Genomic DNA, 131,888 nt, shown 5'->3' with positions numbered 1-131,888 from the left:
TTATTTAAATGTCTTACTTTAAGTTGATTTGATTCTATTCAAGTCGTACATAAACTACTAGTTTTGAAAAAACTGAAGTTACTACTTTGCTCTTGTTTATTACCAATTAATTTAAGACGAGTCAGATTCGGATGAGTCAGTTATTGAAAGGCAACTTTGCCGAGGTTATCAATAGTCTATTTGGTTTCCTCTTTTTCCCTGTTGCCTATATTGAATTCGGCTATCATTTTATTTTTAGGGCAATTAATTACTATTGTTGATTGTTCCTCTTTGAATCATAGCCAATAAGTATTCTTTGAATTAAGTTTAGAGATTATTATTATTTATCCTTGTTGGTGGGTCATGATGATCTTTCTAGATGATGAAGATTAAACAAATGCTAAGGAGAAATCTCCAATTAAGCTTTAATTTTGTCATAGTTACACTGATAGAAGATCATCATTTTAATCTACCAATTTAAAAATATCAATGGTTTATTTCGTTTTTAATTATTTAGAGCCCTAATGATGAAAACTAATGAGGAAGCTATGGATTTACTTCCAAATGAGGCTTTTTGTTTTTGTCATAGTTACTCTGATTGGGCTACTTTATGTTTCTTCATGTGTTTTTCATAGGACAAATGTGAAGTTATTGATGCTAAGTTTTGAATCAGTTTAGATTGTTTCTTGCTAACATCACTGTGACGTGTTTGGTTAGGCAAGTGTTGTATTCAATTTCAAAGTTTTAAAAACATTTTTTTACATCTCAATGCGGTTTCCCCCCCTCGGAATTGCTCTCAGGGTGGACGAACTACAAAATCGAGGATGTAGAAGGCAGGAAGAGAACCCTCAGGGAAGAAGATAAAAATGAATCAACCAAAAATTAGTCAAAATAAAGATAAACACATAATAGAATCATTAATGATGATAGAAAGTAAAACAAAAAAAGAAATGAAAAGAAAAGTAACTTGTTGTTAGAGTGACCTTTTTCAGTTCCTGCTGATATAAGAGAAGAAGAAAACAATAGATCAATAGAGTACATGTTAAAATAAAAATGGGCGCATAATAAGATAGTTAATGATTTAGAAGAACAGGAGCGGAAAAGAGAGAGAGAGAGAGAGAGGGAGTCACTGTTAGGCACTTAGGGTTGTTTATAGTCAGAGAAAACCAAATAATAGAAAGAGAAATGAGGGTGAGAAAGTTTTGAGCTTTCGAGAGTTTCAAATTGAGCAAGTCTAATTTTTTGGGTTTGGGCTCCCAAATTCAGGCCTCAGTCCATGGCTCTCCAACTGGGAACTCAGTGGCTGGGGTCCTTGTGGGGCTGAGCCCCACCCTCCCAGACTCTCATTTCGGAGCCAAAGCTGAGGGACTACCTGTCCAAAATGTGTCTGTTGGGGGTCTCCAGCTATCACTATTGGAGTTGATTCTCTAAAACTCTAAACCCTATTTGTTTGTTTCTTTATTTTTTTTAAGGATTCGTGTCTCACTTTCGACAATCAAAGAGGGTTATGTATCATAACTAATCTAACGACTACTATGTTATCTTAAATATCTAACGGTTGATATTCATTCAAACTTAAAGATGGGTAAACGGACACCCTATACAAACAGATTAGGCAGTATATTGTGGAAGGCCCTCTTGCTCTAGTCTATTTAATAATGATTTATTAGTTGGGCTGGTTTCACTGGCTTTAGTTATGGGACGGCCATAGATCATTCGGGTCGGTCCAGTTCCACTGGTAGGCTTAAGTAGTTTGTTCTAAGGAAAATGATATTTGGTCCGACAAAAAGGCCCAAATGGCCCGACCAAGGTAAACTATTGACGCCACGTGAAAAACTTGTCATCAGGCCATTCAGGTCATTTTTTGTCTTTTTTTTTTTTTTTTTTGATGAAAGGTGGCAAATGCCACGATTTATTAGCTACTTGAGCTCAAAGAAATGTTGGTTATATCTGTCGCCAACTGACTTACAATGCAACTAGGAGTCTGGAAGATCTCCGTAGTTTGATATAAATTCAAATTTAAAGCATATTGCGCTAGTAAGTGAGCAGCATAGTTTGCCTTGCGAGGGCTATAAGAAAATGAACAATTTTGAAGCTTAGAGTATTCACTTTTGATCTCCATAATTATAGGTCTGATTCTCCATGGCACCTCTTCTATATCGTCCGAGCACGCATTTATGACTGTCAATGCATCACCCTCAATAATACTTCCATATTCAGGAATATTCAATGCCAATGTTATTGCCAACTTAGCCGCCTTAGCCTCTGCTTCCATTGCCGACGATGCTGACGTAAGTGCGGTAGTTGCCATTACAAAAATTCCTTCTCCATTCCTGCAGACTGCAGCCAACGCTGCTCTTCCATCCATAAAGGCTGCGTCGAAATTAATTTTGATCCTTTCTTGATCTGGTGGTACCCAACATGGTGCATGTTCGTTGGAACTCGTTTCACCATGTGCTTCTAGAGGTGGTATTGAACATCTAAAGTCAGTAGACATTGTTTGAGCCTCTTGAATAATTCTATAAGGGTTTGGGTTTATGCTTTCGAACACACACTTGTTGCGAGCTTTCCATAAGAACCAAGCTACATATATTCTAAGCGCTACGACCTCCTCATCTTCATCACTTGTTATCCATCGACATACTAAGTTCGGGAAACTTTCATCACCTTCTACTCTCAAATTCAACGGAGAGCATAACCAAGTCTCTCTAGCCACTCTACATTTTCTAAATAAGTGATCCAAGTCCTCATCTTCTTCTTTACACATCTCACAAGTTTTCAATGCTTGTTGATTAAACTTCAGAGCCCTCGTCTTGGTTGGTAATGCATCATGCAAAACCCTCCATACAAACATTTTAACCCTTGAAGCCAAATGGATTTTATTCCACATTACATCTATCTTGGAAGGTAACTCCCTTGTATAAGAAGATGTCGGTTTTTCCTGAATGATAGATTTATAAAGAGACTTTGAAGTAAACTTTCCTTTTGTTGTGTGTACCCAAATCAGTTTATCAACCATCCCTTGTTTATTTAATGGTATTTGTAGGATTGCTCTAGCCGATAGTTCATCGAAAATATCTTCAATGAGTCTTTTATTCCACTCTCCTTCAAGATCAATAAGGTCGTGTACAAGAAATAGGTTCGGTATCTCTTGATCTACCACTCTTTTACTCGGCTTGAACCCTCTTAGATTCGGCACCCACGGGTCATCCCAAATACGAATTGCAGAACCATCCCCAACCGAGTAGCAAACTCCACCTTCTAAGAATTTCCTCATATCTAATATGCTTCTCCAAGTGCAGGTGCTAGTTGGTTTAGCTTTATGGGTCCAAAAGTTTCCACTTTTGAGATATTTTGCCTTCAACAACTGAACCCACAGTGAATTTGGTTCTTGTAGAAACCGCCACGCCAATTTTCCTATCATTGATTGATTGACCACGCCCATATCTCTTATACCCAAACCACCTTCTTTCTTACTTGCTTGCATCCTCTTCCAACTCAAATAATGCATCTTTGATTTTTCCATACTATGTCCCCACCAAAAGTTTCTCTGACATTGCTCAATTTTTTCAATAACGCCCTTAGGCACAATATTTGTTGATAGAAAATATATAGGTATCGATGCTAGTTCACTTTTGAGTAACACTGTTCGACCGGCATGAGATAATGAACTACGCTTCCATCCCATTAATTTCTTCTCTATTTTGTTCACAATAAAATCATAAGAGGCTATTTTATGCTTCGGCTTTAATAAGTAATTTCCCAAGTAGACATCATCTTTTTTCATCTCCTTGACTCCTAAGATGCTTAGAATTTTGTTTCTTCTAGTCGAGTCACAATTTGTGCTAAATTGGATAGATGATTTTTGAAAGTTAATTAGTTGTCCTGAACACTTCTCATATGTATCCAATATAACTTTCAGTTGAGCCACATTGAAATCCGAGGCTTTCCCGAAGAAAAATAGATCATCTGCAAACATAAGATGACTCACACTTGGTGCATACCGATTTATTTTAAGACCATTGTAAAGCCCACTACGCTCTGCCTGGACCACAAGTTTTGTAAGAGTTTCGGAACACAAAATGAACAAGTACGGACTAAGTGGGCAACCTTGTCTGAGTCCCCTTTTACTGAAAAAGTAGCCTTTCGGACGCCCGTTTAATAATAGCGAGAAAGATGCCGTAGACACACAGTTCATAATAAGCAAGTGTGTATTCGCAATAATCCCATACCTCTTAAGTACCTCACTAAGAAAATGCCAGTCTACCCTGTCATAGGCTTTTGCCATGTCAACTTTAAGTGCAAATGACCCATCTTTGGCTGAACTATGAGCAATAGAATGAAATATTTCCTGCGCCACTATAATATTATCACAAATCTGGCGACCTGGTACAAAGGCGTTTTGTACTTGAGATATAAGATTCCCAAGTAACGGCCGAAGTCGGTTGGTGATGATTTTGGTGATGATACGATACAGGACATTGCACAGAGAAATAGGTCTGAAATCAACTGGAGTTTCTGGTGCCTGTATTTTCGGGATCAATGTAATAAAGGTGTGGTTCAAATTACCTGGAAGTTGCCCAGTCTCAAAAATAGTTTTGATCTCAGATGTCACCTCATCTCCAATAGTGTCCCAACATCGTTTGTAGAAAATAGCAGAATATCCATCCGGTCCTGGAGCTTTATATGATTTCATCTTCCTGATTACTTGCCAAATTTCTTCTTTCAAGGGTGGGGTACTAAGCATCATATTTTCTGTTGCCAACAATGGTCTATCAGTCAATTCAAGCGCCGAAGGGAATTCCGTAACCTGCTCCGCTCTCGAAGCCCTGTAAAAGTGATTCAGAAAAACATTAGTAATTTTTTCCGGGTCTGAGGACCAACTTTGATCATCCAGTTTAACCGCATGAATATTATTTTTTCTTCTTCTATTCAAGACAGATAAATGAAAAAATCTAGTGTTTCTATCATTCTCTTCCACCCAATGTCTTTTGGCTCTTTGTCGCCAAAAGACATCTTCCAATTTTCTCAAACTCTCTAACTTGACAATCAATCGTTTTTCTTCCTCTAAGCTTTCCCCTGTTGGTGACTGATTTTGACTCTCTAGGAGCAAGGATTCAGTTTCTTTGATTTGTTTGAACAGTTGACCAACCCGGTTCTTACTCCAAATTGTAAATTTGTTAGCCATTAGTTTTAATTTATGAGTAAAACTTCCACCTGTTTGAGTCCAATTCTCCTTCATAACATCTTCAAACTCTTGGTGCAGAGTCCAATGTGCCTCAAATCTGAAAGGGATAGTTCCTTTAATTTTCGCTTTTGACGTGTTTAAAATAATTGAAGCATGATCAATATTCATCCTTGGTAGGTGTTTAACAAGTGCATCTGGAAATTTAATTCGCCATTCCGGGCTAACAAGAACTCTATCTAATCTTTCCCGAATATGATGATCAATTTTTCGACCATTTACCCAAGTATAAGCCGGTCCAACATACCCAATATCAATCAGATTGCAATCGGATATCATATTTCTGAATTGTTCTGCAGCCTTTCTGTTAATACCTTTTCCTCCCCATTTTTCGGTTGCTCCAATGATAGCATTAAAGTCTCCCATAACACACCAAGGTTCGCTTATTTGAGTCCCGAACTTTCTTATAAAATTCCAGAATCCCTCTCTATCAACAGTACATGGAGGTCCGTAAACTAATAATAAACTCCACTTTTGCCTCTTTCCAGTTTCCTTTATTCTAGAGTGGATGTGGTTGATCGAAGAAGATACGATTTCAATATCAATCTCATCATCCCACACTAACCATAGTCCACCACTTAATCCCACTGAAGGCAAAATAAAGTAATTTTTATATATTAATTTCCGGATCCAAATTTCTGAAGAACTTTTTGATAGTTTAGTTTCAGACAAAAAAACAATGGAGGGTTTAATTGCCCGGAGGAATGTATTCACGGACAGAATAGTCGGGTCATTCCCCACACCCCGACAATTCCAGCTTTGTACAATCATTGGGTTAGCGGCCTTTTGGGACTGGCCGCCTTCACCCTTTCATCCACGATTTCTTCAGAAACTATTTTCCTTTTTTTACCTTCTTCTACCTCTACCTCATTGTTAGAGTTGCTTAATTCTCGGCTCCGCTTGGTACTCTTTGTATTTGATTTTGTCGTCCCCATTCGAGGTTTATGGACATTTCTCGCTAATTTCCTCCACGAACCTCTATACAAAGTATGTTCAATTCTATCAACTTGATTTGTACCATTACTCAACACCTCCTCTGCACTTAACAATTTACTCTTTTCTGTTAAAATTTCATTAGTACTTTGTGTCTTCATCTCATGTTGGGTATGTGTTAATACTACCTCAGCTTGGATCATCCTCACTTTCTTATCATTCAAATTTGCCTCATTAGAAGGGCCTTCACTCTCTTCTAAATTTGTCCCTAGCAACACCAAAGACGATTTTTTGAACTTCACTAACATAGTTTCACTTTGTATAGGAGGGTCTTCATTCATAGCCAGTATACTTTCACTTTGTATAGGATCCTGCAGATTTAGTTCCTCTCCCGCACCAGTTTCTTCACTAACATAGTTATTGGGTTTGTCCAACAAACTAATTCGGCCTACTTCAACCTCCATGGGTGTTGGTTCCTGTATTAGGTCCACCTCTTTATTGATATCTTTCTCATTTGGGTTTGTAGACAACATGGTATTTTTCGATACGCCAGCCGCATTTGGATAGTCCTCAGTAGTTAGATCTTTGGGATTTCCAGTATCCCTCGTACCATTTTGAGAAATCCTAGTTTTTGGTAGGAACTGAATTGAGGAAACTCTTGACTCTTTATTAGGTAGTTGGCAAGATTTGCTAGAATCTCTGGATTCACTTGTGGATATTCCTTGATCTTCAACATTTTTCCTCGCCGGATTCCAGTCAGGTCTATCTTCTCCGGTATGCCTTGGTCGAAAATCACTTTTGGGTTTAGTGCGAAAATCCGCTTTCATATCATCACTGAACCTCGGGAGTAGCAATTTTTGTGCTTTTTTTCTTGTTTCAACATCCCATTTTTCGGATATAGCTTCCCGCATTTGTGCTCTCGTTGGGCAATCGGCCATTAAGTGCCCAAGTTTTCCACAATAATAACAACACTTCATTAGTTTCTCATATTTAATTTTCAACGTACTTTGCCGATCGTTCGGTAGTTTGATCATTACATCAGTTTTCAAGGTTTTTGTAACATCTAATCGAACCCTAATTCGAGCATATTTACCCCATTTTGTTTGTTCCCCGTCTGGAATAGCTTGGGGGTTCTCCTACCATATTTCCAATCATTTTTTGTCTGAGTAAAGTATCATTGTTATTATTCTAGATGTCAAACTAGTGACGCTGTTCACTATCATAATCGTAAAATGTCGAACTACTCTCAAGAGCTAGGAAACCAATAGAATCCATTTTAGGATATATCGGGATTGAATCTCTCATTGCAGGAAAAGGAGAATTTATTACATGAACACTGTCACTCACAACCGAATGATATATTATTGCTTGTAGAGTGGAATAATGGTTTTTGTGGATATGTTCCTGTCTAACTGAAACGGTGCATAAACTTCATATTATAAATACGAAGAAAAGGGGAGCAAATGAAATGTAACGAGACGACAAGTACTTTATGAATCAGAGGACCTTTCTGTGATGAAGTCCAGGCTCTATAATCAAACCGTGCCTGTGGGTGCTTGTAGTCAAATTTGGGATGCTAAAAAAGTTAACTAACAAGTATGAACAATCAAGGCCCGGACCCAGTAAATTAGTTTTTTTTTTTTATACCACCCAGTAAAAGCAAGAATTTTTAGGTTTATAATCCAAAAAACGGGTCCTAATAGTAGATATAATCCTCTCTAATCCTATAAAGGGTTTTAAAACCAAAAAAATAATATAAATGGATATCTAGTCCATTTGGTCTCATCTAGAGAGAAAACACAAATCTCTAGAATAAATATTATTTCATAATCCCTAATCTAACCTTTCCATATTTTATAACTAATTTATATTCGAAATCTATGCATATCTTTTTCCATATTTATGTCTCATATTTCTCTCCAATCATGTTTCTATTCAAAGTAAGGATATCTTCATTATTATCTCCCATATTTCTCTCCAATCATGTTTCTATTCAAAGTAAGGATATCTTCATTATTTTCAGTAACGGAAACTCTTTATTTGATCTCTCTAAAACCGATTTAGATGACAAACCTCCATTAAACTCAGAAAATCTTCTTCCTCTACATTATATTGCTGTCCAAATTCATCATTATCAGGTTTAATACTTTCGAAATCTTTATAAACACCATTGTTAATATCTAATATTTCTTCTTATAACTAAAACCCTAATTATTTCGCTCTATTATAAAACGTATCAGATTTATGCTACAAATCTATAGATCTGTTTACTAATTCATTAATTTCGAATGTATGATGTTTATTTTCTCTCTCTAAAATTTTCATAACTGTTTAAGATCTTTATGTTTATTCCTTATTCAATGATTTATAACTAAAACCCTAAAATTTTCATAACTGTTTAAGATCTTTATGTTTATTCCTTATTCAATGATTCCTTCAAAGTTAGTATGCTATGTTTGCATCCAGTGATAATATCATATTTTTTTAGATCTATGTTTAATCTTCTGTTGTTTCTGATATTTCGTGAGATCAGATTATCAATTATCAATCGAATGTTTGATGTTTATTTTCTTTCTCTCTCTTAAAATTTCATTTATGTTTTTTATCTTGATGTTTAATCCTTCAACTAGAGTTTGACATTATTGCAATCAATCATCATAGCAGATATCTTTAGATTTGTAGTTTAAGCTTAATGATATTCTCATTTTTTTTGTTCAGATCTGGTTTTCAATCCATACGGATTTATGAAACATTTGTTCTTTCGTACGGTTACTCATAACAGAATTTACAGTACATGTACTGTATCGTAAATTACCACAATCTATAGTAAATTATGGGTAATTTACAGAACATTACCCGTGCTTTAACACCAAAACAGTACTCATTTCATTAGTAAAAATACTTCGCTTTACTATCAAATCTCGTGTACTTTGCAATAAAGTATATATAATTTGCGTATATCTTCATGTTCTTACCATTATGTATATAATTTACGTATAAGTGCTCATAAATTATGTATTATTTATTTACCATTACGTGTACTTTTCACAAAAAACAGTAGCCTTGATAAGTTTACCAAACTACTCAAAACCTTCAAATGTTGCCAAAATTTGACAAACATTATATATAATTTACGAAATTGTACATGTAGTTTATAATACAATATATGATTTTTTTTTTCTTTAATGTATGTGTATTTATGTGTGTAGATTTGATATACCAGATGAAATTTCAAAGAGAATCATCAAATCAAAGTGAGTCAACGAAACTAATGGAGAGTACATGGACGGACACCATTTTTGAACCAAAGAAGATTTTGTACTTTTTTTTTTGTAATAGAATGTAAAGGAATTATATGTAATGTAAAAGAAATTATGTGTAATTTATTGAACAAGACCCACATACATTTGATAAATTATGTTGTATATTTGACAAATGATGGTTTACTCGTCATAAATAATACATAATTTACGTATTTGTTTCATAATTTGTATTCTATGTGTATTTATGTATGAGTAAAAACGAAAACATATGTTGCTTTAATGTTCTCAGAAAAATATACTATTTCCAAAACTGAAAGTTAAGTGAGAGAAAATGATATTTATATGTTTTGTATATTAACCCCCAAATCACGCTAAATTGATCCTAGAAAATATACTATTTCCAAATCTGAAAGTTAAGTGAGAGAAAATTGATTTGAATCGAAAAAAATTTACGTAGTAAGAGAGAGAAAATTGATTTGGTTTCCAAATCTGTAAAGAGATAGAAAATTGATTTGGTTACGATTTTTGTTTTGAATTGATTTTGGAAATAAATTTGCTTTCCAAAACGGTTAGAAGATAGATAAAAATCAATTTCGGATTTATAGTTAGTTGCTTTAAATCCCCTGAATCACGCCCACATTAGAAACATTCCAAATTCACCCTGGAAAATTAAAAATCCCGTGATTTTTGTAGGAGGGACATGGACGGTAGTTTTCTCATAAAGAATGGGTTATTATGTCCATAATGTAAAAGGACTAAATATCCATGTGTTGGGAAGATTGGATCATAAACCTTTTTTGAATATTATTTTGGTCTATATACCCACGGACCCTAAAAGCAAAAGATATGAGGGTGAACTTGGAGAAAAGGAAGCTTTTATTTCTCTTCCCTTTATTTGTGTTCCCTCTATTATTTGAGATGGTTGCATTTGGGAAGTCTTTTTCATGACACCTCAAATAAGTAATAATGGGGCACGTGTGAGGACTCTATATTGGAATATATGTTAAGGGAAGAGCACCAGCCATGTAGTTGGAACATTTTCATTAATGAATATGTAGACAATTGAGAGAGAGAGAGAGAGACTAAAGAGATAAGGAGGGTTGAAAAAACATGTCACAAAATCTCCCAGGGCCCATATTCTTTCTATTCAAAATTCAATACTAAACAACAAACAAACAATAGCTATCCTTCATGTATTATTATTGGAGTATTGATTTTATATTTCGTACAAGTCTTTTTATTGATACGATATAAGATGTACTTGCAAATATTACAGTAGTAAAACGTAATAAATGAAATCACTTTATGAAGGCCGTGTTAACAAAAGAAATGTACTTGTGTGATTATTATAATTTTATTTTACCGTTAGTTTCTAGATTTCATAAAGATTAATTAGTGCAAGGCTAACTATATTTTAAAGAGATTAGGCTACAGAAATTTCAAAATTTTCTTTTCTTAATAAATATCTAGTAAATTCAGTTATGATTGTCTCTCGAACGTGTTAATCATACATTTTCTAAAGATTTACATCGGTTTCACTATGTATCAGTAGTTGAGACAACACAATCAACCTTTCTAGATATTGAATGGGGATGGGTTCACGTACAACCAATATCAGAGTACGTGGTCAAAGTGAAGTTGCTTTCGACATATTAAATGCCCCTCATTCTATAATTTGATAAACGAAAACGATAGATGGTGAAAGAAAAGCTATAATAATAAGATCAAACTTATTTTTATATGTGTATGTTGTCGTTGTCATGAGTAGGGTAACTTTGATTAAATATCGTAGATTATTTCACTACAATCAACCCTTTTTAGTCCTATCGATTAGTAGGCCATCTTCCCACTTTGGATAAGCTTTGGAAGGCTCTAACTCTTTAGATGGGCTTAGCTACAACCTCAAATTCTTGTTGTACCGAGTTGAGTTCGACAAACTAAATGTGGTAAACTGTCTCGTTTCAGCTCTGATAATAAATCGTTCGGTGTTTATGTTCCTTAACTATACATCTTTTGAAATAATATAAAAATGAAAAGGAACATAAACAACAAACGATTATACCTTACTTTCTACTTTTTTGGTTCTCATTATTAGCATTCATAGTTTATGATTTTGTATCGAACACTTCACATGATAGAAATAACGGGTTATAGATCTTAACTCGGAAATAGTTTAAAACATGTGTTCTTCTTCTTCGCTTCTGACCTGACCACCTCTTTCAGAACAATTGTCGAAATATCTACGAAATGTGTGTATATACATTATACTCCATGAACGCATAAATGGAAAATTTTCTTTTTAGATTAGGTAAAGCAACATCTCACCTGCACGAATGGATGATAAAGAGAGGTACACAAGTACCGACTAGTTGAAGGGACCCAAACCCATAATAGAGATGTGATTGGGGTAGGGACACTCCTAACCCTAGGAAGTTCTAGTACTCGATTCTTCTTCTACCAGTCAAACATTCAAACACACATGATTTCGTTTTTGGTAGGCAATATTCAATTATAGGTCATTCATTGGGTATACCAGAACAAATCTGTAACTAATCAAAAAATTAATATAAAAAAGAAGAAGAATAATGGTGCTTAAACTTACCATTAAAGTATTATTTAGTCTTTTTAGGTTAGTAAATTAATTAATTAGTCTTTGATTCTTGAGACAACCCAAAAGGAAAAGGATTAATCAAATAATAATAAGGTTAAGATCTTTGAGCTGGAGTCTGTTCCATGTTCAATTGAACTAAAACATGTGGTCCACTTGTTTAATAATATGTATGGGCTCGATTCAGGTGTAAAATTATTGTTGTGAACCCATTTATGGAAGAAAAAGGCCACCCCTTTCTCCCAAGGAAAAAATAATTTGGACTAACAAAATTTTGAGTAAGTATTTTTTGGTTTTTGTATGGTGTTTCCCATTTATGGAGAAAGGCCACCCCTTTCTCCCAAGGAAAAAACATAAATTATCATGGTCGACGATCTTTAATTATTCTTTTTCAAATAAATTCTGCAGACCACTACCTGCGAGCACCACTTCTCTCTAACTAATTTATGTTTCTCCCTTCTCTCTCCATTTGTTCTCGCAAAGGGGGAAAGTCCCCTTCACCGAAACCCCAATTTGGTTTGAGCGATTTCCTCCAAATCAGATCGGATACTAGTTTGGATCCACCAAACCTGAGCAGATACCGGTTTAGGAATCCCCCAAACCCCCAATTGTGTTATGGTTTGGGGATTCGTTGTATCAGATCTGGGTTCCAGCAAAAGGGGACTTTCCCCTCGCTCGAGTAAATAGAGAAACGGTGAAGAGAGAGTAGAGAAAGATAAGTGGTGATGGGAGGAGGTGGTGGCAAAAAATGAATAGTGGTAGATAGAAAAAAGAAGTTTGGTTGTTAAAAAAATAGAACAATCTACAATTTCCTATTAAAATTTTGTACTCTGTAAAATTTTCTTATTCTCAAAATGCCGTACAAAGAAAAACCACACAAAATAAAGAGTAAACAAGTAAATCAAAAGAAATCTTTCAACAAAAAAAAAAAAAAGTAAATCAAAAGAAATAGTTTAATCCAAAATAGAGACTATTGATTTGCTATATGTTATGACATTATATAACTCCTTTGAAGAGGGAGAGAGAGAATGCTTTTTACTTCTTTGCACTCACACACACACACACACACACACACACACACTTTACTTGCTTACTACTTACATCCCACTTCCAATATTCCTAACTGGGACAGTCTTTAAATTGGACCATAAATAAGTCATCATCTACTTAAAGAAAGCCTTCTCTTTTCTATTCCACTTTTACATTTCATTCAGCCATGAATACCAGACCATCTCCAGAATCAGTGGAACAAGGATCTCTTCAACAGGTATACATATTTGGGTTTTTATTTGTTCATCTAATTGTTATAAGTTTAGGTAGAATGTTTGTTTGAAAAATCAGTTTTTTTTTTCATATCTATTTCCTTATCTTCATTAGGTTTCTAGATGTTGTGGTTGAAATGTTTCTCTTTTAGAATAGTTAGATTTCTGATGATTTATTGGTCATATATGAACAATGTCTAAATAGAAGAAGGGGAAAAAAGGAATTTTGATTTAATGAATCAAATGCTCTGAAGTTTTGATTACTTGAACTTAGTTAAATAATACAACTTAGGGTTAGGTTTACTTCTAAACTCATTATAAGGATCTCATTTACTTGTATTTCATCTAAGCTAAAGATTTAGTATCTTGAACCAGAACTTGAAGAGGGTTCCCTTTACAACTGTTCTCACACTGGCATACCAGAGTCTTGGAGTAGTTTATGGTGATCTCAGCACTTCTCCTCTCTATGTTTACAAAACCACTTTCTCTGGGAAACTAAGCCTCCATGAAAATGATGAGGAGGTTTATGGAGTACTTTCATTCATTTTCTGGACATTGACTCTAATCCCTCTCTTCAAGTACATATTCATTGTCTTGTCAGCCGACGACAATGGTGAAGGTAAGCTTCTTCCTTCTCTCACTGTTATTTTAGGCTACCTAAGCGAGTTACTTGGTCGGTCTATGGCTCAACTATATTGAGTCACAAGTCGAATTACACCATATACACCCAATATCGACTTTGCCCTCGAAAATACGAGAACATTGATTGACATAGATGTTAAGTTTGTGAACACTCAACTCAAAACCAAATTGCAGTGAGTCGAGAGGACCTAGATATTACAATCTTCGTTTCCATAGTACGCTTTGTCAATGTAGGATTATTACCTTGTGGCCCTCACACATGGAGCATATGCCACCGTTGGGCCTATTACGTGTGCGCCTAACTTTGGTACTGTGTTAAGTTTGTAGACATTTAACTCTAAACCAATTGACAACGAATGGATCTAGGTTGTGAAAGTATCCTTTCTATGGGACTTATTCTCAAAATAAAACTTAATTTCCTCATAAGGTATTGCCCCAAATGCTGAAAACAATAAGTTCTCTTAGGAGGTATCGGATTCGAGGCTTACTTAATGCATAGAACCTAAAAAAGGAAGAACTCCTTCTCAACCAATCACTCTTAGTGTGCAGGTGGAACCTTTGCTTTGTACTCACTTCTCTGCAGACACGGGAGACTTGGAATTCTACCCAACCAACAAGAAGCAGATGAGAAGTTGGCAGCTTACGGGATCGAGGAATCTGCTGATACATGGCAGAGTTCTATGCTGAAATCATTCTTTGCAAAGCATCCAAAATTTCGTAGCGCTCTCTTGATCTTCGTTCTTCTAGGAACCTGCATGGCAATTGGTGATGGTGTACTCACCCCGGCAATATCAGGTGAGCATATATATATATATATGTGATGTGTGAGCATATTATATACTATCTTTTATAACTTTGTCTATGTCTCTGCTCTGCATTGGGGGCCAATTTTATTGTTTCGCAATTGTTTGGAGAAAATGGATTCTTTTGAAAGACTGTAGGAAGTTAAAGGCTCTAAGGATAATCACCTAACTTTATGAAATGAAATCACTTGCCTTATTTAGTAATGATTTTAACCTCCAAGGCATCTAAATTGAGAAATTAGTCATAAATTTTACGTGTTTCCCAAGATTGAAGTTGAGCTTAGTTTCCTTTGGTGCCTTGGTGGTGCTATTTCTTGTAATCAGTAAAAGAACAGACTAACTCAAAACATGCTCGTGTGATTTCTTTCAGTTCTTTCGGCAGTTTCAGGAATTACAGTTAAAGTAACGAAACTTCATGAGAGTAAGTCCATTAGCATGTAAAACTACTTTCATAGAAGTTATTGAGTCTTACTAATTTCATAACTTAGCTCCTCTTTTATCTTCTTTTTTTTCAGATTATATTGTGGTGATCTCATGTGTGATTCTAGTAGCGCTCTTCTCTCTTCAGCATCATGGAACACATAGAGTTGCTTTCATATTTGCACCAATTGTCACAGCATGGCTTATATGTATCAGTGGCATTGGTATATATAACATATTCAAGTGGAACCCTAGAATATATCGTGCACTTTCTCCAGTTTACATGTTCAGGTTCCTTAGAAGCACTGGAGTTGAAGGGTGGGTATCGCTAGGGGGAGTCGTTCTTTCAGTTACGGGTAAGTGTTTCATGCTTAAATGCTATTCATTTGTCATATTAAAACTCATTGAATTTTTAATGACCTCTCTCTCCTCCCTCAGGTGCAGAGACCATGTTTGCCGACCTAGGCCATTTTTCTCCTCTATCAATTAAGGTAAGTCAGTATTACATTGAGAGCAGAAAGCTTTATCCTCTCTAATTAAAAGTTAACGGTTTCTCTGCAAAATGCTAGGTTGCTTTCTCTGTTCTCGTGTATCCCTGCTTAGTTCTTGCTTATATGGGTGAAGCTGCATTTCTTTCAAAACACCATTACGATATCCAGAGAAGCTTTTACAAAGCCATACCAGGTAGCAATAGTTAAAAGTTCATATAATAAAGCTAACCCATTGTGTCAAAACTTTGTCCTGATTTCATAGTTCCAAATGTGCAGAACCTGTGTTTTGGCCCGTCTTTGTGGTGGCCACTCTTGCCGCTATAGTGGGAAGTCAAGCTGTTATATCTGCAACATTCTCCATGATCAGCCAGTGCTGTGCTCTGAATTGCTTCCCTCGGGTGAAGATCGTTCACACTTCAAAAACAATTTGTGGGCAGATATATATTCCAGAGATTAATTGGATCCTAATGTGCCTGTGTTTAGCTGTCACCATTGGATTGAGAGATACAAATATGATGGGTCATGCTTATGGTATGAACTTGGGATGTTTGTAGTTAAGATATATCCATTTACTCGTTGATTCCTTTCATCGGTCTTGTTTGGTTCATGAACTAAGTATTATTGTTATACTCGGATTTTGTAGGTCTTGCCGTCATGACTGTGATGTTTGTGACAACTTGCTTGATGTTTATGGTGATTATAATTGTTTGGAAGCGAAGTATAACCATAGCTATCTCATTCCTATTATTCTTCGGCTCGATTGAGTTCTTATACATCTCGGCTTGCTTCATTAAGGTTCCAGAAGGTGGTTGGATTCCACTTACTCTATCTTCGATCTTTATGGGCATAATGTATATATGGAACTACGGTACACTAAAGAAACATCAATTCGACATGGAGAACAAGGTTTCGATGAAAAGAATCTTTGCTTCAGGGCCTAGTCTCGGCATGGTCCGTGTCCCAGGCATCGGGCTTGTCTACAGCAATCTCGTAATAGGAGTGCCTGCTGTTTTCGGACACTTCGTTACGAACTTGCCCGCTTTTCATCAAGTGCTAGTTTTCGTCTGTGTTAAATCTGTTCAGGTTCCTCATGTTAGCGAAACAGACCGGTTCTTAGTAGCCCGGATAGGGCCGAAAGAGTACACCATGTTTCGATGCATTGTCAGATATGGTTACAAGGATGTACAACAAGACTTCCATTTCGAGGATAGATTGGTTTCAGCGATAATACAATTTATAGAGATGGAAGGCGAAGAGTGTTCATCGACCCCAGTGGAGAAACCATGGACCTGCATTGAGATGTCAAATATCGATGTGTTCTCCAAACTTATCTTTACACATAACGAAGATGATATGGTTCAGTCATTATCCGATATCCAAGTGGTTAGACCTGAGGTTAGATTTGCAGATAATTCTTACCTCAAAGACGAAAGCTTGCAGATAATGAAAGCTAGGGAATCCGGTGTAGCTTATATTCTCGGGCATTCTTACGCAAAGGCAAAGAAATCGTCGTTTTTTCTTAAGAGATTCGCAATTAATGTTGTTTATGCCTTTCTTAGCAAGAACAGCAGAGGACATGATGTGGCCCTAAATGTACCCTATACATCTCTGCTGGAAGTTGGTATGGTCTATCATGTATAAACTTTGGTAGAAGCTCCATTATCCTACTCCATCACAAAGTGTACATATTTCCTCAGACAACAGAAAAGGATAAATTTTGAAGCAGATGAATCACTGTAAGGAAAGGGTTTGATGTAATATAGCACAAGAAAACAATATTATGTCTGTAGACAAACCAAGTGTATGCTTTTGGACAGGTAGGTGGTGTACTTGGGGGGGTCTAGCCTGGTCGAGCTGGCCAAGCCACCTAGGGTTAATTTTTGGTCCTGGGCTGGACTTGATTTTGAGACCGGTGGGCCAGATCGGAAGGAAGCCCGGGTTGGGGTAAAGCAAGGAAGTGAGGGAAATGTGACATTTATGAAGTTTGTTGAATGAAAACTTGAAATAGTAGGCAAAGCAAGGAAGTGAGAGAAATGTAACATACATGAGGTTTGTTGAATAAAAACTTGAAATAGTGAGAAAAATGTGAGAATAGTCCCACCATTGGGAATGGACACTTTACCGATCACGAATATATGGTCTAGGCACTCTCTTATTATTACCAATTGGTTTTGAGTTAGATAATTGCAAATTTAACATGCTATTAGAACTAGACTCATACATGATAAGTTCAAAAACCACATGTGCTCTATATCACCTGGGAAAAAAATACGTGCTAGGTTCAAAGACTGCCACACATGAGAGGACGCGTGAGAATAGTCATACATTAGTATTGGACACTCTAGCAACCAAGAATATAATATTACTATATATAGATCTTCTTTACTTATTGCCATTATATTTTGAGTTCGAATGACCACAAAGTTAACTTGAAATATTGTTCAATAATATGCAAATATGGTTCATGAGGAAGTGTCCTGAGCCTAAAGAAAGAAACCCATAAGTCACGACAGTTGTTGAAAGATATAAACACATAAGTATTGAAACCGAGTGCGACTGAAACAAAAAAGTAGTTTATAAAAATCGTGAACGGCAGGATTCGAACCTGCGCGGGCAGAGCCCACATGATTTCTAGTCATGCCCGATAACCACTCCGGCACGTCCACAACTCATGTTGGAAAGCCAACTTACGATTTAATTATAATGACTGGAAACTCTAGTAGGCTCTTATCCTTTCAGTATATAGACCTAAGATGGGCTGTGCCTAGACTCCCGTCCTTGAAGGAAATCTGTATGAATATTAGTAGGAGTTAACATTGTTATTGCATCCTCTACACCTCTCGGAAAGAAAAAAAAAAAATCAAATATGGGCATCATTATTTGGGTTGTTGTAACGGCTGTTATTTTACAAAGTCGTTATAAAACCCAAATATAGGCGTCAAATATTGTTGCACCAACTTAATCGGGTTAACTGTACCCACGGAAACGCCATTACAAATAAAGAACGATTTACAATGGCTTCCTCTTAAGCCGTTACAAATAACCCGTTACAAAGTTTGGTGTTTTTGTAGTGAGAAGTAGAAATTGCCATTGGCTAGGGTATCTTTCACTATATTTGTTTCTGAACCCCTCTAACCAATCAAAATCTTCTTCATTGTCATCTTATCACTTGGTAATAATGAACAAAAATTTAGCACATATGCTTTGAATCTTGAACATAAAAAAGGTTTAAGTGTAAAAGAGTGGCTAAGCTCCTTCCTTGTTTGCTTGGATAGAATATTTACCTAACTCTTGCTTGTTTATCTAAATATGGCTCTAGTGGCCTTAAATTTTTCTAGGGCAAAATTTTGTAAAGGGGCATGGACAAAGAGATTTATACAGATTTTGGAAGGGAATATTGTTTTAGTTTGGCAAATGAAGGTGACATCTCTCCCTACTGATCAAGACTCAAAACATTACTCATCCAAGAGCTTATTAGCTGGTTGATGAACACATTGTCACAAAATTTTCCTTATCCTTTAAAAGCATTTTATTATAATAAAGACCTAATGACTCGTCGATTGTCTCTGTCAGCTTACGTGTTCGTTATTATCTTTTCCTTCTTTCTTGTACAAGTAAATGGATTTTTGAAACGTCTGATTTGAGTTTTTTCTAAAACATGAAAACCAACAAAAAGAAAACATTAAAAAAAAAGATGGACCGCGCAACATATACCTAAAGATTGAACTGCAAAATCAAACATGAGCGTAATACTATCACTATATGAGGGTTGTTCACACCTCTCTTGGATCGACGAAAAGCGTTGTTGGAGGATGGGGGCTTTTCGATACTAAGAAGGTTTCTTTTTCTTCATCTTTCAAGGGTTTTATGCACCACAAATCTGCAGGTCTTGATAGTAGTTTTGAGTGGGGAATATGAAGTCTTAGTCTATCCAACTTCCCAACCTCTGTGACTATAACTTTACAATCTTTATTTCTTGTAATAGCCATGTTATGCACAAATTGGCATAGAGAATGCATAAGTGCGCCTGATTTAGGGCCCTCACCGTGCAGACCGTACATGAAATAGAACCCGAATGGATTGAAGACATCGGGTATCACCGGCATGCTCAAACATGGCAAGATTTTATCAATAATCCTTGAGCTCTTTGCATATAAGAGGCAAGATCTTGGTGCTCTTCCAACCTTTAGCTTGAACAGCTCTCCACAGTTCCATACACTGAGCATGGCCCAACTGGTATTTGACCCTGGCCCGTAAAGCCCATTAGACTCCAATTCATGATCACTCCACGACTCACCTCTTGGATAAGCAACCCATGTACCCAAATTTAGCTTATTCCTAAGGATTGTGTTTAAATCGTCGGGAAAGAAGTCGGTCGATACCATACACCTTCTATACAGAAACTCTGCCTTTTCAATATTAAGCTCCAAAATCTCAATGTTCCTTGGTATAGTTATCGTGTGCTTGCGAACAGGATTGACTAGTATTGATAAGTTCCTAAACTGAACAAACCCAAGCTTGTCCATGAAGAGCTTCACTGAGGCTTCATTATCCTTTTCAGTAGCCATATAAGCAAAATCGACGTTATTATTAACGAACCATTCTTCTAAACTTCGAACCAAGCCCGAACCGATGCCCATTCGTCTATGAACAGGAGATACTCTTAGGCCCAATATGTACCCAACTGTACTGGTTTGATCATTATCCTTGTCAGTAGTACTAGGATTATTTACTCTTACAATCTTTATTGATCCTTGAATGACTCCGACTAGTTCACTATCCAACTCTGCTACCTAAATGAACCAAAATTAGGAATCAATCGACGTCATTATATACTAAAAGTACATGATCAAGAAGCTAATCAAAATGCTAACTTGAAAACAAATGAAAGCAAATGTGAACTAACCAGCATATTATATAATGGGCTATTACTTATTCTGCAAATGGGATCACCCATGGTGTCTGTGAAGAGAAGAAACATGCTCTCTGGTGCTCCTACTTCGCACTTGCGTTCAAGTTCTTGCACACGAGATTGGTCGATTCTCTTATCGTAGCTTCTTATGATTATATCCTTCATTTCTCCTACTATTTTTAATCTATTTGAAGTCTTGGAAAAGAAATAGGAAAAGAGGACCTACTAACTCTTAAACAAATTATGAAACAAGATATTCTTGAGTGGTTTCTCTTCTTTAATGAGAGAAGAGTTCATTTGATTGAGTTTAAGACTAAATCAAGGTTAAATGAGTGTTCAAGATGAGAATGTTATTTATACATGTTTATGAGGGAATGTAACTTTCAAAATATAACACCAAAAGTAAAATGATTTTTTATTTTATTTTATTTTATTTTTGTTAAAAAGAGGAAACAATATACAAAGATTTAAAAATTATGGACTTGATTAATAGAAGACTTGTCTCTCTATTTATCTAAATGGCCCTTTCATTTCTTTTCTTTAGTGCAGGGTCTAGATTTATTCTACTGCAATCACAAAATGTACATTATTTTTAATAAATTGTGAAAATGTCATCAAGCACAAATATAATTTTCCATATTGACCAAGTGAAAGACTTGACAAAATTTTTCAATTGTGAAGATTTCTAGTCAATAACTTTTATACCCATCAACAAGGGTCATGTTACATAAATACATTATACATTGACAGAAATCCTATCTTGCACCGTTGTATGTACGCTAGAACGACAATGACATAACTTTAGTTTTAATGTGTAATAAGAGATATTCAAATCTCTGTGGGCTGTGACTTGTGTTGAACTTTGTGGGTTGTAGCCTTTTTGTTTCTCATGGATTCAGGTCTCTTACAGCCCGGTGATTTTTGCAAAAAAAAAGAAAAAGATATTCAGATCAATTCTATATTTTTTTTTATATAAATGTATAAAGTGAAAATTATTTTAATACATTCATTTATTTTTACCATGGATGCTATTTTTCAAATTCTTGTCCATTCATTAATAACTTGGTCATTCTTAGATAATAGTAGAGAGAAACAACGCTCATAAGGAGTCCTATTGAAACCAAGAAATATACATGTCCGCCGTCCACACCAGATTAGATGGGGTTTTTTCGAAAAAACTTGCTAGTGGAGGAAGACCTCCTAGAGATAAGAGACATAAGGCTAAACAGAGAGCTAAAAAAGATCGTTCGTGTATAACCTTGTATAATCTTCAATGTTATTGTGAGAATAGTCTCATATGGGTGAATGGGTATCTAGCAACCAAGAATATAAGGTCTAGGTCTTCTCCACTCATTGCCAATTGGTTTTGAGTTGGATGACCACAAACTTCACATGGTATCAGAGTTAGGTCCACATGTGATAGGTTTGCAAAAGAGCCACACGTGCTTTACGTCACCCGAAAAAAAACACACGTGATAGACACAAAGAACCCCACACGTGAGGGGGAGGGAGAATGAGTATCTAGCAGCCAAAAATATAAAGTCTAAGTCCTCTCCACTCAATATCAATTGATTTTGAGTTGGATGACCACAAACTTAACTGTTCTCAGTTTTTGTACGTAGACCAAATGATGGGTATGCAAGCATGATGACTTATATGTTTTTTTTTTTGTTCTCTCTCTCTCTATATATATATATAATAAAACAGAAGGGAAAACGATGACTTGGACAAATGGTTATTTGAAGGAATAAAGTGGATGTATTATGTGAATGGATTGAAAGAAGCAGAGAAGAAGATGCAAGTACGGAGAAACTTTATATTGTGTGGTTTATATGGAAGACGAGAAATAAATGGTTATTTGAAGGAATAAAGTCGTCTATATGAGGTATCATTCATGCAGCAAAACTAATGCATCGTGATTTTAAAAGATAGACAATGATCCCAATAGACAGACTAGAAGGGAGAAGAATGATGAAACACCATTGGTGTGGCAAGCACCGAAAGCAGGAGGAGTGAAATTCAATTTTGATGCTGCCTTCATTCTTGAAAAGACACCATCAGCAGTGGTGTGTAGAGGTTCTGATGGAAATTTTGTAGCAGCTGAAACTAGTAAGATTGAGGCATCTTGTACGTTAGAGGCTGAAGCGAAAGCTGCACAATTGTCCTTGAATTTAGTGAAACGAGTGAACTAATTTCCCGCTATTGTTGGAGGTGATGCGATGGTGGTGATTAATAAATGTCTATAAAGGAGAAGAGTATGACATGTATAATTCGGCCAATAATGACTGATATACTATCTGAACTTAATAAACTACATGATATAGAATTCACTTACTGCTCAAGAAATCTTAATTGTGCGACTCATACTCTAGCAAAAGAAGCTCTCATATCAAATAAATGTAATGTATGAAACTCTAATCAGACTCCAGTTTGCATTGTAAGCCAGTTGGGGGTAGATAAACTCAACCTTAACTCTTTTCCAATACATAAATAAAATTAAGACTAATGTCTATTTTCATCAAAAAGATCTAATAATTAAATAATTTGTGATTTAGCAAGTAATTTTTATTTGTAATCACAACTTACTGATTGTGATGTTTCGTTGATACAATCTGAAGTAATGTTAGCCAAGAAATTTATTTGAAAAGTGTCTCACTTATTTAAAACGAAAATTTATAATGAAGTCTTAGAATAAAAAACATGATAGAGCACAAGAAAAATACGGCAGAATATAAGCAGAAATTTTGTGTGAGTTCTCATGATTTGCATTTCAATAGATCAAAAATCACCGGAAGTGCGAACCACTGCAATCCAACGAAAATTTGTACTCAAATTATGTTGGATTTTTCTTTGTTCTCTGTCATTTTTGCAAAAATAATCTACTTCCCATCAACTATGGTTAGTCAAAATTAATCAAAGGTGGATTGGGATGTATGAGATGTAGAATCGCCCACGTGATTAGAATTTAGAGCCTTTAAGAGGAGGAGAATGGCTGACCAACAGAGGTTGATGAGGCCCACTTATATAAGCAAAGTAGGCCCAATTACTGGCCCATAAAAGACACCCACCATCAAGGCATCAAGTAGGTATTGATCTTAATCCGATGTCTGGAGTCTATCAAATCAAAAGTGTTGCTTCCAAAAGGTCACTCCCAATGATTTGATTAGGTTGTCTCCTTCCATCACATAAGTCCAATCATCAATAAGAAGGCGCCTTATTGGCTTAATCTTGAACACTAACTAATTTTTTATTATTAAGATGAAAACTAACAAATTAGGTATAATCAATTCTCTGAGGAACAAACAATCCTATCAGTTCTATCCAACACATTATATGAAAAATTAGTTATTTTAGGATGGTATGACTCGGATTACTTTAATATTTTATCACTAATTAATATTAGTACAAGTGTAAATTTCTTTAACCGTCTGTCTCTCTTACCGTCTCTCTCTCTCTTACCGTTTTCAGATCTGGGTTTTTCCACCGGCAAAGGGTCCTCTCTTCGCCGGGACACTGTTTCCTTTCCATTGTAGTTGTTTTCCCACCATTAATAATCTCTCGGATCCTCTAAATTGTAGTTTTTTGCAGAGTTTCTTCTCTGCAGAGAAAGGGAAGAAATCTTCTTACTCTTTTCTCTCTCTCTATCTATCTTTCTATCTATACAGTTTTACTGCATTGGGGCTAGATCATTGGTGGTAAAATATTTGGAGGAAGTGAAAGAAGATTATTATTCAGACCATCATTTCAAATTGTGAGAGGGTATAGGCAGTTTCTTGGAGGCGGTTTGTGAAAGATGGCTTGAGGCGGTTTTGGATTCCTAATTGTGTTGGGTTTCTAATTCCTAATTGGGTCGGTGGATGCATTGAGTTTCTAAATCCTTAGTTGGAGTCGGCTTATAATAATATATAAATAGGTGGGTTAAGTGCCATATTAATCATCAACCAAACCAACACCAACACAAGCAACAACAACTCTTCTTTAGAGAGAGCTAAAGAGAGAGAGCAAGAGTGAGAGAAATTTTTCATAGTTTTTGAGCGGTGTTAAATTTCTTGGTCGTCGAAGATTTAGTATAGAAGGTTATTACTATACGGTACCATCTTGGGACGAACTTGCGGGTTGTGTTAGTCGTCTTCATCTATCCTTCAATAAAGATTTCTTGTTCGCCCGAGGACGTAGGCTTTAAAGCCGAACCTCGTTAAATTCTGTTCGCATATTTGATTTTGACTTAGCTTTTCGATTAATCTTCATAATCGGATCAATTTCTAGGTAGGTTCGATAGCTTCCGCGACTTTTAGTTATAACAATTGGTACCAGAGCCTTGTTGAGATTGAACGAAGAGAAGATGGGATCGAGAAGTGGTACGGTCAAAGCAGGGAAATATGAGATAGAGAAGTTCAATGGGAAAAACGATTTTTCTTATTGGCGGATGCAGATGAAGAATCTGTTAATCTCGCAGAAATTACACAAGACGTTGACGGGAAAGAAACCAGGAGATATGTCAGATGAGGATTGGGAGGAGTTAGATCTCGAAGCACGGGCTACCATTATGTTGTGTCTTGAGAGGGACGTGGCGTTCCTAGTAGACGGAGAAACAACGGCGGCGGGTGTGTGGTTAAAGCTAGAAAGCAGTTTCATGACGAAAACTTTAACGAATCGGGTCTACTTAAAATCCAAATTATTCACATGTAGAATGGAAGAGGGTTCTTCTATTCAGGAATATGTGAATAGGTTTGACAGGATTATCTCAGATTTGAAGGATATTGATGTTAAGGTTGAGGATGAGGACCAAGCCCTCATATTGTTACTTTCATTGCCTAAATCCTATGAGAACCTTGTTCAAACTTTGATGCTTGTTGGTGATAGTCTAAGCATGGAAGAGACGAGAAATTCGCTATTAGCGGATGACCTTCGTAAGGTTGCTACTAGCAGTATGGCGTCGGGTGGAGTAGACAAGGATCAAGCACAAGGGTTGTTTGTAACGAGGGGGAGGAGTAATGAAAGGGGAAAGGGAAAGGGCGGGAAATCTAGATCCAAATCTAGAGGCTCTTTCAAGAAAACGTGCTTTAGTTGTGGTGAGCTTGGCCACTTTAAAGCGGCTTGTCCAAAGAGAAAGTTGAAGCAAAAGAACGAAGGCTACAAGGAGAAACAAGAGATGCAAGAGGCGGGATATGTGTCAGAAGAGGCGGACGAATGTTTCTCGGTGACAGAGGTGTCTGAGAAGATCTTCGATAAGTGGATGCTTGATTCAGGGGCGTCACACCATATGTGCCCAAATAGGGAGATGTTTACTACCTATAGGAGTATAGATGGTGGTACAGTTATACTGGGTGATGATAGTATATGTAAAACTGTGGGACTCGGAACAATACGGATCAAGATGCACGATGGAGTGGTGAGAACATTGACGGACGTAAGACACATACCCGATTTGCGGAAAAATCTAATTTCCCTTGGTGTGTTGGAGCGGAACGGCTGTAAGATAATTATAGAGAATGGCTCCATAAGAGTCGTTAAGGGTTCTTTGGTGGTAATGAGAGGTACTCGTTACGGTAATTTATACAAACTTTTGGGGACAACAATTACGGGAGATGTAGCAGTAGGAATCAGTGGAAGGGATCCAACGGCTAGTACGAGGCTTTGGCATATGCCCCTTGGGCATATGTCAGAAAAGGGTCTATCTTTGATGTGCGGGAAAGGCTTGTTGAAGGACATGAAGAAGCCTTGCATGGAGTTTTGTGAGCATTGTGTGTTCGGGAAGGCACACAGGGTGACGTTCTCTACAAGCAAGCACAGGAGCAAAGAGGTATTAGACTACGTACACACCGATGTCTGGGGACCGGCAAAGTTACCTTCCAAGGGTGGTTCCAGGTATTTTGTTACATTCGTTGATGATCATTCGAGATTTGTCTGGCTTTATTTTCTGAAGCATAAGAATGAGGTATTCAACACATTCCTGGTGTGGAAAGCAATGGTTGAGAACAAAACTGGTCGAAAGCTGAAGACGTTAAGGTCGGATAATGGGACCGAGTACACGGATGGGGCATTCAAGGAGTTTTGTAATCAGGAAGGCATTGTGAGGCACTGGACAGTAGTAAACACACCTCAGCAGAATGGAGTCGCAGAGAGATTGAACCGTACACTACTTGAGAAGGCTAGATGTATGCGCTCCAATTCGGGACTAGGCGTAGAATGGTGGGCAGAATCTGTTGCTACAGCTTGTTATATTGTGAACAGGTCTCCACATTTTTCTTTAGATGGCGGCATACCTTACGAGGTGTGGTCAGGTGAACATGCAGATTACGGGAGACTTAAGATTTTCGGTTGTACGGCCTATTACCATGTTAAAGGTAACAAACTTGATAATAGAGCAAAGAAGGCAATTTTCTTAGGATATGCTACAGGAGTCAAGGGTTATCGGCTATGGTGTACGGAAGACAAGAAGTTTGTAATCAGCAGAGATGTGGTGTTTGATGAGTCATCTATTGTAGCTATGGCGAAAGCTACGGTGCCTAGTTGTGGTGATGTTGGGTCTACTAAAGCTCAAGTAGTGGAAGTAGAAATCGAAGACCAACGAGTTTCTAGGAATCATGATCAGGTGGAGCATCAGGATAATACTCAGGATGAGGAAATTGATGAACCCGATCATGAGGAGGTTCAAGGGGAAGGTACACAAGTTTTACAACAACAACAGCAGGATGTTTCGGTACACACTAGGCCGAAACGGTTATATAAGCCGGTACAGAGGTTAGGGTCAGACAAACCTCTTAGGCATTACGGGCAGGCAAATGTGGTTGAATATTCACTCTCGGTGGAAGACGACGAGCCGGTCACCTTCAAACAAGCTATCACCGCGGCGGAAAGAGAGAGTTGGTTGGTTGCTATGCAAGAAGAGATGGAGTCTCTTCACAAGAACCAGACATGGGAGGTTGTCCCATTGCCCGAAGGTAAGTCTGTTATTGGTTGTAAATGGGTGTACAAGAAGAAAGAGGATTCTTCCGAAATCAAGGGTACAAGGTATAAGGCAAGACTAGTGGCCAAGGGTTATGCACAGAAAGAAGGGGTCGACTACAATGAGATTTTCTCACCGGTCGTGAAACATACTTCTATTCGGGTGTTATTGAGTATTGTTGCTCACAGGGATCTTGAGCTGGAACAACTCGATGTTAAAACCGCCTTCTTGCACGGAGATTTGGAAGAAGAAATTTATATGGCTCAACCTGAGGGATACAAGGTTGAGGGTAAAGAAAATCAAGTATGTCGTTTGAGGAAGTCTCTTTACGGATTGAAACAATCCCCTCGCCAATGGTACAAACGATTTGATTTTTTCATGCTAAAGCATGGTTTTCGCAGAAGTGACTATGATTGTTGTGTATACATCAAGAAGCTTCGCGAAAGTGACTTTATTTATCTCCTTTTGTATGTGGATGACATGCTTATTGCTTCTCGAAGCATGATGGAGATAGATAAGTTGAAATCTCAACTCAGTCAAGAGTTTGAGATGAAAGACATGGGCGCTGCAAAGAAAATACTGGGAATGGAGATTAAGAGAGAGCGGTCAAGTAAGAAACTGTACTTGAATCAGAAAGGTTACATCGAACGAGTAGTTTCTTGGTTCGGGATGCAGAATGCGAAGGCGGTGTCAACACCTTTGGCACCACACTTCAGGCTCTCGGGAAAACAATCTCCCACTACTACGATGGAGAAGGATCATATGGATCGTGTACCGTATGCTAGTGCAGTTGGCAGTTTGATGTACGCTATGGTGTGTACTCGTCCGGATATTTCACAGGCGGTCAGTGTGGTTAGTAGGTTTATGGCAAACCCGGGGAAGACACATTGGGAAGCTGTGAAGTGGGTCTTGAGGTACTTGAAGGGTACTGTTGATACGGGTTTGTGCTTTGGTGGAGACACATGTCAGGTAAGCGGTTATGTTGACTCGGATTATGCTGGCGATCTAGATAGAAGACGATCTACTACTGGTTATGTGTTTAAGGTACATGGTGCTCCAGTTAGTTGGCGATCGATGTTACAATCTACAGTTGCATTATCTACTACGGAGGCCGAGTATATGGCTATGGCCGAGGGTGTGAAGGAAGCATTGTGGTTGTGGGGTCTTCTGGATGATCTAGGGATTAAGCAGGAGTGCGTGGATGTATGGTGTGATAGTCAAAGTGCGATCCACTTGGCGAAGAATCAGGTCCATCATGCTCGTACTAAGCATATCGATGTCAGGTATCACTTTGTACGAGATGTCATAGAGGAAGGTGATGTTGCTCTCATGAGGATACACACAGATGAGAATCCCGCGGACATGTTGACTAAAGTGGTGACGTGTAGCAAGTTTCAACATTGTCTGGAATTGCTGCAAATCGGCTCGTGTTAAGTTGCCCGAAAGGGCGTAATGGCGACAAGGTAATCTTTATGTGAAGGGTTGGTAGAACTACGGTAGGCTTGATCCTGTAAAAGGGTACGTAGGCAGCCATGGTCATATGGTGCAGTCAGATGAAGCTACAAGAAGCAGATATATCTTACAAGGAGTATCCTGGTGTTCGTCCAAAATTTGAAGTGTATCAAATTGTGTACGAGGTGGAGAATTGTGAGAGGGTATAGGCAGTTTCTTGGAGGCGGTTTGTGAAAGATGGCTTGAGGCGGTTTTGGATTCCTAATTGTGTTGGGTTTCTAATTCCTAATTGGGTCGGTGGATGCATTGAGTTTCTAAATCCTTAGTTGGAGTCGGCTTATAATAATATATAAATAGGTGGGTTAAGTGCCATATTAATCATCAACCAAACCAACACCAACACAAGCAACAACAACTCTTCTTTAGAGAGAGCTAAAGAGAGAGAGCAAGAGTGAGAGAAATTTTTCATAGTTTTTTGAGCGGTGTTAAATTTCTTGGTCGTCGAAGATTTAGTATAGAAGGTTATTACTATACGGTACCATCTTGGGACGAACTTGCGGGTTGTGTTAGTCGTCTTCATCTATCCTTCAATAAAGATTTCTTGTTCGCCCGAGGACGTAGGCTTTAAAGCCGAACCTCGTTAAATTCTGTTCGCATATTTGATTTTGACTTAGCTTTTCGATTAATCTTCATAATCGGATCAATTTCTAGGTAGGTTCGATAGCTTCCGCGACTTTTAGTTATAACACAAATCAATCACTAAACTACGTTACTTTACAAAAGGTGGAGTTATTCGTCATGTTCCGATAGGTGGTGGTTGTTGAAAATCAAAGAAATCGAAACAAAAAGTGAATCATGATCTTGTTGATGAAAGGGTAATTTTGAAGATGAGTTATTTCTAGAATCTGAAAGTTTTAGTAGTTTGATGATGATGAATGGTTAAGAAATTACAAACAGAATTAATTCAGATTATCAAGGATTATGTGATTACCAAGGATCAGTAATTGATTCTGATGTTGCCGATTTTGTTATTATTGATTAATTGATCTTCTCAGAAGAATTCTGATGTTTGTGGTATTATGATATGCGACTTTACTAAGGATGATTAATCTACTACAACAATGACAGTTGAGAGGAATGTAAATTAGTATTTTCTTTATTATTTGTATTTTGTTGACCTTTAGGGTCCTTTCATCCGTGATCTTTAGGATCCTTTTATCTTCGACCTTTAGGGTCATTTTATCGAGTCGGTGTCTAGTCTCATTTCTTTCTCTTCATGAGGCACTTTGCATTTAAAGGTATGTAACTCTCATGAAGTTTTCAGAGGAGAGAAATAATTATGATCATCTATGTAACATTGCGATTTAATCGCTTATGAATGAAATATGTTTCGCTTGGTTTCAAAAAAAGAAAGAAAAAGTGTAAATTTCTTTAACAAAATTGAAAGACATTTGCTTTCCATTATCACACGCAGGGCCGGCCCTAGGCCCAAAGCAAGCAAAGCCTTGCTTTGGGCCCCCAATTTCTAAGGGCCCCCAAATTTCTACTTTTTACAGAAAAATTATTGGGCCCAAATTTTTTACTATGAATTTTAAAGGCCACACTAATACGAAAGGCCACAAAGTTCTTTGTTTTCCAACATATTAGTTTTGTGGGACACAGGGTAAATAAACAAATACTCTCTCAGTCTAAAAAAGAATGACCTATTTTGAAAACCCAACTTTTTAAGGGAACATCATTAATTGGAGTTTGACCTTAAAAAATAACATGATTTTTCCAGTTGTAACCTCATTAGCTTTTGTAATTTACAATGGAAAAGTTGAATTTACTTTTAAATAAAGTTGTCATTAAATTTATAGTAATGGGTATTGTTGGAAAGAGCGAAAAATTCTTTTTTTATTTTATTTTTAAAAACAGTACACTAAAATGTGACAACCCAAAATAGAAATTAGGTCATTCAATATGGGACGGAGGGAGTAACATCTTAATTTTTTTTTTTCTCACTTTCACACATTCCACGTCCTCACCCCAAATCCCCACAGAACAGGACAACCACTGCATTTTTTTTTGTTAAGGATAACCACTGCATAATTAGAAGAAACAAAATATAATACATAATCTATTTTTTCTCTCCCCCAAACCCTAAACCTAAAATACACAATTCATAAAATCATATAATTTTAATTATGTAAAAGCTCTATTCATGGATGATTTGATCAATAATTGTTTTACAATTACTAGTATATAATAATGAAGCCCAAAAGACTTGAAATTGTCAGTGTCATTATCATGTAAATCCCTAAACAAATAATGTATTAATTTTTTTATTTATAGAGTAGTTATTAATCATGTAATACGACGTTTTTAAGTTGGGGATAGATAAGTTTCTAAAAAAAAAAAATCAAACAAGAGTCATTTAAATATCGAACTAGGAACATCATTGATCAGATTGTGAGATTGTTTTGTACAAAAAGTCTCACAAGAGTTATTAGTTTTGGATTTTTTTGGATAAGTATGGTAGATGGTTATCTTGCATTTTATACTCGTTTTGTAATTAATATTGATAAGTATGATGGAATGTTACTCGTATATTTAGTTTCGAAAATTTGAAATTTGGTAGTGATTTAAGATATGGGTTAATTCCGTTTTGGCCCCCGATTTGTGACCAACTGGCCGTTTTGGCCCCCGATTGTGTCCGGCAGTTCGTTTTGGCCCCAAAAAATTCCTAAATGGCCCCAAATTTTTTCAACCTCCCAATTCTACCCCCATGGCATTTCTGTAATTATTTTTTTTTTCCTTTTCTTTGTCCACCTCATCTAACAATTGACACATCACTCTGTCCACCTCACCCTTCTTCTCCGGCGAAAGGTTGCCGGCCGGAATAAAAAATTCCGGCCAGCCACCTTTACCAAAATAATTTTTTTTTTTTTATTTCTCTCTCTTCTTCATCTCCTTCTTTCTCTCTCTTCTTCATCTCTTTCTTTCTCTCTTCTTCTTTCTTTACCTCTCTCTCTCTCTAACCCCTCTCTTTCTCTTTCTCCAACCCCTCTCTCTCTCTATCTTTAAAACTCCGGCGAAGGGGCGGAGCCCCTTCGCCGGAGAACCAGACCTTGAAGGTCTGGTGAGAAACCAGATTCGGTCTGGTTTCAAACCAGACCGAGATCTGGTTTCTACAACCAGATCCCGGTCTGGTTTGAAACCAGATCGGAATCTGGTTTCAACTAACCAGAACGAAATCTGGTTAGTTGAAACCAGATTCCGATCTGGTTAGTTGAAACCAGATTCCGATCTGGTTAGTTGAAACCAGATTCCGATCTGGTTTCAAACCAGACCGGGATCTGGTTGTAGAAACCAGATCTCGGTCTGGTTTGAAACCAGACCGAATCTGGTTTCTCACCAGACCTTCAAGGTCTGGTTCTCCGGCGAAGGGGCTCTGCCCCTTCGCCGGAGTTTTAAAGATAGAGAGAGAGAGGGGTTGGAGAAAGAGAAAGAGAGGGGTTAGAGAGAGAGAGAGGTAAAGAAAGAAGAAGAGAGAAAGAAAGAGATGAAGAAGAGAGAGAAAGAAGGAGATGAAGAAGAGAGAGAAATAAAAAAAAAAAAAAATTATTTTGGTAAAGGTGGCCGGCCGGAATTTTTTATTCCGGCCGGCAACCTTTCGCCGGAGAAGAAGGGTGAGGTGGACAGAGTGATGTGTCAATTGTTAGATGAGGTGGACAAAGAAAGGGAAAAAAAAAATAATTACAGAAATGCCATGGGGGTAGAATTGGGAGGTTGAAAAATTTTGGGGCCATTTAGGAATTTTTTGGGGCCAAAACGAACTGCCGGACACAATTGGGGGCCAAAACGGCCAGTTGGTCACAAATCGGGGGCCAAAACGGAATTAACCCTTAAGATATTCATGTGCGGTTTTGAATTTTTTGAAATCATAACAGGTATATGATATAGATGGACTTGATATGTGTTTATGAACTGAAAGTAATGAAACGTCCGAAAGAGATAAAATCCCGATTGAAATGTCAAATTTTTTGAAAGGTATGGAAGACTTCTACCCAAATGCATGGATGAGAAATTCAATTCCTCCCTCGATTTTCTCCCTCCCCTAGTCCTCCGACTGATGGGGCAACGTCTCACTTGAGCGGGAAGCAAATGAAGAGAGAATACGATTTTCGATTTGCATATAGTGTGTAGGCCACATTTTCTGAAGTCGCTTCGGGCCACCAAAAAGTCAGGGCCGACCCTGATCACACGTAACCCAATCTTTATTCACTTTGGAGCACGCCCCATTAGCATAAGGTGATTGCAGATTATGACAAACGTCTCATCCACCGCATCTCATTTTATTATACAGATGCCCCGCACGTATTACTTTTTTTTTTTAAGATCCCACACGTATTACTTGGGTCATCCAACCGAGGACCACAAGGGTTTCGTGCTTTAACAAAACAACCCACATATACAACTCAAGTATAAGGGCAAGTCCAATGTGGGGCTCAGGCTCCTAATTTTAGGAGCCCTTGATTTTTAGGAGTCCCGGGGCTTTTTTCAATTCCTAACGTCGGGCTCCTAACAGGGGCTCCCAAATCTAAATTATGTACGTGTGTAATGTAGGTGTGCGGACTTTTAATTTCAATTTTCAACTATAAATTATTAATTTCAAATATAAAATTGAAATTTAATATTATGTTAGAGAGAGGGAAGGAATTTTGAAAAGATGAAAAAAAAATAAAAAAAGAAAAAATTAGAGAAATGATTGGAAAAACAAATATAAAACAATTTATATTTTTTGAAAAAAAAATTAGTTTAAAAGAAAAATTAAAAATAAATAAAAAGAAGTGGGGTGGATTCCCTTTTTAGGGGATCCACCCCAACCACATTGGAGTTACTCTAAAAGAGAACGGAAAATGAGCAGTGTACTTCGAAACTTTCGATAGATTTCGTTCGATCTATAACAATGAAGAAAGAAAGAGGCCAATGGGTATATAAAGAGACAAAAATGCTCTTTGATTTGAATGTTGGAGCTGACGACATGCTGCATCATGATGTGGCTTGTTCCAGTCTCCATACGGGTGATTTTAGTTATAACCGAAAATTATTTTGTATTATATGTGGGTGATTCCTTTTTCTAGATTCTGTTTTGAGTCATCTTCATCTCCAAACTCCACTACCAAATACCAATAACAAGCACCACTACGATCACCAACAACCACTCATCCCAAACAGCAAACACAATCAAAATTTGAACCACCACTTGAGAGTTCATTTTCTTTTCATCCGTAATGGTCAGAAGTTTGATATTCGAGAATTTCTTAATAAGAAAGGTTGACATTCACGAATCTAACTACCAAAAATCTTAAACTTATACAACAATTCTAGAATTAAATATCATCTCCATGTGGTGGTATTCGAAATGTTCCCGAGAAAAAAGATACTGTATGATTTTCTGCAAGGAGCATCTTTGGAAATTATGCACTTTCTACAGCGCCCTTAAACAATTAGGCGATTTTAGAAGAAGGGTACTACAGAACTTCTTCTGTAACAAAGATGGACTGTTTGGGCCTTGTAAAGTTATTGAAAATGGGCCTTCAACTTTAAACCAAATAGCTTTGGAGCACTCATAATTAAAAATGTGAAATGAACAGAAACTTGGTGTGACACAAAAATTAGTAGGGATACTTAATTGAAGCATCTTTGATTTTATGATCATCGAAACAAGTAATAACTCTGTAATTGAAGCATATTTATAACCTTCGTCGACCCCTAGTTTCTAGGGTTTTGAATATCGTTTCCTCATTTTTCCTTGTTCAGTTGTTCTTATTTCTATCCTTCACCAGTAAGAATCCATTTCAAACTGTGGTTGATATACTTAATTGATATATCGGGTTTTCCTTTTTAAGTTTTTCAAATAAAACTTAAACAATTTCTCACACTATGTTAACCTTTCTTTTCCACAAATCTCATGTTCATGTGTTGGTTGTTTAACATGAGAGTTCCTTAATGGAAAGGTTTAGTGAGAGAATATGGGGGTATTTTTGGAATAGAGGAACAAGTGGACAGTGGTAAATGTAATTACATTTCCAAGATGGCTACATAGGTTCACCCTTAAATTTTGGTCTTTAGTTATGTTTTTGTATTGCTAAAGGGACACCCTAAGACAATCTTAGATCGTGCCCTTATGCAAATTAAACTTATTACTACCATCAAATGGTTTGTCTGTTGAATCTAGGTTGGATGATGTGGCAAGTCAAGATCAAGATGGGTGGGGCATAGTATCATGGCTCAACAAACATACTAGTATATTAGACACATACAACAAGACATAAACTTGGTTTTTCTTGTTTCAAAATATGGATTTGATGAATCCTCCATTTTTACTCCCTTCTCTTCCGGAATCTAAATGGATTTACTCAACTAACAAACCCTAATTCCTTTTTTTTTCTGAAATATTAAAATTTTGATTATTGATTTAATATTGAAGTTTGATTCTAGAGAGGTAAGGTTTAGTAGAGATTAAAAGATCATAGGGGTACTAGGGCGAAAGAAAGAAAGCTTGCATGCAAGCCATTTTCTTTACCCTAATTATTCTAGGGCTTTCAAATTCATGCACAACTCTAGTTCTAAAAGCTAGTACTATTAGATATCAAAGAAGAAAGGATCAGTGTCGTCATCCCAGAATGATGAAGTTGTTACGGGGCAACCATCATCCACGTTGGTGGTATAAGGCCACAACGTCCGTAAATCCGGTTCATTAGAAAGAGGTGGCGCCACCACTGGAGGCGGATGCACCGGTGGATTACATGATATAGATGAGCTAACATCAATAGAATCAATCATTTGTTGATGTTGATGATGGTGATGACTTCCTTCTTCTTCATTGATAAAAATAGGGTTTTCATAAGAATTGTTAGTGGGACCAGTTTGATCCATACCCCTTGGCGCTCTACCCATTTGATCAAGATTTTGTACACAAGACATAAAATGTGCAGAGTTGAGTGTTGGGTAAACACTGAAAGGGGGGACATGAGACGAAGAAGAAGATATCAACCTCGATCCGTATCCGTACCCGGATGGGCGAGGAAGGATGGGCCTGAGAGTGGAACAAGAAGAAGAGGACATGGATGATGATCCATGAGAGGATGAATGTCCATTGGAAGAGGGTGAAGGTTGCAAATTGAGTTGAGCCCGGTTGCCGTACAAGACAAGGGCGGCACGATCATAAGCTCGGGCGGCATCCTCGGCTGTTGAGAAAGTGCCTAGCCATTTACAGGTACGTTTACGAGGCTCTCGGATCTCAGCCACCCATTTCCCCCAGCTCCGCTGCCGGACTCCTTTATATTTGAATTTACTATTATCAGGTCCTCCTTTACGTTTACCTTTTTTACTGCCTGTGGTGGTGGAGGTGGTGGCGGCCAAGGTGGCGGTGGTGGTGGTGTTTGTATCAGTACTTGTAATTGTAGTAGTAGTAGTAGTATTTATGAGAGTTGTAGTAGTGGAGTTAGGGTTGGGATTAGGGATGTTGAGATGTACTCCTATGTGATCATCATGTGCATTATCCATGAGAAGAGATGGTGTGGGAAGTTGGTGTTTAGAGGAAAGAGACTGATTTCTCTATGGTTGGTTGTTTGGGGCGGTGGTCGGTCAATTGGTCATACTTCCTCCTCCTTTAGTATTTATAATCTGACCAAGCTGGTAAACAAACTACTTTTACTTGTAGAGAGAGGGAAGAGGGGGGAGCTGCTTCTTTGCTTGTGTGGTTCTGGTTTTTCACGTTTAATAAGTTTTTTGTCTTTTGACTGTATGAAATTTGTTTCCTTCTTTTTTTAACTTCTTCTAACAGAGAGAGAGAGGTAAAATTGCTTCCTTGGGAAGTAAAAGGGGTTTGAGGGTGCGAGTCGGGCCGGGTCGCATAACAATTTCATCGAGTTGGGTCGGCACCAACACTCCTAGAAGATGACACTTGAGTTAGTCGGGCAGACCGAGCGAAACATATATTTTTTTTCTATTCCTGCTACTTAGAGCCTGTCTTAACCTAACAATCACATCAGACCCGTCAATTACCTGAAAATCTGGAGATCACACACGTACCAATCACGGTCCAGGTGAACTTCATCACTTATTGACATGTGGTAAGGGCGGGCTACAAATATAGTAACAGAAAGATTGAGCTTTATACCCTTAGGATTATTTTTTAAGGGTATTTATATGACATGTAGGACCCAAGATGTCTTTGATAATAGTGATTAACATTCCTAAAATTGAATTAGAACATATTATATCATCATTCACTTATTAGTTAATTCGAAAAAAGATTAGTTCGAACTTGGTCTAGAGAATATCAAATTTAAGGTTAAACCTAACAAAGTCTGTAACAATTTTTATACAAGGATTATCATCTTTTGGCAAGATTACCTGAAACCAAGTTTTGTGAAGCAACTAGCATGTAAGCAATACTCATCCCTTCTCCTATAGCCCAAAATATAGTTGATCCATCTTGATCTTCAGCCCACTTCTTTTTAAGAAAGATTATCACGATCGGCCTAAGAGGGTGTCTCTAAAATTTCTCATACTAGTAGTCCCAGTCTAGGATGGCTAATAACATAAGCTCAGAGCCTCGGACAAATGAAAATGAATCGAATCAAGCATTTCATTTTCATAATAGAAAAAACCCTAACGCCATAAAAAAAAAAAAAAAAAAATGATCTTCCTCCCTAAAACCCCTCTAAAACCCAATCAAATTTCAACCCTCTTCTCTTCCATCACCACTCGTTTCCTCTCTTCCACATCCAACCACCACCGCCGCCAACACCGGTACCGCCCTAACCCTGACCCAGATTCACCAACATCCGCTTCCTACGACGAACTCATCACCACCGCCGGCCGCTCCAAAGATTTCAAAACCCTTCACTTACTTCTCAACAAACGCTACAAAGACGGATGCTTTAACACATCCAACACCTTCAAATTCGTCACCGAAGAAGTTCAAGAAAATACCAATTCAACACTCCTCGATCAACTCACTGAAACCCTAGCTCATCTCGACAAAGGATTCGCCCGTAAAAACGCATTCGACTCTCTAATCTCACGTCTCTGTAAAACCAATCGAATCAATGAATCTCAACGAATAATCACTAAAATGATCGATAATGGATACGGTGTTAATTCCTCCACATTTCACCCACTTCTCAATTCACTTACCCGGAATCGGAAATTCAACGAAGCTTGGGGAATCATAAAATTGATGAGAGAAAAAGAAATCCCAATCGACATTGCTTGTTATAATTACATCTTGTCTGGGTACTGTGTAAAAGGTGATTTATCGGCAGCTGCTGAAGTATTGAGTAAAATTGTTGAAGAAGAGGGGATGAAGGAAGATCCAAGAACATATGACGCCATTGTTATGGGTGCTTGTAAAGTTGGGAAGGTAGAAGGAGCTCTTAGGGTTTTGAGAAGAATGGAAGAAGATGGAGTTCCAGCTCTTTATAGCACACATGTGCATGTTATCAGTGGGTTAATGGGGTTAGGGTTTATTAAAGAGGCAGTTGAGTTTGTAATGGCAATTGGGGGAAAAGATGATAAGGGTTTGAATACAGAGAATTTTGGGTTCTTGGGGAGTTGTTTGATTAAGAAGAGAAGGGTGGAAGAAGCTAAGTTTGTGTTTGGAGAGATGGATAAAAGAGGTTTGAAGGTTGGAGAGAAACTAAGATCAGAGTTTGAGAGTTTATTATCTTTTAGTTCCATGTAATTTGTAGTAATTTTTACTGGAGTTATTCGTTTGGAACTTTTATCAGATCTTCTCAAACGAAATTGAAACTTTTATTGGAGTTATTCGTTTAGAACTTTTATCGGATCTTCAAACAAAACTTGGAACATGTTATATTAAGTCATGGCAGATTAATACTATAACCCTCGTAAATGAAGCTGAGGGGGAAAAGGAACCCATGAAACTTAAGCCTATGTTCAACTTAAGCCTATATTAAGACAAGAGAGTTAGAGCAGCTCCAACGTGATGGGGGCTGGGGCTCCCAATTTGAATTTGGGAGCCCCAGCCCCCAGCCTCATCCCTCCAACCCGGGAGCCCCAAGCTCCCGGGCTCCCAGCCCAATATTCTTCCCGTTGGGAACTCCCAACGGCTAGTTGGGAGCTCCCAACGGGAATATTGGGGTGGATCCCCTTTAAAAGGGGATCCACCCTAATTTTTTTTTTAAATTCAATTCTCTCTCTCTATCTATTTCATATTTTCATCTCCTCTCTCTCTATCAATTTCTCCTCCATTAATTTTTTTTTTTCAATGGATCCAAATGCCAATTTACATAATTTAGGCTATGTGGAAATGTTGAACTCCGATTTCAATTATGTCGATGAAGTTAATTTAGGCTATTTGGAAAATTCGAAATTCAAATTCCCCCCAAAATTTTAAAATTTGAAATTCAAATTCCCCCCCATTTTTTTAAAAATTTGAAATTTAATATATTAGAGCCAAAATTTAAAACACAACCCTCACACACATACACCACACATGTGCATATTCTGGATTTGGGAGCCCAACGTTGGAGTTGCTCTAAGCCCCGGGACTCCCAAAATTCAGGGGCTCCCAAAATTGGGAGCCCGAGCCCCACGTTGGAGTTGCTCTTAAAAGTTCATTAACTTACAATTGATATAATCAAGTATTTCAACAAAAAGAAAAGATATAATCAAGTGAAGAAATCAAATTTGATTTTATAGTAGAACGAATCAATAATTTGATTTTATTGTTAATTAACTAAAAGTATTTTTAATAGATTATAGAATTAGATAAATGTGTAAAATTAGAAATTAAACGAAAACAATTTAAGTGGTAAAAGACACCAGTAGTATATATCGTTAAAAAAAACTCCACCATGTTATAAACGATTTTCTTCCCCTAGTTCAATGATGTACAAGTAATTTATCCTATAAACTATAATCGTTAAACAAAAGTTTCTACATTTAATACTAGATTCATAATCTAACACAAGTGATGGCCCATAAAAATTAACCATTAAATATACGTTTACATTTGACATAGTAAAAATCAGTAAAATCAACACAGTATGGAAGCTATCAAAAATCAGTATAATCAACACAGTACAGAAGTTACCAATAGAAAATGTTCAGAAATACTACTACGTACGATGGGGATGGCACATAATGGAAAATATACCTACCTTAACAATTTTCATTTGATCTTAATGATGAGCATTTAATGCCAATTTAGTACCCATCCATGTTTGCATTTGGGAATCATTAATTAGAAAATTACCATATTTTGAACAAATTTTGAATTTTTCAATTCCCTCCCAAACACAAATGGTTCATTTCAAATTTGGTAGAAAAATGAAATAGGTAGAATTGTCCAAATGGAATATTTGCAAATAAAAATAGGTAGAATTGTCCAAATGGAAGATTTACCTTGGCCAAGTATCTGACATATTCGGACAGTGACCTGTTATTTTTCAGTAGCCGTTTTACTTTCTCTTTTAACTTAAATGGTTACTTAACCCAATTTCATTTTCTCTCTCTCATTTGTTTCTCATTGATTCTTCTTTGTTCATGGTGATTGGTAAGTAAGAGTTTGTGTATCTTATTTTGTTTGTTGAATGTCCTCACTCTATCCCTTTTTTCTTCTTCTTTTTTGTTAACTTACCCATCTCTATCTCTGTTAAAATATACAACATTTTAGGTTTTTTTTCCTTGACAGGTAAGTCAACATCAACAAAGGAGAACAAGATGATCCCAATAGGATTACCACCAAAGTCTCCTGCTCTGCCACAGCAGGAAACTCTTACCTTCATCCCCACACCAGGCTTGGAAAAACTATGCCCGGGTCCATCATCTTGGCTTAATCTTGAAGGTCCCGCCGCAAATAACATCCAATCTGGCAGCCCTACCCACCGTCGATTTTCCAGTGATTCTGTAGCTTTGTTCGGTCGATCTGATTTCTTATCTATCAACGGTGATTATGGTGGTCACATCAACTTAGTTGATGCCACTGAGACTCCCTTTGGTAATGGATCCACTAATATTGTGGAGGAGAATTCAGCCCTACCCATGGCCATGGACAGAACTGAAGCAGATGAACGAGAACAAAAGAGAATGAAACGGTGAAGAAATTTAACCTATACAAACATAATTTTTTATAATCGTCATAATTCAGATTAGCTTTGTGCATATTGATTGATTTACTATACGAGCTATAATTTAAATTTCGTTGAAGGAACGTGAACTAAGAAATAAATGCCAGAAGTTAAAAAAGGATATCTTGAGCACTTGTAATAATAGGGTGTATCGATACTTGTGGTATAGTAGATATTGATGTTTTCACATAAGCGATCGTACTCAATTTGATGGAATTGTTTGATTTGAAAGAGATTTTTTATAATTCTTTTGAGTGAGGGGTTATTTCATGTTTTCGTCCATTCGAAGAAACAAAAACACGTATTTGATAGAATTGTAACCATAGACTACGACTCTCTAATCGAAATGCATACTTTTGTCTCATACATTGTGGGGATTGTTCTCTTGGAATCTTAACATGCACAAAACAAAAAGAACTTCCTATTTTCCCGTACATTCGTTTCTATTTCTAATGATTTGTGTTTTATTACTTACTGAAAATGTTCTCAAAACTAATTATTAATTTTTTGAAAATATTTTTTTTTCCTGTTGTAGAAAAATTTCAAATCGAATATCAGCACAAAAGTCTCGTATGAAGAAGTTAGAATACAAGGCGGAACTTGAAAGAACTCTAAGTTCTTTGGAGGTATAAAATAAACTCATGATTAGTGAATTATAATCTTAAGTTTTCCCTATATTGACTTTGATTTGGTTATATTTTTGCTAATCTTTTAAAATGTCATCGCAGACACAAGTTAAGTTGCTTGGTCCTCAAGTTTATCATTTCGATCACAAGCGTACGCTCCTAAGGACGGAAAATAACTTCTTGAAAGAAAGATTGGCTCACATGACTAGTCAAAAACTAATCCTCGAAGGTAATTTTTCACTCTTTACACATATATTTATATATCACATATATCAGTAGGATGTCTGGTTACAACATAATTTTTGTCGTCCTATAATCATGATTTCGCTCTGCATATACATATTTTACGTATCTGTTAAATATACGATTATAATTGTGTCATGATACTCACAAACAATTTTTACGTGGTCTTTATAATATTAAAGTTTGCCTTAAAAGCATTTTTACCAATATTATTATTTAACGGATGTTTCGTGATGGTAATATCTAGTTAAATTGAAGCCAATAAATAACCTAACGACAACGTTGGCTTCTCGTACTAAACCGATCTCAACAAATAAAGCAGGTATTGTGTTGGGAAAACTAATTAACCATCAGTATATTTGTATATCGATGGAACATAAAGTAGTCCACGCGCCCTAACAAAAATCTAGGGCTGGAGTAAGGGATGTTCACAATAGTTGTATGGGTTAATTTCGTTCTGGCTTCCAATCTGTGTTCAATAGGACATTTGACCCCATACACGTCTTATATTTAGTTTTGGCCTCCTGAACCCAATTTTCCTTTTTGGTATTTTTCTGAAAGTACCCTTGTTGTGTTCTTTTAATTTTGGTTAATTTTTAATTCGTCCACTTCAACTCTTTTAGAGCATCTCCAATGCAAAACTCAAAAAAATCTCCATTAATCATATGTGTCAAGTTCCAATTGAGATTCTCACTCTTACGTGGCGTTAATAGAGATCTTCAATTTTTTGTTGTCTCCAATGCGAAACTCTAAACTTATCTTATTTACTTATGTGGCATAGTTATTTTTGTAAATAAATAATTAGTTATTTTAGAAAATATAGAAGACTTGATTTCTATTGGCTGAAAATCAAATATTGATGAGTTGGACAATTAGAGATATCTCAAGATGACACTCTAGAAATAGAGTGTCCTATTGAGATATCTCTATTCCACTCTCGACACGTCATCTTAGAGATCCAAATAGAGTGTTGCATTGGAGATGATTTTTAAGAAAAAGCTCTAAAAATCCTACATGGCACTCGAGTTTTCTAAGATTGAGTGTTGCATTGGAGATGCTCTTATCTCTTTTGTTATCACTTCTCTCACTTCACATCATCAAACTCTTTTCTGGAAGGAAGAGGAGGAGAAGATGAAGAACAAGTGAGGTGGACGGAAGTGAGGGTTTAATGATGTGAACGAGAGAAAAAGAGTCCTCCATATCGAATCTTATTGTATAATTGTTGTGTTATCTTTATATTAATAGCTTAATTTTCTATCCATTAACGCGATTTACTTCTTTTGCATGAATGTATGTAGCTGAGATCCATTCAAGGAAAGTAGAAGCAGATAGGCTGAATCTTATCTATCAACAACAACAACAACAAAAACTGCTTCAGTATCAGCTAGCATACCCAGGTGCTATCGAACCCGAGCAGTGGCAGCAGCCACATCAGGAACCCGGGCAGTGGCAGCAGCCACATCAGGAACCCGGGCAGTGGCAGCAGCCACATCAGGAACCCGGGCAGTGGCAGCAGCCACATCAAGAACCCGGGCAGTGGCAGCAGCCACATCAGGAACCTGGGCAGTGGCAGCAGCCACATCAGGAGCAGTAGAACACCAACATGAACAAGATCAAAGAGTAAAACGGTTTAAATGCATTCTTGTTTTTGAATTTAGATACTCCATTGAATTTTGTTTGGATTTGATGACTATTAGGTTTTGATTTCCATTTAGGTCTATCTTTGACTTGTGAAAAACTCATTTAGGTGTTTGTTTTTGCTTGTTGTGTTGTTTACTTGTGGAATTCTTTTCAGATAAAAAGAGACCAATTTGGGTTATTATTGGTATTATTATAGTCTTTCATGCATAAACAGTGAACCATGGGTAGAAATATATAGCTAAAAGGGGTGCAATTGAACATTTTCTAAGGTTTTTATCTAGTCTTATTTCATAATAGCACCCGATTTAAATATAGTTTGTATATCATCAATTATCGAATTAGTTAAGTTAGAAATCTTTAGAGCATTTTCAATGAGACTATTAGACAATAAGGATCCAGATGGATCGAGATCCGAATATAACAAATATTAACCGTCCATGAAGATTTAGAAGGTATTATTTAATTATCTTGTATTTATCCTAGATAGAGTCTTAGGAAGCTAAGATACCCAAGTCACTCTATAAATACAAGTGACCTCTATGTATTTTAGATTATTGAGTTACATTGAGTCATGGAGTCATCGAGTTTATCGAGTTGTAACCAATCAATCCCATGATTGTGGAGATAATATAATACAACTATTAATGGCTTTCTCCGTAGATGTAGGTCGTGATCCTCCGACCGAACCACGTAAACTATTGTGTTCTTTATTTTAATTTATATCTCATCGTGAACTTTCATAGAGACATTTAAGAAAAAATCTTACGGGCGTAGTTTTCAAGTTTCAGTTAAGATTTTTTTTTATTGGGAAGATAGAGACACTATAAATTATTTGTTTATCTAACGAAAATCTCTAAAATAACTTTATGTGATACTCATGTCCTGTGTCCCTTTTAAATTTAATAGGAAAAATGTAGTTAAACAAAAATATTTTCTATTGATTTAAATTTTAAAATTTTATGAGGTGACACTTCGAGAAATTTAAAACTCTCGACCTAACAATTTCTTGGACTCAAAATAAAGTGATGGCCGATAAATTATCTTGTGGGGGTAGAAGGAGGGTTCCCTTTTCACCTGTGAAGAGGGATTTTACCCCACCGGGCAGTAAAGGAGAAACCCCTTTCTTTGTGGGATGGGGATAACCTCTTAGTTTGTGAAAAGGTAAATCACCATTCCTATCGGCCGACAAAGGAGAAGAGTCTCCTTTGTTGGATTTTAGATAAAGAAGAGGGTTATTTCCTACATGGCCCCCAACTTTATGACCTGCTTCCTGTCTGACCCCGTACTTTAGTAATAATTTTCGTATGACCTCTTTTTTTCGTTATCTTTAACTTTCCGTTACTCTCTCTCCTCCATCTCATGTTCTCTTTCTGCCACATCATTTCAACACGTCACATCATCGTCTTCACCGGCAGTGGTCACCGGCCAAATTTCCGGTCGGCGACCTTCAAACTTTTTTTCTCTCTCTCTAAAATTTTCTTTTCATTCCTCTCTCTCTCTAGATCTGTTCTAGAGAGAGAGAGGAATGAAATACTTTTTTAGAGAGAGAAAAAAAAATTTGAAGGTCGCCGGTCGGCGACCTCTGCCGGCAAAGACGATGATGTGGCGTGTTGAAATGATGTGGTAGAGAGAGAAAATGAGATGGAAGAGAGAGAGAGTAACGTAAAGTTAAAGATAACGAAAAAATGGGGTCATATGAGAATTATTGCTAAAGTAGGGGGCCAGGCAGGAAGCTGGTCACAAAGTTGGGGGTCATTTAGGAAATAACCCTAAAGAAGAAAAAGGGGGAAGAAAAGGATGGAGAGATAAAAATAAGAGTCCATGGGTATATAGACCAAAATCATTTTCATAATAGGTATATAGACCAATCTTCCCAAAATATGGACATTTAGTCCTTTTACAATAAGGGCATAAATAACTCATACTTTATTGATAAATACCCTCCATGTCCCTCGTCTAAAAAATCCGGGGTTGTTAAATTTCGGAATGAATCCGGAAAGTTTCCCAAACCTAGGGGCGTGATTTGGGGGAGATATTTAGGTTACAAACTGAAAAGATTTAATAGGAAGTAACGGATCAAGGATATTTTCCAAAACAGATTTTTCAAAACAGATTTGGAAAACGAATATTTTCCAAAACAGATTTTCTCTCTCATCCTTTCAGATTTGGAAACCAAATCTATATATCACTTTCTCTCACTTAATTTTCAGATTTGGAAAAAGTATATTTTCTGAGATCAATTAGCGTGATTTGGGGGTTAATATTCAAAACATATATATCAACTTTCTCTCACTTAACTTTCATTTTTTACTCATACATAAACACACATCGAATACAAATTATGAAACAAGTTCGTAAATTATGTGTTATTTATGACGAGGAAACCATCATTTGTCATGTATACAACGTAATTTATCATATGCGTGTGTGTCATCCATTATGTACCATTGAATACTTAGATTATTTTCTATCATAAATTACTTGTTTTTTATGTCATGTTAGGAAATGTACCATTCAATCCATTATGTACCATTGAATACTTAGATTATCCATTATGTACCATAAATTATAATATCTTGTTAGGGAATGTAAATCTGAAATCATGTTTTTTGTTATAAAGTATGTGATTTATCATAAATTATGTATATTGTATAGTAAATAACACAACCTTTGTACGACTGAACGGAAATTTTATTGAACAATAATCTGTGTTTTATTGTAAATGAAAAGAACATAGTAGACTATGTAACTTAAAAACAAACTCCGTCAGAATGTTGCCCGAGCTCTCGATCCTTACTGTTTTTGGTCTTCCAAGTTTACTGCGAATCAAACATGGTAGTGTTTTTGACTCTTCATTAAATGTACATGGTTCATCGAAGTTAGGGGCAGGGTTTATATGTTCCTTGTAAGTCTTCACGTAAGACTCTGTTGTCCAAACAGGATCATAGAAACAATCTTCTTCATCGTAATTTATACTTATATGGTTTATGTGATGATTCTATAAGAAATTCCATCAGTGCTGGTTTACTACAAGAAAAAAAAAACATATGTATTAGTTAAAAAAAATTATAATCAAATTTACATACATTAATAATGAAACATTTAATAAAAAACAAATGAGATGGATCATAAATAACAGGTACAGATCAATAAATTATGTATAACGTATGGAAAAATACAATTGTTTATTAGGTTAAGAGAAGTTTTATATGCTTGTCATGGCCACTGTTCTGGTAAAAAAAGGACGTGTAATGTTGGATAAATTTTTCATACTTTACGAACCTTTGATCATTAATACGATCACGTGAAATGTATGCAAATTGTATCAGAAAGTATGGTAATTTATCGTAACGTAACTGTAATTTTTATTCTGTTACAAGAATCAGAAAGGATAAACATCAAGACATTATTATCAAATTTTATCAGAAAACATGAAAAGTTATCGTAAAATACCTGTACTTTATATTCTGTTATAGGAATAATTGTGGATAATCACAAAGATCAAGGACTGTACGGACAGATGATTCTGATCTGCAAAAAAAACAAAAAAAGAAGAGGATTTAACGTAGATCTGAAGAAATATACAATGAACATTGGAAGGAGAAATAACATACTAACATTGAACAAATCATTAAATAAGAAATAAACATCAAAGATCTTAAAGAGTTATGAAAGTTTTAGAGAGAGAAAATATAAATCTTCCATTCGAAGGTAGTTATGATTACAGCAAAACAGATTCAAAGTTATTGAAATGGAAAACAAGAAAAGAAAGACCTAAATCAAGATTTGATCTTTTAAACGATTCTATATGAATCTTTAACCTATAAAGCAATAAAGATAAGATTTTAAACCCGAATAACAATGGCTAGAATAAAGAAATAAACAGTATAAAACCTAAATAACAATGGAGGTTTTGATGAAAACTCTTGATTGAATATTAAACAATGGAATTTTTAACAGCTGGTGGTGAGTTTAATTTATGTTTAATGAAGATTTCGTTTTTAGAGAGAGAGATGGAAAGTTACCGGATTTCAGTTACGGAATATTATCAACATAGTAGTTAGTTACAATTCAAACGTGATTGGAGAGAGAAAGTTGAGATAAAAATGGAAAAAATATCTTTAACAGTTTAGAATGTAAATCACGTTTTGATATTAAAGAAGGTTAATATAGGTATTAAATCTTTAATATGTATTATATGGATTTGTGTTTTCTCTCTAGATGAGACCAAAAGGATTAGATATCCATTTAAATTATTATTTAGGTTTTGAAATCTTTTTTAGGATTATAGAGGGCTATATCTCCTATTAGGACCCTATTTTTGGTCTATAAACTCAAAAATTATAAAAATAATAGTGGTTGTGGCCAAAAGTTGCGTATATATATGTACGTGTTTTACTTGACAATAAAGTTCTACCTTGAGAAAAGCGGCGAAATTAGGGCAGAAATCTTAAGTGGATGGCCTTGTTTCGCTCCCTTTCTCTCCCACTAAACTTCTTGGGTGGAATATCGCTCACTTGTGGATTTCAGACTTGGAGTAAAGTATCACGATTATTTGCTTAATCCATGTTTGATAGGTTTATTATCTACAGAGTTGAAAATTTCGTTGTATTGGCCTATAGGAAAATTTGTTGGATGAAAATATGTAGGTATTCGTGTTGCATCACCGACATCGCATTTTGGAAAAAGAAAAAAAAACAAAAAGCAACATCGCCCACCGTGGGGCTCGAACCCACGACCACAAGGTTAAGAGCCTTGCGCTCTACCAACTGAGCTAGACGGGCTTGTTGTTAAAGTTATCGTATTATAAATATATAGAAATAACTATTTTTACATGAAAAACATTGAAGACCAAGATCACCAGATCAATTATTTAACTACACACAAAAGCAACAACATAAAACATACATCCCAAATATCCTTGAAAACCTACAACTATTTTGAGAAATAAAATTGATGACATTGATAGCCTATATAACATCCATCTTCATCTGGTCACCCGACGAAGTTATTGAAGACCTAATTATAGTTTCCGTGGTTGTTATTGATGTTTTCTCCGTATGAGAGATCTCTGGTATTTTCTTTGGTACTGTTTCTTTCGTGATTTCAAGGGTTGCACATCGATGACAAGCTTTAGGTAGAGGGCCTTTGTAAGCCCTACAAACAAATGAGACAAAGTCTTCGTAGTCCTATACACAAAACATAATTAGCTTAGATAAGGAGTGTAAACAATCTTTCAAAAAAAAAAAAGGAATGTAAAGAAAGCCCATGGGCTATATAAAAAACACATTTAGTTACTAGATAGACCACTCTATCATATATCAAGTAACATGGGCTTAGGTTTCCATGAAAAATGAATTCTTGCAGAGACATAAAAACTTCAAGAAAGTCGGCGAGGGAATAGAGAACTAACATCGTGAAGTGGTTGTCCGTCCACAGTCACCCAAGGAACATATCTATGAGGGGGCTCAAGAGCATTTGTTTCATTTGCATATTGCAATTCAAGCTGCAAACACATATGCAAGTTCAAGGTCAAATTAGCGTGAACGAAAAAGATCAACAAAAGAAGAACATGGACTTGAGAAATAAACAATGTCGAAGTGTAGAATACTATTTAATCTTCATCATCCATAACAACTTCAAATATGAAAGTAACGGGAAAGGATAATAGTCAAACCTTTTTGCCCAACTCGCCTTTGTAGCAATCAGAAATAGGTTTTGGGTCCAATTCCAATTGTTCGAAACAAGACTCCCACTCTTTGTACTTTCGTTCCACAACAAACCGCTCAACGCACAAAATGAAAGCGAAATGCTTGTTCTGCATCAAATGCTCATTGAGTAAGAGAAAAGTGAGATCATAATACCATCAAAAGCTTATTATACGAATAATACGATCCTACAAATCAAAATATTTGCAAGTAGATAAGTCTTGCAAACTCTCCCTTTGTAATTCGATTTTACAAGAGAGTTAAGCCCAAGGCGTAAAGGGGGAGGTCGTAAGTGTCTAATATCAGGTAAAACCGTCACCATAGAATACAACCCTAACCGTAATGCATACAATTGCAGCTAATTTTTCAAGGACAGGTCGGACGCTCGGAATGTAGTCACTCGAACCTATGCGTTGTATTAGCATTATCCCACATAGCTAAGAATTTGAACTCGACAAGCCCGTTTTCGAGAGTTGGGCTCATGGATATATGAGTAATTCTACATATTGTACATACTCTAAGCTTTGAAAAATAGTAAAAATGATTTAGAAGTGTTACCAGATCAGGCCAGACACTGATGGCACATGCTTCCACTTCATTCAGCAAGCACTCATATGGTCCATGCTGCACAATATTCACATGAAACACAAATCAAAATCCAGAGAGAGAGAGAGAGAGAGAGAGAGAGAGAAAGAGAGAGAGAGAGATAGAAAGAGAGAGAAATCTAGAGAGAGAGAGAGACCTGGCAAGTTATGTTGTTGTTAGGTCCAACTCTGGCATTACCATAAGGAACTAGGTTGAGATCAATGATGTTGATAAGACCACCATCAAAGATCTGATTGAGGTAATTAACTATGAATCTAGAACAGTATGGACACAAGGATTCATAATAAAGAGCTAATTTTACTTTCGGAGCTGAAGAAGAAACCCTAATAGATGAAGAGAAAGACAATAAATTAGCAATTATAAGGAATTGAATGAAAACAGAGAGTGATAGGGTTCGTGGATAAGCCATGGAAACAGCAAAGAATTAGCTCAGTAAGCAGAATTCTGTACAATCTACGGGGAAATGAAATTAGGGTTTTAAAGATTTGGATCGGGTGCTTCGTTTTAGAAGAAGAATTTGGCGTTTTGATTGTAATTGAGATTGAGATAGGTAGAGAGAGAGAGGGGCTTCTTTTTCCTCTTCTCTGATTGACTTTTCTAACTGGAAAGGAACTCTGTTATTTTACTCACCACTAGATTTAAATCGAATTATTACATTTATATCCTTCACTTTCTCCAAATTACGTCTAGATACATTTTTCATCATATACCCACATTTAAACATCATCTTAAATAGACATGTTATCTCCATATTGGTTAGGGTACTCGTGTTAAGAGTGGCACCACAAGTTTGGTGAATTTGTTAGTAGTTACATGTCTTACTCTTTCTAAGAGAATTTTTTGATGAAAGGCCCAAATTTTGGGCCCAAATACGAAAAAAAAACCCAACAAGGTATATTATCTCATCCAAAACCCAATAATCAAATAATAATTCATATCAAACCCAAATACACATCCCTATGCTTCATCTCTTCCCAACTTGTATCTCTAAGACCTAATGGTTTCTTCTATTCCCTCCTATATATATCCAACTACTCCCTCCTTTTTCCAAACCAAAATTTTCTCTCTCTAAAATATCTCCCTTTCTCCATAACCGGGTTTCTTTCTCTCTCTACCTCACCGCCCAACACCAAACCCTCTTTTCTCTTTTCTCTCTCCAACCTCACCGGCCATCTCTTCAATCTATTCCACCTTCATTCATCATCTTCTTCTCTGTAGACCCTCCTTTGCTGCTCATTCATCATCTTCTTCACTATAGACCCTACTTTGCTCGTTCACTCATCATCTTCTTCTCTGTTTTCGTTGAAGCCCAGACCTGAAAAGTTCTCTCATCATCTTCTTCTCTGTTTTCGTGGTTCAGTCATCAGCTTCAGTCATCATCTTCTTCTCTGTAGAAACTTCAGTCATCATCTTCTTCTTCCATAAAACCAGGTACCTTTTTATTATTTGTTCATCCTTCTTTTGTGATGATTATTTTCTGTTTTTGTTCCCAATGTTTATGATTTGTCCGTACAGTTTAGGGTTTTATCTCTACACTTCTGTTTCTGTACTTTCATAATTCAGAATTTGAAAACATTTTGTTAAATGTTAACCTAAGTTTTATAATGTGTTAACATATTTGTCGCAATGCTATCTAATGATTATTGTGATTATCATTTTATGAAATGATCAGACATTGCAGTGTGGACCATATGATTTTATCACATATATCTTGTTTGGTCGTTCAGTTTATTAGTTTTTTTCTCAAAACCTTTCCTGTTTTTGTAACTAAACAGGACAGTTTGTGTTAACATTGTGTACCTTTGTACAACATTGTGTGAAATGTTAACAGTTCTGTAATTTTTGTTAATACATTTTGTTAAATGTCTCCATTTTCCTTCCAGTTTTTATGACAGTGCAAGGAATGTTGGAACATGCAAATAAATGCTACAACATTCCAGATTTTGTTATCACATTTGACAACCTGTTGAGCCATTTTATGATACTTCCATAACATTTTATTCAAATTTGCAGTATGGAACCTGAAAGGTCACTTTCTACATCTCAAAATAATGACAAGAAGTTAGTATGTGACTCATGGGGCGACGTATTTACGGAGATTGGGCAAATATTTTTCGGTGGTGTCAAAGCTTTTCGACACGTTCTCGGTCGATATACCATTGCAACCAAGAACAACTACAAATATATCAAGAATGAACCAGGTCGTGTGACTGCCGTTTGTTCCAAACCCGGATGTAATTGGAGAGTCCACGGGGTTGCACCATTGGGATGTAAATCCGTGTTTCTGTTGAAAGAGTACGAACCGAAACACGATTGTCTCGATGTTGTTCTCAAACCTGCGGATCCCAAACTCTCTAGTAAACTTGTTGGCAGCCTAATGGATGAAGACATCAGAAAACACCCAAATTGGAGTACGGCTGAAGTTAAAGAAAAGTTTCAAGACGATTACGGTGTTGAGTTGAGCTATTACTTTTCTTACGGTGGTAAGAAGGTAGCCATGGACAAAGTATTTGGGCAGGAGGGTGATTCCTATGCAAAGTTGAAGTGGTACGTAGATTCTTTGGCGACTACTAATCCCAATAGCATAATTGATTTGCAAATCGAACCCACTACCAATAGATTTGTCCGAGTTTTTAAAGCCCTTCACGCATCTATCCTTGGGTTTCAACACTGTCGTCCTGTGATCTATATTGATGGAACATTCGCCAAAACTCGTTTTAATGGCTGCATTTTAGCTGCGGTTACCAAGGACGGAAACGACGGTATGTTTTCATTTTCACATATTACGTTAACATTCTAATGTTCCCGCTAACACTTGACAAAATTTAAGAACATGATCTATAATGACGCTGCATACTGTGAGATGCTGCGTCATTTATTGATGTCATTCATCATTACCACGTATGTTTGGACATTTCATCAACTGCTAATGCAATATTTGCTTTATGAATCAACAGAACTAATTTTGTATTATTATTTTTTTGTTAGGTCTTTTCCCCATTGCTTACGCTGTTGTGGACATTGAGAATGATCATAATTGGGATTGGTTTCTGCAAAATTTGAAATTAGTGGTGGATCCGATCAAACGTTACACCTTTATTTCGGATAGACATGCTGGAATTCTAAAAGGCGTGAAGAATGTTTTTCCCACCGCTCACCACTCATTCTGTGCTTGGCACTTACGATGTAATCTAAACTTGAGAATACGTAACGGGGCGCGGCAGTCACGTTGTTTTCAGAGTCTTATGTTTACGGCGGCACGGGCATTACCCGAGAGCGAGTATCACGCAACCATTGAACAAATGGTTGAGATGGGTGGAACCAATATGGAGAGGTTTTTCCAATCCCTTAATCCGGAATCATGGGCAGATTCCTTTTTCCCCGGGGATAGGTATTTTGTTTACTCTTTTTCAGTTGAAATATTGTAACACCATGAACCGTCTTACCGGCACACTTTAAGTTTACTGAGCTATTTTTTCACATTTAATCATAGCTTCTGTTATGGAAGGGCATTCTTGCTAGTGTTCCGTCATTCCGATACATGTTGATACATGTAGCCCAACGTTCGAACACAAAGTGATATATTATAAGCATTCCTGAACATGTTGTGACAGTCGTTATAATGTTTTCTTATAGGTATGGCGCCATCAGTTCCCAACTGTCTGAGAGCTTCAACAACATGGTAAAGAAAGCCCGCGTTCTCCCTATTACAACATTGTTGGATGCAATAAGACAGAAGATTATGAACAAGATGAGAAAGCATAGAGACGCCGCTATTGGATGGAATACATTTCTTTGCCCATCCATTAACTTGGAGCAACAAGCGAAATACAAAGTTGCGGAGACTTGGAGATACGTCGAGGCAGCCCCACTTATTTATGAAGTATATTCGACTCCACGCCATTCCGTAAATCTTGGTACTCTCACATGCTCTTGTCGGCGTTGGCAAGTAGATTCGCTTCCGTGTCAACATGCAATGTTATGCATCAACAAGACCCGGGGTGATAGTACATGTTTTTACGATCCGGTCTGGACGGTGAAGGCTTACAGAAACACATACCAACATTGTGTTTACCCCGTTCCAAATTTTGACGAACCCTATACTTTTAGTCCATTAACCAAGACTCTTCCCCCACTAGTTAAAAGGGCACCAGGGAGACCACGTACAACACGGTTGTAGAGTTCCGGAGATGTTATCAGGAGGAAAAGAATATGCCGCAGGTGCAACCAACCCGCTTATCACAACAGTGCAACATGTCGGGCCCAACTGTAGTTCTCATTTTTCTAAATGCTTCAACATTCAACGATATGTGGCAACATGTAACAAACTGTCTGTACATTGTGTTGAATGTTTTAGTAAAATCTTTTGGTATTTAGTACATATTTTGTTCATAGGATCAATGTTATAACATTCTACAAAATGTTCAGTGAATGAATCCTTACATGTCTTACTATTATTTACAATGTGTCAACATTATAAATTTTTTTGAATACATTCGTATTAATGAAAGAACATTATTACATATTTCTCAAACATTTGTCAATTTGTCCCAGCATCGAAAGAAATGTTCTAACATATCTGTGTATGTTGTTCCCTGAAACAAACTCTAAGGGGACAATGCATGTCACACATGTTGTTGAAGAAAAATAATAATATATTCAAATTTACTTCATATTGTTTTAACATAAACATCCCATCCAAAATCATTGTATATTGTTAACATCCTAAAATAATTTACAAACCCTATTTGTTTGCAATCTAATCAAGAATGAAGTCGTTTCGGGTTTAGTGATATGAACATAACCCGTTGAACAACTACTTCATTTTTGATTAAAAAAGATCCTTTACAAAAAAAACATACACAGGGGCAACTACTTCAAGCTCGGGCCATCCTCCAAGATATCGTATTCTCTTTCAAAATGTTGTGGGTTAGCTTAGCCCTCTTTCTTTGTGCCAGGGAAACCCAATCTGGGTTTTGTGTACGTTGTTTGGGTCCTGTTGTCGTGCAGTCTTCCACGAGCTCTTCAATTTTCAAAATGACAAACAGACCGCAATCCGGGTTGTTCAAGACACAAACGAAATGTTAAAGCATAACCAATAATGTTTCCACAGTCACAGACAATTCTGAAACATAATGTTAAATGAGACTACATTATTAATAATTACGTGTGTTTTTATCAATTGTCCAAAAGCATATAAGTTTTTGTTCCAACATTTCCCAGAATGTTGGAACAATTTCAAACTAACTAAAACATGCATCATAATGTTGGAACAAATAAAGAGTGAGAACACTTACTTTTCTCCCTGAGTAGGGAATTCTGGCTCCACAACGACATCTGCATATTTTTGTTGGGTTCCAAACATTGTGAATCCCACCTCTTCCATTACATCCTCAACATATGCCGCGTACTCCCTGGCATTTTCGTAACACTCCTTGGCCATCTTCTTATCAAATGACATCGAATCATAATGGGTCCACCGATGGAGAAATACATTATATATCAATAGTGTCCAGTGCCCCCCCTTGCTGCGTCCCCCGTTGTTGGTTGGCAGATTGGTGCACACACAAATAATATCTCCGGTTTCCCAGCATTATTACTCAACGTACGATTGAGCATTTGTTCGATTGAAGCTTGGTTGACCTCGGACTTTATCATTGTCTGTCGAACAAACACAAAGTTATCAAAATGTTCACTCATATAAAAGATGACGATAGGAAAACATTCTAATCACTTAACTTACATAGATCTCGGATGGGAAGCATAACACACACTTTTCTTTCAATTCCTTGTGATTAGTGACGAAGGAACTGGCCCAGTTGATTATTTGTGAATCGCATTCGAGATTCATCATCAACATATCGAGCTGCTTTCCACATATGTCGTTTATCCCGTCACTAAACCAGACTTTAGTACTGGAAAATTTGGAAAAAACAGTGTCACCTTTTGTAATGATAGGACATTTCAGACAATGCTAGGACATTACAGTAATCGAAAATAAATGGTGAAGCAAGCAACATCTTCCTTTGCTCTTCAGTAATGTATAACTGCAATTCCCGCGCCACCTTGAAAACTGCTTTTAAATTACATTTGTAATTAAAAACAGTTTTCTTCTTCTGCTCCATAGGCTCTTTTGGTTGAGGCTCCACTGTGGGCTCTCTCTTCTTGGAAGTATACCCTCGATGCTTCACAAAAAAAGTAACAGATATGTCAGGACATTCTACAAAATATTCAACACTACACTGAATGCTACATCACTATAAATAATGGCAGATCATTTTCGAATGTGTCCACACAATAAGCCTAGGCCAATGCTGGTCTACACAATAATGAAAGATCACTAATTGAAGCAACATTTTAAAGAATGACAGCACACCAACAAATATGCCAAAACAGTATATGAAATGTCAACACAATAAGCCTAGGCCAATGCTGAAAGATCATTTTGGAATGTGTCCACACAAACATTATATGAAATGTCAAAACACAAACATTAAATAGAGGACATGGTCAAAGATGTGTATACAATAAGATACCTTTGCTTGTTTTGGACTTGCAACTTTTTTGCCTTTTTTGCTAGGCCCAGCAGAGGATGGCTCTTCAGCAGCCCTCTTCCTAGGGCTAGCCCTCAGTGGTGTCTGTTGTTTTTGAACGGGAGCATCTCATTTCTTTGTGTTTGTTTTCACCATCTTTTGTAATCTGCAAAAGTTGTTATGTTTTGTATTAGACACCCACACGTTTCAACAAACACAGAATGTATATACACAATCAAAATGTCTAAACATATACTAATTTTCTTTTACACAACCATGAATGTTAAAACAAACACCCATAAATGTCACCACAGATACCTAAATGTTAAAACAACCCAGACCTAGAAACTTGATGAAGATTCATAAACACCCAAAAATGACCTTTCTGTGAAGATGCATGCTTCAGAAATCACAAACAACTGTCTAAATGTCTAAACATAACTAAAATTTCTTCAACACAACCCAGAATGATAAAACAAATCATCCCCTTCATCAACAAAGACATTTAGGTAAAAATCAAAGACAAAGTACTAAATGTCTCCACAGAAACCTAACTTTCGGATCACAACCCTAAATGTTAAAACAAACCTAACCTACAAGCTTGATGAAGAACCATAAACTCTCAAATGCTTCCGAAATCACAAAACAAAAACCAAAATGTTTCATCACAAACTGTAGAGCAACTTAACCCTAAATCTTTTTTGAAAAACAACCCAAAATGTTTTCTCAAAAACACAAGATCAGACTACTGAACTTGAAATAATAAACCCTAATTGTTTGAAAACACCCCCAAATTTTCCCAAAGCCCTAAAACTGTACCAACAAACAAAGATCTGAAACAAAATACCCCAAAAATGTTCTAACAATCCTAATAATTTACCAACAACATAGAGAGGATCAAGAGTTAAAAGAAGAACAGAGACGTACCTGTGTTTGAAAGAAAGCGAAATAGAGAGAGAAGCACAAGATTCGTTGAAAGAGAGCGAAATAGAGAGATAAATTAGTAGATCAAGTTGCTTAAATAGCTTTTCTAGTGAGAGAATCGCCGGTAACGTTTCGATTTTAGGGGTTAATGGCCGAAATCGTTTCGCTTGAAAAAGAGATAGAGAGAGAGACGGAGAGGCAGCTTTGAATGTTAAGAAGATAGGAATCGTTTGATCGAGATAGAGAGGAGAGATAGAGAGAAATCGTTTGAATGAAGAGAGAGAGATGGAGTGGGTTTGTGTCTAATCAAGAAGGTTGTGAATGAAGAGAGAGAGTGCTGTGACCGAGAGAGAAAGAGAGAGGCTGGTGAGTCTCGGGTCAAATCAAGTCAGGGAGGGGAAGAGGGCAGGCTGTTTGGGCGGGAAATGAGTGAGGGATAAGAGAGGGAACAATTTCTTTTGGAGGGATAGAGAGGTAATCTAACATTTTGGGTTTTTTTTTGAAATATAATTCCCTATTGGGTTGGATTTCCTATTTGGGCTCCTTTTTTGGGCCTTAGATTTATCCTCTCTTTCTAAGACAACCTAAGTTGTTGAGATATTAGAAGTCTGGACGTTTAATGCAAAACTTTCTTTGATACTCTTGGACAAAATACAAAGCGTAAAATTATTTTTTTAAATATAATATAGTAAGCAAAAATATTGATACTAATTTGAACCGGATAAGGTCTTAGACAAATCTAGATGGGGCAAGAATCAAAATAGAAGTTCTTCTGATCCCATACTTATAAACCAAGATGCTTAGTGCTTACCAATTAAGCTAGTAATTGTTTCTGCTATCAAAAATTTATATAGGAGTAAGTTGTTTGAGAGGACTAGACACATTAAGACGAGGTTGTTGTTAAAAGTGTCATGATGCAGTTGCACCTATAACGCCCCCTCTTGCAAGCCTTTGATATGTTGTAAGGTCGTGTTTAGCGTGTGGAAAAGAAATATGATTACATGAATTTTTAATTCAGGATGTGACTGTTAGTAATTGAAATACTTTCCTATTTATTTTTGCTATATAGTTTAATTTAATCTGTAGATTATCTGATTGAAGATTATAGAGAAAAGAAAATCCCAAAACACACTGACCACTCTAGGTTTGGGATTCCCATTTATAAGAGGAACCAAAATCACATTACTCCTCAATATGCGATTTCTAGTCCCTTTTGGTGTACCAAACACAAATTTAAGATGCAATTCTATAGTTATTGTTGATATTCAGGTCTATATGTAATATAAGATACACAGAATATTGAGTCTGAGCTACCTCTTACTTGTCGAACAAAAGAAACATATTGAAATACAAAAGGCCGCGACTTTGGGGCATAAAGAATAATCTCCGGGGAATAAATTCTTTAGGAAATCCATGGTTTTCTGTACATTCTCGGGGGAATATTATTTTTTAACTCAAAAATTTACTTGATCAAACATTACCCCCAAATCTTCATCTTCTTTATCACCATCACAACCACAACTTTCCACTACCACCATTTTGACTACCATTTCCTCCTCTTCTCTCTCCTTTCTTCTCCTTTCTCACTTACTCTTACCCTCTCTCTCATTATCTCTCTCTATTGCTCTCCCTATCTATGTCTCTCGATCTCTCGATCTCTCAATATTTCATTGTTTCTTGCTTGATCTCTCATTGTTTTTCTCTCCCTCTCACACACAGACACTGTTCCGACGAAGGAAGTGTTCCCTTCGTCAGAACTAGACATCGAGGAGGATTTTTGGCGAAACTCTTCGAGTATTTCGTGGCCACGAAACATTTCGAGGACACAAAACATTTTGTGACCCTGACCATTTCGTGGCTGCAAAACGTTTCGTGGCTGCAAAATGTTTCGTGGCTACAAAACATTTCGTGGCCACAAAACGTTTCGTGGCCACGAACTCTGTGATCTCCACAGAGAGATCTATACATACTGCAAGAGAGATAGGACGAGATAGAGACTGCGAGAAAGAGAGATAAAGACTGCGAGAAAAAAAAAACTAATCTACAGAGAGATATGTCTACAACAAGAGAGATGAGAGTGATCCACAATGAAAGAGAGAGATGAGAGTGATCGACAATGAAAGAGAGAGATCTAGAGTGAGAACGACAAAGAGATAGTCAATGAGAGTGAAAAAGATGGTGAGAGAGAGTGAAAAAGATGGTGAGAGGGGGAGAGAGAGAGAAGATGAAGATTAGGGGGCGATGTTTGATCAAGTCAATTTTTGGATTAAAAGAAGAATATGCCCTCAAAAATAATTTTTATTGACTAATTCTTTATTCCCCGAAGAATTTTCTTTATTCCCCAAAGCCGCGGCCATACAAAAAAGGAAAAACTGAGGCGAGATACTCTTAACTTAAGACGAATTACGCCCTGTGTGTGCCCACAGACCAAAGGCGTCTCGCCTCCAGAATACAACGGCTTCGTTCTCCTTCTCTGGTATGTTGAAGAAGAACACTACGAACGTTGAATAATATTATGAACTTCGGAGTTTCGAAATGACCATAAATCAAATGGAATTGATGGGTAAATTTTTGATAGAGTAATTTGGAAATGTTGGGGCAATATTAGTACTCTAAAGTGATAATATATCTATGCTCTAAACACTGGAAAAAACAAATCCAAATCGGAGTTGATCAGAGGTATTTATAAGAATCGAATATGTTGGACATATTGTGACGTGTCTGTTCATTTTGGGACAGATCTGTGACCGATGGAGCCAAGAGACGCGACGATTGGGTGTTGCAAATGTCGGCTGCCTTTTTGACCTTTAGATTAAAAGGAACTCGCGAGAAGAACGCCATCCTTTGGATATTTTCTCGTGCTCGAAAGGGATCCCAAATTGAGATCAATCTTGTCTGTTAGATTGGGGCGCTAAGGACCTTTCAGAAGGTCGCCCGAAGCGCGCCCAACATACAGAACGTGAGCCGTCAGATTAGTTGATCTGGGTGCAGCAAGATCCTTCCGATCTGGGCGTTAAATTATTGCACAAAAGCCCCTGAACTAACTTCTCTTCCGTGCGATTTAGTCCCTTAGTAAATAGAATTTCGTCCAAATTTCAAATGAGAATATCTCATTCATTCAGAATCGGATTTAAGTGATTCTTGACTCTAAACTTAAGAGCTCGATGAGACGAACGCAATGACAAATTTAAACCTTACGTTTGAATAGTAGAACCAATCCAAAATTGGCTCCGATTGCAACGGTAATCACATTCCATTTTCATTAAAGAAATATTACCTCACAGTTTTGTTACTTGGGCTAAAATATAGTTGGTCAAACTTACGAGGTGAGTCGAGTAAGAGACCAAATATGAATAATTCAAGAAAAAAAGGAAGGAAGTTTTCGATTCCCAAAGAGGGTGAAATCCACGATTTAGATCCCGCCCGACCCGATGAAATTTGGTGGGCGGGCGTGGGTAAAACCCCTTGCCCGACCTCTCGCCCACACCCGAGTCCGATAGGTCAAGCCCGATTGGTTCCTATATATACCCACCCATTTGTGGTCCATTAGGAAGCCTAAAAGAAGAAATTCACTTCAAATCTTCAATAAGGTGGAGATAACGTATGCCGTTAGATGAAAGATCTCTAAGACATCGCTCATCCGTTGAATCTAGGGTTAATAACTCCACCACTATCCTATTATATATACCCCACGTTCTCCCTAAACTTCTGCCTTTTCCACTTCTCTTTCTGTCGTTCTGGTACTCTGCTAGTGTTTCTCTTTCTTCCATTTCTTTCTCTCTAGTTAATCTTTCTCTCTATCTATCCTCTATGAGTTTCTAATTGTCTATACAAGATCTATAACTAAGACTAATACAAATCTGTAAACAAGATCTATTACTAAGACCAAATACAAGCATATATATATATATATATATATATATATATATATATATTAACAATCTGCTGAAATATGAAAGAAGAAAAGAATTGATTCCCTAAACAAACAAATAAAAAAATAATTTAGACTTGGATGAAGAACTATGTCCGATGCGCGAGCCGCCCGTTGTCCGACAACCCGACTCCTTTAGCGGGTGTGGGCGGGCTTTGGGCGGAGGAAAATTAAGTATTTACCCGCCTGATCTACCCGACTACCCTAATAGCCAAAAAGAAGATCTACCCGACCCGCCCGAGCCCGAGCCCGAAGTGTTTTTACCCGTGGACGCCCATACCCGCCCGATTCCCACCCCTAGATGTTACTCATCATCGGGGTTGGGCGTCCACGGCATCGATTGATATGGGACTTCCCGGTCTTTCCTTTCACCCTTCTCGAGGACAACCCGACCCGATTCCCCACCTCTGAACAGGCCCATGGGTTAGTTTCGTCAGTTCAATTGGAAAAGGGTAAAATCGGCTAATTTTACTTGTGGGATAGCTTAATAAAAGGTGACTAGGGTTTTTTGCTTCTCCCAGAGAGAGAGAGAGAGAGGGAGAGAGAAGAAGAGGCAGAGGCGGAAGAGGAGGGCGTCTGATTTTCAGGCGAAGAAGAATACATACAATATGGTTCTTATTTCTTCCCTTAATCACTCTTTTTTATTTTTCTTCATTTTGATTTAGAATCATTCATGTCTCCCCATTTTAATGTTCATATTATATTAATCAAATGTTTAACTATATCTCCATATAATTATATTGTTTCAAACCCTAACGATTCAAAAATGTTGAAAGGTTTGAATTTGGGATATAATGATTTATGGTTTGTGAAGATTTATTTGGGTTTCTAAAGGTAATAGTGAAGATCTGATTAATAGTTTGTGGGAATGTGTTTAGTTTCTTAGAAGCTTGAAGTTTATGTATGATTATTTGAACTATTTGCAACTCTTTTCACTTTAGGGATGATATTAATAATACTACATATTTTTCATTAGTAGTTTGATTAAGTTTATATTAAGTATATATTTCAACTCTTTTCATTTTAGGCAAACCGGTGACATTTCTGGTTGTAATTTTCTTGGAATACTGGTACCGTTTGAGAAGTTGTGGCGTGCATTGAGCTTCTGTTAACATTTTAGTATCCTAATTGCTTCATTAATTTTCAGGCGAGGGGACTCAAGAAGCATTTGAAAAGGCTCAATGCCCCAAGTCATTGGATGCTCGATAAGCTTGGTGGTGCATTTGTATGTATAATAGCTTCCTGTGTTGATACCTTCGTTTATTATTTGTGTACTGTGGCTTCGTAATCTGAGATATTTTCTTATATAGGCTCCCAAACCATCGTCTGGACCCCACAAATCTAGAGAATGCCTTCCATTGATTCTTATCCTGCGAAATAGGCTGAAATATGCTCTTACATATCGTGAGGTTGTTGCTATATTGATGCAACGACATATTCTGGTCGATGGGAAGGTTCGGACAGATCAGAGATACCCATCAGGTTTCATGGGTATGTATATCGATCCATGTATCTCATACACATTTCTTCCTTTTCCGCCTTCTACACAATTTCCTGGAAAGCTAAAACTAGACCTAAATTCGATGGATGGGAATGAGCTTCCCTAGTGATTAACGTGTATCTTTCCCGGGAGAGATTACATTTATAATCTCCCAAAAGGATGATACGATGCACCATTGATAAGGTCGAAAATGTCTTTCCCCTTTAAAGTAGTTGAATGCAGTAGTTGTTGACACCCAACAACCCACCTGAATTAATCCACATAGTCCCTCCTGGAATCAAGAACTTCCATCAATATATTTTACTGAAATGTTAATATTGATACATTGCTTTTTCTCATTTTACTAGATGTTGTGTCGATCCCGAAAACCAATGAGAACTTCCGCCTTCTCTATGACACCAAGGGTCGTTTCCGTCTTCATTCAATCAAGGATGAAGAGGCTAAGGTTAGTCTTTGAAAACCATGTTATCTTATTTTATGCATGCGCATCTTATTGTTCCTCAAAATCCTTTGTAGATTCTCTAAATGCAGATTTTGGTTATGATAGATGTGTTGATTTCCTTGTTATAAATAATAATGTTATTAGTTAATCAAGATCTTATCAGAGTGACCAATAAAAAACACGGTTTTACAGTTCAAGCTCTGCAAGGTCCGAAATGTGCAGTTCGGACAAAAGGGTATCCCTTACATCAACACATATGATGGTCGAACAATCCGCTACCCTGACCCACTTATCAAGGCTAACGACACCATCAAGCTTGACCTTGAAACCAACAAAATCACCGACTTCATCAAGTTTGATGTCGGAAATGTCGTGATGGTCACTGGTGGAAGAAACAGGGGACGTGTTGGAGTTATCAAGAACAGAGAGAAGCATAAAGGAAGTTTCGAGACTATCCATGTCCAAGATGCGACTGGTCATGAATTTGCCACTCGTTTAGGAAATGTTTTCACAATCGGAAAGGGAACTAAGCCGTGGCTTTCACTTCCCAAGGGCAAGGGTATCAAGTTGTCGATCATTGAAGAGGCCAGGAAGAGACTTGCTGCTACAGAATCTGCTAAATGAGGTCTTAAGTTACTGTTAGCTTAAACAAACATTTGCCTTTTACTTCGAAGTTGATTCTGGTTTTTGTTGCTTAAACATTTGTTAGATAATTTGAGACGTGTTAAAAAAGTTATCGTTTCTTTACGAAGATGTTATAAGTTATTTCCTAGCATGTGCGTTATCATAAAACCAGTAAATTGTAAATGTGATTTTCCTTTGGGGCGATAGTTTTATCGCTTCATTCTCAGCAAAAATCACTGACTATTTGAAGTTGAATCTGCTGGACTGGAAGCACAATGACCTAAATTGCATCTCACCAAGGAAAAGATGCAAATTGTTTCAGGATAGAGTTCGATCCATTTATGCAATTGCTGGGGATTGTTTATGAAAGTGTTCAGGAAATTTTATACAGAAACGTTTCACAAGCAGCACTTTCTGTATGAATTGGGGGTTTGTAGTCCGATCCAGTCTGGGCCCCACAGGCTTGTTAGAAAAAGACCGAACCAGATCTACAGACCAATTCATCGGGGGCTTGTAGTCCGATTCTTTTAGGTCGGTCTGGTTCGGTTTTCACTGGTCTTTCTTTGTCGTTCTCACTCTAGATCTCTCTCTCTTTCATTGTAGATCACTCTCATATCTATCGTTGTAGACATATCTCTCTCTAGATTAGTTTATCTTCTCTCTCTCTCTCTCTCTCTCTCTCTCTCTCTCTCTCTCTCTCTCTCTCTCTCTCGCAGTCTTCATCTTTGTTTATCGCAGTCTCTATCTTCTCCTGCTCTCTCTTGCGGTCTGTATAGATCTCTCTGTGGAGATCACAAAGTTCGTGGCCACAAAAAAAATTTGTGGCCACGAAACATTTTGCAGCCATAGAACGTTTTGCAACCACGAAACATTTTGTGACCACGAAATTCTCGCAACCACGAAACATCTTGTGACCACGAAATGGTCGGAATCACAAAACGTTTTGTGACCACGAAATTCTCGCAAGGTTTCGCCATAACCTTTCCTCGAGGTCTGGTTCCGGCGAAGGGAACACTTCCCTTCGCCGAAACAGTGTCTAAGGGATAGAAAAAGAGAAAAAAAAATAAGATACCGATCGAGCAACAATGAAAGATTGAGAGAAAAATGGTGAGAGATCGAGAGATGTAGATAGCGAGAGCAATAGAGAGAGGTAGTGAGAGAGAGGGTAACAGTGAGTGAGAGAGGACAAGAGAGGTGAGAGAATAGGTGGCAATGGTGGTTGTGGGAAGTTGTGGTGGTGAAGGTAGTGGTGGGAAAAAAACCCGGAAGACCGCTACCCGATATGTTCGACCGAGACAAAGTGTCCAGGGGGACCCGATGGTCATAATGGTCAGTGTCCGACCGGCCCGAAAGAATTGACGGGCGGTCACGATCAAAACTTTGTGTCGAATAACTGCCGGCTAACCGACCGGTACCAGTGACCAAATAACCCGTCATCTTTTTTAGAGGTTATAAACCGTTGAATATTGTAGACATGATGGTCGTGGAGCTAACTTTGAATCAGCAACGTAGTGTTAGATACCGTATGTTATAAACATGAGGGTAGATCCAATGATTAATGCATGTTTTAATTATATCATGCCAAATGATGATCAATTTTTTTTTTATTATAATAACTTGTGTTTTCTTGCTTAAACATTTTCATTTGTAATTTGTAAATTGCAATTTTGTTTGTGGTAATAAAAAAAAGTTATAAGTTTATGTAATTTTTTGAAAAGTCCGGATCGAGATCGTTTGGTGTCCGACTAGCCCGATAAAATAAACGGTCTTGTACGGTAAATGGACAAACAATTCTTGAAAGTGACCACCCGGTTATATAGGTGGTCACCAACATTTTATGTCCAAGTCGACCGACCCGTTGAAGTTAGAGACCGGTATCGACCGATCCGGCCCGGTTCCCACCCCTAGGTGAAGGTAATAGAGAAGATGAAGATTAGGGGACAATGTTTGATCAAGTTAGTTTTTGGGTTAAATATAATATTCCTCCGAGAATGTACAAAAAAAACATAGATTCCATAAAGAGTTTATCCCCGGAGATTATTCTTTATGCCCCAAAGGCGCGACCAATATTAAATGAGTGGCAGTGGGGGCCATTCAAATTGAAGTTTTGTTATTTTTGAATAATCAATCAAGTCAGACGACTGTTGTTCTCATTCTTGTTTCAATACACTATTCGGTACAGGCTTTTGGTCGTGCTTTTTTATATACAAAAACCGGACCATTAGAATAGTTATTTATTCAAATATGTCAAAAAACCAATCCATCCCGGTTTCACCCGTCATTCTCTTCCTCCCGGGTACCCACCCCACTAGTACAATCTCCTAAGTGCACTCGTAGTTAGACAATTTCCTGCCAAATTTGGAGAATAACTGTTTACTTCATCCTAGTCAATTGAGCTAGTCAAATTCCCAATGCGAGAATTTTTATGAAATGGTATGTACTGCCATCATGTTAAGAGCATCTCCAATGCAAATCTCAATCTTAGAAACTTGGAGTGCCACGTAGGACTTTTAGAGTTTTTATCATAAAATTCATCTCCAATGCAAAACTCAATACAAATCTCCAAGATGACGTGTCGAGGGTGGAATGGAGATATCTCAAGAGGACACTCCAATTCTAGAGTGTCCTCTCGAGATATCTCTAAATGCCAACTCAACGTTTTCATATATTTTAATGAAAAAAAACTGTCATATAAGCAATTTTTGGAGTTTTAGAGTGTTGCATTGGAGAAGTCCTTCGAACAGAGGATCTCAATCTTGACAAATAGGAAAGAGAAAAAGTAGAGATTGACATTTGAATCTCGACACATAAGATTTTTAGAGTTTCTTTTGAGTTTTGCGTTGGAGATGCTCTAAGACTTGGTCAAAAATTTGTCAATTTTCTTTGACAATTTTATTCTGTAAGTTGTTATAGAGAAATAAAAACAAAAACTCTCCACCTCACCTCACTCTCTCTCCACCCCACCTCTCTCTCCCCACCCCACCTCTCTCTCCCCACCCCACCTCTCTCTCCCCACCCCACCTCTCTGTCTTGTCCGGCCGGCAACCTGGAAAGATAATAAAAAAAAATTCACTCAATCTCTCTCTCTAGAAACTCCGGCGAAGGGAGACCCCTTCGCTGGAGATTGAATTTTTTTTTTATATTTCGAGGTCGCCGGCAGGAAAATTTCCGGTCGGCGACCTGGTCAGAGAAGACAAAGAGAGTGGTGGGGAGAGTGGTGGGGAGAGAGTGAGGTGAGGCGGAGGGTTTTTTATTTTGAAAATTTTGCATATTCCCTTTAAAATTTCCCAAAGCGCTGGCCAATTTTGAACCCCCCTCAGCTTCTTTATGTTTCTTTTCCCTCGTCCACAAATTTGAGTGTGTTCCAACTGTGTTTTCTTAAACAATTTCAGGTAAGGAATGGGCGGGGTGGACTATAGGAGCTGATGTAGAGATTTCCATTCTTCAAAACATTAGACTCCAAGAGAGACCAAAGTTCAAATCTTACCGTTTCTAGAGAAACAGCTGACATTAGTCTTTCTCTGTACACATAATGTGTCACAGTGACAGCCTTAACCTTAATGCCTCTAATCTTATTTGTTGGCTTGTTGCCTACCATATAATTGGTGTCTTCTGGCTCTCAAACACAGATTAGAGCATTCACCATATCAGAGATTAAACTACAATTCAGATATTAGTCAGGCAAACTAAACATTCATAAAACCCCTCATCGAACCACAAAAAACATATCAGGGATTTTGACGCTCTTTGTCCTCATAATGAGCTATGTTTTCTTTAAAGCCATACTATCCCATCTAAACTCTAGTTCCTACCACAGTATATCTCAAAGTTCTAAAATAACCACCAGAAAAAACACAATTGCTTATATAGAACCACCAAAATGGTCTAAAAAAGTTCATTTCCTAACTCATCCATCAAGCAGCTCCAGCATCGTTCAGGAGCATCTGATCAAAATGCCAGACACCTGCAAAACCCACAATCGAAAGTTGCTGTTATCTAGAGAAAGAGAGAGAGAGAACTAGGGAATTCTTCAAACCACAATGAACATAATAGAAGATTAGTAGAACGTTAACTATACCATGTCCCTTGCCAACTCTTCTTAATTGAGCAACAAATTCAGAGATCTTTTTAATGGCTTCCACCTATAGACAGGAGCATACAATAGTTCGATCATTCAAGTCTTTATTATATAGGTCGAAGGGTAAACAAACTCTAAATCGAAGAGTAAAAACGTGAGAAAGCATCATCGTTACCTGCTCAGTCAAGAAGGTACTCTCAACGAAGTCTGCTAACTGGACATCATTGTTCTTATTTGCTACCTGTTTTTCGATTCATTGGAAAACAAATAGCGTGAGCTCATGACATGCCATTTATATCAGTTACTAACATACAGGTATAATTCTGATTCTTCCAATAAAGATAACCAATTCAACAACCATAGCAAGTAAAATATCAAAACTTGAAGGAAAAGGGGGTTAATAAATGTGCTTACACTGTGTAAATTGAGAAGCTTCTCATTATTTAACTTCTCTAGAGATAGTGCAAGCTCCATAGCTGAACCAAAAGGCAGAGAGAGACCCGTAGTTAGTTAAAGGGTGATAACGGATTCGAGTTTATTACACAAAATGTGGATATATGAAAGAACAGAGAATAAATGGCCACTTTGTATAGAGTTGGCGAACACACGATGAATTTAAAAGCCGCACATGGTTACAAAAAGAAGTGTTAGGTTAAAAAAACGAGAGACATGAACGAGCGTGTGAGAATAGTCCCACATTGAAATGGGTGACCTACTAACCACGATTATAATTAGGTCATCTCCACTCATTACAAATTGGTTTTAAGTCGCGATGACCACAAATTTAACAAAAATACATCCGAAATTGAAAAGGCGAGCAAACTCACCGTGCAAGGCGTCTCCCTTCTCAGGATGATCGAACTCAGACATTGGCATCAATATTGACTGTAATTTGACTCTACCACCTCTCATGTTCTAAGTACAGTAAAATAATGAGAAATTAGAAATCTAAAGTTCCTAAAGCAATAAAGTTATCATAAAAAGGGTTTCTAAATGACTAAGAATTTCCACAGAGATAATTCAACAAACACACCTGATACTCCATTAGAAGCTCAGCGTGCTGTCTTTCTTCTTCACTAGCCTCCTTGAAGAACCTATATACAACAAACATTTCAGATCAAATCTGAAATCTGGCAAAGAAAGATGAAGAAGGAAAAAAGGCAAAGTCATATTAATTTTTAGGGTTATTACTTGGCAAAGCCTTTGAGGGCAACGTTGTCCCTGTCGAAGTATGCGTACATAGCGTGATAAACATAAGAGACGTTGTACTCCACACTAAATCAAGCCAAAAACAAAACTCACAGGTTAGAGAGAGAAGAGAGAAGTTCTATTGCCGAAACAAAATCAAGAAGACCAGATAAGAACATAAACAGAGAGCAAATCAAGAGATAATGAAATTGAGATAATACGTAATGATAGAAATCGAGTATATGAATCAGGAACGAAACAGAGAATTCTAGGTATTACAATCTTGAAGAAATTATTGAGATAAGATCAAAATAAGATAGAACAGAACAGGCGGAAACAGATCAAACAGCTACGATTATCTCAATTTCGTAATGAAACCTAATAGGACAGAAACAGGTAAAATAGAAAAACTCACTTGATCTGTTCGTTAATGGCGGCTTCACAATCATCCAAGAACTTGTGACGAGCAAGAGATTGCTGAGGAAGATCTGGAACAAGTTGAAGTTCTTTCTTCACTTCTTCAAATGGTTCAAAAACAACACCAGTAATCGGACGAGCATTAGATTCATTTGAAGCAAAAACAGCGAATCTATCATCTCCTCCTGTTATTCTCTTCTGTGAAAAACGCAGCGAAGTTAAGTTCATAGATGAGGAAGATCCAGCTGAAGAAGAAAAAAACTGATTAACATTCTTCTCTCCGTTCAATTTTAAGAGAGAGAAAGTGGATGAAGCTCTGAGAAGCATGATTTTTCTAGAGAGAGAGAGAGACGGAGAGATTAGGGAAGACGAAGGAAATTGTGGTGAGGAAATGAAGATGAGGATGAGAATATAAAATGTGAAGATATGAATTATTGACCATTGGATTATATGACATGTGGACGATGAGGATTGTTGGTGGGGAAGGGGCGCGTGGCTGGCTCGTGGTTTATCTGGCTGCTTTCTGTTGGATTTAATTTGATTTCCAAGAAAATATCAGGACCCTACTTCCAAAAGTTTGGCCTTTATTCCTGTAACGTTAAAAATGAGAGAGATGATTAGATAGATGCTCGTGGTTATGTAGTTTCTGTACGCCCAGTGAATATTAGACGGTTGGATCTGTAATCATGATCATAGGGTTAGAAAGCTTGAGGGAGCATAAAAATGGTTTAACATCATGCTCTCTTCCATCTAAACTTTTTTTTTTTTTTGTTGAAGATCTTCCATCTAAAGTTAGGGTTCTTTTTGTGAAACGGCACATTCTAGCAAAGGAAAAATGTTGGACAAAGATAAGTTGGAAACTTGAACAATAGTTGGTGATGGAGGCGATATTTTCGCAACCCCATAAGATTCTGAATATTGAGAACCATTAGTGGCGAAGTGAACAATGATAAATGGTTCGAGTGACAAACAATTATATAATCAACAATGCTCGAGTTAGTGTAACTCACCATTGTTGATAATTATACAAACTATTCAAAGACATGCAAACTATATACAAATACCTAGATCTTTTCTTTAGAGGTCATTTTTGAAGAAGCATCCTCTAGCATCAGGCTTCAATAGCCGCTTTCCCTAACCTAATTTTGTGCAAATTATTGCAAAACCTAGCCTAAGGAGCTAAGTCCCTTTTATTGAGAGAACTACTCACATTATCTTCTTAGGGAAAATGTGTTTTCATCTTTTTGTTATAGATTTTTATAAAATAAATCGGCATCTCTATGTAAATTATGAAAATGACACATGGTGTTATCAGACAGATAAATATATGTAAACATTCATGTCAAACAAGAATATTCACATAACTTCATTTGAAATTTAAAGAATAGAAATAAGCACAACTTACTTCAACACTAGAAACCTTTTTTTTTTTGCTCATTTTTACCCTATTGAGTTTCATATCCACACTAATGGCAGCTAAAACCTTAGGACAACAAAAGGTAATCATTTTCGTGTATTTGTAGAAACCCTAACTTCTGCCTGTAAAACTTCAGAGAGTCTCTGGAAGTCTGGAGCAATCCACAGAACTGAAGAGCAACCCAAATTCATCTATGCAATTGAGTCTGTTGGATGTCATATGGACCATTTGAAACTGTTCCAGAGCCATATTGCAAACCAGGAACTGTCCCATCTTGAACCTGAAACAAAATACACTTGAAATCAAGCAAGGATTCTCAAGCCTAATGTATAGAATGATATTTGAAAATGCATGAAACAATATACTACAATTCGTAGATCAGAAGTTCATTCCTTTCTTTTCTCTTCTTATATAGTTCGCTACAACCAAACGTTTCAAAGTTAATTTCTATGGAGAATTTCAAAATCTAATGGTATTCCAAATATTTATCGAATTTGTCTTCGAAAGTCCAAACCTAAGCAGGTTGGGAGCGGGATCGGCTATGGATCGGATCAGGGCCGGTCCCCACTCCCCACTAATCTGAGTGAAGTAACTTGGTCATCTTCAAGCCAAGTTTCCGCTAACTCGTATATATGCATCTATGCATCCGTACATGTACCCATTTGAATATATAGGGCATAAACTCTACTTCAATAGTTAAATAATACTCAACAATTCAAAGTTTGTTACATGACAACTAACTTGTGCGGGTTGGCATGTGATAGGCTCGGCCTACCCCTAATCTCAATGTGATGTTATTAGGTTGGAATGACCAATTCCGTCTACTTAGGTCCAAACGTCACAAACAAAGTACTTTTTAATGCATACTACAATGGCCGTTCATAAATCTTGAGCTTTCACAAACCTGGTGCATGATATAAGGATCAATGTATGGATTTCCCCCATATCCCATTTCAGTATTTCCATAGCTTCCAGCATAAACAGAACCTGACATGATCAAAGCTTCAAGTTACACATTTACATGTTCAATTAAAAATGAAAAAATATTAGTCGTGACTCGTATTTATATATCAATTTCAGTTTGACTAGGGACTTATAGTGACATACCTGGGTTCGAAGCAGCCGCTGCTTGTGCTTTTACGTTTGCCTCAGCTAGCTCTAGGCGTAGTTTTTCGATATCTTGCGCCAAGGCAATCATATATTTCTCCATAGCTCGTCTGTGTTCAAGGTTTTCAGCATGTGTCTTTTTCTCAAACTCAATAGCAGCTCTACCCACATCAACATTACGAAATAAAGTATTGGTCAGTCATTCTTGAAAAGTCATTAGCACTTCAAAGTTCAAAGGAAACTCAAATAAAGTACAAAACTACCAACAGTATCGACAAAGAAAGAGGAAATGTCCAGAACACATTCAAACATAAACTTACATATCAAAGATGCTAAATTCTACATCGAAATATTACTTAAGCTAGGGATTAGGAGAAACACAATGACAGCAGTCTCTTTTACGGAGCAAGTATTTCGGACAAGAAAATATTTCGATAACCACTATAGCATAGGCCCTCAACCCTCAGGCGGAGCAAGTAGTAGGTTGACCCGAGCTGCAGCCTGAGTCGGCCTACTTATAATCAATGAATGCTCCTGGCTGAGATTGTATGGCGCGTGTTTTCCTGAACCCCTTGTCTTAGGATCAATCCCCACCTTCTGCTTTCCACTTTCATTTTTCCTTCAAAACCATCTCTCTCTCTAATTCTTTTCAGTAGTGGTAAGGAACAAGAAATTCCGCCCGGACTCTAGGCAGAAAAGGGGTTTCTTCCCATGATTGGAGCTTCAAATGATTCGTACCAACTTCCGCTCCAATCATGGGACGCCACATTGGGGTTCTGCCTGGAGTCTACCTAAAATTTTCTTATTTCCTAGCATTTTTTTCAGTTCTTTTTGTCACTATTAGAAATGTAAACACAAATTAAAAACAGGAATTGAAACATGAAAAATCTAGTGAGAGAAAGATAGAAGAGAAGAAATGCATGATAGGAAGTGCCTTTACCTTCCCCTTTGAAGCTCATGATGCATTTTCTCAATCTCAGCCTTGAGAGAGGGCAATGGATGCAATTCCTCCCGAACTTGCTTAAGCTCATCATTGATTCCCTGTAGTTCCGAAGTGAGCTCCGATTTTGAAGCACTCAACTTCTGTACATCTGATCTGACTAGGGCCAAATCGGCATTAAGGGTATCAATTAATCGAACTTCTGCTTCTAATTTGATTGATTGATCGTATACCTCACGGATTTGAGCGTCTCTATCAGCTTTAACATGAGAGGCAGCAGCGGAGATATGGCGGAGTTCCTCTTGAGCGGCTGTTAGTTCTTGTCTGAGTGCGACGTGAGTAGCGCCGAGACGCTGGTTATCGATTAAGAGAGATTGAATCTCATGGTGTTGAGAAGTAAGGCGTTCTTCAATAACGGCAGGATGGAGGTAAGGAGGAGGAGGGGTTCGGTGGTTGTAGGGGACTTCTGAAGTTAGGAGGCGGTGGTGCGCCGGAGCGGCATTGGAAGGGTGGTGGTGGTGCAATGGGTCTTCGATTAATGGCACCTCTCTCCGTAGTAGACGGTTTCTTCCGTCCATTTTGTTTCTCTCTCTAGACTTCAGTCTCTCGTTTTACACATCAGGCCTCCAAATCTCTCTCTACATTTAACTTCTATCATTTTGCACATTTAGTCCTCTCTCTAACCTTCTTCCACCCTTTCTCTCCTTTTATGTTCTCCTACAATCAGAATCTTGGAACCCTAGGATGGATGGGGTTTCCTCTATATCAGCTAGGGAAATTCATTCTCGGACTGTTCCCCTTCAGCTAGAGAAGGCTCATTGGTGGTGCCATGGTGGTACGTTGCCCCATACTTGTTGGACTAAAGTCTTCTATCCATATATATGTTATTCTAGTTTGGCGACAACGAACACTATCCACGACTTGGAAGTACATAGTGTGTATGTATATAATCTATATAACAAAACACAAAAGTTGTGACTAGGACAAGCTGACTAGGATCAAAAAAAGAGAAAAATCTATATAACAAAACACAAAAGTTGTGACTAGGACAAGCTGACTAGGATCAAAAAAAGAGAAAAATTGCCAACTAGATTGAAAGATGACACCTTGTAATTTCCCTTCAAACTTTACATTGTATTTAACCATCCATAGGTGCTTAGACATAATGGTGCTCAGTAACCATCCCAACTAATGGCATTCCATAGCCCATTTAAGATAATGGAATTCCAACCACTTCTCCGTAAACCCCCATAAGTGAATTCTAATGGTTTTTAAACCTCCTCTACTCCTCCAATAGTTCAATTCATCTAATTCAATGAATCAAAAAGTTCATGCAACAACTATCCCCGATAACCTCCCTCTCCTACCTTTTTTTTTTCTCCATCCTCCTTAATGTTCATATATCAATGGATTGTTTTAGACTTTTGGTTGCTATACTTCTCTATAAAATCTTTATTCGATCTCAACTACAACACATGCAGTGTTTGATACATTGTATGAAAGAGTTGTTGAACAATAGCTAGGTGAGATTTTTTTTGCTTCAACCTCATTCAAAATAGGTGATCCGTGTTATTTAAATTTCCATATCTATAGTAGCTGTGTTTTTTTGCGAATAATAGAAAGTACTGGTATAGTTTCTATAATAGTTGTCAATATCAGGTTGATACACAACATGATCCTGGTACGAAGCAGAAGCTCAATTTGTCAGGAAGAAAAGTGAAGAAGGTATAAAATTGTTTCTAATTTGTTTTTCAGTTTCGAATTCATTTTCTTATGGGTTATGGAGATTGAGTTCTTGGTATAGTCTCATTTTTCTATTTGGGTTTAGCATTTTATGAAAAAAGTTTTTGCAGATTGATGATGAATTAAGAAATACTGAACTTCTTAAAAAGTTGGAGCGAAACACAACTAATAGTTTAATTGTAACAAAGAGGAGCAAGGACTTCGATGAAAATTTTTTCTTTCATGCCTAGGATGCTTGCAGGATCGTGATGGTAATTTAAAAGTACTAACTTAATCTTCATGGTTATGATGCATAGAATTTTGAAATCAACTCTATTAATATGTCATTACATATGTAATTTAGAAGCTTATAATTGTGAATTATGTCGTTCTTTGCGTGGAAATGGTTTTCGTGTAAAATACTTTTTAAAAAATTGAGTGGCATTCCGATGTGTTTCTTGTAAAAGTTCCTTTAAAAATCGACTGGTGCATGAATTAGCAATCTCAACAACCACCGGATCAAAATAAAGACAACATCACTCTTTGAATCTTCATTATGATTTGCCAACATATGTAATTGATATTTCATTTCCTATGTTGTAAAATTATTTCAAATGTGCGGCCCCAAATGCTAAAGTTTCTCCAATGTTTATCATTTTGTCTTGCAGGTTAAAACATAATATGGCACCAGTATAAAACAACAAGTAGACATGATAGCACTCCGCCAAAAGAAATAAAACCAGTCAAACATTTTATTAAACACTACAAATTTAGAAATTCAGTTTTCAAGCACTATAATCGTTGTATCTCCCAGAAATCAAACTACGACGGAAAATCAAATTGGTTCGTGCATAAAATGTTGATTTGCATGAATGTTTATATATCAATGAAAAAATGTAAAGTTTATACGCTATTTTTTCCTAATAATTTGGTTAGTGGTGATACAAAAATCTGGAAGAATTGTAAAATTTTAGTTAGATAATAGTTGACATATATAATATTGAAAAAATAATGATAATACTTTGAAATAATCGAAAGTAGTTTAGAAAGAATTCAAATTCCTTTGTTACAAAAATATAATCGGATGCATTTTTTGATTAATTCTTTCTATTTTCTAAAAAATAAGAACCTGAATACTTTTGGCATAAACTATTAAGGTGGTTCAACATTCACCATGCAAACAAAGAATTACCAAGGTTAGGAATCTCCTTAGAATTAAAAATAGACTAACAAATACCAAATCACTTTAAGAAATCTTAAATTATTATCTTCTTTTGCAATCCTATGCATAAAGTGTTTTACAAAATAGTTCGTGCCGGAGGCACGGGTCATGCCTAGTACATATACATTTTACAATTACTGATGATAAAGACTCTTTAGGTTCACCGTGTTCGCAATATTGGTTATGTTGCTTCAAGATAATACCACGACCGTCGTTTGTTCACCCAACGATGCTAGTAGTTGGGCAGAGAGATGGAAACCAAATTCATGACATTTTGGTAATTAGCATTTCTGTAACTCCCTAGTTGCAGAAACAGAGGCCAAAATTCCATTGAAAATCAACAAAATCATATATGTCAGTTGAATGAAAGATTCAAATCTTTAACGCTATTTCATTTGCACAAGAGTAAGAAGCATTTTGCTCCATCCTATGCAGTATCCTGTGAGTGAGGAGCAACGTTAGCCGACCCACAAGCATCTTTGAACCAGCATAGATTCTAAGTACTTTATCAGCCATTTTAGGCGGAAACATTTCTCGGATAAATGTTTTTAATTCTGTTAACGAGTATTGATCGCTGTCGAGTCTCAGTATATTTGTGATGAACCTCTGCACCACCTCAATCCCTTTCATAATACTTCCCCATATCCGCCCCTTCGTTCCCCATTTCTGCATCGGAAATACTTCTTTGTTAGCATAAGGTTTCTTGATCATGCCACTTCCTGTTTTGGATAGAATAGCAATGTTAGTCTAATAGGTCTAAGTTGATCTCAGAATCCCCTTGTTTCACAATCACAAGTAGAAATTTTTATTAGTTGTAAATTTTGTGACAGCTAAGTTTTGTATACGGCATAAACTATACGACCCCCATTAAAAGAAAAAAATTTATTGACCTTCGACATCTAACAGAAACGATGGGGAGGAATCGAGTTCCTGCCAGGCTCCATCACTACGACATACTTGAACGATGAACTTGATACTCGAAATACCACTGGGAACCTCGAGATCCGATACATAAAAGGCTTGAACTCGTGCCACACCTAGATACTCCTTGGGTCCTTCGGTCTTTTGGTCTGAAGCTTCTTTCGTTATTCTGCAGACATAGATATTGTACTTATGGAAGGACGAGCCTTGGTCCTTTTTTAACCTCCAAAAGATCTTTAAGCTCAAAGTCTTGCTCAAGTTAGAATCTGATTTAACCCAAGATATGTATTGGCCCTCGACTACCCATGAAGTAGATGGTAGAAAGCTCAAGTTCTCGTCTGAAGTTCTAATGGCGAGATGACCCAACGATGCACAATATTCATTCTGGGAAGCTTTAGTTCCTTCTGACCTGGGATCTTGCTCTGAAGTCGAGTCACTAATCTCTGGTTTTGACTTGTAACAAACCATGTGAATATCTGTTAAAGTATAACCATTCATTGCAATGCTACTCTCCTGTATGGCCCATGGCGGACCCGGGGATTCTGTTTCCAACTTCGCAACTCGAAGTGGCATAATAACTTTATCGAATTTGCTTGCAAACTGGTTCAAGGTGATCAAGGTGTCTCCTGAGGCAGCAAGAAGTACGGACATTCTCGTACTTGTGTTATTGGCAAATACAAGAGAGAGGCCCACGAGAGATCTTCCATCTGATCTCACCTGTATGAATATCCCGAGTTGAGTTCTAATGGTCGAACTTTAATGACGAAAAATGGGGGAATGAAATACAAAGAGCCACTTTAATCTTCGAACTTACAGAGTATGTAATATGAATGGGCAGATTTTCCAAAGGTAACTCCCCTCGGAAAAGCCTTGTTGTGACATATGCATTGCCCTGAAGAGTTCCTTTAGCTGTGATGCTCCCTCCTCCATTATAAGATGGATTCTTGAAACTACGAAAAGCAAGAAACATTAAATTTTAAGAAAAGAAAGAGAATTGAGACATAAGAGATCTGAAGTTCCGAAGTCAATTTTACAAGACCGAAGAAGGTAAAAGGTGAGTAATAAAACCAATTTGAATTGGAATTATCTCAGTGCCGGGTGGTCGGCTTAGTAACCAAATGCATATAATGTACATAGAAACTTTTGCAATACTGAATGCTCCATACGCCCTTCGGTTGAATTAGCAAATTCTGAGATCTTGATTTTTTGTCCCAAAAATAAAACATCAGTCAGCCTAATCTGTCTGATTCGCTGATTATTTCAGTTCAACACATATGATAGTTTGAATCATAGCAAGTTGAGAGGGCCATTTTTGTCTTGCTAAACTTCTCTAAGTACATCCAGGATGAAAGATACAGGTTATCTGTTTAAAATGTACACAATAATACGAATAAGAAAAGACACTTACTCAACCAGCACTTGAATAGTGGAAAGATCCATAGACTTGTCAAGGACAGGCTGTAACAAATAAAAACAGTGTCTAATTAGTGCTATTATATGATTATTTTTCCAGTGAACTCAGCAAAATCAATTATCTTCATTTAATACTAACAATGATAGCGCGCTCATGTTCAATTAATCAAACAATAGGAGAATTCCGACATGAAGACTTTTGCCATCACCGTATTTAAGAATTCAGTTGTTCATAAAATGGTCAATAAAAATATCATCAAATTGAACAAAGACTAAAAAAGGCAAACTGCATACTTGAAAGGTTTGGCAAGAAAGGTTGCACCATGGATTATTTGATACTTGCTGTCCATCAACTGAAAAGTGATAACCATGGCCCTGGAAACATAAAGAAACGTAATTAGAATTTAGAACTTCACTGAAGCAATTACAATACCTAATACTTCTTAGGTAATTACAGCTTTCTCTGTTATAAGAAGACATAAGTTCAGAATGAAAGATGCAAAATTGTCAGAGCAAAATCAGAGGGCTTTCAAAAGGTGAATGCACATTACAAAAAACCGTACCATATGCTCAAAGATTTATACACAAAAGATTTTACAGTTTGTATGGTGTGTACAGGATAGATCCATCAATGACATACACGTTTTGTCTCATAGACCATTCAAGAAATTTTATAAGATTCATGCCCTTAGGTTTCTATAATATTTTTCAAGTACATATAAGAGGATGTACTGATCTCTTGGCGAATTCCTACAATTTCTATTGCGAATTGGTAAAAACAACAATTATTACAAATAGTTCTGCTCCTCTAAAGAGCTGTGACACTTCATGTGAAAATCTCCCAAATTATTTTAGTTATGGCTTATGCTGAAAGAGAATTATATATCTGAGAGCCAGGGTAGTGGGTAAACACAAGGAACTGTATGGACATTGGCACATTAGATTTGGTGTCCAAAAAGAATTTCAGTTAAGAATGTCACAGACAAAAGTTCATATGTTCTTGTTTCTTACATGAAGCATTCATTCTCTTAGTCACTTCAGCATTTTGGTGAAATAAACATCGTAATTAATCGGTAAAACTTAAATCCCCAGAGCTTTTTTCATGTTACTATTATATAAAAAAAAACATATATAACCAATACAAGTCGATATAAAGTTGCAACCTGATCAAAGTTCGAATAGAAGGGCAGCACTTTCGGGTAGTGCTGAAGCATTCCCCATGATTTCTCAACAAGGCCCCACCAACTGCAAGCAAACCACATATGTGACCGTCATGGCTATCAAATAATTGAGCATGATCTATATGATGATTAGCGAAACTTTTGTGTTCATGAATGCTATGATATTCCTCTTCCATGCTGTACTAATTTGTTTTTGGGTGTTAGTGACTACGAATATAAGCGGAGAAAACCACAAAGAGTGATAATCTGCTCTGGATCTTAGCCATCTAAAACTACGCCTTTGCCCCTGTGATGGTCCTGCTGGAAATGTTGAACTCATGATATGACATTGATGTGATGTCACATCTAGGGTTCACTTTGCACTTAAAGAGCTTCTCTTAAGACTAGGGGGAACCAAGTTCTGAAAAACAATAGAAGAACCTCTATTTGGTTTAAGAGTTATGAATTACACTACCGTATTTCAGGAATATTGTGAAAAGATCAGCATAACTGGCAAGAACTATTAGTAACAAATTAGTGACATCTAGTGTGAGGTACGTTAACAATTTTCAGATGATTTGCAAATATAGGTAAAAAAAAAACAGTTGCATTACCGATTTTGAGCAGTTTGAAAATCAGGTGGTTCCTTATTTTCGTACACCCATCCAGGGGCAAAAATGGCAGCTGAGACATCATCCTTCTTTATTACATCAAGTGCAACATTTGTCTGGTGACCGTACAATAGAATACAATCAGTTTCCATCCTAGTGATATAAAAAAACATGCTGAATAATTAAACAGTACTACAGAATTTATAAATAAGCTTCCGCATTTGCTTCATCTATAAAATCACATCGAAAGCTTGATTACAAAAAGTTAGACAAGGATATGTTACAGTTGTACTGGTACCAATAGACAGATCACCACGGTTTCATTAGCTAAATATCAAGTATAGTGTGTATTTTACAAAGCTAAAGGAATATTCTGATATAGAATAGAAAAATAAGAATGAAAGGTAGTAGCATATATGTCTGATTAAGGGAAACTACTCTCCTGTCAGATATCAGATCTTTGTTTGTCTTAGGGACTCGAAGATTATTTACTCTTACTTTCGACGTGACTACGACTTCCAACTCCAGTCAGCCCTATAACTGGTCATGATGATGTCAATATTAATAATATTAAGTTTTTAACCAGTTAGCATAACTGTGATTTATAAACTCCTATAATTCTTAAAACAACAAATTGACAAGAACAAGAAAGTACAAGGGATTAAGGGGTAAGTGAAAGCAGATACATGAGCGAACAATTTGAATTATAACGTACTGTCCATTGTCCACCTCCATATGTATTCCGTCCGAAAACATCGATCCCCATGTAAACATCAAATTTGCGGTCACCAGCAACAGTAGCTGAAAGCTTTGGGTAATCTTGCTACACAAAATGGCAACATTTATTTGATTTTCAGATCAGTCAGTATAATGGAGTAGGAATATTGGAAATACATAGTAATGACCAGACATCAGAACCTTCATTCTGGAAAAAAAAATTACCTTCCACGTATAGTTTACAAATATGCCATCACATATATCAAAGAAAGGTTTATTTTTGTCATTTAGTTGATCTTGCCAGCTGAGATCACCGTCTACAGTCACACTGTCATACCTGCAATATCCAATGTGTTTGATTTCATTTAGAACCCAAGGATTTTATCATCACGGATAATTTAATTATTGAGGGAGGATAAACAGAACCGCCTAACAATCACCATATGACCAAAGACCCAGGCATGGAAGAGTGCATCGTCTGAGTCAAATGACCAACAAATTCCTCCAAATTCGGGATTTGTTTCACATCCAGTTTAACCTCGATGTTGATCTGCAAGTTATACTTTCATGTCAAAGATAGACCATCGCAAGAAAGTATTTTCAACAATTTTTTATAACAAATCACTTCATAAATTTCACAACTTTTTTCTCTGTACTAATTTCGCTTTCAGTTTCCATATTTCCTGGAACAAAAATATCATAAAATATTCTAAAAATAATGAACAGGTGAATCAATTTCTAGGTCTACTAACTATGTGATAAAGAAAGAATAAAAGAGTGTAATGGGTTAGACATATATGAATCTCTGACTAAGTTCCTGAATGTAGCTCAACTGTTAGATTCTCCATGAAATGGAACAGATCAACAGAAACTAAAGTCCAATTAAAATGACTATTGTTAATAGTCATAAAGTAGGAAAATGCCAGAACTCGTCAAAACATTGAATCCACTGAACCACATAGCACATTGACCACACCCAAGCTCCAGATTTCCGAAGAGCTTTGTATATGCAAAATGCGATCCCCATTCCTAAGATCAGAATATTTTGTGAAATGTGTAGATCAATGTCCAGGTTCAAAACTAACTAATCTTAGACATTCCGAAGCTTCTTAAGATTTTCAGGTGGATTACGCCTTAAAACTGTCGATAGAGATATGTGAAAATTTATCAAAGAAGAAGATGCAAATTACCAGCCAACCATCAAAGCCCAAGGCAACAGCAAGTTCCGTCAACCGATCAGCATACCTTTGAGCGGATTCTTTTGTTGATAACAGTTCATTACAAATAACTCTTCCTTCATCCCACTCCGCGATAAATGTTCCCAGTACCTTTCAAGAGCACGCAAATCAAATATCAGAAGCAAAATGTAAAGAAAATTGCAGACGATTTCTCGCTTTCATCTCTACACAAACAAACTATGCAGTTGGAATCCCCTGATCCACCCGAGTCACTCATGGATCAGAACAGGATCAGGGGTAGACCCAGCCGACCCATGCCGATTTCAGAGTCAATTTTATATATAATGTGTGCAATCTATGCATAAGAATGTAAATAACTATAACTATATGCCTAGTTTGAAGGGTGACTGATCCCAAGACAGGGAATCAGAACCTTTGGCTAGCCGGTCCCGTTTGCTTAGCAAACAATTCCGAGACGGGGGATCGGAATCTTGGCTAGCCGGTCCCGTCCGAACTGCTTGGCAAACCAGAAGCTACAAACTGCCAAAAGTTAAATCAGCCCAAAGGCCAGAAAAGACATCTGTAAGTAATCTGTACCCTCTTAAAATAGTTCTGAATTTAAACAAGTGCTAGGCAAAACTAAACAGCTCTTAATCTAACTTATTAAGACACAATAAAGAACTCACAACACTAAGTCAAGAACAAAAAAATAAGTAAAGAACATCAATCTCAAAAATTGAAACCCAAAATCAGGATATACCTTAACACCATGAGTGTGGGCAGAATTAATCCAACCAGGAGGAGGAATTGTGACAAGATTATGAGAGAAATAAACAAAAACATCCATCAAATGCCAATGCCATATAGCATATGCTCCTTCATGACTCCCTCCTTGAACCCATTTATCATCTTCAGTATACCCACCCATCATATCATGACAAACCAAAACCCTAGGACGATTAGGCAAAACATGATAAGACCCAAATGATGAAGAAGGAAGAGAAACAGAAGATTTGTTAAATGGGTAGTGAAAAGAATTGAAGTAAGATCTTGAATCAAGATCTTTAAGATTCTTAATTGGGTATGAAATGGGTAGAGAGGGTTGTAATGGATTAAAAGGAAGAGATGGGTCGATCAGTATTGAGGAATGATCTGATTCTAGTTGTTGATTTTGATTGTCTAGTAGTAAATCCATAGTGGATGAGAAAATATTTTCTATGTGTCTGAGAAAGTTTCTTGCTGAAATTAGGGTTTCTCGTTTTATATAGAGACGAAGATAAGATGTCATTGATGGTGGTAAGATCCAGAAAAGTCAGTTTTGTATTCATTTCTGGATTAATTTAAGTGATGATGACTTTATTTTTTGAAGTTTTCTGTTTTAGGTTAAGAACAGAACCAAGTTCGATGATTGATTAATGGTGGGAAAAATATTTTCCCGCTTTTAATCTCGTGACGGATTTCGGCTTGTTTTCTATCAAATATCCGCTTGTTTTTTTACTCTTTACAAACAAAAAGAATAGTATGTATTGGCCAACCGATTTTAAGACAATTGGTCTATATACATACAACTGACTATACAATATCTTACTTGGCTTGGTTCATTGGCTTTAGTGGGTCGAATTGTCCGTGGTCGGCCCATTTTGACTGGACTGTGCGGGGCGACCATGTTTGTGACACGCTAGGCCGTCCCGTGCATTGATTTGGGAACTCGGGTTGGGGTAGGTGTGCTAGTCTCTCCTATCTAGATATGGGCCAACTCGTGTTGGCTTGAACTCAAACCAAGCTGGTCTTTTCTTCAATATCACCATCTCAGTTCTCACATTACATAACCAACATATCTTTCTCACAAACACTCACATCTAGAATTTGCATATTTCGGAGTCTAGAGTTATAGAGACAATGGAGAGAGGAACGAGAAATGTGGTGACAGTAGTGGTTAGTGACGATGTTGGGGTGGTAACGGTGATGCGAGATGGTGGTGTGGTGGTGAAGATAAGAGAGAAGAAGAAAAGGGTGATTGAATTGTTTTCTTAAGTTGAAAATCGTTATCAAATGGGTGGTCGTCTCTCGATGAATCATTCCGACGAGAAAAAGAAAGAGAAAGACATAGAGGAAGCCTTTTTAAATGAAGGATAAAAAAAATTGAAGGAAAATATTTTGTTAAATCTAACCAACAAAATCACATTCTTAGAAGCCAAACTGGAATGTTGGATAAATATGAGCCCCAAATTTTCCACTTGTCCCTATGGGAGACCAATTTGGAATTAACCCCATAAAAAAGTAATAGTCTAACAGAAGTCCCTAAGAGTTTTATTAAATTTTCTTGAGCAGTAAGTAAGATGAGAGTTTATTACAACAACAACATAAGATAGATTAACCTACTCTTTTAACAACAAAGGGAAAACAGATAACTATTTAACTTGGTACATTCAATACTAATTCTGGTGAGGAGTCAAGCTTCTGGGAAGTCCCATCAGTAGCACAAACTTGAATGATAAATTTGACACTTGATATACCGGCCGGAACTACCATATCCGATACATAAAATGAACTCACTTGAGCTACTCCTATGTATTCCTTAGCTTCTACGATCTTCTGTTTCCCCATTTTGCTTGCATATATATTGTACTTCGGAAATGTTAATGAATCATGTTCATTTTTCAGCTTCCACATGATCTTAAGGCTCAAACTCTTGCTTCCTTCAGAGTTTGATTGAGTCCATGACATGTTTTCACTCTTAACTTCCCATGAACTAGTTGGTGGAAATATGAAGTTCTGGTCTGAAGTTTTAATGGTGAGATGACCAAGTGATGCACTGAATTCTGGTTTAGGATCTTGCTGTAGTTTGTAACAGACCATTTGAATCTCTGTTAAAGTATGTTCTTTCATTGAAATGCTTCCCTTCTGAACGACCCATCCACCTAACTTAGTGCTACCCCCCTCAGCTTCTCTTTCCAACTTGGTATCGGAATTTGCCATTATAACTTGATCGAATTTGCTTGCTAATTGATTCATGGTGAGTAAGGCATCTCCGGCGGAACCAATAAGGACCGATTTTTTCTCCCCGGACTTAGAAACGAATAAAAACGAGAGGCCTAGTTTAGAGCTCCCATCTAATTTCACCTGCATTGGTAAGATGAATCCGTTACTATTCCTAGTAACTTAAATTAAGAAATTAATAATCTTTGTCAAAGAAACATTCGAACCGACTAAAAATGGTTGGTTCCATTAGCATTATCCCACGTCGCTTGGGCATTAGAATTCGCAAAGTAGATGAGTCTTGCACAATCCAATCCTTGTAAGCCGGATTTCAAAGAGAGTTAGGCCCAATGGGCTCTAACATGGTACTAAAGCTAGTGTTTTAGCGATGGGTGAGGACTTAGTAACCTTAGCTCTACGTGGAGGAGAGTGTTGCGTGACTTCAGCCCTACTATTGAGGGGAGATATAGCAGTGTCCCACATCGTCTGGGCATTATAATTTGCAAAGCAGATAAGCCTTGGGCAATCCTTTCTTTATAAGCCGATTTTCAAGGAGAGATAGGCCCAATGGGCTCTAACAAATTCAAGGTGGTCTTTTGTTTTTATAAGATTTTTACGAAGGATGTATTAACTTACAGAAAATGTAACATGAATTAGTTTTTCTTGTAAAGGTAGCTTCCCTTGGAAAATGCTTCTTGTGAAGTTTGCTGTGCCTTCAAGAGTTCCTTTCGCTGTGATATTCCCTCCTCCATTATAAGAAACACCTTTGAAACTACGAACATAAGCAAGGGGTTCATTGAATTCACATACTTAAAAGAAGTCTATTGTTCGAAGTTAATTTGGTTGACGTTAAACCCGTTAAGATTTGGATAAGCGAAGATAAAGTATTACTAACTTACTCAACAATCACTTGAATATTATCGGTCGAAGGGTTAGAATCGCCGAGGACAGGCTGTGAATAATAAGAAAGTACACAAACAATAAAATGGTCGTTCGTCTTTTAGAAAACAAGAGTTTAAGTGAAACAATAGCTCTGTTTGACACATACTTGGAAGGTTTGGCAAGACATGTTACACCAAGAATTATTTGATACTTGTCGTCCATCAACAGAAAAACGGTAACCATGACCCTGGAAAATTTAGAGGTATCGGTTAAACTTCGCCTTTTAAGTTATTAAAATCTAACAGAAGTACTGGAAGTTCGGAAAAGAAGATGTTGTATGAACTTGGAACCTGATCAAAGTTTGAGTAGAAGGGTAGCATGTTCGGGTAGCTTTGAAGAATCCCCCATGATTCCTCAACAAGCTTCCACCAACTGCGAAATCGAAACCAGGTTTTTAGCTTCAAAGATAACAAACATCAACAACATTACTTGGCTTGACAAAAAGTAGCCTGAATGGCCTGACAAGGCATATTTTACACATGATGTCAACAAATTGCCTTGTTCGGGCCATCGGACTCTTTTTGTCAGGCCAAATAGCATTTACTTTCCGAAACAGTTATGATACTCAAAAGTGATAGTGTCGGTTGTGTTATAGAATCCGTATTTGACAAAACAGAAACATTACCGGTTTTGAGCAGTCTGAAAATCAGGTGGCTCATTATTTTCGTACACCCATCCAGGGGCAAAAATGGCAGCCGATACATCATCCTTCTTTAGTACATCAAGAGCAACATTTGTCTGATAACAAGAGAGTTTATAGGAAGAATTAAGTAAAAATCCGTATATATTTTCTAAAGAACTCCATGTTAGGACATTAGGACTTACGCTCCATTTTCCACCACCAAACGTTCCCCTCCCGAAAATATCAATGCCAAAGTAAACATCAAACTTCCGCTGGCCAGCGACAGTAGCTGACATTTTTGGATAGTTTTCCTGCACCAAGTGCCATTTTTTTGTATCTTTTAGATAAGTCGGTAAGAATAGACTATAGAGTTCAGATGAAAGGATAAACCGAAAAAAGATGATCGTAACATATCAAATATGAGAAAGAGAATCATGTTACCTCCCACCAATAATTCAAAAATATACCGTCACATAAATCGAAGAAAGGTTTATTCTTGTCGTTTAGTTGATTTTGATAACCGATATAGCCATTTATAGTCACACTATCGTACCTACATTATACAATAGTGTTCAATTAAAACGATAAATCTCAAAGGAAGCATATATGTGGACGAATTAATCAATCTGCCATAGCTCTTACCATATAACCAAAGATCCAGGCTTGGAAGAATGCATCTTTTGAGTCAAACGACTAACAAATTCTTTCATGTTTGGGATTCGTCTGGCACCCACACTAACCTCAATATTGAGCTGAAAGTAATACTCTTATGTCAATCCATATCGACCGAAAATATATTTCTATATTAAGATCATCAGAAAATAAGTATATAAAAGTACAAACCTTGATTAATATACGCCTTTCTACTATACTTTAACGTACTTCTATATTGAGATCAATAGGGATCAGCAGTATCTCTAAACTAAATCCCATTACACGTATTCAAGACATATAATAGAAGCTCAGAACCGCTATGTAAATTGAAGACATAAAGCAACGGTTTCCAAGCAGAACCATTTCTGTAGATACCACTGATGGTTAAAACCGTTGCCAAAGGTCTAAATTAGCTAATGGTGGCCAACAGCGTGTCAACCCGTTTTTGGCCCGACACAAGACATTTTGATGGCGGGTCAACACGGCACAGCTCGTGCCTTGTTGAACCATGACGGGCCTGGGATTTGGGGTTCCCAAACGTATTGGGCCTAGTGAATGACCTGCAATGGCCGGGCTGTCGCAACGGGGTGTAAGTTTGCACACAGCACGACTAAATGTCGTGCTGACGGTTCTTTAGCACAAGAACGCCCTGGCATACTGACGTTTTCGTGGCACGGTTCTTTAGCGCGCCAACAACTCAACAAGACACGACACATTGGAATACTACCTACAAATATTTAACAGATTTTAGACATTTACCAGCCAACCATCAAAACCCAAGGAAACAGCAAGCTCAGCTAAAAGATCAGCATACATATGAGCAGATTCTTTTGTTGATAGTACTTGTTTGAGAATAGCCTTTCCTTCACTTGATTCAGTGATGAATGTTCCCAATACCTTATAAACCAGAAAAAAACACATAATCAAAATTTGATCTTTGAGTAAACTAGAAATCTTAATTGAAACCATAAATCAGAAATTACCTGAACACCATGAATGTGGGCAGAATTAATCCAACCAGGAGGAGGAATGGTGACAAGATTATGAGAGAAATAAACAAAAACATCCATCAAATGCCAATGCCATATAGCATATGCTCCTCCATTACTCCCTCCTTGAACCCATTTATCATCTTCAGTATACCCACCTTTCATGTCATGGCAAACTAAAATCCTAGGACGATTAGCCAAACCAGAGGAAGAAGGAAGTGGAATTGAAGCAACATTGAATGGGTAGTGGAAAGATTTGAAGTATGATTTTGATTCTAAGTCTTTGAGATTTTTAATGGGGTAAGAAAGTGGTAAAGATGGTTTTGAAGGATCAAATGGAAGAGGAGATGGAACAGAATCCATGATGAAAAACAGAGAGTTTAGAAGAAAATGAAGTACTAGTAAGTGTTGTTTAGATGAAGAAAATGGGTAAGGTTATTTTTTCATTTTATAGTGAGTAGTTTGGGAACACCAATCATATGACTTAATGTTTACCAAGAAGAAACCACATGACTTGTAATCTCAATTTACACATTGTAATCGTCTAAGTCATCTCTCACCTACTCCATTGACTTCCTTCAAGTAATAATTGTAAGATTGGTGGATGGCTAGTGCCCTGTGCACAAACCTCACAAAGTTTGTACAAACACAAAGTTGGTTCTATTACTTCCGAGAGTCCGAATCAGGGCTAGTGTCAGATCTGCTCATATAGACCAAAACGCCTATAACGTCCGAATTGGCCCAAATATATGTAACTAGGCCTAGTCAAGCCAAAAAAATTGGAGTTCTTTTCTGAGAAATGCTAGGAAAGAAAGAAACTTCATACAGAATCTAGGCATAAATCGGATGTAGCTTTCTTCCTCTGATTGGGGAGCAGAAGTGGATACAAATCACTCGAAGTTCCAATGATGGGAAGCCACATTGGATTTCTGCAATGTCTGCTCGAGATACTTATTCCCTAGCACTACAATATTTTTCTTCTTTTTTCTCCAAACTTCTCATCTTATTGTTCAAATTATCAATAATTCAAAACTTACAATAAACTTGTCATAATATATTACTCCAATGCCCAGCATATGATGAAAACACAAATCCAAACATGAAGTATTCACATATTTATATCTTTTATCGAAATTGTAAAATTCGAAACCTGATCTCTCTGGTGGGGAGACATATATGTTACCAGTCAACCAAAGTGAACTTCGCAGAATTCACATATATATTTCGAACAGTCTTGACGAAACTTCAAAGGAAATGAAAAAGAAGTAAAAGATTTACAGAAGGGGGAAAAAAGAACAAGGATTTGCTCTGACCACTGAGTACTTCAGGGAGTTCTTCTGTATAATCTGTTAGTTAAGTTCTACAGTCAGTAGTAAAGCTGTAGAGGAAGAGTTCATATCAGTTTCATTACCCCGAACCGGCCCATTAGAAAGCCTCTCATCTTTCATGATCATACGGAACGATCTTCCTTCGTCTTCTTCAACTATATTCCTCAAAACATCGTCATCGATATTCTCTACCTTCATTTGAGATGAATCTTCTACTCCTTTACCCACAAAAATCATCCTCGAAACCCAATCTTTCCACTCTGTTTTGTTGTGTTTTGTTTCCTCTACCGTCCCCGACGATAAAAGCTGGTATACATACACCATTCTCTCCTGGCCTGGTCGAAATGCCCGACCAACTGCTTGCTTTATCTTGGAAGGATTCCACTCTGAATCTAACAAAACTACTCGAGAAGCAGCGGTTAAACTAATTCCTTCACCACAAGCACCAATTGAAGCTAGCAATACTTGAGAAACTGCAGATTCTTCGAACTTATCTATCACCCTTTTACGTTCGTATAACAATTGATCTCCATGAAGAATCAACACTTCATTCCCCTCTTCCCAACTAAATATTCTTGAAAATATCTCGACGAAAAACTTAATGGGTGCAATGTTCCTGCAGAACATCAACACTTTTTCTCTCTTCATAATACATCTATGCACAAGGTTAATGACAAACCTCACCTTTGGGCCTCTTGTAACATCGAACTTATCTTTCTCGAGTTCTTCTATTTGATCAGGACTGAAGTATCTATCGACACAGTCTAAGCTTTTTATCAACCAAGGATGTATTGACACTAGAGTGGTCAATAGCTCTAACTCGAGAGGATATCTCGAACCCATCCCAAACATTTGGAGCTTTGACAGAGCATTTTCTTGTATTGCAGTTGGTTTTATCAATAATGTATAAGCTTCCAAGCCTGGAAGTCTATCAGAAACTCCACCTTCATAGACATCTATAAACCTATTTGTTAACTTCTTTAGTCTGAATAGACCTCTCCTTCTATCTTTTGCTACTTTTGAGTTAATCCTCTTGCCAATCTTATCGACAAAGATTTTTCTTGCTACTTTTACCTTAGATGTGATTCTCTTCTTCCCATTTCGATATATTTGACGATCTCGGTCTAGTTCCCTAAGCACTTCAGAGATAAAGCGTGGTCTCGCCAAGCAAAGGGTGTTGAAATATTCTTCGAAATTGTTCTGAAATAACGTTCCTGAGAGCAAAATCCGTATATCTGTTTTCACTTCCATCAAGCTTTTCCTCAACCTTGAATTAGTACTTCTGGGGTTGTGCCCTTCATCAAGTATCAAAATCCCGGGACTCTCCCGTAAAACTCCTGCCATATATCTCCAGTACTCGAGCTTTGATTTTTCTCGCATCATAGAAAAAAATGAAGGGTAACTCATAAGAAGAACGCTTGGATGGTCATGCCATTTCCGCAATTTTTCCAAGCAATCTATAGCATGCATCACATCTTGGTTCAGTCTTCGGTCCCCAGTAGATTCACCAATGGTTTGATTCTGAAGTTCGATATTATAGTTTCTTCGTGAATGGATTTGGTAAATTGGAATTGAGACATCCCATTTCTTGATTTCTTTTTCCCAAGCATAGAGAGTCGTATTTGGAGCAAGAATGAGTGGACGTTTTCTAGGAAACAATCTCAAATAGCTTACAAGGAATGAGATCACGAGCAAAGTTTTTCCGGCTCCTGGAGAATGAGATATTACACAACCACCTGCTCTCTTATGTGGGACTTCCATATCTGCTGGAAGTAAAGAACCAGCAATATTTCTCCAAATGAATTCAAAAGCTTTCTTTTGGTGAACGTGTAACTTGTTTTTCAGGTCCGGTATCAATGCCCAAACACTCTCACTCTCATCTTCTAATAAGTGGCTCTCTTGGGTGGTTGGAGTTTTAAAAATATCCAACTCCGTATTGCCAGAATTTGCACAAGCCAATTCAGTTGTTGGGCTCAACTGATGCATTTCTTTGACCCAACCAATATTTTGCAGCTACAAGGAAAAAAATGCAGATAAAGTCAAATTTATCTGTAAGGGTGTTCATCTCGATATACCCAAGGGCCAAGAAAGTCAATTTTTAGACATTGATGGGTACCTTAATGAAAAATTGTACGAAATACAAAAAACAAAATCTGAGTCAAAAAGTTCACTTACAAATTGTGGTAACACGTATTTTATTTCGGTGATCACACATTTGCATAATTGACATACAACCCCGATTTCTTCTTCCATTTTTAACTCATGTTGGCATGATGAATCATCGCCTTTTCTTGATTTTTCGGTAACGTCTTTGGAGAACTCAACAATAGCTGTCTGAAAATTGAAGAAGTTGTAAAGCCACAAGCATATATATACTATGGACCGATATTACGTACCTACAACCAAAAAAGGTATGCAAATGCTGAAGGCATATACCTGACTTTCTTCGAGGAAATTAAGTGCATTCATTGAGAGTTCCATCTCTTTCCACAAAGAATCAAGCTCTTGATCTTCTTCTGATATCTTATCATTATTAACAACAGATTCGAAGCACAAATCCCTCCATCTTTTAGGAGGTTCAGTTTCGTGAATATTTTGCCATTGAGAAAATGAATCTGATTGATGTTTTGCAATCTCCGCGTTTATGTTATTCATGCACCTCTTTATCACTCTCCTATACTCTCTCGAATTATAAAATTTCCTTTTGTAGTAGTTAGCATCAAAAGATCTTCTTCTCTTTCGAGGACCAAAAGCCTCCGACCTTTTGCTTCTAAGTTCATTATGAAATGTGTTCTCCTCAAATTTTCTTTCCAAGTTTTTGCTCCCATACATATTCCTCATTTCTACATGTTCGGCACCACTAATACCACATTTCGAAGACAACTTACCTATTAAATTTTTCAAAATTATCTGGTCAGATGGGTGAAACTTTAGGCGTGAGACGGGAGATTTTGTTGTCCGTTGAGAAATAACCGAGACAGAGGATGATGTAGCACGGCCAGCACGTGAAATTTGCTCTAACTTTGGCTCTCTATCTGCCATTTTACGAACATTATCATGGTTTACCCTCTCACTAGTTACACCTGATTGTTCCTTGCTCGAGTCTATCTTCATTTGGCTTAATGTCATCTCCAATTCAAAGTCACTATCACAATCTGTCTTTTCACCATCACTAAGCTGTTCCTTCCAAAAGTCATCCTGCTGCCACCATGGTAATGGTAATGGTATTTCGGCTTCTTTTCTCGCTCTCTTTATAACCCAATCTTCAGATCCAACAAACCGTTCGGGTTGTACCTTTGGACGTTTTGACCGCCTTAATTCTAGAAATTCATCTGTATTGCGGTCGTCACGGTTATCTTCATCGAGGGTGATTTGTGGGATAGGTGTTACTTCTGGGATCTCCATCTCAAATGTTTGGACAATGGGTCTCAAAACTCCTTCTACTATCTGGAAATTGATTGCCTTGCCAATCCTATTAGAGCCTAAAGAACATAAATCTTGACCATCTTCAAAATATTGATAGACCATCTTCTTTTGCACTGATATGAAATCAAACCTGGAGAATTTTAACATGGATGTGACAAGAAACCACGAAACATCAGACAAGAATTGACAGCGAAATAATTTAGCTTCATTCCTAGAAGGAGAATCCTTAGAAGAAGACCACCGAAAGTACTCATTCTCACAAGGTATTCGGGCAAGTTGTTGAAGGATTGTAATATCGTCGATTGATACTTCCTGTATCTCCTTGTTAAGTGTGCTTCGTTCTATAACGAGAGAGTGATGATTTACGTATAAGTTTACATAAAACCGGCATGTACATCCATTTTCATGAGGCGTTCTCTCGATTGATTTAATTTTAGCATCGGACCAAACCTAGAAAAGGAAATCATAGGTTAACGAGCGTCAAGTATGAGTCAAATTCAGCTTTAAAAAAAGAACCCAAGAGCTCCGAAACACAAAGAGTAATTTGCTATACTTTGCCTGAATGAGCTTCACTTGAACTGGTAGAAGCTACACATACATCTAAACCAGGCCTTAAGAAACAGATACAATCAGCTAAACTTGCTTTCCTCGACCTCAATCTTATGTTGCTGTTAGGAAAATTATCAATGGGGTCGAACTCAGGCGGCTCAAAATGCACGGTTATCCCCCCATCCTTAATTCCTAACTTCTTTACAGTCCACCATGACCCATCATAAAATGCTTCAAAAGCTGCAGTTTACATCCGAATTTCATAGTGAATGACCAAATGGAAGCTTCAAATTAGATTCTACGAATGTCGTAAGAGGTTGAAAGTGTTTGTACTTACGATTTGCATCGAGGGGATGTTTGATTTTATTTGAAGAGTATCGTCTCTTCATGATTAGTCCCCCCTCCCCAATTAGGATCTACCCCAACTTAAATCTGCATTAAAAAAACCAATGGAGTAAATGAAGCTAAACCCACTTTGATTTTCTTTCTAACAATAATAAATGATACTACTTGAAACAAAAATAAAATGATGACTTCTACTTCACCCAAAGAACAAAACATCAAGAAACATAAGCTGAAGTTAATCAGTTCTACCAATTCATAACAAAAACCCATAGATTCAACAATATCAAACAACATTTTTCCTAAAACCCATTTCAGAATCCACATTAAAACCTCAAAATTTGCCTTGATTTAATAGTTTAAACTACTACCTGATACATATTGACTGTTATTCCAGCTCCAGATGATCAGAATCCTAATACCACCTGAGAAAATGATCCCCCCCCCCCCCCAAGAATGAGCTGAAGCTAGACAAAACCCATGAAAAATGGAAGCTACCCGTGTATAAGATCAACTAAACTTAGAAAGAGAAAGCCATGAAAAATGCAGTGAGAGTGAAACAGTAATCATATCATCATACCTTAAAAGGAGGGTCAGATTCCGGCAGACTGCCGCCGGAAAGTAAATATAATAAAGGGTGATTTTAGATCTCTTATTAAACAGAGAAATTTGTACGGGAAGAAGGAAAAAAGGGGAAGTGAAGGCATCAAAAAAAGCACAGACAATCAGTCACAGGAGGTTAGAGAGAGAAAGTGAGTGGGGGATTTTAGTTCAGTTTTCTACTCCTGGAATTGGGTAATAGGAAGTTCTTTCTAAAAGTCCCCTTCAGTAATCTTACTGGCGCCCTTAAAGGAGAAAAATTTGGGGGGATTTATAAGTGGATATGAGTGTGTATAGTAGTAATGTGAAGCGCCAATAGAAAACCCCAAGGTCTCAATAGTTGTGCCAAATTAGCCACGCAAAAAAATGTTGTCACAAATCACACGTGGTGTAATGTCCTCGTTAAGACCTATTAATTTGTCAACTTGTCAACAAAATCTGATTGGTTCAAATTCATAAAAGTTTATTCTGACATCTTAATTACACCCCCTTCCTTTCCTGATGTAATAAGCATCTTCTTCTTTTTCTTGTTCTACTAGTATTTTAGCTTTGCATTTATGGGTGCCAGTAGATTTCATTAGCTTCAAATAGAATAGAGAATCAACCATTTCCTAATTTAGATGCCAATAAAGTTCGATCCTTTTTAGGATTTAGTTGGAAACTTAAATAGTAATGTATTCATTTATTACAAAACTAGTACTAAGATATTATGTGCTGGGTGAGAAGATGGCACAAAAGGAACCATATTTAACTAGTAGAGTTCGGAAATCTTCTTCACTTGGCCACTCACAAAAATGACCTATAACTTCTATCCTTTTGTCGAAAAAGAGACTTGTAACCTACAAGAGATGAGGTAATAAATCTAAGGGAAATGTTATACACACTTACCATTCTTACCTTTTCTTTTGCCAGTCCAATAAGGAACTAGTAGAAGGGAAATTTTATCTATAAACACGTTTTTTACATTACGCGTACACATGACTCTCCACATGCACCATTTAACACATTTAACTATACACACATACAGGGACGGAACTACAGCTAGGTCAAAGGGGGCCATGGCCCCCCTCGACCTAGCCGTAGTGGTTCACGTTGTAACCCCAAGTCACTGTGGTTACGGTATTAGTTCAAGTAATACGCAAGTTACAACAACACAGTGTAAATGGCTCGCTGGTAGAACTACTTGTTTATCACCTACCTGGCCTAGGTTCAATCCCTAAGAATGGCAATTTCTTTTTCTTTTTGCAATATGTGTTCGTTTTCACTTTTCTAAGAGTGTTTGAAATATATACCATCCAAGTTCTCTTACAAATTTCTCAAAAAAAAAAATCTCTTACAAATTTTAATAAATGATATTACTTAGTCTTGTTAAATATTTTTAGTAGGGAACTTGAATTTATTACACATTACCATTTTTTTTTTGAAAACCTAGAGACCAACCATTCACATGGACGGGACAATAAAAGCAAATTGTTACTCATTTACGAACAATTTTGTCGATTTTGTCTCAAAAATCTTTATTTAGAAGACGTTCTCAGTAATGAAAGCAAAATGATGTTAAACAAAATCATAGTTAAAAGGTACTAATTTATTTTAGATTATATATATAAAGACCATTTTCATAGGCGAAATACAAATATAAAATGTAAATAGATTGTCAAATAAAACAACCGAGTTCGTATTACATTGGCCCCCCTATATCTTTAATCCTGGTTTCGTCCCTGCACACATACCACTTTTTTATCTAGTTTTAGCGAGAATTTTTACACTTCTTCTAAAAATCTGCTAAAAGCGTCTTGATTGTGGCTCGATATCCAGCCTGACTTCTGACTCACAAAAATTGCTTTTGGGACGAAAATTTTGGACCGTTTAGACAAAAGCAAGTTTGATCTTCAAGGTTGCCGAAACAGTGCCGATCTTCGTTGTTTGCAAGGTAGCACTTCTATTATAATAGGTATAAATGTATTCGTAAGAGAAGTGGTGGGATTGGGATCTCCAGTAAGCTATACAAATTAAAACCATAGAGGTATCTTTGTAACTTGTTCTCCGTTCATAGTGAAAATCATCGTGTCATTGTTCGCCTTAGAGTAAGCCTACTAGATAGAACCGGGTAAATTTCTTATATTCTGTGTAATTAATTGTTTTTATTACTTTTCTTAGTTGCTTGTTATTCCTCAACACAAAATTGCACATCTCTTTTTGTATCGCAACTATGGCGATACTGGTGGTAAGGACAAATGATGGTTAGGATAGACGGCGACGGGCTAACGACGTGGTGGTTAGGGCAAGTGATTGTGTTTTTGCTGTAAACCCTAGGGCCACACTTGACTTGGTCATACCCATGAAAGTGTTTGTGGATAATAAAAACCTTTTAAAAAATTGGGAAATTTTAGATACAATCACCATTTTGTTATATATATTTATATATACTCATTCTAAGGTATTTTTTGTTCAAAGCAATGGGGTTTTGAGTGTGACAAGTAACAAGTAGTAAGGAGGGGTAGTGAATGGTGACTTTGAATGACATTTCAAAGTCTGCAAATGTCTGTAATATTCAATCACAGACATTTGAAAGTCAGAAATTGTACGAGGCATTTAATTTCGTACATTTTAAGGTCTACAACTGTCCGAGACATTCAATTACGAACATCTCAAAGTCTGCAAATGTCAATGGCATTTGCAAATCCACAGACTTTGGTGGATTTAGACTTTCATTGACATTTTGGTAAAGAGAGTCAAATTTGTCAACAAAAAAATGAGTGTCTTTCATTGACATTTTGGTGACTTATATTTTGATTAATAATTAATACCAATAATGATAATTAATATTAATATTATTATTATCACTTGAAATGACATACTAATGATATTTCAAAATCTATTTTGGTATTTCAAATGTATATGATGCACGTTCAAACCCGTCTTATTTATGGTGACGAAATTTATTTGACCCAAATTACACCGTCATGGTAACAATAATATGTATTATTGTATTGTTATATAATAATACATTGTTGATATTATTGTAATATGTCAATAATTTTTTGGCTTGTTGGTTACGCATCTACCCAAAAACCCGACGATCACAAGTTTGATTCACGGTGGAGGTGGAATCCACCATTTATTAACTTGTGTTAACGTGTATAAATAGTAGAAATTAATTTTCATGCTCTTAAGATGGTCTTAAGGGTTTTTATTTGGCCTTTAACGTCCGAGATGTCTTTAGTGATAGTAAATGTGTGTTATTCATGATGTATTCACCTTACGTTGAATGAAATGATTCTTGAAGTTTATGTCAAAAATAAAATACTAACATTATAGTTATATATTTTATACGATATAACATATAATAATATTATAATAATAATATTATATTGGTTATTAATTTATTTATCACAACATATTGTAGTTTCATTGTCAATTTGACATAAAATCCATGAAAGCCAGTACAATATCAATAAAAATTGTCAATGAGAATTATTGAGAATTAATACAATGTCAATAGAGATAGGCCTGTAAACGGTAGCTTCTCAGATCGGATATAGGCATATCCGTATCTGATAATTATCCGACGGATATTACAAATCAATATCTGAATCCGAATTCGATTATATTAACGGAAATCGGATAATATTCAATATCCGAAACTTTAACAAAATTGTACATTTTTTCTTTAAATTTTTACCATTAGATCTAAATAATAAATCTCAACCATACATTATATATTATTATGAATAAATTTAAATTTAATTTTTTTTTTTTTTTATATTACTTATCGGATACGGATATTTATCGGATCGAATATTAGTGTATCCATATCTCAATCCGATAAGCAGATATCCGATAAGAAATATCTGAATCCGTATCCGATATTCAAAAATTCAGATAATTTTTTAAAATTTGAATATAGATGCGAATCGGATGTCTAATATTCGGATATCCATTGACAGACTTAAATAGAGATGTCATTGAAATGATAATAAAAATCCAAAAAATGCATAGACTATATTCTATTGTCAATAAAAATGTACATGAATCGTCTCATTTTGGAGGGAGACTCTACAAATGTTTCCAATTTTTTGAATGGACGAAGAAATACTGTTCATTGGACTGCTAGGAGGGTCTTGAAACAAGTGAAGAGCATTGCTACTTCCCTTGATCAAGTAGATTTTGTGTATGTTAATAGGCAGTTCAACTCTTTAGCCCATGATCTAGCAACTAACTCTAGGAAGACAAACTCTTGTTTTTTTGATTGTCTTCATACTTGCTCTATATCTCATTGTAATATCCTAACTTCTTATTAATAGATATTACTTTGTCTCAAAAAAAAAAAAAAAAAAAAATGTACATGGCAAACATTGACTACAACCCCCAAAAGTGTGAATAACATTTCCCTAAAAAATTTCCAACCACTATAATCACAAAGTCCAACAAAGTGTATCGGGCTTAGACCAAGCTCGGTTAAAGAGATGGATTGGGCTCCGTATAAGCAGCTAGTACTGCCTTTAACTGGGGAGACATGGATATCCAAACATGACCTAGAGACTTGCACCAGATTACATCTCTTTCCTCCCTACTTTTGAGTCAGACCCTAATTTCAATGACTTCCTTCTTTGCACTTATTTTTCTTCTCTCTCTCTCTATCCACTTCTAGTCAGACACCCCTAATCTCTCTCTACAGTCACTGCAACAAAATTCAATTTCTCTGAGACAAATCATTCAATTATGGGACTTACTCCTTTAAAAGGGATTCTGCCCTTTCCTGCTCCTTTAAGGGTAGGCATCTACCTAATTTCACTCTATCCGTAGATACAACCGTCAATTCATTCAGTTACAAGTTAACAAGACAGAAAGTAATGCACCTACAGGCTACAATTAGAAGTAAAGACACCTAAAAAAAAATAAAAAAAAATAATAGAAGTAAAGAGATGAGACCTAACTTAACAGTGAAGGAAACCAAAGAGGTTGCCGCCTTGGTATTTATAGAGCTCTTATCGGTTACTGTATTTGATGTTAAGTTTTGGTAGCCTAAGTGGTTGATTGTGCTGACATAAACTCCAACATTCTATAGGTTCTAGATCCATTTTCATAAGAGGTGGAATTAATGGTTATTGAATTTGAGTTATTAAAGATATAAATGATAAGTTTAACTGGTTTTAGGCTTCTTTAATATGTTGTTGGGTTTTAAACCTCTTCCATTTTTAGTTTAATTTCGACGGTTATCGTGTTTATCACATCTTAATGATGTAACAATTACATGTAATGACTAACGTAAATCGTAGTCCATTTTCAAAAAATCAATAATTTGCAGAGTATTTCATTGAACCCGATGTATTGATATTTACCATACATCTAAATGGACTTCAAGAATTTGTTAAAATAATTAACAACTTCTTTTTCAAAGCATAAAAGATGTAGACCCCTAAAAGAATTCATGTGTGATCATTTAGACGACCGACAAATTTAGACAATGCAATTCTTTTTCATCTTTTCCATCGTTTGGATCCTTATGACGACCGAGAAATTTAGACAATGTAAATTTATCTACCCTTTACCCCTCTCTCTACCATTATCTCTTCCCTTTCGTAGGATCCCGAAAAAAATTATCCAGGCAAAAGAGTTTTTTTTCGTCTTGGAGGAACTAATGGAACCATATAACTTCTGCCTAGCTCTCCAGAAAGAAATCTTAAAACTTTCATTTAGTTTCCTATTAAGGATCTTTAAGCGCCGACTACGTAATTTATTCAGTTTTATAGTGTAAATTTATACTATAGAGTTTGAATTTTGGATAGGAGAAACTTTTCTAGTAGAGTATCTCTTCATTGGCAAGCAAGAAAAAGACAATCTTTAGAAATTTTCTTGAGTGTTAGCACTGGAGGTGCTCTTAGTTTTGTTTTAAAACTAAAAAAACCATGAAAATGTTATAAGATGGTGCGGACCAATTTTCTAGGCTGCTAGTGATATTGTCCGCTTTGACACACCTGAGCCTCACGATTTTAAAAGGCCTCACTAGAGAAGGGTGTTTAACCTCTTCTGAGGAGCACCATACTCCATCTCACCACCAATGTGGGATTGCTTTACAACACACCCTCCCAAGACCACATCACAGTAGAGCAAATCGTGTTGATAACGTGTTATAGGATGGTGTGGACCAGCCTTCTGTTATAGGAGGGTGCGGACCAGCTTTTTGGGCTGCTAATGATACTGTCCGTTTTGGCTTACCTTAGCCTCGCGGTTTTAAAAGGCCTCGCTAGGGAAGGGTGCTTAACCTCTCAAAAGGAGCACCACACTCCATCTCACCACCAATGTGGGATTGCTTTACAACAGAAAGACTAATTTTTTTGTTTTAGAACTATCACTTAGCCAGTAACTCCTATTTTGATCTCAAAATCAATTAAAACCAGCATTTTAGGGAAAAGTTTGAGTAGAACTTTTGTTTAGGTCTTCTCATCCCAGCACCATTCCTCCTTCCTAAGCAAACTATGAAGAGAATATTTTTCCAATCTTGCACCCTCTGTAACTACCACAACCTCCAATAATCACTAGTGGCGTGGTTGAGTATTGGAGAGCCTGGAGTGATTTGGGCCATTTCCCGATAACATTAAAGCGTAACGTTCTATTTCAAATGTAATGCGTTTAACAAAAATCAAATTGGACTAAATTGGAAATTGTTTCGTTTCTCTGATCAATCTAAGTTGTGTAATTTTTGCTCCAAATTTTTTATTTAAGCAACAATCACAAGCATGGAAGAAAAGTTACTCCATGAAAAAAATGGAACAATAAATAATCACTTCACAATTGGTCTTTCACAATACAAACTAATCTAAAGAACCAAACAAAACTAATCTGAATCTAATTGATTGTTTATAATAATTGTTGTTGTTGTTACTACTAATAGTTCGAGATAACATTAAATTGAGAAAATAAACAAAAAAGAGACGAAGGAGAGTATTGAATTTGTGACCTCGCGTTTATCTTGTAAGTTGTTTAAAATGTCCTAATTGATTTATCTTGTAGGTCGTTTAAAATGTCCTAATTGATAGTTGAGGAGGGCATTGATAGTACATTTAGGAGGGCGGTGTGCCCGCACCTATCGTACCCCATCCGACATACCCCTGATGATTTGCACTACCTGGTACCCCATCCCTCACACCCCTGATTTACAGCACCTCACCTCTCGACCATTTATCCCTCCCCGACCCCCAATCTCCATCTGTAGTTTGGAGTACCTTGATCAATAAATACCAATTTGTATTATCTAGAGAAAAAGATGGATTCTTTTTTAGCTCTATTACTCTGTAACCATCCTCATCAGCTTTGTGAATACCAGATGCCACCAGCCAATAAATAGAAAAACAGAAATGACTATTGACAAAACATTCTTTATGTACAAAAATGAATACTAAGTACTCGAACTAGAAAATAAAAAGAGAAAACAACTCCTAGAAAAGAAAAGAAAACATTAAAAAACTAGAAGTGTCTTCTTCTTTCTTAAAACGTAAAGAAGACTTGTTTTACATTTCTAAATCAGGAAACCCTAGATCAAGCAATCCTTTCTCATCATCATTCATCAAGTAACTGTAATTCTCTTCTTGACTAACTTGCTTCAACAAATCATCATAACTATAATCAACTCCAGATTGTTCTTGTTCCATATGATTCAAACTCCCATCTGGGTTCTGCATTTCACCTGATAAATCAAACGATGTACTTCCACCACCACCACCACCACCACCACCATATTGGTACTGTTCATCTAAAGCTCTAGAACTCTCCTCCTTAGTATCATTGTTATTGTTGTTATTCATCTCTATCCAATCATGGTCGATTTCTCGAAGAAGCTCTTCGACATTAAAAGATTCATCAATCTGCAAATCATGAAAACCTTCATTCTTATCGAATTTTGATTCTAACCCAGATGGATCCATCTGGTTGTTTTCTTCCTCCTCCAGGACTTCCTCCTTAACTGTACCCAATTGAACTTCTTCTTCTTCAGGTATTTCATCATCAATTCTCAAATCTTTACCTTTCTTCTCAATTTCAATCAACTGTTCAGGATCAATCTTGACTTTACAATCTCCTTCATCAGAATGGGTATTAGTAGTAGAAGTAGTCATGGTGGATTCAGAAGAATCAAGTGTAGTCGAAAAGGAATCATCTTTTGAAGATGAATCACTACAATGATTGTCATTATTATTGAAATTGAGACGAGCACCAGGACCATATAAAGCTTTAGCAGCTTCATCATAAGCTAAAGCAGCTTCATGAGAAGTAGCAAAAGTACCTAACCATAGTCGATTACCTCGATTTGGTTCTCGAATTTCAGCTACCCATTTCCCCCAAGTTCTCTGTCTAACTCCTCTGAAATTACAGCGAGAATTTTCAGGTCCTCCTTTACCTCTCATACAACCTTTCTTAGATCCTTTAGCTGGAACTCTCCTAATTCTTTTACTAACACCTCCATCATTAGAAATTTCAAGTTTATTGTTGAGTTCTTTCCACTTAGCCAAAGTTTCGGCTACAGATTTAGACCCATTTCTTCTACTCCTTGATCTTTTCTTCCTGGTTTCAAACAAAAGTTTCAATGAACAAAATCTAACTATTAAATCAATATAAACAACCCACAAAGCAAAATGAATTCAAGGAGGAAATGAGAAAATACCTTTCTGGGTAATCTGAAGACATGCGCTGTGAACAGAATTCTTTTACAAGTATATATATATATGGTATGAGGATGAATTTTCTCTCTCTAGACTAGGATTCAATTTCTTCTTTCTAGTTAGTTGCTGGGTTTCTTTCTGTTTATGGTAGTATGGAAAAGGGGGATAAAGGGGGAGAGTTAGATTTATACCCATGTGTTTTGTGAAGTTTCGAGATATTTCGAGGAGGTGGGATAACATAAGTGATGACGTGGTAAGAGAGCTACTCGTGCCATGGTTTGCCACTGGCCACCCAATACTACACGCGGCGTCCCACTGTTTTTTCTCTCTCTACTTTTTCTATTCTCGAGAATCCAACCTAACTGAACCTTGTTTTATGGTAGGGCTTACCCATCTAACCATATCCAAATGTTTGACCCCTACCATTTAATATCTTTGACCCTCGAGTAGTTTCTCAATTGAGAAATGATAGTACATGCTCCTCGTGCACTCCCCCCCTCCCTCTACACACTCTCTTGCTTAGTAACTAAGACTACAGATATACTTACTAGATAATTAAAATAATCCTCTTATATGAAAGAGTGTTCGAAGGAGTGTAACAGGGAGTCTCTGATCTCATCCAAAAAAAAAAAAAAAAACAGGGAGTCTATGTATCAACCGGCATTATGGCTGATAACATATTTAGGCAGGGGTTGACGGCAACTAATTTTCCATCCAAAAGTATCTAAAAAACCACATTTTGAAGCTCCCCAGCTTACAAAAACCCACAGACCCCCGTATTCTTCACTATCACCACTTATGTCTACTACCATCATCGGAGCACCACCATTAGTTCCTCTGCACGAATCAATGCAGAGGAACTAATGGTGCACAAGGAGCCTAGATTATTGGGATCATTCCTTCCGTTGGTTAATAGATACTGCTTACTGGCGACTAAATCCAGTTTGCTACTCCCACTACTAATCACGCCATTTCATATTCTGCCTTCCTGTACAAGATGGTAGTTTGTTAGTCTTTATATTTCTTTTATATAGTGAAGCCACAAATTAGAGAAAAGGAACGTAAATATAGTACAATTGTGTTGTTATAGGATATCTTAATCAACCAAATTGCCCTTAATTTCATATATAAACATAGAAAACGTCGACGATGCAGATAGCACAACCCAGTCCATATATCATAAACCTAAATTGGTAACAACAATACTTGTTTTACATATTAGCTAACTTAAATATATGATTCTGATTTTAGTTTTGGTGCGGATGATATCCATACTGATTGATTCAGAAATGCCAATTCCACAAAAAGATAAAAAAGAAAAGAAAAAGAACTACAGCTCTTGTAATTGTGATAAGTAAACAAAAGTAAATCAACTTAAAAAAACCAAATCTCACCTGATCATAAACCCTAGTGGAATTCATCTCCACTATTCATGTCAGTTACTCAAGCTTTGCAATCACTTCTCATTGACGCTCCAATTCAGATTTTAGACATGTAAATAGCAGCCCGTGAGCCCATCAACTGACTTGATCTTCCAACCTCATACAAAATCTTTATCACCCGCTGCTGTTTTTAAATCTGCATGACTGCCTAAAATTAAAGGGCAACAACGCATATGTACAATTAGAGCAAAGCTCACTGTAATTGCCAGAAAAGGCATATGTTAGCTTAAAATCATCAGCAGAATGGCGGAGCTGGCTCGGTGTTCATAACTAGATCTTCACGAAACTCCGTTAGGTGTTTTGGTGAAAGACCTCAAATAATGGGCGTCTATTTCCAACTTTAACTTCTTTTGAAAAAAATCGACATTATAAGAGCTACTTTCTGTTAGAAAGCCTAACAGACTTTGATGAAAGACCTACTGGTTTAATTAATGTCTGATTTTCTACTTCAAATTTTAGAGACCAGGGACTCATTGTCCCCTGGTAGACGAGCAAGACATCGAGCACTCGGGCGTATTTCACAGCCCTAAGCTCCATAAATTTCTCATCCATCCCAAAATTTTAACTAAAAACTCCACAAGACGAGTACAACATGGTATGCCATCGAAACAAAAAAGATAATTTTGTGCAATTCATCCAATGAAATGTTCAGAAGAAAAATCAACCAACTCATCCCAGTTATCACCAATCCAAGGTGACTAAATGCGAAAATAAAAATTAAGAAAAGAAGAAAAAAGGAGCAAAATGTAGCACTACAAACTATCATGAGAGTAAAAAAAAAAAGAATCACCTGAACACCAAAGGGAATGAAGAAGCAACACATACATCTCTCAGCAGATGCCTGGTTAGCCAGGCAAGTCGTATCATCACCTTCTCCTAGTTATATCCACAGCATCTCACTGAGTAATCTGTGCCCTCTAGAATCTGAAGTTCTGAACAATCCCACTAAACATTGCTTGGATCCTGGGAGATGAAAGAGTAACTCTTCCAATTTTTCCTCCTTTAGATGATCAACCTTTTTCTCTAACAAGTTTGAGAATCCCTATATTGTACTATACATGCACCAAATGGAACTAGACAGAAATCACCTGTATCAACACAGGCTCGCATAATATACATTGCCACTATTCATTTTTTCTTATTACAGGGCGACTGAGGTCTGCGAACCGTTTCCTTGCTTTCGTACAAACACGTTTCGGGTTTTACCCGGAATTGAAACAATAACCGCGCCTAATATTTAGTTTCTGAGCGTCAAAATTATTTTTCTAAACGCAAATATGTTTTTACATAGCTTACACCAATTAACATATATTAATTGTTAATCGCTTTTAGAAATTCTCAAGTACGCAAAAAACACATTTGCATTTTTTTTTGGATATTTAAATCATATTCACCTCTATATTTCTTTCCAAAAAGGGAACTACGATTGGAGGCCACGGGGTATTCAGCCATTATCCCGGCGAGGAAGAAGCATAAACAAATAGTAACCAAAACCTCACACAATTCATCGAAGAGAGGGGTTAGGACAAACAAGGTTAGGGTGGGGAGAAGCTCAATTGAACCCACAATTATACACAAAACAGAACAAAAATTCGAAAACACTAAGACATCAACCCAATAAAGATAGCATATTAAATCATCTTGGATTTAAAGGCAACAAACACATGTAGAAAGGGAATCTTTATATATATGTCCACAAAATTTTGCATAAATTTGAAGAGTGATTTCTAGAAATCAACCATCAGAAGTTACATAGATTTCTATCTAAGCCAAAATAACATGCAAAATTGAATTAAGAAAGAAACCCTAATAGAGGGTGTGGAAGTTATCTGATTAAACTTTGATGTTACCTTCCTAAATTGGAAAGAAACAAACTCAACAAAACGACCTAACCTGATGAACCAAATCAGATCATCAGACGCGTGAGCCACCGGTCGGAGGTGCAGAAGGAGGAGCCGGATTACCAACTCCACCGAGGAATGAGAGGAATCCGACTGATGCTGATTCTTGTTCATCGAGAAATAAATCTTCAGGATCTCTAAAGGCACCGTGAGCAAAAACAATCAACAATCCGATCATAACAGCGGAGATAAGAAGAGATCCAACGCTAGTGAGAAAGATAACGACAATACTAGATAAAGAGAGCAATCCGAGAGTTTCTTTATCACTGAAAGTCCGGCCGAAGAGAACAAGAGGCGTATCCGATGATCGGAATAAGTAAAGAAAGATCCAAGCAGCAAGAACACAAAGAAGAACGAGGAGAGAGAAAGGATGAGTGAGAAGAGAAACAGCAACAACGGAAGCAAGAACGGTGAAGTAATTGATACGAAAGTAGGTAAAGTTCTTGCGAGCGCGAGAAACAGCATCAGAAAGAGAAGTAGGTCGAGTGAAGGCAGTCCGATCGACGATCTCCGACCACGGACGGCGTTGAGAGAGGGCGTTACGAATAGTATCAGAGAAATGATTGATGAATGCACGGAAAGCAGGAGTGGCGATCGGCGGTTGAGATTGGCCGGTGGTTTGAGGGTTTGTGATCGGGAGAGGAGAAGATGACGCCATTAATGGATTTTTGGAGATCAATCAAGAGAGATTGTGTACGTGACTTTCTAGAAAGAGGATTTGCTGAAGTTTTTAGGCAAGATCTAGAGAGAGATAGAGAGAGAGAGATTAGAAGCGGAGGATTAAACGAATGGACAGGGAGAAGAAAATAATAGATGGTGGTCGATTGGCGAGTTATAAATAGTGGTCGGCTATTGGGCGGTTTTCTTCATAAATAGATGGAGAATGTCTGCCCTGATTGGATTATTTAGGGTAACACTCCACCACTAGTATATGATGGTCTTCTACAAATCATATCTCACATGAGTGATATTGGGTCAGGGGTGCGAATGGATTCGGACAGGCGGGAAACAAACACTAACTCAACCAGTCCAGACAGAACGAGCACAAGTCCTGATTGTCCACTCGGACATCCGGACAAAAGGGGCAGACATTTCAGATTTTTCTCCGACAAAATACCCGTCCGTGACCGTTTCGATAGACGGGCAAATCTAGTATCGGTCGGTCAGGCACCACTCACTAATGAACAAATAAAGAAATTTTTATTCGAAACTAAAACTGTTTAGTAGCTAAATACAACTTTCTAAACTCCCGCTTTACAATTCTAAAAAGTAAATAAATACAAAATTAAAAAATAGTCATTGAGATTTCTCATGGATCACGATCGGTTCTATTTTTCTTGTATGGATTACGATCGGTGTATTGTGGATTCTAAGGTTACTGATGAGATATTCAGATTTTGGAGGAGAGAGAGACTAGAGAAGTAGGGAGGCGAAGACAAAATTAAGAACAGTGATTTTTAGGGCTATATTTGTTACTCTTAAAATCTAACAGTTGTAGCTAACCCTACACATCTAAAGGCTTAAAATCAATCATATATGAGGGCGGGTTTCACGGGTAGGACAACAGATGGGTTTGGTCGGGCTGACTATATAAGCGGGTGGACTCCGTCGGATCACCGGATAAGGATCTATGCCCGTTCGCCCGCTTATGCTCTTTTGGTCCGGCGGGTACATGCCAATTCGAGCATCGGACGGTCACAGGCCCTTCAGACTCGGACGGTCGTGGGCGGGTTCCAGATTTCCAGACAAAATCCCACCCCTATACTGGGTGACGGTGGAAATTCATCATTTCTGTTGTCATTTTAAACATATTGTATTCATAATGTAATCAAACTAATACACGTATGATTGTCTATTATACTCATATAGTATAATTATGAATTTTTGAAACAAAAAAAGTGTGAACTTTTGGAAGAAAATAACATAACAAACAATTGAATAGGAGATTGATAGGAGATTGTACAACTCTTTTGGGAACTTTATGCGCATTGTACTTGCCATTCACACGCAAAACAATATAGATACAACACAAAAGTACTTCTTTATTATCACACACTCTCATGTATGGAAACAGTGGTGGTGAGGACAAAGGTGGTGGCGACAAGTGGTGGTTTGTGTTTGCTCTCTTTGTCGTAGTAGTGATGGGGTAAGTTAGGATTAGTGGTGGGGGCCGTTGTAGTTTGTCTTTCTCCCTCTACATATTTTTCTCATAACTAACAGAAGAGGGAAAAACTTAAATTCTGCTGCGCCGACGCGCTCGTTTTTCCTAACACATTGTACTTGCCATTCACACATAAAACGATACAGATACAACACAAAAACACGTCTCTTATTATCACACACCTCTCTCTCTCTCTCGTGTCTGGAAACAGTGGTGGTGGTGGCGGCAAGTGGCGATTTGCCTTTACTCCTCTTTGTTGTCGTTTAGTGATGGTGGCGGCGGTTGTAGTTTGTCTTTCTCCCTCTATCACGAATGCCATGAGGGTACTGGGCAGGGCAAGTAGTGGTTCATCTCTTTCTAATCTCTCATGTTAGGGTCACCTACCGAACTGAACTATCTTGGTCAAATCACGGTGTAAGTCAGACAAAATCTTATAGAGAAAGAAATCTTTCTATTCTGGTCTTAGAAAGAACCTAGTCCAATCTTCCTATTCTGGTCTCTCTCTCCTCGTTCTCGTGTGTCGTTTTCAAGCTTCTTCTCAGAAAACGCGTCTTCCAGAGGTGTTCTTTTCTGGGAATTTTATCTCTCGCCCTTTTTTTGTCTTAAAATTTGTTCTGCGCAGACATGAGTAATGGCGGAAAATGATGAAGAAGACAAGTTAATTGCAGTTGCTAGACAAATAGCTAAAACGGTAGGTCGTTCTGACTCCATGACTAATGAAATCCTTCAAATTTTATCTACTTTTGACGACCGATTCTCCCGCGTTAAAATCTCACATAAAATTAACGAACATGATGATGATGAAGATGAAGATGATACTACTTTCAAGTCTCTCGACCGTGAAATCTCTCACTACCTTTCACTCAATCATCCAATTTGGTCCGATTCATCCCAATCCACAGCTTTTCTTCATGCCATCGACGACTTGTTGGCGACTATAAAAAATTTGGATCATATCCCTGCGGTTTTGGATCGAGCGGATGATCTTCTGCAACAATCAATGTTACGGCTTGAAGATGAATTCAGATTGTTGACCGAACGGAGTGATAAAAACGAGGCAGATGTAAATTTTTATTTTGATTCAGATGACAACGAAGATGATCGGATTCCGGTTGCTCATCCGCTCTCCAATTTCGATATCATTATAGATGCATTTCCGTCTAGGATTATATCCGATTTACACGAAATAGCAAAGAGAATGGTTGGTGCTGGTTTTGAAAAGGAGTGTGTTTATGTATATAGTAGTTGCAGAAGAGAATTCTTAGAGGAAAGTATAACTAGATTAGGGGTACAGAGATTGACCGTAGAAGAAGTTCAGAAAATGGAGTGGTCAGAGGTTGAAGAAGAGATTGAGAGGTGGATCAAAGGGGTTAACGTCGCTCTTCGAATCCTCTTCCCTAGCGAACGAAGAAACTGTGATCGAATCTTCTTTGGTCTAACTTCAGCATCTGAACTTTCATTCATGGAGGTCTGTAGGGGATTGACAATTCAACTACTGAATTTCGCTTATACAGTTGTGGTTGGAAGCCTTTCGCCAGAGTGTTTGTTTAAAGTTCTTGACGTTTTCGAAACCCTAAGAAACCTGATGCCCGAATTCGAATCTAACTTCTCTAATAAGCACTGCGCTGTCCTTTGGGATGAAGCAGCAACAATCTGGAAAAGAGTAGGTGAAGCTATTAGGGCTATTTTCATTGAGCTAGAGAACCTAATTCGCCAAGATTCTGCGAAGGTAGAGGTTCCTGGTGGTGGTCTTCATCCGATCACTCGTTATGTCGTTAACTATCTCTGGGCAGCTTGTGGTTCAAAGCAGACTCTGGAACAAGTATTCGAAGACAGCGGAACAGAATTCCGCAACCCAGATGATATTGATCGATCTTCATCTTTATCATCTTCTACGCCATTGTCTGTTCAAATAACATGGATCATGGAGCTTTTACAGAGCAACTTGGAGGCGAAATCAAAGATTTATAAAGATGCTGCTTTGAGCTCTATTTTCTTGATGAACAACGGAAAGTATATTGTTCAGAAAGTAAAAGAGAGTGAATTAGCTTCTCTTCTCGGTGACGATTGGATTCGACAACAAACTGCGAAAGTTAGACAATGTCATGTGAATTACCAGAGATGTTCATGGAGTAAGGTTCTTGCTGTGTTAAAGCTCGAAAATAGGTCGTTAGCTCCAGATATTGCTGCCAAGAATCTGCAGGAGAAGCTGAAGGTTTTTACTCAGTACTTCGATGAAATATGCCAAAATCAATCAAGTTGGGTTGTTGTAGATGAGCAGCTTAGAATGGAACTGAGAATTTCAGTAGCTAGTAATTTGTCACCGGCCTACCGGAACTTCTTGGGAAGATTCAAGAATGTTCTGGAGTTAGGAAAGCACACAGACAAGTATGTCAAGTACACTATCGAGGATATTGAGGCTCGGATCAACGAGCTGTTTCAGCGAAACAGTGTTGATGGTCGGGGATGAGAAGATAGTGGTGGTGGTAGTGTTTGTAGTGAAATTTAATTTAGTGAATATTGTCTTGTAAATGTGTATAGAGATTGGATGCCTTTGTATCAATGAAGTTGTTCAAAATTCTATGAATAATGCTATTTGGCCCGAAAAATGGGGGCCGACCACAGGTCAGATGCTAATGTCCCCCCCCCCCCCCCCCCCCCCATGGAAGCAGGCCACATCAGACTTCGGCTGTGGTCGGACCCATTTCTTGGGTCAAATAGCATTTTTTAGTTTCGATTACACAATTATCTCACCATCTGTACACAAAAATTTCTAGTTCTTTATTTTCTGTTTTCGGTTATGCACCTGAGCTAACAAAATGATAGATCCTGCAGCTGAGAATACTATCTTCTTTTCAGTAAAGTTCGATCCAATATTCTTTCCTTCATGCTCGTATGATAATTTCTACAAAACAACACCAGCGGAAAAAGATCTTTTCCCGACACCCTTCACATTGGCGATCGACCAGCCACTGCCTTCCTTGTAATATTCCACCTGACATTCATAAATGAGCTGAAATAAGAACTGAATAATGATAAGGAAACCCACTAAAAAGAATATGCGTGTAGATCAAATACCGTATCGCTCAATGTATTGCCTTCTTTCAACCCTGATATTAAATAGATCGACTCTCCGATAACTGCCGCCGTAGAATATCCTCTTGACTCGTTCATTTCCTGATCTACAGTCCACGAGCCAGTCCTCGGATCAAATACTTCAACACTTGGAACCATTTTAGCTCCATCATAGCCACCTAAGGCATATCTGCAGAGGGAATTTGCCTATATTACGTGATATTCAAAATTGGGGCATATACCTCCTTTGACAAAGGAATTAAAGGAATTAATTACTTACAATTTCTCATTCAGAACCACCAAGGAGTGACACCCTCGGCTGATGGTCATACTTGGGAGCCGGGACCAAGAAAGTTCTCTCGGATCAAACCGTTCAGCTGACCTGGAATGATATTAATGTAAAGGTCGGTCAAAGAAAGTGACATCAATGTGCAATAAGCAATGATTCAAGATAGCGGATTTAATGGGCACAAAGAATGACTACTCGAAAGCAGGTTGAGAAGAACCAAATATCAAACATAATGGTAATACCAAGGAAAACGATGAATATGGTACTCACTTCAAGTAGTTGTTTCCATCAAAACCACCAACAGCATAGACCGCACCATTTAGCTCTGCTGCAGCACAAGCGTGTCTCTGGAAGAACACAAAAGAATCTCTAATAAATTCAGCTACAAATGTATATATAGATGACAGATTGATAGTATACAAAAGTGAATATGAAAATTACCTTCTCTCTCATGGATTGAGTAGGAATCCACCTTCCTACAACCGGATCAAACATTTCTACGTTTGAAAAACACTCGACTCCATTTCCACCTCCAATTGCAAATATCTTGTTGTCGAGAGTAACTCCTGCTACGAATCCTTTTTTCTGAAATAATGAAGGACGCGGGGTCCACTCATTTAACAGTGGATTGTAGGATTCAACTTCACGTGATTGAATTTCCAATACATAATGCATCACAATATCAGTAAGAAATATAAAGAGAACGTGAGTATAGAGACAGTATTGAGTTATACCTGTGTCATACCACAGATTACCATCGCGGCCTCCAAATACGTAAATTTCACCATTTAATGTTGCTGCGGTGGCATATGAACGACTTGAGCTCATCGGTTTTAGAGATTTCATGGAGTCTCTGGAAAACGAGTAGCAATCCATAGCTGATAACCATGAATTGTCATCATATCCTCCAACGAAGAATATCAGCCCGTTGTTACCCAAACTTGCTCCATCCAACCACTCTTCCAGTGTTTCACTGGTACCAGTTGACTGATTAAGAAGTTCGTCTGCACCTGTTGTGGATGTAACCAACTGAGATTCCAACTCCTTGACACGAAGTTCTAATTGTTTTACTTGGATATCCGACTTGACCTGAAACCAAAATTTTGGTATCTTTGATGAACCAAAGATGAAGAGGAAGAAACATACATGAAAACCGCAAGGCCCGTGACTAATATAGTTAGAGAACGCGCTATCCTAATACAAATACCACTTCTGAAGCATAGGTTCAAAATAAATTTCTTTCGGGAGTGCTATGACAACAATATTCTAATGGCAACCACTTAAATGCGAAACTTCAAAAAGATATATAAGACCATTTTGTAATCGAACCCATCTCGAATATGCAGAAGTAAACAGTCTAACAGATACCACGTTCAGGGGAGTGTTTAGTGTGAAGACAATTACCAGTTCCTCCTTCAATGTAGCAATCTGATGATCTTTTTCCATGGAAGAAACCTTAGGTTGACCATTCTCTTTCCTCAACTACACAAAGACACAGCAAACATGAACAGTGAAACATACATGAAAGCCAGAAGCTGCATAGCATTCCTAAATGTACAGAGCAAGTTCTGAAGCTGTAGCTTCAAATCAAAATTAATTTGGGAGTGCCATGAAAGGAATGATCGTACAAAAGCCAAACCAGGAAACCTTCCTTAAGGAGGAATGACAACCACTTAAAGGGATAGAAAAAGAGATGAAAAGATCGGGTACTGAAAGTCTGAAACCATCTTGATTATATATAAGTAACAGATACCGAGTTTGGAGAATGTGAAGACAATTACCAGATCTACTTCCTCCTTCAATGCAGCAATCTGTTGATCTTTTTCCAGGATAGAATCCTTAAGTTTATCGTTTTCTTGCCTCAACTACATAAAAACATGGCAAACATGAACACACAAAGGAAGTACGCTGTATGGCATTGATGAAAAAGGAACTGTTTAAGAAACATTTACATCTAAAGCACCTGATCTATTGAAGGCTGGGAATCAGATAAGTTAACTGAGAGCCCTTCATCCTTTTCGTCATAGGACATTGGTCCGTCTTGTTCACATTCATACTCCAAAGGCGTGATACACTCCTCTGCTTCTGAACTAGGTTTTGCACATCCATTATATAATACCAGTTGTTCCAACTTGCTACAGACAAGTTCCACTTCGCTTTCCATCTCCTCTTTAGGTTGCGCATTCTGTTTTTTCCGATCATCCAAGTATGGAGCACCAGCTAGACAACGTGTTTGATGGGAACCATCAGCATCAAACTCTGACACAGAAGGCCTTGAATCTTCATCTTCACTTATTTCAACAGGTTCAAGGGTTACGACGGCAGGGATGTCCGGCTTGTTTTGGGAACTTGAGTCGAGATTATCCGACTGAACTAAACTGTCTTTCGTAAGTAATGGGGGTGAATTTTCCTTCTCAATCTTTCTGATATACTTAAAAACAGGCTTAGAAGGAGTTTCTAACTTAATAGATTTCTGCACTGGAGAAGATTCAAACAACGAAGTCAAGGCCCCTGTCTGAGCATGATCAAGCTCAAACAGGAAGTGGACTTCACTGTAATAGTTGTCTTTGATTACTGGTTTGAACTGCTCTTCAGAAAGTGGTATGCATTGCATCCGGATATGTATGCGAACCTAGGCATGGAAATCATGAAATAAGAAGTTCAGTGCTTTCTCACTACAGATTAAAAAAAAAAAAAATCAGAAATACACCAACAACCTAAATACTTCTTCTCCTTGTTGAAAAGGCACCTAGCAAGTACCTGTGCAGGAAATTGAGTTCTCCGGCTGCCATCTGAACTCCAACCATAGGGGTTGATATTCATCTGTCCAAGACTTGCCGCTTGAAAGATACCGTGGAGCTTCCGATCACTATAATTGAACAAGAAGAGAGGCAACCCTGGTTCGATGTTCTTTATGTATGAGAAGTGAGTGCCAGGTAAACCTGTCAAAACATATTGTTACGTAAAATAACAAAATCTAGTGCACTACTTATTTTTCTTTTCTTTAGCAATCAAGTTTTTGTGTCAAACAAACAAATTTTCTTAACTTAATTAAGGTCCAATCTTGTTAGAGGAAAAGTGTAATATATTTAACGAGCCCTAAGAAATCACCAAAAGAGGTAAAGGGACATAGGGAAAAGGAAAGCAGAGACAAAGAAAAGTCGAAATATAAACCAAAATTATATGTTGGTAGTGATTTTTTCTCTCCCCGCGCCCCACACACACACATACACACCACACCACAACTAAGTTCCAATTAAACTATCAACAAGTAGATATGCAAAAAAGAACGATGTTATTGAACAACATTGTTATATGTTCATGCAAATTGAGTAGCACAAGAGAGATTCGATAAGAATTACTAACCAAAGATCTGGCCCGAGAGACATTCTGCCATTGTATAACGAGTACAACCAAATATAACTCCACCAAGATCATTTTTCCTCAAGTTTCTGGCTGTTACACCGTTGTTAACCTTGCTTGAAGTAGATTCCATTTTCCCTCCCAATGTGAATCTCTGTAGTTTCTTCCCACCTCCCATTACCCTGAAAAAGCAACACAAACCCTAACTATTTTCTGATAAGTGATCAAAGTTGAATTTCACAATAATCATAACCAAATCTAAAACTTAATAACTTTCAAATTTCAAACTCATCAAACAACTCAGAAGCATATAAACACAATATGATCAAACCCTATAAACCCTAAATGACAGTCTGATTATCAAGTAACAGCTGATAACCGTTCAGAAAAGATCAAGAGTAAAACCTATTCCAATGTTGAAGTTAGAGACGGAACTTAAACCCAAAATACGAAGAAATAAAACTAGAGATCATACTTTTTTTGCTGATGAAAGAGAAATTAAAAGAGAAAGTTGAATCAAACAAAACATAAAACATTTGAGTCGTTCTTGGATAAATGTAGAAGAACTAAAAGAGACGTGAATGACGATTGGAAATGTTTAGAGAGAGAAAGACGAGATAGGGATTAGGGTTCATACCTTGTCCTGCAAAATGAAGTTCTGAAATTACAAACAGTGAACAAGAACGAATGAAGAGCGCCAAATAAACTCTCGATTGGGGAAAAGAAGCGCCAAGGTGTTTGTACTTTTTAACCTTTTCATTCAAGAGTGTAAAGGCAGAAAAACACCACGAAACCCCACCCTGGAGGGCCTGGACCATCACTACAATACGTTGCAAAAGTGTTGAAGAGTTTTAGAAGCGCCCGTCCAAGTGTAAGGCGCCTCCCTAAAGGCAAACTGCGAAGGGATCAGTTTGTGAGGGAATGGGGCGCCTTTAACACTAAAGAGATGTGCCTTTAAAACTCCCCAAATGTTGGTGAGAGTCTGTTTAGAACTGATACCAGAATTTTTCACAGATTTGAAAATGATGACATCGAAAACTGGATATTTCGGTTTATTACACTAATGATTTTTTGACAACTCCGATGAAAATTCGGTGCGAGGAGTGGGGCTATCTGTAAGACACTCCGATCAGAGCTTAAAGGTCGAGGTCTTTTAGGTGAGGCTTTGATGGTAGAGTATGACTGGGATTCATTCTTCCGACATGTGTATAGAGAATTTAATTCTCATGTGGTTGGCGCGTGTTTTTTAAGTCTACGTTGGTTTTTTAGTGATAAAAGGTGACCAATATTTGGCTCAACTAAAATAATCAATTTATATATATCGAGTCTATCTGATGATTTCAATTCAATATAACAAACTAAAAGAAATTTAGATAATGAGAAGATCAACGCATAAATTTAGTCAACACCTGGTTGCCCAAGTGGCTGAAAGTGTTGACAAAAACTACAAAATCCTGGAGGTCCCAGATTCGACCTCCATGACTCTTTCATGTTGTTGGGCTTTAGACTTCTTCCATTATTGATTTATCTTAGGCGATTATCGTGTTTATCACATTTTCACGATGCATCGATGTCTTGTAACGATTAGCATAGATTGTAGTCGATTTCTCAAAAAAAAAAAACACATGTAACTTTAGATGATTTCAATTGAAACTGAAGAAATTAACCTTTATTAATGTTATCATACAATAAAATTAGATCTAACACATAGTTCTCTATACTTCAATGTGGATGAGTCTTCTTCCGATAAATGGGGAAATTGGAGATGTTAAGTTTTAGCATGAAGAATGAGACATATGTACTTGGTTCTTTCCCTCCTTCATACAAATGATTGTTAAAAAAACCATCAACTACATATTTTAGTGAACTAGACGCGTAGTATCCTTTTGCATACTGACATGTCGTTGATAAGTAAATATTTGCAGCATCTTGAATTTTGAATAAAGTAAAGGGTTAATTCTGTTTTGGCCCCCGATTTGTGACCAACTGGCCGTTTTGGCCCCTAATTGTGTCCGGCAGTTCGTTTTGGCCTCAATTTCCTGTTTGGCCCCAACATATTTTTGTAAGCTTCTCCATTCTACCCTTATGGCAATTTTGTAAATTAAATGTATTTTATTTCTCTTTGTCCACCTCACTAAGCAATTGCCACGTCATATTCGTCCACATAAGGTCGCCGGAAAATGTCGCCGGCGACATCATTTCCGGCGACCACCATTTTTTTTTTTTTTTTTTAACTTCTTCTTTACCAACCATCTCCTTCTTCTTCTCCAACCATCTCCTTCCTTCTTTTTCTCTCTCTCCTTCCTCTTCTCTCTCTCTCTCTCCTTCTTCTTCTCTCTCTCCTTCTTCTTCTCTCTCTCTTCCCCTCTTCTCTCTCTCTCCCCCTCTTCCCTCTCTGTTAGGTTTCCGGCGAAGGTTTTCCCTTCGCCGCAAACCTAACAGAGAGAGAAGAGGGGGAGAGAGAGAGAGAAGAGGGGAAGAGAGAGAGAAGAAGAAGGAGAGAGAGAGAGAGAGAAGAGGAAGGAGAGAGAGAAGAAGAAGAAGGAAGGAGATGGTTGGAGAAGAAGAAGGAGATGGTTGGAGAAGAAGAAGTTAAAAAAAAAAAAAAAAAAAAAATGGTGGTCGCCGGAAATGATGTCGCCTGCGACATTTTCCGGCGACCTTATGTGGACGAATATGACGTGGCAATTGCTTAGTGAGGTGGACAAAGAGAAAGAAAATACATTTAATTTACAAAATTGCCATAAGGGTAGAATGGAGAAGTTTACAAAAATATGTTGGGGCCAAACAGGAAATTGGGGCAAAACGAACTGCCGGACACAATTGGGGGCTAAAACGGCCAGTTGGTCACAAATCGGGGGCCAAAACGGAATTAACCCTAAAGTAAAAGGACTATGTTTATGAAGTCTTTTTATTGGCGCATTCACTCACTTGACAACAATTATGAGATTCTATCTGACCATCATTACAAAAAAAAGAAAATTATTGGATTCAAAAATCTTTAAATGGATACATCATGAATTGAATAAGTTTTATAAATACCATATAGAACCCATTAAGGACATATTGTAAGGGTTTCAAGGTCTACTTATTTCTACCCCTCAAATGGTGGTGAACCGGTGATTGAATCAAATGGTGGCGAACCATTACAATTCTTTATTATAAAATTGTCTTTTTACCATTAAAAGTATTAAAAATAGAATTAATGTATGGTACAACTGTGGTACTAAACATTTGTTTTATCTTATAGAATAGGGGAACACTCCCTTGTACCATTTTTTAGAAAAAAACGTTCACCAAACTCTTCGATTTTAAATTTTAAGTGATAGTTTCTCACAATAATCAAAATGATCAGATAGAGAACTTAAAGAATAAACACACAAACATTGAGTTGATGGAGTGGCCAAAGTTCGTCAATAAAATGTAGTTGTGGATCGAAAATGATGTGAAAACACCATGTCTTAGTCCGTCAGGACTGATGGGCGACCTAACCATGGAAATACAGACATAATAAATCTTAAACAGAAATGAGTTATGTTATTCACTAACTCATCGCCTTTCACTTGGCCAATTGACTATTACCAAATCAAGTTTCATATGCACACACGGGCTACCACAATCGTCTGATGAAGATCATCGACGAACAACGAACGGACCATTTGTTGTTTTACTGATATTATGAAAAACCAAGAATCTGGTCTTCCTGTTTTAATAAAAACAGGGATACACTTTAGAGTGTCTTTCTGAAATAAATTCATAGATAACTTTAATTCTAAAATTATTACTGTATTCTAACAGATTAAACAGGAAAAAAAACTAATATAATTTAAAACAATGATAAATTAAAAAGTTAGAGAGAGAAAGCCGAGTCGAGTTGTCTCTTTCCTTAAGACAGTGAACACCCTGGTATTAGTACTAAAACCAGTAAGGTGTTTGTCTCCCAGGATACAACGGTTGTACCTTTCAGTGTGACGACTAAGAGTACTTCGTTTTTCTGAAAGTGTGCGAACTTAGAACAAGCAGTAAGAACGACAGATGAATTGACTTCTTAAACTCTAAATGCTCTTGTAACTTTGAATGCTAAAACTTTTGTATTTTGTTTGCTGGGTTCTGTTTGGTATTTATAGGAGTATTGGTGACACTTCAGACAGGTGCCTATAGACGAATGGATGCTTCCCAACAGTCATATTTGTCTATTGGTTTTCGGGTGACATCTTGACCGTCAGATCTCAACGGAGTTATGAAGATCTCGCGCCTTGAACGCCCACCGTTAGATCATCAACGGATCTATCTTAAGAGCGTCAAATATCCTGACCGTCAGATCACATCTATGATCGTAAAATCCAAGGCTCCAATCGCTCCTCGCGACGATGCGAAGTGCAAAGTGCGTGTCGGCGCCTCTAATGCGCCCTAAACGCTCATTCGCCCACGCCGCACGTGCGCTTGCGTGGTTTGCGTGGTGCAAACCACGTGAGTCACCTTTCTATTTTAAAGAACATACCATAAATATATGGAAGATTCTATATAAGGAAATAAAAATGTTTCCTCCTTCATAAATGTGGTACTAACTCAAAATCCCGGATCTTAACAAAAAAAAAACTCAAAATCCTGGTTTTGAGTTAATGGTACCCAAGCCAAACGAATTTTGTAATAACTCACTCATACGGAACCGGATTTGGACAAAATTTGAGTCTAAATTCAAGAGCTCGACGAGACGAATCCAACTAGATGTCTTGATCGAGATTCCGATGAATATAGATACCTCAAATTAAGGAAAAACCGGTCCAGCTCCTTTTGAGCTAAGTACCGATTCCAGCACAATTTGCATCTCCTCTCTCTTCCACAAATACAAGATGATAGTGGCAAAACCAGCAGCCAGCAAGTTAACAGTGGGCCTTAGCTGTCATGTTAGATGTTTTTCCCACAACGTTAGAAGCATATTTGTGGGTTTTTAAGTATTATTGGACTCACGACGCTTTAGGCCCACATCTTGCTGGATCAATTCCTTAGGCTGTCAAGCCGGCTACTATAATTAACTAACTAACAACTTCAATGGTCAACCTAAGTTCCACGTGGACAGATTAAATTGTAGCAAATTTACCTTTACTTTAATTTAGGCTTTAGAGTTCAAAATCTCTAGAACCTATATAATGTGATAGTTCTAAATCAATTTCACATCACAAAATGTCATATTGGACACCATATCCATGGAAGTGATCAAGCATATAATATAATATCAATATAAATCAAGATAGTTTAAAACTCTGTTGTCAACATGAAAGTATGTCCTATTATATGGTCTTAGAAAGACGTGTTTAGAAAGATATGTTGTAAATGATCTTTTTTTTTTTTTTTTTTTTTTTTTTTTTTTTGTTGAAAGGTTGTAAATGATCTTGCATAAGTGGAAATGAGATGTCTGTCTATTATACGAGATTAGACTCCCTTTACTAGTTACATGTGGTGAGACCCTAGAATGTCATAAATAATATCAATAGCAATGCAGAAGTTAGTTTGCACAATCTTATAAGAGATATTCATACACAAGATTTCCCTTTTTTATATCTTAATACGTGCCACACATATTAAGACAGAATTTTTTTTTAGATAGAGATCTTGTAATCCGTAAAACCAATACGGGAACCTAAAATTTATGATGTTTAAAGTAGAAAAAAGTAAAAAACTTAGACAAATTTCCCCCAATTGTTTTTGTAATCTAACAGTCACTTTCACAAGTTCTCCAGTTGTTTTTGTCCATTAAGAAATTGATAATTGGGATGAATGACTTTCTAATTTCCTTCATCACTCAACCAATCACAACCAAATGTTCTCCTTATAAAACTCTCTATCTTCTTTGATTATCCATTAACAGTAGTTCAAGTTTCCGAAAACATGGAGAAATCTGTAGACGAGGCGCCAAAAGACCACTCTGTCGGATTACCACCGCCTCCTAAAGCATCGGCACCTCCTCAAGCCGATGTGGAAGGTGGAGCAACTTCAATTACCAGGAGATGGGAAAGAGAAGATTTATTAAAGAAAGGGTGTTTAATTCTCAGGGCATCTGCTTTTATCTTCTCTTTGCTTTCTTTCATTATTATGGCTTCCAACAACCATGGGGACTGGATGAATTTCGACCTATATGATGAATACAAGTAATTAGCTTTTTTCTTGTTCAAGTTTTATAGATTTAATAAAGAACTTTGTTTCTGACCTCAATTACTAGGTAAGTCTGAAGTTCGAAGCGTTTTGGTTTCAGACTCTCTTAAAAAGTCTTCTGACTCGGATTCGTTTTTGGGCAGGTACCTATTGGCCATCGCAATTTTATCAACAGTCTATACAGCAGCCCAGACGTTACGGCAAGTTCATCAATTTTATACAGGAAGTGCTTTGTTTGAGCAGCGGATTGTCGGTATATGTGATTTTGTTGGAGATCAGGTTGGTTTTGTTCCTTAATTACTTAATCATTTTGCTTGCTCCATTCAATTTAATTTGATATTGAGTTAGATAATTACATATTGTTGTATTGAATGTGGTTAATATGGTTACAGATTATCGCGTACATGTTGATATCAGCTGCATCAGCAGCAACACCAAACACAAATAGAATGAGAGAAAGGATTGATAATTTATTTACAGATTCATCGGCCGCTTCTATTAGCATGGCTTTCTTAGCATTCTTTACATTGGCATTATCTGCCATGATTTCTGGATTCAAGCTCTCCAATCAAAGTTATATATGAACGCTTTTATTTTCGTTTCTCAATTATGAGTGATTGATTTATTCAAAAATTAGGTTGCTATTGTTTTTCTCTCTCGTTTCTCTCTGATTTTTTGTATAGAAAACACGCATTAGTACATTGCATTGGTCTATTGTTTTGGTTAATTACTTGTACATGTATGATTCCTCTTCTTGATTTTCTTGGAAGAAACATTTGTAATTTAATTATTTAATCGTGATTCTTTTAATGACCTTAAAATTTGTACCACAATCCATTCAATTGTATTTGATTTCTTAAGAATTTTATTAGTAAAAAAAATTGATCTTCTTATTGCTCTTTCAATGTGAGTCTGAATATTTTAAAGAAACACCCTCCGGTCCAAGAGATATTTTAATCAAGAATAACCAGATAACATCGAAGTGGCAATTACGTTAACATTTGGATAAGAATGAGAAATATACTTCTATCAAATAAATAAAGATATCGGGGACAAGTACAACGCGTTTTAACGCCATTTTAGATTTTTAATTAAATAAGAGAGACAGAGAGACGAGAAATTCTTTGATGGGGACGGTACGAATAAGTGCAAAGGGTGATGAATCTCATTATCACAAGGGCAACTATGGATTAAAAAAATACTTCAATTATTATAGAGGGGACTTCAAACAAAAGAGTTATCTTTTTATAGGCCCCCAATCTTTTCCATTTCTTGTTTTGTCTTTTTGTTTTTTTGTTTCTATTGTAGTTTGATATATTTCTCACTTGTAATTTCTCGTCTTGAGATATTTTATCTAATTACTACCTCTACAAATTTCTTTTTTAATAATTAAAATGTCAATTCAACAAAAAAACAACTAAAATCTCATTTGTTGTTTAATCTTTTCAATATATATTTTTGTCTAATATATTTTTGTCTTTTAATTTTTTATCTTCCCCGTTCTTCTCTTTCTATATATGAGAGGTTCTCAAGATATTTTATCTAATTACTACCTTTTTTTTTTATAGGATCTAGTACTACCTCGGCCATATTTTTCTTAATTACTAAAATCTAAGAACTTAAATGTCTTTTTTTTGTTGAAATATGAACTTAAATGTCTTGGTCCTCCCACTGTTCTATTCTCTTTATTTTTTCTTTGAGTTAATTCCTATATGGCCCCCTACTTTGTGACCAGCTTCCTTTATGGCCCCCTTTTTTTCGTAAATTCAAATATGGCCCCCTATTTTCATGGAAATGTCCTAACTACCCTTTGTTTAAATCTTTTTTCAAAATAAAATAAAAAAACCAAACATAATTCCACCTCACTTCCCTCTCCACCACTTATCTCTCTCCACCTCACCTTTCTTCCCAAATCATCTTTCTCTCTCTCCAACTCACCTTTTTCTCTCTCCACCTCACCTCTCTCTCTCTCCACCTCACCTCACTCTCTCTCCACCTCACTCTATCTTCTCCGATGAAGGTCGCCGGCCGGAAAATTTTCCGGCCGGCGACCTTCAACCTAAAAAAAAAAAAAAAAAAAAATTTTTTTTTGAAATCTCATCTCTCTCTCTCTCTAAAACCCCGGCGAAGGGGGTTCCCTTCGCCGGAATCGAGTCTGTTGAAGAACAGACCAGATCTGGTCTGTTCTTCAACAGACCGGACTGGTCTGTTGAAGAACAGACCCGATCTGGTCTGTTCTTCAACAGACCAGTCGGGTCTGTTGAAGAACAGACCAGATCGGGTCTGTTCTTCAACAGACCAGTCGGGTCTGTTCTTCAACAGACCAGTCGGGTCTGTTGAAGAAGGATTGGTCTGTTCTTCAACAGACCCGACTGGTCTGTTGAAGAACAGACCCGACTGGTCTGTTGAAGAACAGACCAGATCTGGTCTGTTCTTCAACAGACCCGACTCCGGCGAAGGGAACCCCCTTCGCCGGAGTTTTTAGAGAGAGAGAGAGATGAGATTTAAAAAAAAAAAATTTTTTTTTTTTTTTTTTAGGTTGAAGGTCGCCTGCCGGAAAATTTTCCGGCCGGCGACCTTCATCGGAGAAGATAGAGTGAGGTCCGACTCCGGCGAAGGGAACCCCTTCGCCGGAGTTTTTAGAGAGAGAGAGAGATGAGATTTAAAAAAAAAAAATTTTTTTTTTTTTTTTAGGTTGAAGGTCGCCGGCCGGAAAATTTCCCGGCCGGCGACCTTCATCGGAGAAGATAGAGTGAGGTGGAGAGAGAGAGAGGTGAGGTGGAGAGAGAAAAAGGTGAGTTGGAGAGAGAGAAAGATGATTTGGGAAGAGAGGTGAGGTGGAGAGAGATAAGTGGTGGAGAGGGAAGTGAGGTGGAATTATGTTTGTTTTTTTTTTTTTTATTTTGAAAAAAAATTTAAACGAAGGGTAGTTAGGACATTTCCATGAAAATAGGGGGCCATATTTGAATTTACGAAAAAAAGGGGGCCATAAAGGAAGCTGGTCACAAAGTAGGGGGCCATATAGGAATTAACTCTTTTATTTGGTGAGTATAAACATGAAGAAAAAATAAAGGACTAAAGCATAAATAACAAAGAAATAGACAAATGAACAAAATTAGAAAATTTAAACTTGATTTTTTAGTTAATGCGTCAAAAACACACCGAAGTCAACCGTCAGTACCTATGCATTCTTAAGAGTCACACAGAAACCTAATGACACTGAAGAGAGCAATTAAGGTCACACGTTAATGTGACAATTGAAGAATAACTTACAAAACAAGCAAGATGATTTTTTTTTGTCTTGTGACATGAAACCCACTGGTCTGAATATATGAATCTTCTCAATTAAGTTGAGCTATGATTCCATCCTAATTTCGGCTATATTAACTCGTGGTGGGTGGCGGTATAGGTTAAAAAAAATGTATATAGAAATTAGGATCTAAACTTAATATAAAATAAGTAAAATGTTAATTGTTTTAGAATATTTATGTTCTCTCATACAAATAAACAGATGTATCACAAATGTGTCAATTGCCGAGTGGATGTGTAGAAATATATTTGTTTTATAAGCAACACAAACAAAAGTGCGTGAAACTAAACAATAAAAATGTATAAGATTAATTAAGTTTTGTTTTATATAATAAGATAGCAATGTCATACAAAAATGATTAATTTCGTGAATATCAATATTCATACTTTTTTTAAAGAATTTTAGCTTATTTTGTTTAATATTAGACTTGTAATATTATTGAATTTCTTATTTTGTGACTTTTCACCAAAAAAATTGGTTAAAGAACCTAATTTACTCCTGAGTTACCTTTGGAGAGGAAAACAAGTACACAACCCTAGGTATATGTCAAAGATTACTTTTTTGGGGGAAGACGGTAGAAAACGAATAAAACCCAAACCAAACGGACCTTATAAGTCGTCGGCAGAAAGTCGTTGGCCGGATGTTGACGGCGACGACTTCATCATCTTCTCTCACTCCCCTCCCTCTCTCTCCCTTTTCTCTCTTCTCTCTCTATTCTCTCTCTCTCTTCTGCCTATCTCCCTCTATCTCTTCTCTCATTTCTCTCCTTTCTCTCTCTAAATTTCGGCGAAGGGAGTGGTCCCTTCGTCGGAACCTTCGTATGGTTTTCCAGACGAAGGTCGTCTGGATCTGAAGCCTGATCCAGGCGAAGTTGTATCTGGTTTGCAGATGAGGTTCCGTCGAAGGGACAAATTCTTCGTCGGAGCATAAAAAGTAGAGAGAGAGAGAGAGGCAGAAGAGAGAGAGAGAGAGGGGGAGGGAGAGAGTCGGCCGGAATAGTCAGAGGTCGCCGGAACTAATGGTGTATGTCGCCGGAATTTGGTGGTGGTCGATGGAGTTCTAGTATATAAAAAACAAAAAAAAGTGATGCAGGGTGGAAACAAGAAAAATTTATTGCCCCAAAAGCCTTTCTTATTTCTACCAAACACATTAAAGAGGGGCTACCCAAAACCTCCCATAGTTCACCCGGTTAGGTGCCAATCAGTTATGGGCCCATTGTATTCCTCTGATCCCTTCTTATCAGTGTTGTCAGATACGAGTGACAGTTTTCCGACCGTATCCATTAATCGTGCCAATAATTTGCAGCACGTGGCGTAATCAAACCCGTTAAAACCTAATGGCATTTAAGCAAATACTTTAGATCTTAAGGTTTATTTTATTTGTCTTTCATTATATAAACAACCTTTACCTTTCATTATTCTCAATAATAATATCATACAAACTGCTTTCATTTCATTTCAACACACAGTGGCAATGGATGTAATTACAAGGCCGATGTCGTCTACTTTGAATCCAAATGCTCCGATGTTCGTTCCGATGGCATATCAAACGGTGGAAGATTACTCAGACGAATGGTGGGAATTAGTTCATTCATCACCTTGGTTTAGAGATTATTGGCTTCAAGAGTGTTTCCAAGATCCCCAAAATACCAATGAAGTTTCCCTTAATCACCATCAACCCACTCCACCTGTCAACATCTTCTATGGTACTACTACTAGTAGTAGTAACCCTAATAAACCCTAATTTCTATTTTAATTTGATGGGTAGTTGCTAATTTTTCTTTTATTAATTTGCAGAGAATAATGATAAAGAAGAAGAAGGAGAAGAGAAGGACTATTTTATGGAGTTAGTGACACTAGGGGCACTAAAATGGAGGAAAACTAGAGGACTAGCTGATAAAAGTCCAAAGTATTTTGAAAAGGCACCAAAGATAGTGAACATGAAGGTGAACCCTAGGCCGATTCAGCAACCCAGGTAAAAAATGAAAGTGGGTTTAAGGTGGTTAGCCTAGAGAGGATGATGACTGATCGAGTTAGGGTTTCGTTGTAATTTGCTGTTGGTGCTTCATCATTTAGGGTTTTTTTTGTTTTTTGTGTTTTTGTATAGTGTAAGATTAGTGTAACATGAAAATGTGTCCTTGTAATTAAGGATAAGAATTGAAGATAGTAATAAAAGAGACTCTAATTCGTAAAATATCATTATGATTTTAGAGATATTTGACTCTATAATTGATTGAACAAATATCATAAGTGGTGGTAGGTGGGGTAAGGTGGAGCCGGTAGATAGTTTTGATCTTATCCCTTTGTGTTTATTGTATTATTATATTCTCGTTCTTATCTTCATATGATGATGAGGTGTTTTATTAGGGTAGGAGACTAGGAGCCTTTTTTTTTTGTTGAACTATTAGGGTAGGAGCCTTCCAACATCAAAAGTAAGAGTGGGAAAAACACCGCCCCAAACTGGCCCGTGGGTATCCGAGCTCATCAGTAGCAGTGGATGCCCGCAGCCGGGCAGGGTCCGCCGAGCCCGCTGAGTTTTGTTGTTGAAGGAAACACAAAGAGCTAAACTATGCTCTGTAACATCAGTCCAAATGCCCGCAGCCGGGCAGGGTCCGCCGAGCCCGCTGAGTTTTGTTGTTGAAGGAAACACAAAGAGCTAAACTATGCTCTGTAACATTAGTCCAAATACGTCTACGATTCCGCTGAGTTTTAAGAAAAAATGAGTGAAAAACCCAAAAATCTAGACCCTAATAAGAAAAAAACCCACTAAAAAATAATAATGTCAAAAAAACCCATTTTTTGAACATTTTTCAAAATGTTCGCAACATATGTAATTATGTTGTTAACAAGACAACATATTTTTTTCATAATTCCATTTTTACCCTTATATGTTGACAACATATATCATTGTGTTGTTATAAAATGTTGACAATATCTATAATAATGTCCCGACTTATTATAAAATGTTGGTGTCATATATAATTGTGTTCTTAACAACATATATAATGTATTAGTCAAAATATTATTTGTTCGTTAACGGATTTGTTAAATACAAAGGATAATACGCATAACATTTTAATTTTTGTAAAGGACAAACAAAAAAATGCTTTAGTCTTTATATTTATGTCGAAAGCAAAACAAAAAATGCCAAAACCATTTATTTTTTCACAAGACAAATCGAAAAATGTTGTAGCCAAAATGTTTGTTAGTTTGTCTATGTAAAATGCAAAAGAAAAAAATGCGAAATATTTTGGCAAAACAATGTCTAAGCAAGAACGAATTTGTTCAAAAATTTACAAATTGTTGAGACAAACTAAGATTTGTTCAGAAATTTACAAAATTGTCGAGAGCAAACCAAGAATTGTTCAGAAATGTTCAAAATTGTTTTTGACGTTGATTTGAGCGGAAAATTTCATTTTGGAGGGTAAAATTGTATTTTTACCTACTGGGTTTTTTCCTCATTATTATTTAGTATTGGGCCTGATTCTCTTTAACTTCCCCATTTTGGGCCTTAAAATTACCGGCCCGAGTTTTAATGGGATTAACATCCCAATTCTAGTTTTGGCACTAGTGCACTTAATGTAGCTCATTTTATGTAAAGAGGAGAAGGGGATTTGCTAACCCACAATGTCTCTGAGAAAAATTCAAAGCTTGTCCCACATTATCTTTTTATACCGAGAATGGTATGGGAATTTTACATCATAAGAGCCACATGCCTATATCTAGGGCTTAACTCTTAAGCACAAGGGTGTGAGTGATCTACCTGTGCCTAAAGAAGAAGAAGAAGAAGAAGGGGGGGGGGGGGGGGGGGGGGGGGGGGCTTAAGGCCTACTATTCGGTTTGCCGGCCTGTTAAGAACGGGCTTGGGAGGCTGCCCCCACCAAATGTCTCAAGTAACTGCGTAAGAGTTCTTTTATGGTATTTTACAGAATTAGGCGCTGCTCTCGGCACCGGCCCTAATGGTTCTTAGAGGTGGGTCTATTAGTAGACCCATTTTAGTCATTCACCGCACGCGTACGGTCCTAAGCACCGAGCACTCGTTGAACTAAGCAGAAGGGATAATGACGCTAGACAGGTCGAACTAAGCAGAAGAGATAATGACGCTAGACAGGTCGTCACTTTTTCAACCAAACTGCGCCCAATCAGGGGAAAGGTAGGAATGCTAGGTTGCTCGTTGTTTTTTTGGACTAAACAGCACTCAATCAGTTTCTCCTTTTATATGTGCCTAACATCTTCTTTCTCCTCTATTTCTCTTTTTTTTTTTTTTTTTTTTTTTTTTTTGAAAAGAAAAAAACTCTTGTTATTGGAAGAAAGATGACCAAAACCACTTGAAAGCCTGGTTAAGAAGAAAATATTTGATTAAAAAGTTCAAAATTTTGAACTATTCAGAGCGGACAAGTCCAACGGTTTGTGATATGAAACAGATTATTCAGTCCTGAAGGTTGAGCATAAATCATAACTGAGACAAATCAATATACAATAATTGAATTGGGAAGGCTAGGAATCTGCATACAAAAACAGACCCTACGGACGCTGCCCCTGGGTTGGTGTAACTTTCCTATATTCTAGATGATTGGGTGCGTGTGGCCTTGTGGGTAGTAGAGAAACTATTTCATCTCCCTCCCAGTCCCCACTTTTAACATTTACATATTAGACAAGAACAAATTGCCCCCAAGGGCTTTTGTTAAAACCGGATTCTTCCTTTAAGCAGACCATCGATATTGGGATCATCGGTCTCATAAAGTAGCTTCCAATTGTTGTTTCCAACTCCTCGCATCTACCGCAGCCTGCGAATCATCAAAGTTAACATTATTATGTAAAATAAACAAATACAAAATTCATCACTATTATCATTGTGTACGTGTGTTTGTGGGAACTACATTAGTTGCAGCTAAAGCTATAGAAAACTACCAAAAAGGGAGGGGTTCAAGGGTTTTGGAGTTGCTTCATTAGGTGTCATTTTGTCATGGTACATATAAGGAATGATGAGGATGGAAATTTAAATTTTAGGATATGGGACACGAGTACCTGAAATGGTTTATTTCTCCATTGAAAAGCACAACCACGAGATTCTATTTGTTCGATGAAGGGTCGGGAAAGTAGAGGCTTAAAAGAAGTATGGAGTTTGACTTTCGTAAGGCCTCTACATGCCACCAGAGCGGATGCCAAGCCATTTGCGGTTAAACCCCTTGTGTGCAGTATAGTCATGTTCTGTAAGCAGCTGATGTTAGATAATGCTAATAGCCCAATATCAGTTACAGAACAATATGACAAATTAATCTGCAAAATATAAAACGACCGGATTAGCATAGGTGTTTAACTAGTGTCAGTATGTGGTTCTCCATAGCACTAGATTGGACATGGAAATTTACCTGCATGAGATTTTTAGAGAAGTGGGCAAGTGGAAGCATTCCAGAATCATTTATATTAGGGCAACTCTTTATGTCTAGCTTCGAGAGTTGCTTACATCCAACGGCAATGGCTGAAAGTCCCCAAGAGGAAATACAAGGACAGCCTCGCATTTCTAGCGTGTTTAACTTTGAGCACTTCGATAAATATGCTAGAGAACTATCGGTTACGTCTTTGCAGTATGCTACATTAATTATCTCCAGCATTCGGCAGCCTCTAGCGATTGCCGCAATTCCCAGATCAGTTATTGTTGCAGATCTGCAAGAGAAAAGGAGAAGAAAACCAACGAGGTTCATGTAGCGAATTTGAAGTGCCATTGTGCTACATTCCCAATTTCTCACCAAGATAGCTAATTTCATGAACACTAAATTTGGCAGAACACCTTTAAGATGAGACATAAAACATATAGTTGAAGTGTCTTAAATTCTTAATTAGTTACTTGTTTACTTGTATTACTAATATTGGCTGCATTTCATTAGTATAATTTTTCAAAATACTCTCACGACGTCTAGAATCGATGTCACACACCACATACCCTTCACAGAAGTGACATTTATATTCATGTCTTTACTTGTAGATTGTCCCCCGATCGAGTGCAGGCTTAGCAGATATATCACCCCAAACATAGTTTCTAGAGATATAGAAATATAAGCATGATATTCAAGTGCTAAGAGGTTAAATACCTGTAGAGGTCCAGCTCAATCAGTTTCGGACAATGCATGCCAATGTGCGTAAGCCCCTCATCCGTTATATTCAAGCAGATTCCTATCCGTAAAATGGAAAGTCTGGAACATCTTGATATGGACTTTAGACCTGAATTAACAAATAATGAGTAAAATCACAAAACAAAGTAACTTTGGTACAGGACATGCTGAGTTAGCAATAAAACCTTCATTGTCAATTTCACTTTCTGTGACATCCAATTCCTCCAAGTAAGTGCAGTTCTGTCCAATGGAGACGAAGGCTTCCTCTGATACCCAGGTACAAGATTCCATTCTAAGGGAAGTCAGGGAGGTACATGAACTTGTGATGCTATCAATAGAGACTTGAGTTATCCCACGACAACACGAGATGTCTAACTTCCTCAACTCTTTGTGCTTTGTCACAAGAAATGAAAGACCATCATCTGTCACTCCTGAGCATTTACTTAAGCTTAGCTCCCGGAGTGAAATACACCAATAACCCATGGCCTCCAGCGCGGTGGATGTTACCTTGCAACCATCTAACTTGATAGATTGCAAACATGTGAGCCTTTCTATGCAATCCGTTAGAGGAAGTGTAACCTATACAATTACAATAACTGTAAGTACTGGACCAGAAGACTGTCTCTCAATGATAAACTTATTCTAAATAGTTAAAATCAACTAAGTGAAACGCGGGAGCTGCTTACTTACAGGAGGGCCATGTGACATGATGAGTTGGCGCAGATTTCCAGACCCATTTGTTAGGTAAGACAGACCAACATGACTCACATTTTCACAGTTCGATATATTGAGCGTCTGTTACAAACAATGTATCATCATAAACGTGACAGAAGCTTTGAGAAAGTATAGGATGAAAATTTAACCAAAAAGAAGAAAAGAGAAAACACAGAGAAAACACCAAATATATGGTAAAGAGTGGTCGACACATGACATCAATGTCTTAGCACAACATAAATTCAGTAATTACACTCATAGATCCAAATGAAGACACATGTCATCATAGAAGAAAAAGC

The 131,888-nt window shown here is 37.2% G+C and overlaps 17 protein-coding genes, 2 non-coding genes and 2 pseudogenes across 37 annotated transcripts in view; 7 read left to right on the top strand and 14 right to left on the bottom strand.

Moving 5' to 3' along the window:
* Positions 1–1,894: 1,894 nt before the first annotated feature.
* Positions 1,895–7,068, bottom strand: LOC147565399 (uncharacterized). Its single transcript, XM_086651687.1, has 2 exons — positions 6,075–7,068; positions 1,895–5,811 (listed from the first exon to the last, which is right to left on the bottom strand). Exons 1-2 carry the CDS (start codon positions 7,066–7,068, stop codon positions 1,895–1,897), a joined length of 4,911 nt encoding a protein of 1,636 aa, XP_086507813.1.
* A 5,216-nt stretch (positions 7,069–12,284) lies between these two features.
* LOC147565398 (potassium transporter 1-like) lies at positions 12,285–17,730 on the top strand. Of its 2 annotated transcripts, none has more exons than XM_086651886.1 (9): positions 12,285–13,295; positions 13,666–13,909; positions 14,482–14,727; positions 15,106–15,156; positions 15,251–15,511; positions 15,594–15,646; positions 15,725–15,839; positions 15,923–16,177; positions 16,290–17,730. In XM_086651886.1, exons 1-9 carry the CDS (start codon positions 13,245–13,247, stop codon positions 17,285–17,287), a joined length of 2,274 nt encoding a protein of 757 aa, XP_086508012.1. In that variant the 5' UTR covers positions 12,285–13,244; the 3' UTR covers positions 17,288–17,730. The 2 variants fall into 2 exon arrangements, with proteins under 2 accessions (XP_086508012.1, XP_086508013.1); XM_086651887.1 differs by having other exon boundaries at positions 12,989–13,295; positions 14,475–14,727.
* Positions 17,731–18,230: 500 nt separating this feature from the next.
* Positions 18,231–18,312, bottom strand: TRNAS-AGA (transfer RNA serine (anticodon AGA)). The gene has a single exon. It is a non-coding gene; the product is annotated as a tRNA-Ser (tRNA).
* Positions 18,313–19,266: 954 nt separating this feature from the next.
* Positions 19,267–20,884, bottom strand: LOC147565396 (putative N-acetyltransferase HLS1). The gene is made up of 2 exons (XM_086651885.1): positions 20,553–20,884; positions 19,267–20,439 (listed from the first exon to the last, which is right to left on the bottom strand). Exons 1-2 carry the CDS (start codon positions 20,721–20,723, stop codon positions 19,420–19,422), a joined length of 1,191 nt encoding a protein of 396 aa, XP_086508011.1. The 5' UTR covers positions 20,724–20,884; the 3' UTR covers positions 19,267–19,419.
* Positions 20,885–37,577: 16,693 nt separating this feature from the next.
* On the top strand, positions 37,578–38,816 carry LOC147565395 (pentatricopeptide repeat-containing protein At3g56030, mitochondrial-like). Its single transcript, XM_086667669.1, has one exon. It carries the CDS (start codon positions 37,652–37,654, stop codon positions 38,696–38,698), a length of 1,047 nt encoding a protein of 348 aa, XP_086523795.1. The 5' UTR covers positions 37,578–37,651; the 3' UTR covers positions 38,699–38,816.
* Positions 38,817–40,427: 1,611 nt separating this feature from the next.
* On the top strand, positions 40,428–43,796 carry LOC147565394 (uncharacterized). The gene is made up of 5 exons (XM_086667659.1): positions 40,428–40,534; positions 40,673–41,075; positions 41,644–41,734; positions 41,837–41,963; positions 43,276–43,796. The coding sequence occupies exons 1-5, from the start codon at positions 40,525–40,527 to the stop codon at positions 43,569–43,571; spliced, it is 927 nt and encodes a 308-aa protein (XP_086523785.1). The 5' UTR covers positions 40,428–40,524; the 3' UTR covers positions 43,572–43,796.
* A 4,533-nt stretch (positions 43,797–48,329) lies between these two features.
* TRNAK-CUU (transfer RNA lysine (anticodon CUU)) lies at positions 48,330–48,402 on the bottom strand. Its single transcript has one exon. It is a non-coding gene; the product is annotated as a tRNA-Lys (tRNA).
* Positions 48,403–50,718, bottom strand: LOC147565392 (gamma-interferon-responsive lysosomal thiol protein-like). Its single transcript, XM_086651891.1, has 5 exons — positions 50,069–50,718; positions 49,885–49,950; positions 49,296–49,436; positions 49,032–49,124; positions 48,403–48,807 (listed from the first exon to the last, which is right to left on the bottom strand). Exons 1-5 carry the CDS (start codon positions 50,339–50,341, stop codon positions 48,589–48,591), a joined length of 792 nt encoding a protein of 263 aa, XP_086508017.1. The 5' UTR covers positions 50,342–50,718; the 3' UTR covers positions 48,403–48,588.
* Positions 50,719–61,780: 11,062 nt separating this feature from the next.
* Positions 61,781–64,010, top strand: LOC147565391 (small ribosomal subunit protein eS4x-like). Its single transcript, XM_086651890.1, has 5 exons — positions 61,781–61,931; positions 62,468–62,545; positions 62,631–62,811; positions 63,169–63,266; positions 63,456–64,010. Exons 1-5 carry the CDS (start codon positions 61,929–61,931, stop codon positions 63,885–63,887), a joined length of 792 nt encoding a protein of 263 aa, XP_086508016.1. The 5' UTR covers positions 61,781–61,928; the 3' UTR covers positions 63,888–64,010.
* A 3,550-nt stretch (positions 64,011–67,560) lies between these two features.
* LOC147565390 (ferritin-3, chloroplastic-like) lies at positions 67,561–69,970 on the bottom strand. Its single transcript, XM_086651880.1, has 8 exons — positions 69,569–69,970; positions 69,157–69,240; positions 68,999–69,059; positions 68,793–68,880; positions 68,380–68,441; positions 68,141–68,206; positions 67,966–68,029; positions 67,561–67,851 (listed from the first exon to the last, which is right to left on the bottom strand). The coding sequence occupies exons 1-8, from the start codon at positions 69,895–69,897 to the stop codon at positions 67,802–67,804; spliced, it is 804 nt and encodes a 267-aa protein (XP_086508006.1). The 5' UTR covers positions 69,898–69,970; the 3' UTR covers positions 67,561–67,801.
* A 908-nt stretch (positions 69,971–70,878) lies between these two features.
* On the bottom strand, positions 70,879–73,985 carry LOC147565389 (protein FLX-like 1). The gene is made up of 5 exons (XM_086651879.1): positions 73,895–73,985; positions 73,035–73,625; positions 72,095–72,255; positions 71,892–71,974; positions 70,879–71,267 (listed from the first exon to the last, which is right to left on the bottom strand). The coding sequence occupies exons 2-5, from the start codon at positions 73,610–73,612 to the stop codon at positions 71,175–71,177; spliced, it is 915 nt and encodes a 304-aa protein (XP_086508005.1). The 5' UTR covers positions 73,613–73,625; positions 73,895–73,985; the 3' UTR covers positions 70,879–71,174.
* A 2,012-nt stretch (positions 73,986–75,997) lies between these two features.
* LOC147565388 (cytosolic endo-beta-N-acetylglucosaminidase 1-like) lies at positions 75,998–83,811 on the bottom strand. 4 transcript variants are annotated; one of them, XM_086651875.1, is made up of 12 exons: positions 82,739–83,811; positions 81,991–82,128; positions 81,241–81,350; positions 81,026–81,137; positions 80,770–80,906; positions 80,087–80,236; positions 79,476–79,557; positions 78,607–78,687; positions 78,308–78,357; positions 77,714–77,849; positions 76,869–77,616; positions 75,998–76,697 (listed from the first exon to the last, which is right to left on the bottom strand). In XM_086651875.1, the coding sequence occupies exons 1-12, from the start codon at positions 83,264–83,266 to the stop codon at positions 76,351–76,353; spliced, it is 2,619 nt and encodes an 872-aa protein (XP_086508001.1). In that variant the 5' UTR covers positions 83,267–83,811; the 3' UTR covers positions 75,998–76,350. The 4 variants fall into 4 exon arrangements, with proteins under 4 accessions (XP_086508001.1, XP_086508002.1, XP_086508003.1 ...); XM_086651876.1 differs by having other exon boundaries at positions 80,087–80,199; positions 80,799–80,906; XM_086651877.1 differs by having other exon boundaries at positions 75,998–76,644; positions 80,087–80,199; positions 80,799–80,906.
* Positions 83,812–84,267: 456 nt separating this feature from the next.
* Positions 84,268–90,308, bottom strand: LOC147565387 (cytosolic endo-beta-N-acetylglucosaminidase 1-like). 2 transcript variants are annotated; one of them, XM_086651874.1, is made up of 11 exons: positions 88,159–90,308; positions 87,935–88,072; positions 87,164–87,273; positions 86,963–87,074; positions 86,725–86,832; positions 86,525–86,637; positions 86,190–86,271; positions 86,006–86,086; positions 85,857–85,909; positions 85,594–85,729; positions 84,268–85,101 (listed from the first exon to the last, which is right to left on the bottom strand). In XM_086651874.1, the coding sequence occupies exons 1-11, from the start codon at positions 88,525–88,527 to the stop codon at positions 84,394–84,396; spliced, it is 2,010 nt and encodes a 669-aa protein (XP_086508000.1). In that variant the 5' UTR covers positions 88,528–90,308; the 3' UTR covers positions 84,268–84,393. The 2 variants fall into 2 exon arrangements, with proteins under 2 accessions (XP_086508000.1, XP_086507999.1); XM_086651873.1 differs by having other exon boundaries at positions 86,525–86,832; positions 88,159–88,680.
* On the bottom strand, positions 89,198–94,606 carry LOC147565386 (SNF2 domain-containing protein CLASSY 1-like). 5 transcript variants are annotated; one of them, XM_086651871.1, is made up of 7 exons: positions 94,390–94,606; positions 94,181–94,234; positions 93,805–93,899; positions 93,472–93,707; positions 91,929–93,368; positions 91,668–91,826; positions 89,198–91,505 (listed from the first exon to the last, which is right to left on the bottom strand). In XM_086651871.1, exons 3-7 carry the CDS (start codon positions 93,854–93,856, stop codon positions 89,514–89,516), a joined length of 3,879 nt encoding a protein of 1,292 aa, XP_086507997.1. In that variant the 5' UTR covers positions 93,857–93,899; positions 94,181–94,234; positions 94,390–94,606; the 3' UTR covers positions 89,198–89,513. The 5 variants fall into 5 exon arrangements, with proteins under 5 accessions (XP_086507997.1, XP_086507995.1, XP_086507996.1 ...); XM_086651869.1 differs by having other exon boundaries at positions 94,181–94,303; positions 94,390–94,601; XM_086651870.1 differs by having other exon boundaries at positions 94,181–94,270; positions 94,390–94,590.
* A 7,151-nt stretch (positions 94,607–101,757) lies between these two features.
* LOC147565384 (uncharacterized) lies at positions 101,758–107,252 on the bottom strand. 2 transcript variants are annotated; one of them, XM_086651866.1, is made up of 4 exons: positions 105,302–107,252; positions 104,464–104,647; positions 103,072–104,057; positions 101,758–102,971 (listed from the first exon to the last, which is right to left on the bottom strand). In XM_086651866.1, the coding sequence occupies exons 3-4, from the start codon at positions 103,092–103,094 to the stop codon at positions 101,924–101,926; spliced, it is 1,071 nt and encodes a 356-aa protein (XP_086507992.1). In that variant the 5' UTR covers positions 103,095–104,057; positions 104,464–104,647; positions 105,302–107,252; the 3' UTR covers positions 101,758–101,923. The 2 variants fall into 2 exon arrangements, with proteins under 2 accessions (XP_086507992.1, XP_086507993.1); XM_086651867.1 differs by lacking the exon at positions 103,072–104,057 and having other exon boundaries at positions 104,464–104,659; positions 105,302–106,136.
* On the bottom strand, positions 106,177–107,070 carry LOC147565385 (PRA1 family protein B4 pseudogene; annotated as a pseudogene). Its single transcript, XR_015230192.1, has one exon. The product of XR_015230192.1 is annotated as a PRA1 family protein B4 pseudogene (transcript).
* A 1,136-nt stretch (positions 107,253–108,388) lies between the features above and the next one.
* On the top strand, positions 108,389–111,160 carry LOC147565383 (exocyst complex component EXO70B1 pseudogene; annotated as a pseudogene). Its single transcript, XR_015230191.1, has one exon. The product of XR_015230191.1 is annotated as an exocyst complex component EXO70B1 pseudogene (transcript).
* On the bottom strand, positions 111,127–116,158 carry LOC147565382 (uncharacterized). Of its 4 annotated transcripts, none has more exons than XM_086651863.1 (12): positions 115,938–116,158; positions 115,304–115,513; positions 114,698–114,879; positions 113,901–114,569; positions 113,719–113,802; positions 113,342–113,419; positions 112,672–113,026; positions 112,379–112,578; positions 112,208–112,284; positions 111,929–112,030; positions 111,652–111,838; positions 111,127–111,568 (listed from the first exon to the last, which is right to left on the bottom strand). In XM_086651863.1, the coding sequence occupies exons 2-12, from the start codon at positions 115,476–115,478 to the stop codon at positions 111,479–111,481; spliced, it is 2,199 nt and encodes a 732-aa protein (XP_086507989.1). In that variant the 5' UTR covers positions 115,479–115,513; positions 115,938–116,158; the 3' UTR covers positions 111,127–111,478. The 4 variants fall into 4 exon arrangements, with proteins under 4 accessions (XP_086507989.1, XP_086507991.1, XP_086507990.1 ...); XM_086651865.1 differs by having other exon boundaries at positions 115,304–115,506; positions 115,938–116,134; XM_086651864.1 differs by having other exon boundaries at positions 115,304–115,502; positions 115,938–116,134.
* Positions 116,159–120,870: 4,712 nt separating this feature from the next.
* LOC147565381 (CASP-like protein 4B1) lies at positions 120,871–122,274 on the top strand. Its single transcript, XM_086651861.1, has 3 exons — positions 120,871–121,449; positions 121,597–121,732; positions 121,846–122,274. The coding sequence occupies exons 1-3, from the start codon at positions 121,190–121,192 to the stop codon at positions 122,035–122,037; spliced, it is 588 nt and encodes a 195-aa protein (XP_086507987.1). The 5' UTR covers positions 120,871–121,189; the 3' UTR covers positions 122,038–122,274.
* Positions 122,275–126,185: 3,911 nt separating this feature from the next.
* LOC147565380 (protein EARLY RESPONSIVE TO DEHYDRATION 15-like) lies at positions 126,186–126,956 on the top strand. Its single transcript, XM_086651860.1, has 2 exons — positions 126,186–126,468; positions 126,560–126,956. Exons 1-2 carry the CDS (start codon positions 126,237–126,239, stop codon positions 126,739–126,741), a joined length of 414 nt encoding a protein of 137 aa, XP_086507986.1. The 5' UTR covers positions 126,186–126,236; the 3' UTR covers positions 126,742–126,956.
* A 2,146-nt stretch (positions 126,957–129,102) lies between these two features.
* LOC147565379 (F-box/LRR-repeat protein 3-like) overlaps positions 129,103–131,888 on the bottom strand; it is a 5,329-nt gene continuing 2,543 nt past the window's right edge. The window contains exons 3-8 of one of the 4 annotated variants that reach the window (XM_086651882.1): positions 131,566–131,670; positions 131,061–131,454; positions 130,855–130,984; positions 130,135–130,429; positions 129,791–130,042; positions 129,103–129,549 (exon numbers count right to left, since the gene is read on the bottom strand). In XM_086651882.1, the coding sequence (XP_086508008.1) occupies positions 129,499–129,549; positions 129,791–130,042; positions 130,135–130,429; positions 130,855–130,984; positions 131,061–131,454; positions 131,566–131,670 (1,227 nt within the window). In that variant the 3' untranslated portion in view covers positions 129,103–129,498. Of the gene's footprint in view, positions 129,550–129,629; positions 130,043–130,134; positions 130,430–130,854; positions 130,985–131,060; positions 131,455–131,565; positions 131,671–131,888 lie in introns of those variants that run through there. The other 3 variants (XM_086651884.1, XM_086651881.1, XM_086651883.1) reach the window with 3 other exon arrangements.

Source organism: Eschscholzia californica, unplaced genomic scaffold (genome assembly GCF_041429995.1).
Source record: "Eschscholzia californica isolate CP2 unplaced genomic scaffold, dmEscCali1.0.p SCAF_1, whole genome shotgun sequence".
In the NCBI taxonomy this organism is placed as follows: domain Eukaryota; kingdom Viridiplantae; phylum Streptophyta; class Magnoliopsida; order Ranunculales; family Papaveraceae; genus Eschscholzia; species Eschscholzia californica.
Note: the sequence above shows the minus strand (reverse complement) of the source record. Positions and strands in the feature narration are given on the sequence as shown.

Coding starts and splice junctions, on each gene's coding strand:
- LOC147565399 (XM_086651687.1), bottom strand. CDS start 7,068: ATGCGGGAAGCTATATCCGAAAAATGGGATGTTGAAACAAGAAAAAAA. Junction 5,812..6,074: donor TGAGGTAGAGGTAGAAGAAG/GTAAAAAAAGGA, acceptor TTTTGCCTTCAG/TGGGATTAAGTGGTGGACTA.
- LOC147565398 (XM_086651886.1), top strand. CDS start 13,245: ATGAATACCAGACCATCTCCAGAATCAGTGGAACAAGGATCTCTTCAA. Junction 14,728..15,105: donor ACTCACCCCGGCAATATCAG/GTGAGCATATAT, acceptor GATTTCTTTCAG/TTCTTTCGGCAGTTTCAGGA. Junction 15,157..15,250: donor AGTAACGAAACTTCATGAGA/GTAAGTCCATTA, acceptor CTTTTTTTTCAG/ATTATATTGTGGTGATCTCA.
- LOC147565396 (XM_086651885.1), bottom strand. CDS start 20,723: ATGAAGGATATAATCATAAGAAGCTACGATAAGAGAATCGACCAATCT. Junction 20,440..20,552: donor GCCCATTATATAATATGCTG/GTTAGTTCACAT, acceptor TGGTTCATTTAG/GTAGCAGAGTTGGATAGTGA.
- LOC147565395 (XM_086667669.1), top strand. CDS start 37,652: ATGATCTTCCTCCCTAAAACCCCTCTAAAACCCAATCAAATTTCAACC.
- LOC147565394 (XM_086667659.1), top strand. Junction 41,076..41,643: donor GAACAAAAGAGAATGAAACG/GTGAAGAAATTT, acceptor TTCCTGTTGTAG/AAAAATTTCAAATCGAATAT. Junction 41,735..41,836: donor GAACTCTAAGTTCTTTGGAG/GTATAAAATAAA, acceptor ATGTCATCGCAG/ACACAAGTTAAGTTGCTTGG.
- LOC147565392 (XM_086651891.1), bottom strand. CDS start 50,341: ATGGCTTATCCACGAACCCTATCACTCTCTGTTTTCATTCAATTCCTT. Junction 49,437..49,884: donor TCAGTGTCTGGCCTGATCTG/GTAACACTTCTA, acceptor CATTTGATGCAG/AACAAGCATTTCGCTTTCAT. Junction 49,125..49,295: donor AAGGCGAGTTGGGCAAAAAG/GTTTGACTATTA, acceptor ATGTGTTTGCAG/CTTGAATTGCAATATGCAAA.
- LOC147565391 (XM_086651890.1), top strand. Junction 62,546..62,630: donor ATAAGCTTGGTGGTGCATTT/GTATGTATAATA, acceptor TTTCTTATATAG/GCTCCCAAACCATCGTCTGG. Junction 63,267..63,455: donor TCAAGGATGAAGAGGCTAAG/GTTAGTCTTTGA, acceptor ACGGTTTTACAG/TTCAAGCTCTGCAAGGTCCG.
- LOC147565390 (XM_086651880.1), bottom strand. CDS start 69,897: ATGCTTCTCAGAGCTTCATCCACTTTCTCTCTCTTAAAATTGAACGGA. Junction 69,241..69,568: donor GCCATTAACGAACAGATCAA/GTGAGTTTTTCT, acceptor GGCTTGATTTAG/TGTGGAGTACAACGTCTCTT. Junction 68,207..68,379: donor AGCTTCTCAATTTACACAGT/GTAAGCACATTT, acceptor ATCGAAAAACAG/GTAGCAAATAAGAACAATGA.
- LOC147565389 (XM_086651879.1), bottom strand. CDS start 73,612: ATGGACGGAAGAAACCGTCTACTACGGAGAGAGGTGCCATTAATCGAA. Junction 72,256..73,034: donor CATGAGCTTCAAAGGGGAAG/GTAAAGGCACTT, acceptor TGATGTGGGTAG/AGCTGCTATTGAGTTTGAGA. Junction 71,268..71,891: donor ATCCTTATATCATGCACCAG/GTTTGTGAAAGC, acceptor ATTTTGTTTCAG/GTTCAAGATGGGACAGTTCC.
- LOC147565388 (XM_086651875.1), bottom strand. CDS start 83,266: ATGACATCTTATCTTCGTCTCTATATAAAACGAGAAACCCTAATTTCA. Junction 81,351..81,990: donor TGGGCTTTGATGGTTGGCTG/GTAATTTGCATC, acceptor TATAACTTGCAG/ATCAACATCGAGGTTAAACT. Junction 77,617..77,713: donor CCATTCATATTACATACTCT/GTAAGTTCGAAG, acceptor ATATTCATACAG/GTGAGATCAGATGGAAGATC.
- LOC147565387 (XM_086651873.1), bottom strand. CDS start 88,527: ATGGATTCTGTTCCATCTCCTCTTCCATTTGATCCTTCAAAACCATCT. Junction 87,075..87,163: donor CCTGGATCTTTGGTTATATG/GTAAGAGCTATG, acceptor TGTATAATGTAG/GTACGATAGTGTGACTATAA. Junction 85,910..86,005: donor TGTCTTGCCAAACCTTCCAA/GTATGTGTCAAA, acceptor TATTATTCACAG/CCTGTCCTCGGCGATTCTAA.
- LOC147565386 (XM_086651871.1), bottom strand. CDS start 93,856: ATGAAGAGACGATACTCTTCAAATAAAATCAAACATCCCCTCGATGCA. Junction 91,827..91,928: donor ATTTCCTCGAAGAAAGTCAG/GTATATGCCTTC, acceptor TTCAATTTTCAG/ACAGCTATTGTTGAGTTCTC. Junction 91,506..91,667: donor AATACGTGTTACCACAATTT/GTAAGTGAACTT, acceptor TTTTCCTTGTAG/CTGCAAAATATTGGTTGGGT.
- LOC147565384 (XM_086651866.1), bottom strand. CDS start 103,094: ATGTCTTCAGATTACCCAGAAAG. Junction 102,972..103,071: donor TCTTCAGATTACCCAGAAAG/GTATTTTCTCAT, acceptor GTTTGAAACCAG/GAAGAAAAGATCAAGGAGTA.
- LOC147565382 (XM_086651863.1), bottom strand. CDS start 115,478: ATGGGAGGTGGGAAGAAACTACAGAGATTCACATTGGGAGGGAAAATG. Junction 113,420..113,718: donor TGAAGGAGGAAGTAGATCTG/GTAATTGTCTTC, acceptor GTCTTTGTGTAG/TTGAGGAAAGAGAATGGTCA. Junction 113,027..113,341: donor CTACATTGAAGGAGGAACTG/GTAATTGTCTTC, acceptor TTTTGGTTTCAG/GTCAAGTCGGATATCCAAGT.
- LOC147565381 (XM_086651861.1), top strand. CDS start 121,190: ATGGAGAAATCTGTAGACGAGGCGCCAAAAGACCACTCTGTCGGATTA. Junction 121,450..121,596: donor GACCTATATGATGAATACAA/GTAATTAGCTTT, acceptor GTTTTTGGGCAG/GTACCTATTGGCCATCGCAA. Junction 121,733..121,845: donor GTGATTTTGTTGGAGATCAG/GTTGGTTTTGTT, acceptor ATATGGTTACAG/ATTATCGCGTACATGTTGAT.
- LOC147565380 (XM_086651860.1), top strand. CDS start 126,237: ATGGATGTAATTACAAGGCCGATGTCGTCTACTTTGAATCCAAATGCT. Junction 126,469..126,559: donor ACCTGTCAACATCTTCTATG/GTACTACTACTA, acceptor ATTAATTTGCAG/AGAATAATGATAAAGAAGAA.